General features: G+C 39.3%; 2 protein-coding genes across 3 annotated transcripts; both read left to right on the top strand.

Annotated features, from left to right (window-relative positions):
• The first annotated feature begins 18,753 nt into the window (after positions 1–18,753).
• Positions 18,754–25,039, top strand: ARSI (arylsulfatase family member I). The gene is made up of 2 exons (XM_053464617.1): positions 18,754–19,486; positions 23,159–25,039. The coding sequence occupies exons 1-2, from the start codon at positions 19,161–19,163 to the stop codon at positions 24,567–24,569; spliced, it is 1,737 nt and encodes a 578-aa protein (XP_053320592.1). The 5' UTR covers positions 18,754–19,160; the 3' UTR covers positions 24,570–25,039.
• A 48,273-nt stretch (positions 25,040–73,312) lies between these two features.
• Positions 73,313–131,221, top strand: CAMK2A (calcium/calmodulin dependent protein kinase II alpha). 2 transcript variants are annotated; one of them, XM_053461871.1, is made up of 19 exons: positions 73,313–73,465; positions 80,380–80,474; positions 90,372–90,431; positions 102,796–102,850; positions 105,886–105,951; positions 109,746–109,818; positions 111,460–111,562; positions 112,054–112,137; positions 116,505–116,599; positions 116,836–116,958; positions 117,048–117,131; positions 118,826–118,868; positions 121,709–121,749; positions 127,438–127,470; positions 128,795–128,843; positions 129,011–129,086; positions 129,338–129,432; positions 129,790–130,018; positions 130,530–131,221. In XM_053461871.1, the coding sequence occupies exons 1-19, from the start codon at positions 73,404–73,406 to the stop codon at positions 130,531–130,533; spliced, it is 1,470 nt and encodes a 489-aa protein (XP_053317846.1). In that variant the 5' UTR covers positions 73,313–73,403; the 3' UTR covers positions 130,534–131,221. The 2 variants fall into 2 exon arrangements, with proteins under 2 accessions (XP_053317846.1, XP_053317847.1); XM_053461872.1 differs by lacking the exon at positions 127,438–127,470.
• Positions 131,222–144,179: the final 12,958 nt, after the last annotated feature.

The raw sequence follows: 144,179 nt of genomic DNA, 5'->3' as shown, positions 1-144,179 counted from the left end.
ATCTTGTACTCTGCTCTGATTCTTGGTGGCCAAGCTGTAATGTGTTAGTAAATGTTTGTGAAAGAGCTAGAAGGATTTACAAATTGGCAGCCTAATCTATAAAGCAACAAAGGCACCAAACAGGACTATAAAACACACACACATACACTAACTGGCAACTTTATTAGGTACACCTGTTCAATTGCTTGTTAACACAAATAGCTAATCAGCCAATCACATGGCAGCAACTCAATGCATTTAGGCAATGTAGACAACTTGCTGAAGTTAAAACCGAGCATCAGAATGGGGAAGAAAGAAGATTTAAGTGACTTTGACCAGGGCATGGTTGTTGATGCCAGATGGGCTGGTCTGAGTATTTCAGAAACTGCTGATCTATTGGGACTTTTACGCACAACCATCTCTAGGGTTTACAGAGAATGGTCCGAAAAAGAGACTTTGGGCCCCTTAGTACCAATTGAGCATTGTTTAAATGCGACAGTATTGTTGCTGACCATGTCCATCCCTTCATGACCATAGCGTACTGATGGCTACTTCCAGCAGGATAATGCACCATGTCACAAAGCTCACATCTTCTCAAACTGGTTTATTGAACATGACAATGAGTTCACTCTACTCCAATAGCTTCCACAGTCACCAGATCTCAATCCAATAGAGCACCTTTGGGATGTGGTGGAACGGGAGATTCGCATCATGAAATCTGCAGCAACTATGTGATGCTATCATGTCCATATGGACCAAAATCTCTGAGGGATGTTTCCAGCACCTTTTATAAAGTATGCTACGAAGAATGAAGGCAGTTCTGAAGGCAAAAAGGAGTCCAACCCGTACTAGCAAAGTGGGAGTAATAAAGTGGCCAGTGAGTACAGTATTTTATATATATATATATAAGACCCCCAAAACTTAATTATTAATTTGGGGAAAAGAAAAAGCCTGAATATAAGACTACCCTATAAGAAAAAAGTCTTACTAGTAAATATTAATTCCCATGTAAACTATTTAATAAAAACTATAAAAAGTGCATTTTTTTGTTTTTATTTCCTTTTATTTGCCAACCTGCACCCAGTTATGCACATCTGCGCCCTAGATATGCCTTATACCCCCTATTTGCCACTTGGCACCCCTGGATATGCCTTATACCCCCTATATGCCACTCTGCCTCCCTGATATTCCTTTTAACCCCTATATGCCACTCTGCCTCCCTGATATTCCTTTTAACCCCTATATGCCACTCTGCCTCCCTGATATTCCTTTTAACCCTTATACGCCACTCTGCCTCCCTGATATTCCTTTTAACCCCCTATATGCCACTCTGCCTCCACAAAGCCCTTATACCCCCATATGCCACTCTTACCCTCCCCCGACTTACCAGTGCTTCTGATTCCTTGGTGTGTATTGGTGGGATCCGGTGAAGGTCTGCGCGATGTATGCAAACAACCTCTGCTGCTGCTGCTGACACTTCCGCCGTCATAGAAGCCCCAGCAGTAGTGCCGCAGCAGCGGAGGTTGTCTGTACGCATTGCACAGACCTCCACCGGCTGCCGGAGAGGAGGATTCAGGTCCCCTGCAATGCTGCGGGGGATCTGGTGAGCTCTCATTAAATTAGCCTGGGCATGTGACTTATAGAATGGGATGATATGATGAGAGTTAACATTTCTGATCTGGCCTCAATATATAGTCATAGAAGAAGGCCAGATGTCCACAAAGCAATCTGGAGGGGAAGCAGCCAATGGAAGGATTATACAAGTTTTGCACTAAAGCTATTTAGAGTCAGACCACATGCTTACATGTTGCTGTAAAGGTTAAGAGGTGGAGTAAATATTAAGTGGTGAATATCAAAACCAAAATTGACACAAACTAACTTATAACTTATAATTGCACTGAGGCTAATTGTGTCCACCACTCACAGCTGTGACTTGCATAGAACACTGTTGGTGAGAACAGAGGATTGATTCAGTATTGGAAGAAGCCTGTGAACAATTCTATAACATATTTTATAGAATTTATAACAGAGGGGCCCATGGTACAACTGCAGCCCCGTACCTTTGCCTGCTTCTCTTGCTAGCCCCCTTAGTGTTAATGGTGATGTATGGCTCAAAATATAACCGTTACAGCGCTCCCATTCCCCATATCATGGTTGTGTGTAAGAATAGGGAACAAAACTTGGTTAGTCTCATTTGTTTTATTGCAGCTAATAAAAAACGCATATGGCCTCCATTCTGTACATGTTTAATAAAATGTTAAAATAAAGTTTATTTGAATGAAATTTCCCTATAAAGGTCTGGCTACATGTCAACATTTCTTCATTTTTTCCTTCTAGTAATAATGTGTTCAGTTTTCCATATAAACTTCTGTGCCTTTGGGTATCTTTCTATGAGATCTCTGTATTTTATTTCCTTGTGTAAATACCATGCCAGTGGTTTTAATATAGCTCTTATGGAATTTATCCACAAAAGCTTACAAAAGAGAAATATAAAAAAATTACTGAAAAATAGGTCGTTATTCCTTTGGGTACATTTTCTGAAAGCTATGAGGCCTTCTAATTCATTTAAAACCCTGATAGAAAAGCTGACAACACAAACTTTCCTTGAAATGCATAACTGATTCTTTGAAACTCAGGCGTCAGAGTGAAGTTTCCATCAACAATTAAAGAATATACTTGTAGAGCCTACAGACACTCTAAGAGGGCTTTTTTCCCACAGATTGCTAGATTAGGGCTAACTTGGTCCTCATTGCCTGCGACACTTGTCATTGCCAGTCCTTTATCGCACGGGTAATTGCAGTGAGATTAGGTTCACCCAACGAAAACAAAAAAGAAGGAGGTAACCCCAAAGGAAATTGCTGCTTCCAATGTAATTGTTGTACCCACACTGTGCCACCTTCTCTATAAATGTATCAATATAAAAGCTAAAAATAATACAAACAGGAAGATACTCTAAGACAGGGGCATCCAACCTGCGGCCCTCCAGCTGCTGCAGGACTACATCTCCCATAATGCTAACGGCCTGGCAGAGGAGTATGGGAGAAGTAGTCCTGCTGCACCTGGAGGGCCGCAGGTTGGACACCCTTGCTCTAAGACCACTATGGATGTTGCTGAACTTCTAGTATATAATTTGGTCAATTGGGATTCTAATTCTAATTCCTTTTTATTAACATAAGGTATACATTGAAGCACTTGTTCTAAAAACTCAGACCTCCATTAGCACATGGCAGAGGAACACAGCCTGAGTTTGAAAGTAGTGCCTACTATTAGATATTAACACAAATTGTTTTAAAACAGACTAACAAACACAGACACATCTAAGATACACACTGGATGCTCTTTCCAGTAAACAAAATGGTCGGCTTTATCATTAGTTAAGGCTGCGCTCTGCATCGCCCTACTGAGCAGGCATTAAAAAAGAAGTGTTTGTTTAATCTCCTTTTTTTTCTTTTGTGTTAACTTGCCGGGAATATTTGAGTCTTCAGTTTCAAAGAACAGCAGCTTACTCTAGTTCCATTCTGCCCGTGTTTTTACTATTTGAGCTTAACTACCAAAACAATGCAAAAAGCTGCAATCAATTGGCAATTTTGATGCGGTCAGGAGAATTAGAGAGACACTACACAGTCCAACCTTTTAATTACTGTAATTAAATCCCCGCCTAATTGCTGCCAGAACATTAGCTGGCAGATTTCCAGCCTACGAAAACCACCAGCCAATTAGATTAAGATCTTGTAGCACGTACGAAGGCAAATGAAGTATTAAGGAGGAGAGTAATAAAACACAGGTACAAAATAAAATCCTGTAAGATATTTAATAATTGTAGGTTAATTTATTTTATTTTATAATGTTTCACAGACTATTTCGCAGACCAGTGCTGAACCCTGTCCACTGCCGAAAGTGCCTACAATGGGCATGTGAGCATAATAACTGGACCATGAAGCAATGGAAGATGGTGGCCTGGCCTGATGAATCACGTTTTCTTTTACATCACGTGGAAGGCCGGGTGCGTATGCGTCGCCTACCTGGAGAACATATGGCACCAGGATGCATCCATTGAGGCCCCATCTTGCAACTTGGTCTTGGTGCCTGATACCACAGCACACCTTCAGAAGTCTAGTGGAGTCCATGCCTTGATGGGTCTGGGCTGTTTTGGCAGGAAAAGGGTTAACTACACAATATTAGGCAGGTGGTCATTACTTTATGGCTGAATGGTGTATATACATTATAAGAATATAACTACAAAATGTTGTTTACCGATGTGTGGTTAAATGCTCTTTTTCTAGTTAAGACATCTGGAAAAAGAACACACTTAATTTCCATTTTAATTTTCACAGTTTAACTTACAAACCAATACACTGATACAGTATGACTATAAAAAACTGCAATACACTCATACCCACCAAATATTCTTTGCTCCTAGAAATAAGGGACATCAGAGGAGGAAATAAGGATTTAGGTCCCAAAGGTCTGCTAAAAAGGGACTGTCACATCTAACCAGGGACACTTAGGAGGCATGCACAAATGCATAAAAAGGAAGCAGGCAAAGCCCTGTTCAGTAGAACTACCATAACCTATTTAAACCCGTCAACACTGTATGTTCTAAATGATATGTGTGTTTGTTTATATTCGCAGTTGTCTATTGGGTTTTGTATTTTGATTTTGATTGAAATATGATGTTATTACACTTACCCATTCAAAAAGAAAGGGCAATAGAACCTCTTATTTAATAAATCCCAAAACTATTAGTTACATAAATTTAGATATAGGTAAATTCATTCATAAAAGTATTTAACACATAAAGTCATATAAGAACAGCCAGTATAATTCACCTAATAAACATGATTAATCAAGCAGATCGATAGATAGAATAATAAACATAAATATAAGAAAAATATAAACATAGTGCTTTATCCAACAGAGAAGATTTAATTCAACCTGTCCTTCCAAAATCCTGCTGTAGATCAATTACACAATCCCTAAGCCTCACATCACCTTATCGACAGATATGTCCATGTTAATTAGATGATATTTGATGTGAAAGCCACTGGGAGTACAGTCATATGGAGCAGAAAGAGCCCAATTGAGCTGTTAGTTGCATAGGCAAGACATATTCTGTAGCCCGCTCAATCCCTATTTTTTAATATTGTAGAACGATGGTCACCATGATTGGATAGACCCGGTTGTTTGCTATAAAATATCCAACTGGTGTCAAAATGGGAGCATATAGCGCTTGTACTAATGGTAGTGGAACTTCAAGATTCTCTCCCAGATCTGTATACAGTACGGGCTATTAGCACAAACCTGCGATCCACTCATAATAAGCGGAAACCACTGTGTGTCTGAGAATTGTCCAGGAGATTATTTCTGAGATGCTGCCTTGTTTCTATAAACAAGATCATCATAATTCCACAACATGAGTGTCCACCAGAATGAGTTGCAGACAATCCAAACATCCCAGGGCCTCATCAACTCCACATAGAGGCAAAAGCCACCAAATGATCTGTGCTATATTGTGCACCAATAGCTGCTCCAAAGAATATACACTGGGCCCTTGTGATATAACATCCTGGTTACATAGTGTACCAATGGCTTTAACATCAAATATAATCTAATTAACATGGATATACAGTATCTGTCCATAAGGTTGTGTGAGGTTTAGGGATTGTGTAATTGCTCTACAGCAGAATTTTTTGAGAGACAGATTGACTACCTGTCCGTAGCAGGGAGTGGCCATTTACACCTGTGGAAGATGAGGCAAGCCAGGTGTTCTTTTTACTAGGGCTCCAATGGCCTGTAATCAAGCTAGCAGAGGGCTAGGTGTTATGGAAACACACCCCTCTGCCATCCAATTTGATGAAGGCCTCAATCAAGGTAGGGGAGTAATGGACACCTCGGATTCCAGTCTCCAGATCTACCCTCTTTGCTGGGCTACAGTATCTCTTTTGGATTACTTGGTGTTTGACCTCTTGCTTGTCTTCTGGATGACCCTGTTTGCCTTTGTTCTTGACCTCAGCTTGACCCTCTCTTTGAATTATTAACGCCTGCCTTGACCTTTTGGACTGTTCCTGATTTTGTCTGCTGCTCATACCCTTTCATTTGCACCCTCATGCTTCTGCTTCTCTCTAGGGGTCCTGCTTACTTACTACTGCAGACCACCTGATACGGGGTGCCTAGCACGAAATAGCACCTCTTGCATCAAGTTCCTACTTTAACCCTGACAGCAGCTGTATTTGTGTATATGTCTTTGTCTTATGTCTTCATAATATTGAACTATTACACATACCTTTCTGGTACTTACAGACTTAAATATTAACAAAATTGGGGGACATGTTAGATGGAATGACCACGGAATATCTGCGATTGTTTTTGATATATTATATATGATCTCTGTAAGCACTGTGGAAGCTTTAGCCATATGTTCTTCATTAAAAAATCATATTACAAATTTAGAGTTTAATAAAACTGTCATCCATGCTTAAAGCTGCAAGATGAATTTGATATTTTGTGTATATTAAATATGTTTTACAAGGCTATTTAAATAAACCTGCAATAAATACTGTCTGCCGTCAAATCAGACTTAATATTGCAGGGGTCTCCATATTTTTTCTGCAGTGGGCCACTTCATCAGAAATGTATGTGTACGTGAGCACATACTTACATATCCAGACACACTTGCCCTCGTGTCCCCTCTTGATCCATGAATGGTTGGAGATGTGGTTACTCCTGTGGATATTATGTGGACCGCACATCAATGTCTGGCGGGCCTCATTTGGCACACTGGCCGCATGTTGTACGCCCCTGTAATAATACTTTCTAAAGTTGCATCCTTGTGTATCAGCCTTGACTTTGCATTTTTTCAACTGAATGTTTCTGTGTTGTGAAAATTATTTCTTGATTTATTTTGCATGGTTTAACGTAAGGGTATGATCATATTTAATTTTTGGAGCCCTGAGTTCCTAACAGTGGAGCAGAAACATGGTGAAGATTGCAGGTTGACCTTTGATATAAGTGCTTGCAGAGAGCATCAGTGAATAACATCAGAGCCCCCAGTTGTTCAACCTTAAAGGCTATATAAGGGAAAAGAAAAAAAGGCTGATCTGTGCGGTTTTCTGGCATACCAGTAGACTAGTGGTTACCAAACCAGTCCTCAAGGTACTAGATAATTCAGACTTTATGGATTTCCTGGTTGCAAAGGAGTCATCCTAAAATCTTCATCTGTTAGGTTGCCGTCAAGACTGGGTTGGCCACCAGAGACATTAAAAACCTTTCGCAAAATCCTGCCCTTTCCATAGGAAATGTATTGATATGCAAGTGAGACACAGAGAAATAGGTATCTAGGAACCCCCATTTTTTTAATACCAATTTGCCACTTTTCTAAAATCCCGCATTTTATAGTTTTGTACAGTAAGTAACGTATTAAACATCACCTTTATGTGTTGACTATAGGAACAGCCACCTTAACTTCCTGTTCTTGGGACATTAATCTCTCCCCTTTTGATAAGTTGCTGATTGTTATTCATAGGTTCAGGCGGCCTGAGGCAGATGCAACATCAGGCCTCAAGACCTGTGCGGGTGACGGAGATGCTAAACTATATGCTCTCCCAGTTAGACTCCCAGCTACTGGGTCATGGTTATTGGGTGCTGCCACTGAATGTGACCCTCGCTCTTTATCCCCCCCAAAAAAGGAAATAACTTTTCTTGTACATTTATAAATTGCAGAAAATGGTTTACTCTGTATTGCATCCTGAGACAAAAACATTGTACATTTTGCCCTTTCGATTTAATAACACATTTGCACTGACATTTCTGTATCTTGGAGTAACAGCATAATATTTAATAGCAGAGGCTGAGTCCACCCAGCATGCCTGTGCCCTGTAATATGTTTCTGTGTGACCCGTGATCTAGACTGTTCAGCAGCTTAGTGAGTCAGAGGCTTGGTTTATTAACCCAGCTGCTGTGAGAGCTTGTGAACATATCTGTAAGCAGGGGTCACAAATATTGGCAGCCCCTTAAAAACAGAACACTTAGTATGTATAATAGAAAGCAAGTGTTTGCTCCGAAAGAGTTGTGATCTAGAAAATATTATCTGAAACCGCAAATCAGATCAGGTGTCATATACTCCGATTGTGCCAAATGTACTATTATGTCCTTTTATGTGCTGTTAAATACAATTTGCTAATTTAGCAGTGTAAAAGTTGTGACAAGGTGGTTAACTATTGGATTCCAATGTTGTGGGACAAACAGTGTAAGCAATCATGTAATCAGCCCATTTTATGGAATCCAGGAAAATTATATATGGGTCATGGCCATTGAAATTCTTTCAGTGGCTTTTTTCCCCTTGTAACTTTAATTCTAGTGGAGAGACCTGTGAAGGTCTTTCGTGACTGTGGGGAGTGGGCTTGGGATGTAAGGGGTTAAATTTATGTATCTGGGCGGATTAGATAGGGAAGTTGCTAGGGGGAGGGGCTTATGAGGTAAAGTATATGTCAGTTAGGTTTTAAATCAGAAATAAATTTGCAGTTGAGTGAGTAGGACCATTTAGCAATATAATTTTAACCCCCGTCCCTCCCATCCCTGTTTTAAGGCTTTACTGTGACGACGCTTGGCGGTTGGTCTTGCCTTCTATGTTAATTTGCTACATGCACGCTTGAGTGACAAGTGGCGGGCATTCTTTACACGCCCCCATTGAAGGTTGGATGATTTGTTGGCTACAGTGCGGGGGACGGCTTGCGAGAACTGTAGTTGCTAATGGGCAAACTTAATTTTGCTTGCAGGATAATGGCAATGGGGAGTTTTTTTTCTCATAGGTAGTATTTGGAAACTCAGGGGGCTCGGGCTCCTCATAATTTCATAAGGCTAACCAGGGAGCATAGAGAGGATCTTAAGGTATTTTTCTATAATGTGATAACTTGCTGGTTGGGTAAGGCCTTACTGTCACTGATCCGACTCCCGGCGTTGGCGGGCAGACTGCCGCTCGCAGATGTCGGGTGCTCGATACCCCGGCACCCGGCTCCGGCGGGCGGATCGCCGCTCGCGGACGTCGGGTTCTCGACTCCTCGGTTCCCGGTACCGGAGGACGGACTGCCGTCCGCAGTAGCCGGGAGCTCGAGATCCCTCCCCGGAGCCCTGTTGCCGGCGGTCAAAGTATCCGCCGCCGACACGGGACTCAAGGGATTGAGTCTGAGGATTCCCCTGGCTGGCATCGGGGTGGTGATGGACGGCTGAGGGCTCGGCCGTGACGTCATCTTGGAGGCGGGGTTTGTTTGGCGCCGGCTTTAAAAAGCTGGAAATCCGTTTCTCCTGCACCCTGTTGTGGTCCTTTACCTCGTCTATTGCTGAACTCCTGATCTTCGTTATTTTTGACCCTTTGCCTGCCTGACTACTCTTGTGTTTCTGTACCTCTGCCCGGTGATTCGTGTACCAGTTTGGCTCGTCTGACTACCCGCTCCGTGTCTTGACCCCCTGGCTTGTTTTACTACCTGCTCCGTGTACCAGTTTGGCTCGTCTGACTACCCGCTCCGTGTCTCGACCCTCTGGCTTGTTTGACTACCTGCTCCGTGTACCAGTTTGGCTCGTCTGACTACCCGCTCCGTGTCTCGACCCTCTGGCTTGTTTGACTACCTGCTCCGTGTACCAGTTTGGCTCGTCTGACTACCCGCTCCGTGTCTCGACCCCCTGGCTTATTCGACTATCTGCTCTGTGTACCAGTTTGGCTCGTCCGGAGATTCCTTCACCTGTCTACTCAGTACTTATATCTACCTGCCCGTACTTGGCCTCCTTACTGTTGGGATCCTCTAAGTCCTGGTTCTCTGTTACTTGGGGCCTCTCCCTTTGTATCAGGAGACTGGGCAGAATTACTCCTGCGGTAAGTGCCATTATACGGGTAGTCCTGATACTTACACAATAATTCTTTAGAATATATATACCGTATTTGCTCGATTGAAAGACAAGGTATTTTTCAGAGCAAATGTTTTATTAAATATGAAAAAATTGTTTACATGTGAATTAATATGTACTAGTAAAACTTTTCTTCCCTATAGGGTAGTCTTATATTCAGGCTTTTTCTTTTAAATTAATATTCAAATTTTGTATAAATATGGTGTGTTGTGTCATTCTTCAAAGGGGTCTTTTGGGGAGATGGGAGTTGTGTATTTGTGATAGGTTTACTATGCGTATGGTCTGCATCGCGTGTCCTTTAGAGCCCTCAATGTCATGAATCGCCAACATCATATAACTCATGGATATTGAGTTGCACCCCCACTCGTTCATTTATTTTCACTGTTGTCTTCATTTCCATGCACATCATAAACTAGTGATATTAGTTTCTATGATGGTCTCCTTTCTATATTCTGTTTTTTTGTATCTTCATAGGTTTACCCCACCTAGACTGTCAAATTATCCTTCCACTAAACTACCTTTGGGACTTGGGACTGATTAATGACGTTCTTCTCTACTGGGTCATTAGTTGAAATCTACAGACTAATCTGGTCTGTTACTGTGATACATTCATTTTTGTCCATGAGAACTCAAAACAGTCCATCTGGAATTAATGTAACATTTACATTTTTTCCTAAATTACAACATTATCACTGTTAATGACACTCAGTTGGAAATATCTCCAGCAGCAGAATGTCAATGTGATTCTTTCAAGAATTAGACTAGAGTATGCAATATTCAGCAATTAAGTCAAGCCAAGGCAGGAAATGGATCAGTAAATTGAAGAACTCTATTATTAATAAATCAAGGTACAGAAATAGAAAAAAAAAGTTGGTTGGGAAGAAAAACCAGATGTAAAGTATGCGACAGTGAAAAGCTGGGTAAGAGAACTAACAGGATCTTAGCGAAATACAAAGGGGTGTATACAAAATATAAAACTTCATGTGTTATCGTGAGTTGACAGGTTTTATCTCCCTGCAAAAGAGGCTAGAATGATCCTCTAGTCAAACTGGTGAGAAAGAATTAAAAAAATACACTTGTGTAACTTTGCATTGTACAGGACCACCGTGGGACCTCTTGAAGATTAAAAAAAAAACACCTTTCATGTTTTTTAAATATTAGTGGTGTCCCCTTGCAAATGTATATGGGGATCATGCAGCATCTCCTCATGTGCATTTAGCTGCCCCCTCTGTGAGTAGGCTAGCCCTGATTTCTTCAAACATAGCAGGTCTGATTTTGATCAGCTAGTGGAGGCATGAGTGGGGTCAAGTATCACGGAGCGGCAGCATGATCACATCAGTCAGCACATCCGCATCAGCCGGAAATGCTTGCGTGTGCGCTAGTGATGAGCAGCTGGAGGTGGGGCTTGCTGGGCGCCAGATTTAAAAATCAGCACAGCATAGGCGCCCTATTGTGGTCCTGCTATTCGGTATATTGCATTAGAAATTAGTGTTTGCTGTTATTGACCCCTGGCTTCCCTGACTTCTGCTTAGTGATACTGCGTTGCCCTACATGTGTGCCGTACCTGGCTTGTCTGACTACCTGCGCTGTGTACCAACCTCTGGCTTGTATTACTACCCAATTAGTGTACCAAAAACCATTTTGCATTAACCTGGCATTCTGTATTATCCATCTGTGACCCCAGTCTGCAAATTACCTATACAGGTTTCCGGATCTATCTGTGCATCGCCTACTACACTCATGTTGGGATTATCTAAATCCCTGTCTGCTTATCTTGGGGACGCACTCTTTGCTATGTGAGGCAGGGCTGAAGAATTTATGTAGTGAGTGCTCATTTGTGATGGTAGACATGACCCATTTTGAGGAACATAAAGTAGGCTACTTGGATCTCTTCCTGTTCTGAAGGAAAAAATGGGGAGAAATGGAAGTGTGGCTAGGTATGCCACCAATCTCTTTTAATGCTCCTAACTGATCATTAGATCAATAAATCCTGCCCATATTTTTTGGTTGTCTATTAAAGATTAATTGGTTAAGGCATATAAAGCCATCCCATAGCATATATTTACTCTGTCTAGAAGCCCTGCCATGTAACACACTTAGGACATCCTATGGGGTGCCTTGGCGTGAAAGGTGAGCTTAGGTGCTTTAGCCTAAATACAATAAAAAACCTTCATGTTTATTTCATGCATATATTTGAAGATTTAAGATTAAGCACTCGTAATTTGTGTTTTTATCATTCTCACTTGTATTTTATATCCATATATAATATAGACAAAGTTGTAAGAAAAAAATGTTATGTCATGTTTTGTGAGTACAGATATAAAATGCAACATCTGTACCGGGAAGTTTAAAATTACTTACCTTTTTTACCTATCTATTTTTCTTTGTTCCCAGCATTTCCTGTCTTGTTTTCACACTTGTCCCCCTTTCACACAGCTCTTTTGAGTGGTGTAACATTTACAGCTGGGCAACGCACAGGAATTTGCCCCTCAGCGTTTCCCACTGTCTGAGTAGAACAATACATCCCGCAGTATCCCAAGTAAATGGTGCCAGCTGGCATATATCTGGAAAAAGAGAGACTCTTCCCAATCATAACCTATTCCATCAGACATCAGTGAAAAGTACTCTATTTACTGTTACCTTACAGGAAACCAAAAGGCAGACCACATAGAGTTCCTTTCATGCAGATCTTCAATATTCCAGTTGACTGTAAGGGCTAATTCATAGTTGCTATGTTCCCACCACTAGACCGAAGAATGGCTCTTTTGGAAGCTGGGGCCGTTTCCCAAATCACAATGTGACACATTCAGATTGTGCTGTCGTCATCCCATTTGGTGCTAAATTGTTCCCATTGTGTGCTAAGTTGCTCTATCTTCACTTAAATGGAAACATTCACCTAAAGGATGATCCAACAACAATCGCCTACATAATAAGGGAATAAATAACTTAACATTAAAAAAAAGGGCTGGGATGTTCTTTTAACTGCATATTGGAGCCATTTTTTATGGACTCTTGAGTTGGTCCAGGCCCTCTTCGTTTCATTTAACGCCTCCTACAGCTTCCTCTACTGAATGCTCATGCTCAGTAGAATGTAGACAAGCTCCTTTTGACTCAATGGGAGTATGAGCAGCAGCCAATCACACTGTATATGAATCTTGATGTTTTGTTAACAAACTTGCAATTAGTTAATGCATATAAACAACAAGGTGCCAATGTAATCAGAAGCGTGTTTCTTAGGCATAGAAAAGGTGTGGGAGCATGTTTTTAATGTAAAAATTATTTAAATAAAAATGAAAAATGTGCTCATGTCCGTTCCTTTAATTTTTTTTCTCTTTAAGCAACATTCTTGGATTATAGTACAAACAAGTGTACTTAATTTAAGCAGTGTCTAATAATAAGCATTAACACTGTTTTTCAACACACATAGTCCTCACATCCTTTCTGTCACTCATACACACAGTTTCTCTAAATGTTTTATGAGTGTTGTTTGACAAGTGAATAATGAAATCAACATTCATTATTACAGAAACCCTCTCTAGATAAGAAAAAGGATGCATGCCTACATCTCAGCATTGAGTACTCTGAAAAGGCATATTTAAACTACAATATGCTGGATTATTTTGTTTAATCCTCTCTATAAATAACACAATATCCTCATTAAATTAGTAAATTCCATGTCTTTCCATTTTTTGTTTTACTAACATGCAGATAATAGAAATTCTATTAGTGGTCATATTATATTACTGTGTGTGTGTATATATATATATATATATATATATATATTGCCACAAAAGTATATTTAGACATTTTTTAATTGCTTAAAAAATAAAGTCTTTGCTCATATAGGTTACTCCTCTTTTCACTTAGAGGTGGTTAAAACACTTTTACCAGAGGATATCTCTTGGGCAGAGCTGGGCTGAGGATGACTATGTGTCCGTGTCATGGCCCTGACCAAGCCAGCAGCAGCCAAAGGACATATATGTGTCCACCGGCTTGAAATTTTTTTTTTTTTTTAGTGAGAATTGGTAAGTATGCGGCCCTATCTGCTAGCTTTTTTCTGATCACTGAAAGGAGGGATCACTTTCTCACCTGAGAGTCCAGCGGGCAAGTGGGTCAATTAATTTAGAAAGTTATTGATCATGGAACTGATCAAGTATCTTTGGTCTGCACACACCCCTTGTAATGTGGGAGCAATGCCTGGTTTATTTTTTAAATGACGGTAGCAGCTGCCCTTTAGGTACAAATGGGCACACAAAGGACTCAACGGGTTATGTCCTGATGGCTAAAACCTTTTTTTTTAATAAATATGCATCTACTGAACAATGTATACTCATAGTAGTGTGTTAACAGCAATCAGATTATCTCATTAGGACTAAATTATTTTCCACATTCTGCTTTACCACTTAATAAAATAGCCCTCATTTAAACATAAATCTGTACTATAGTCATTATTGAGATAAAGTAATGTGAGAATATTGTGAAAACACTGACCTTCAAGAAGATATAATCTGTAGTTTGAGCCAGATCTCAGGTCCTCCTCAGTACCATGACAAAAAACAATTACTGGCACACATATATAAACACAAATGTATACATGCTAACACACACACTTACTTATATTCACTAACACACATATACACTGATTCTAACACACACTCCCTCCCTCTCACACCACTTATATATACACATATATGCTTACACATACACATCTATGCTAACACACAGAAACGTACACATTCATGTAATACATACAATCCTCCAGTCGGGGAAGAAGATGTCATCGAAACTGCCAACTAAGGGCAATATGGTGGTGCTTGCTTACCAGTTCTTACCAGGTTATGTCCGCGGAGATGATAACAGATTCATGATTGAAAATTGAAGTGAGAAGATAGAAGATGAAAAAGAAGATGCAAAAGCGGAAGTGGTTGGAAGAGAAGGTAGGGAAACATTTAGACAGTGTAAGTGGCAAAGAGAGTGTGAGAGAGTATGGACCCACAAATTTTGGACAAAATGAGCTTTTTGATTAGTTTTCTTCCCATTTGTTTTCGTGGGCTTCTTACAAATCGCCTAAGTTACCAAAATTCAGTAAATTTGCAATTTGGATGAATTCAAATGCACAAGTCTAAAATATGGATACTCCTGCTCACATACATACAAACATGCATACATACCCCTACCTATCCGCCAACAATCCCTTACCTCTCATGCAATTTTCAGTTTAGTGCTCTCAAATTGTTTAGAAAGGGCCCATCCAACCTGGACAGGAAAAAATGGTGGGCACAAGCCCCTTGCAAACCCTGTAGTTACACCACTGATCAACAACAAGCGTATATTTCACACTTTACTTTTAAGTGCAGTCTATGTTGTTCTTCTAAAGTTGACTGGATGAACTAACTCTAGCGGGTTAATTGCAGCAATCTGCAGTAATAGTTCCAGGTTGCTCAACAATGACATTTTCCTGGACTGTGTTTCAGTTCTCTTGGATAATCACCTGACTTCGTAATTCCACTGAGTCCCTGCCAGTTGTGGTCTGAGTCTCAGATATTCTGTAACAGAATGTTTATTTTATTGAAACTCTAAGTCACGGTTGTCAACTTTGGTCCTCAAGGCTCCACCAACCTTTCAGTTTTTCAGTATTTCCTCACGTCCACACAGTCCTCTTTAATTAATCATTTATCCTGACAGACCCATATATGCCAATTAAAGAGCAACTTGGTCATTTACCAAGTTATCCAGGATCCTTGCACTGTTCAGGAATTTGAGCAGCAGACTTTAGGACCAGTGCTATAATCATATAACCACTCCTGTCACATTGACACATCAATCTCCCCTTAGGTCTTTACCACTCTGTAGTGGTGCATCCACTAGTAAATAATGTTATACATAAGAATTTATTTTTCCCCTTTTTTCTTTGGGCTTAACATTATAATGACATAACAATGGGCACACTTTTAAACACTGACCGACGTTTTTTTTTTTATTTTGGAGTGTGTAGCTTTCTTTTTGGATAATAGTTTATATTTGTGACGGAACCACCATCAGATTCTGCTCCTTAATCCCAGGACAGGAACCAGAAATCCAGCATACGAAGGGTTAAACAAATAGAGCTCTTTGCATACTACCCCAAGCACCAGACAGAACTAGTGATGAGGTAAAACAAGGACTGAGTTGAAAACACATCAGTATTTAAACAGTACAACCACACATAGTTCTCCATCAGGCCCTCTTTTGCACACTGCTCAGTATTTGCACTCGGCCAACCTCAACCCAGTAGGGGTTCGTTATTGTAGTCTTTGGGGAAGAAAATAAATACGGGCGGTTCTGACTTCTGGCTGAAACCTGCTGGATATCAGATTGTGGTACAAATAATCACCATAGAGGTCTCTTTCTTGTAAGTCCTTTCCCGATGGAGAGTAACACACCACACATAAAAACAGCCTGCTAAAAAGTCAGAGCTTCACAGTCTTTAGAGTCTCTGGTAATTGGGGAAATGTGGCACCTTGTACCAGAGGGAAGAAGTAGTCCCAACGGACCCCTTGTACCCACCTCCCCAAAAACAGAACCCCTTCCAGGGCCCATAGTCTGTAGGGAGCCCAGGGCACAGAGGCTACCGTGACAATATTGTTATGTTTTTGTTCTCGGTTTCTATCCTCTGAACCATTTTAAATGCTAATATAGACCTCTTTTGTAATCTGTCATGTATGTCACCACAATTTACACTCATCACATGAAGTAAACACAGAATACTTTGTCAGGTTACAGGTGTTGGCCAGAGTTAGTATCTACCTTACACAAAACTTGGTGTCTAGCTGTGACCATGTCATTCACAAAATTTAAACCCACATGACCTACAATTGAAGGTTTGGTTGTTCCTGCCCCTATGCTGTTTTCTTCACTTTCCTGATACAAACTAAGCATATCAAACACTTATAAAGGGCAGTACTGTTCAATAAAGAAACACATGACCATGCTATGCGGAACGCTATTTTTTATACAACAAAAACAGGACACAACCCACTGGATTTAGAAAAGGCCACAGTTGTGGATTAGCCATACACTCATTGGCCGCTTTATTAGGTACACCTTGCTAGTACTGGGTTGGGCCCCCCTTTTGCCTTTAGAACTGCCTTCATTCTTCATGGCATACTTTCTACTAGGTGCTGGAAACATTCCTCAGAGATTTTGGCAATGTTCTTCCGGTCTTCCAATTTCAGTGAGCCTGTGCGAATTGTAGCCTTAGTTTCCTGTTCTTAGCTGACAGGAGTGGCACCCGGTGTGATCTTCTGCTGCTGTAGCCCATCTGCTTCAAGGTTCGACGTGTTGTGCGTTCAGAGATGGTATTCTGCATACCTTGGTTGTAACGAGTGGTTATTTGAGTTACTGTTGCCTTTCTGTCACCTCAAACCAATCTGCCCATTCTCCTCTGACCTTTGAAATCAACAAGGCATTTCTGTCCACAAAACTGCCACTCACTGCATATTTTTCAGACCATTCTCTGTAAACTCTAGAGATGGTTGTGCGTTTCAATCCCAGTAGATCCACAGTTTCTGAAAAACTCAGAACAGCCCGTCTGGCACCAACAACCATGCCACGTTCAAAGTCACTTAAATCCCCTTTCTTCCCCATTCTGATGCTCGGTTTGAACTTCAGCAGGTTGTCTTGACTACGTCTACATGCCTAAATGCATTTAGTTGCTGCCATGTGATTGGCTGATTAGCTATTAGTGTTAACAAGCAATTGAACAGGTGTACCTAATAAAGTGGGAATACCAAAAAGGTATTCTCTACAAATAAGGGGCCCATGACAAGGTTGGTTGCCGCACCAGCAGAACGCATGTTGGGGCGCATGTGTTTTACTTTAGATTTTCCAGTATTTAAATAGAAAATGGGGATTTGCAGTGGATCCTTTTTTCCCAAGCTCTTCGCGACGGTCATGATTATGATTGAGCATCGCAAACTTTCATTGGGATTTGGATGGCAATTTGGGCAGACATATTTTGTAATAGTTATTCTAATATTTCTGGTATATTACCAATAGTTTGAATTGGTTAGGATGCTAGTCTCATTACCCAGTGTTTTCTTACTGTCAAAAAGCAGTCAAAAGTGTAACTTTTGCACACCTTTTAGAACTCCTGTGTGTTTTGTTTCCTGTCAAACACGTATACCAAGGCATTGCTGCCCCTTTACGTTTAGTGTTGATTGTGTGTTTGAATCCATGAAAAACATACTGTTGGGTATGAAATGCTATATTTAAAATGAAAGCTAGAAATCTACATGAAGCTCCTGCTTATAATTGTATTACTCTCTCCTTCACAGACTCTTTGTAGTTCAAAAGCTTTGGATATAAAAAGAAAAAGGGAGCACACTAGGACCCTGTAGTGTCCCAGTCTGACTTTTGTAGCTTTTCTTTCAAAGTGGAGGAACTGGGAGGGACTTCCCAATCTCTCCTTAAACCTCCCAGCACTGGTCAGATCGAGAAACTGATGCTACAACTGCTTCGATACTTGGATTCCTCTCTCACTTCATCTGCGGGGAATTTTGTGCCTAGAAAAGTTCAGGGAAGTATTCCAAAGTCCTGTCTGGCCAGGGGGGAAGAATAGTTTCATGCATCTGGCAACACTGCCACAGAAATAAGAGGGAAAACAGTTTTCCAACAATCTGTTATCATAAAAAAACTATGGATTTAGCTGCTGTTGTATTTTCTGGATAAAAAAGATGCACTTCTTCTAGTTTACGACTATCGTCCTTTTCCGAGAAGATAAACACTACAGTGCACTTGGGCTTCCAACCATCTTCTGCATAATTGGATTTCGACTTACTTCACTCTCCTGTTGGAATTCTAAACATCTGACGATCCATTCTGTTTAAAGCCAACCAGCAAAAATGAATTTTCTATCCGGAGTAAGTTTTTCATCTTCCATAGCTTAGTGTTTCAATGAGGAATATAAAGTGTGTAGAAACAAAAAACTTTGCTAGCTAACAACTCATGGTGTCAGGACACATGCCCATGGCAGTTTTCCAAAAAAATCATCCAAACTGCATTCAATCCAAAGGATGACTTGAAAATTTTATAAATACAAAGAGGCAGACTATTTCTTGATCTCTGTATTTCATGTTCATCGACAAAACATTTTTTCTTATGTGGTGTTGTGATGGTATATTGGCCTTTTTTCTGGACTTGGAAAACTTTGCTTCTTTTTGAGTGATGCCCCAACAGTAGCATTTACTCAGAATTTTATAGCTACCACAGCTTTCTCTACTTTGCCTTTGTTTTGAACCTTTAGAATGGCTGTTCACACTCTGACAGGGTTCTCTCTGGTTAGCCTGCTAAGTTTTGGCTATATGTCCTGGGACTGGATGAAACCTGCAGTACTTGGAGACAGCCCAGGTCTCCAGGATGCTCCTGCCAAGTTCCAAGCCTCCCCACCTTCACGACCTCCACATATCATCTTCTTCCTCACAGACGACCAAGGGTTCCACGACATAGGTTATCATGGTTCAGATATTCAAACTCCAACTTTAGACAGATTGGCTGCAGAAGGGGTCAAACTAGAGAACTATTACATCCAACCGATTTGTACCCCTTCACGCAGTCAGCTTATTACCGGAAGGTGAGTAAAATTAGCCAAGCAAGATTGGGATGTCATGGGTTGGCAAACACGCTATGGTTAGGAGCAGCAACTTGTCCTCCTTTTACTGATATCTGGGCATTTCAACATAGTTTAAGATTTTCCAAAGTTTACAAATCACAGATCACTTCTTGTCTGTATTGCATGGTTTTCTACGTACTAAACAGAACTGATTAATAGCAACTGATACATTTAAGAATAATGTAGCAGAGTCCATGGCTGATACACGGTTATTTGCCAGGGGTGGAAGGCTGCAAAAGAACAAAAATAGTCTTGTTTTCTGAATATCTCCTTTCATGGCAAAATGTGTCTATAGTAAAGTATGGAAGGCTTACATAACCGCCCTAAAGTCACTTTTATCTGGGAAATGGAATGCGTCAGTATTGCTGGAAAAACATGTTTGCAGCAGGATAATATAAAACAAAATATACATCCCTTCAAAAGACAATGACCCTGTTTATTGACAGAAAGTCACAAAAAGCAATCCAACCGAACGAACGCTTGCATTCCATCCATTCTTTTCCATACTTTTCCCTCTCCATCATTATTCTTTTTGATTGTTCATATGTTGCCATCCTCCACTTATCTATCTTTACGCCTAAAAGGCGATTCTTTAAGAGAAACCACAAGTAAGCCAAATGTTTTTCCTCAAATAAACGTTTATCATATAACAATTGTAGATTCAAGTATGCGGTTAAAAAATAATAACTTTTGATATTGTACATTGTAGGGCTGTATTAAGTTGAATGCAGTTTATTTTGTGTTTTGTATTAGTGCACAAAGGAATCCACCACCTTAAGATAACACATACAGCTTTCGATATCTGTTGTAGAAGCCTTTATACAAATGTATGAATACAACACAGGGTTATATACACAAAAGAACAGAGAACAAGACTACTAGGTTTATAAATAGATTTGCTTAGAAATAAAGATTAAGATAATTTGTCTGTAAATTGAACAATAAGCGGTACATTTACACTGGATTTCAATCATTCTAAAATGCTCCATCAAACTCATTTGCGTTATGGGACAACTTACCCTATATTTATGGAAAATATACCTGCCCGGTATAGATATTAAATCGTTTCAATTGTTATGTCTGTTGCATGTCAGGAAAACAAGTTTACAGTATAACAGTATCCCAAATAACAATAACGGCAGTTACTCATACAACATGTTTTTTGGCTTTAAATGTAGCCTTTAAGGTTCTCCTGGAAATTCAGTTGGCAATGGTCAAGCAATACACTTCCTAAAGGGCCATTTGACAGGGGCCTAGTGCAAGTGAAAAGGTAAACAAGACTCCTCTTGTGTAGGCAATGCTGCCTGCCAAGGAAACAGAGACTACTTGGCATTGGTCCCATTTTCACTTTAACCAGTGCGGTACTGGAGAAGGCAGCAGTTGTTTGAAATCTCAGGGGATGCCAAGTCCTTCTAATTTTAAATCTCTCTAGTTTCTTAGGGGCCACCACTAAAAGGCACCAAACGGCGTAGGTTATAGAAACATTAAACATACATTGTTCTTTCAGTTACAAACATGGTTTCTTTGAGGGATAAGATTTCAGCAGTTCCCTGTGGAAGGCACTTCCTGATTCCTAGAAAGAGGAGCTTGTATTTGCCTGAACAAAATCTTTATTTCTATTCAGTGCAATCAGGCTTCACAGGATCAATGCTAAGTGATGTATTGCTTGAGTTTATAACCCAAATGAATGCGACTTGTTCTTGTGTACTGCACACTTAAGAAAAAAGCCATAGAATTGCACAAGCTGTGGGAGAAGTGATCTACGTTCCATCCCGATATTGCCTTGTCAACAAGCAGTTGTGTTTTTTGCCATTTTTAGTTATGTTATTCCTAATATAACAAGAAATAATATTATAATCTCCTGTGCATTGCACACTCCATTATGCAACGTTTCAAATGTGTTTTGAAAAGGCCTAACAATGACAAATAAAATATTAACTCATTTTAACTAAACTAAGCCTCACATGGACATACCACATGGGCAAAGTCTTCAGAGCCTCAGAGCCTGGTCATCTTGAAAGTGCTGTGATATTTGTATTTACCGCTTATTTCCTAATTTACTTCAATTAGTTTAGTAACATAAAAATTTAGCTATTAGTTGTTTTGCCAGAGTATAATCCATCCATATTATGGACCTCTGTAAGCTAGTTCCGATCATGAAATAACACCAACACATACTCTTAAAGAACAGATATAGTTTATTGCATCTAAAATAACAGAAGAGCATATACTTTTGGTTACCTGATCAACAACATGGGGAAAGCCCATATCAGCATTAGCCAACACCCATGATCGAGAGTACCCTACAGCTGGACACAAACATGCAGGGGTTTCAGTCTTTTCTCTTTAGAAAGGGCCATGGTGGATGGACAGTCTGCTGCTCCAGCAAGCTCTGTGAGCAAAGACTATGCAAAATACTTTGTCTGTCACACTATGGCCGTGTGCCAAGACATGACTAAAGCACAGAGAATGATAAGAAAGATCAGAACAGCAAGGAGAAACAACAGTTGCATGAGCACTAAGGACCTATATAAAAACAACTCCCGTCACACTAATGTCATACCCTTTCAATACCTGTATAAATTGTTGGTGCTATGTAAATAAAACATAATAACCACTTCCTAACAATTCTGGCTTTATATTGCTTAATGTTCTTCAGTGCAGAGAAGATACCTTTTCGTTGATACGCAGGATGTTGTTTTTTCTTCTTGTTCTGTGTTATAAATCATCTAATCCATTTCTGACCAAGGAAACATTAACTAACTAGAGTTAGAGGAGGGGTATTGGTGGGAGTGCAGCTTTCATGGGTTAAGGTGGCTGGAATAGGCAAATTTTGCTTCTGCATACATAGGTCCTTGCAGATGCCCAGAAGAACATTTGGCAAATGTCTTAAGCTCCCCTGGGTGAATAATACCAGCGCTCCCCTGTTGCCTGTGGCATTTGATTGCTAAAGCACGTTTTCCATCCCCATGTTATTATTAATTAAGTTGCTATACTTATTTTTGTCTACATACATTTTTACTTTAGAAATTTTCATTTTCCATCTCCTATCCCTTTGGGAACAAAAGCATGCAACATTTAGAAAGCATGACCTTTAATGTTGTATGAAAGCCAAGAATAGCATGGATGTTATTCACGATATGCATATATTGTATCCGACTTACAAAATAAAGAAACAGAAAATTATGTTTAGCATGCAATGGTTTAGCAAACACTGTCTTATTTGGAAATGAAAGCAATGTAAACAACGTGTCAAACGAGCATATTAAATAAGCAAATGTAAATCTAACATATTTATATGAAATGACTCCTTATGAATGGATCTCTAGCATCATGAAAGCTCTATGTATGTTAGCCAGCTAAAAATCAAAAGCACGGCATGAGTCTACTTCAGGACCAAAATAACAATATTCATTTTTGTGTTTGGATCTCTATTACTTTGTAGGATTGCTAAATAATGTATTAGTTTAATTTGAAACAAGTGATAATCCAACTTGCAATCTAGTTTCTAGTAACTCTTTTAAATTTGGATCATGAGTGGACAGCATGCTCCATCATGGGATACAACAAGTTATTGTATAAAATGTATTTTTTCATTAGCAGTTCACTAATATCTCCTGTTTAATTTTAAAGGTACCAGATTCACACTGGGCTTCAGCATTCCATCATACGCCCACGACAGCCCAACTGCTTGCCACTACATCAAGTCACGTTGCCACAAAAACTGCAAGAGGCTGGCTATGCCACCCACATGGTGGGAAAGTGGCATTTGGGCTTCTATAAGAAAGAGTGCCTGCCCACCCGACGTGGCTTTGATACATTCCTTGGCTCTCTTACCGGAAATGTGGATTATTACACCTATGACAACTGTGATGGTCCTGGTGTTTGTGGCTTTGACCTACACGAGGGTGAAAATGTGGCCTGGGGTAAGGCTGGGAAATACTCCACGATTTTGTATGCACAACGTGTAAGTCAGATATTGGCTTCTCATAGCCCTCAGCAGCCTATTTTTATATATGTGGCATTCCAGGCCGTGCACACCCCTTTGCAGTCCCCTCGTGAGTATATATACCCATATAGGAACATGGGGAATGTAGCAAGGCGTAAGTATGCTGCCATGGTAACCTGTATGGATGCGGCTGTGAAAAACATAACGCGGGCATTAAAAAAGTATGGTTATTATGACAACAGCGTCATTGTCTTTTCATCAGACAATGGAGGACAGACATTCTCTGGTGGTAGCAACTGGCCCCTGAGGGGTCGTAAAGGAACATACTGGGAAGGTGGTATTAGAGGGTTAGGATTTGTTCATAGTCCATTGATTAAAAAGAAGAGGAGGACCAGTCGATCATTAATCCACATTACAGACTGGTATCCTACGCTTGTGAAGTTAGCAGGAGGAAACATTTCAGAGACGGAGGGACTGGATGGCTATGATGTATGGGAAGCTATCAGCGAAGGCAAAGAGTCACCTCGGACTGAGATCTTGCATAATATTGACCCTTTGTATAACCTTGCAAGATCTGGGTCTTTGGAGGAAGGACAAGGCATGTGGAATACAGCAGTCCAGGCCTCCATCAGGGTCAAAGACTTTAAGTTGTTGACTGGAGACCCAGGTTACAGTGACTGGATACCCCCACAAACCCTAACAAACTTTCCTGGTAGTTGGTGGAATTTGGAACGCCATACAGATGGAGCTCGTAAGTCTCTGTGGCTTTTCAACATTACAGCAGACCCATATGAAAGGCACGACTTGTCTGCCATAAAGCCTGATATTGTAAAGGAACTCCTGATACGCCTTTCCTATTATAATCGTACAGCTATCCCAGTGCGTTACCCTCCTGAGGACCCAAGAGGTAGCCCAGATTTAAATGGAGGTGCCTGGGGCCCATGGGCCAGTGAGGAAGAGGAGGAGGAAGAAGAAAATTGGATAGGGTTAGGTGGACATCATAAGAGTCCAAACAAAAAGAAGAAATGCAAGATCTGCAAACTTAGGTCCTTCTTCAGGAAACTGAACACTCGTTTAATGTCAAATCGTATCTGACAGGGAGACTTAAGACTTTAACCAGATGTTGCCAGGCACCACCCGAATTTGTGGTAGCCACTGGGTTTTTTTAAAGGCTACACCTCAAAGAGCTGAACTTTAATCAGAAAAAAACTTATTTCTATATTTCTAATTAGTATGAACAGTTACATTTGGTATTAACAAGCACAGAATTATATATCAGACGATTAGCATCTTAAAATTCTGTTATTCCGCGATATTACATATTGAACATGAACCAAAGAGACATTTAACTTGAACCACTTGTATTGGATACTAGACACATTCCACATGTGGGACTAAATGACCAAACAGCATATACATTACAGGTTGTAGCACGAATACTGTGACGCAGGAATACCCCAAAGGCATGTTTATGAAATCAGCACTCACAATGTCAACATTTTATGACATTTTATTTTTAAAAATTAAAAGTTTCTGTTACACTGTAAGAGCTTTCTTTTTATGAACATCAGTAATCTGTCTCTTATTGACCTTCTGTGTTTGCAATTTGAGTACTGGTAATTCGTATATCAGAACTGCAAACTTTGATGCTTCTGGTGTTGGAACGGAAGAAATGTGTTCACATGCAAAGTCCAAGAGATGCTTACAAAAAAGTAAATAACAAAATGATCCAACCTTTTCCCTGGTGTTCGGTTTAATGTGACAAACTGATCAACCCCTCAAGAAGATGTAAATGGCTTTAAATAACTTGGCTTTAGGACATTTGGAAATGTTTGCTGGTAGACCTTATGCATGAAATTATGATATCTATAGCTGTAAATCTAGTCACTTGACACCAAATTTTGGACCTAATTTAGATAGCTAAAGCTAAGACCAGATGCTACTACAGATACAAATGTCTATCAATATTATTATATAGACATTTCGTTAACAGTTAGGGAAAATGTTACTCCAGAAATGCTGAGAACTGTTTCAAAATCATCCCACTGTTACAAAGGCTGCCGGAACTAATCAGCATCAACCAAGGGTAAGCAGTAACTTAAATGTGGAAGTATAATATCATGGGGAGTACCAGTCATACCCAGTCCAAGAACAGGAACTTAAGATGTAATGTGCATATACACTGAAAGCTTATTGTGATTTATAAACACAATTACCCAGGAGAACGATAATGTATTCTTTTGAAGGAAAATATTGACTGTCACCAAGATTCCTCATGTTGCCATTTCTAGTAATTAATGAAGCATTAGTCATTGTCAGAACTATGGTTGTTCCAGATGGTAGAGCTACAACCAAAGTCCCAAGAAGTACCAGTTACCTATCAGTGTGGTGGTCTGTATCTTACCGCTCTTTGTAACTATACCACATACCATATCCTCCATGAAGAATCTCAAACATGGTGCCCACACCACAAGGTTTTGCCTTAGTATTAAGATGTAATATACAGAAGCCCTATAGCATTTTCATGTTTGAACTTCTCTACGTTGTGTTTTTAATATAAACCAAAATGACGTAGGTGCTTCCTGTCCCTGTTTACAGGTTTTTAAAATTTCTTAAGCTATAGTCTTTTTTGATGGGCTATATTGACATTTTAGTGCGAAATAGAAAAGATGCACATAATTCTAAAATCTCTTTGTTTCAATAGGTTGGCATGTGCATTATACAAAACAACTGCACTGCTTTTGGCCCTGCCTTTTCTTTACCTCTTTTGTATGCAAGCAGTCCATTATAAATACGATCAAGGAGTGCATTTTATTAGGTTCAAAGCAAGTGCATTGTTATAAGACTTGTTTTATTGCTCTGTGTTTAAAATTCTTGTCTGTACTGACATGTCTACCCTCTGCTGGCCATGAGTGGGGGAAGCCTGTGAATTAATGTGTATCTCACTGATTGTTTGCGTCGGTGTTTATTTGCAGAGATTAGGTATGCTTGCCAACTTGTGGTCCCTACATCTGTGTGCCTTGCACCTTTAGGAGCAGTATAACTTTTAATCAGTTGTAACTTTAAGGGAAAAGGCTTATCAATCGCTGTCTGATATACCCAATCAGTCTTTGATACACCCAAAGGAGCAGCTTCACTGGGCCCAGGCTTGTGTTAGGGCCTACGGCAGTTACCCCGTGAGCCCACTCAACAGCCGCCATAGTTTAGTGGGGGTCTGTGCCCATGTTTGCACAGACCTCTCTCCATGCTACCTTCCTCAAGTCCTTTGTATCGCCTGCTATTAAAAAGCACTGGTTATGATATAATCATACCTGGGAACTTTTTGGGCTCCGGCTACCCGGAGTTTTCCCTTGAGGGAAGCGGCCAGGACTGCACGCTGACGTCAGCGGGCGGTCCTGCTGACGTCGGAGGGCAGTCCCGCTGACCTCAATGGGAGTTCCCACTGACATCGGGGGCGTTTCTGCTGACATCGGGGGTGTTCCCGCTGATGTTGGGGCATTCCCGCTGATGTTGGGGCATTCCCGCTGACGTCAGGGGCGTTCCCGCTGACGGCAGCGGGAAACCCCCCCATTTAAAGGAAAATTGGGCTGGAAGCAGGGCGTGTCAAGACCCCGCTCCCGCGACCCAGAGGATTCGGGTCTTAACCCGGAGAACCGGAGGAGCAGCGTTAACCCGGCAATCTCCGGGTCAGGGCCCTCTACCTCATGTTTTAATCTAAATATGTTTGTCTAATTTTTTCTGTAACTTCCCTTCTTATGCGCTGTAAAAAAAACACTGCGTAAATTGTTGGTGCTATATAAATAAATGGTAATAATAATAATAATCATAATAATAATATGACTCACCCATAAAATGGAACATAGTCATGTGTATGGACGGAGACATCAAACAGCACACTCTGCTTATCTTTGAGAAACGATTACCTTAAACCAGCATATGGGTCTGAGGTCTCTGAACGCTTTTGTTTCGCCCAATTGATTTAAGGGATATCAGATTTATTTCACCCATTTTCACTATATACCATATCTCTACTCTCACAATAAATATTTGTAAATAAATATTTTTTTCCACCATGATTTCTCTCAATTATTATTACTGTGTAATAACACTCTTTTCTGTCTGTATAACAAGTTTCAGCTTCCTCTATCTAAATAACACTTTTTATATTTTATAAAACAAATACAGCGTGCAGGTGCCATTTCATCTATTCTGAATTTAACACTTTTGTAACTAAATGTGGCATTACAATTATTCCCAAAAACAATTCTTTAAACGTGTTAAAATTTTCACCCCCCCCCAACAGGGAAACCTTAATTGGCATATGACGCAAAAAGCAGACATTGATATGTTATTGCCATAGAAACTGAAAAAACCCTTGTTTTTATATGATTAACCCTTCAAGTGAAAGAATAAAATGACAGATATAGCAAGATTTGTTTGCTTGTACAGCAGAGAGGACAATTAATGTTTTATCTAAGTGGAACAGCACCTATATTTATCCCCTATATTCCCTTTCCCCATAGGCTTCGCAGTAATTTGCAAATTTCTAGGAAAAAACCTTTGGGAGTCCTTCACTTTACTGCCAAGCATCTCTTCCCAGACTTTTTATTTGTTTTGCAGTGCATTTTATAATTCAGTCCTCAGCCTTTTTTCCCTGCTATATTTCATGTTATGTGCATACTGTGCTAACATTATTCGGGATTGTTTGATGCTATGGGTTATAGACTACAGGTTCTGTAATAATTCACATTTAATGTGTATAGTATAAACCTGGAATTTGGAAGTAGAACAGGTGTAAATAAATTGTCAAGAAATAAATGCCTGATAAACATTTGCTTGTTTTTGTTTCTAAGTTCTGGGAAATACCGTAATTTTTAGCATGATATCCTCTGTCATTTTTTTCAGATTGCCTCTAAAAAAGAAAGTGTTGAGGTATATTTGTAACTATTTAAATACATTTTATTTTTCTTGTTACTATAATTAACTATATTTAACTTTTTTTGTGCAAAGAGAGCTGTAAAATAGACATAGACATGCAGCACAGATCTCAACTGCAGCTCCCACGTGACCACATGGACACTCTGAAGCTGAGCACGGCAAGATGGCTCCTTGGGTAAGGTGGACATCCATGCCTCCAGCCCCACCTGCTTGCAAGGCTGGCTGTGTGTTCACTGTTAGCATGCCTCCCTACCTCTTGCCAGCTCGCCCCCAGCACAGATGTCCCAGTTTGGACACCCCAAATATTGGGGGGGGGGGCTTCCTGCATAATGAAGAGGTGGTTGCTGTGCCTGTTGGGGTAACATAATTCCTGCAAGAAACTATATGGTACTCACATATCATAGAGATTAATCATATCTTATTTGGGCTTGAAAAAGGTTTGTCTCTGAGTAGGTTTTATCTTCTTCACCTAAGCAGCAAACATTGTCATAAAAAAATATTTACACCTTAAAAGTATTACCTTCTCTTTAATCTAAAATGTCTTAATTTATTCAAAAAGTATCAATGGTAAAGAGAAAAATGGGAGCATTTACAAAAAGAAAGCACATTTGAAAACTTTGATGATAAACACTATGATATTCTATGGCGTAGTAGCTGCACAAGAGCCGAAGATCACTATACATAATGCTAAGTATAGGTTGCAGTGGTGTAAAGCACACCACGACTGGGCTCTCAAGCAATGATGTGTTCACTGGAGCAGTGGCATACCTAGTGAGGGATGATCCACCATGGGTACCACTCATCAGGAGGGAGCCACACTGACCTCAAGTTTTCCAGAAATTCCCTATCTCTCAAGGTCACCCTACCTTCTCCACCCACCATTCTGTGTCCCTGTCTCCTTTCCTGCAGCTCTGCTTCTTCTCTTTTGCCTCTTCTGTCTTCTTTCTTCATCTGCTACTCCCCAGTATCGGTTCTGTCAACCAGGCCTCCCGGAGAACTTCCGAAAAAGGGCAACGCTACAGAGCAGACCACATGGACAGCGTCTTCCCTGTTGACAAAGGTCAAATACGCGATGACACATCCGGAAGTTCACACATAAATCATTATAAAAGAACAGACAGGACGGACAGAGATACTTACGGATTGCTGATTCTGCTGATACAGACAGAGACCCGCACCAATTGTTTTCCTGAAGAAGCCTGAGGGCGAAACGCGTAGAAAAAGATTCAATTGGACTTTAACTTACGCCTGTATATGCATGTTTATGCATGGAAAATATATTTTCTCTGAAGAATATTAAAAGCCTTTTTACAGTCCATGTTGATGGGTTGGATTTGCCTCGTACACTTGTGAGTGCAATATATTACTTCACCACTTACACTGAAGTACGGTCTGCACTATATTCTGTTGTTTTTTATTTTCTCCCTATATATGTTCCTGCGCCCCATACATTCCTGGTTTATCTTCCCTGTTCCTCCAAGCTTTGTGAGGTCTGATCAGTGGAAAAGGAGACAGGAACACCGAAGCGGACAGTGGAGAAGGTAGGGAAACATTGAGTGAGAGAGTGTGAAAGAGTGAGAGTATTTCAATGTTTTAAAATGTGAGGGGGTGAGGGTTGCCAAATATAGGATCCGCCCGTGTGACAAATACTCTGTACACTCGGGAGTGATAAATCTTGCTTCGCTATCTGGAAGTCTGATGGACAAATCTGGGTTTTTGTGGATGTCAGGAGAACGCTACCTACCGGAATGCATAGTGTTTACTGAAAAGTTAAGTGGAGGAGGGATAATGGTCCGCTGCGGTCACTCTAGGACCAATATATAGGCGGGGCACAGTCAAAACTGGGGGAGCATAATAAGTTCAACTACTAAATTATACCAGTGAAAAAAATCGCTTCAGACAAAAGCTTTGTTCTGTTTTTGCAGAGGTCCTTTCAGAAAAAATTCTGAGGTCTTTTTTTGATTCGGAACGACATTTGGGTGGTCACAAAAAGGGGAAGGTCCCTGACAGTTTCTGGACTCTCCTTTCATTATAGAAATTTAAAAAAGGGTCTCCCAGAGTAAGAACGGTCAAAGAGGTGCAGCAGCAGTAATAGTAGAGCACTGGCACATCATAGGCACAAGCAGCCCCTTGGAGCAGGACTGGATTTTCCCAATATTATAGATTTTTTTTTTTTAAAAAAAAGGGTCCCCCAGCGTAAAGCTGATCAAAGACGTGCAGCAGTAGCTGTAGTAGTAGAGTACTGGGCCTGCCAGGCGGAGAGTGGCAGATGATAGGCACATGCAGCCCCATGGAGCCGGACTGGATTTCCCCAATATTATATATTATAATGCCTAATTTTGTCATCAATAGTTATTTATCAATGAAGAATAATAGATGATAGAAAGATAAAATTGACTTGTTCACAAATTAGATGTTTGGATAGTAGCATAGTAGCTGTGCTAATCAACATATATTTCATATTTAATTACATGAAATATTAATTTCCGGGAAAATGTTCCTCTATGTAGAGTGTTTGGAGAGACAGTTTTTTAAGGTCTTCTAAAATCTTTTTCCTGGTTTCTGCTATATTTTATGGTTTCAAGTTCTTCTGCTTTGTATAAGATATAATCTGAGTACGTCACATGATCCACAGCAACATAGATTGCTTAGATTGTCTTCAGACTGCAAAAATTGTAAATGAGTTTGTGTAAGTAAATTACTTTGGCCTTGTCTTAAATGCTCAGTAAAATAGATAGAGTGCTTCCCATCTGTGGATCCTCATTAAGAGCACTTTAAATGAGCAGATCTGTGTCATCTATCGTACAAGGTCATACACTGATTTTATTGAAATGGTATTTTGCCGTTGCAGGTAGGAGTGGAAAACGTTTAAGTTACCTGTCTATGTCTACTTGATTACTTTAACAAAACAAGCGTTAACAGGATTTAATGGGATATTTAATATATTCAGGAAAACAGTGCTTTACTGTCCTGACAAGCTTACCCCAATAACAAGACAGAACTCGTATTTAGGTAAAACAGAAACTCTCTTCATTGAGGACAGCACAGATATTTATACACAAAACATAATAAGATTAGGAGTATAATCCTATCAACTACCACACAGCCTGGCCCCTACATACAGTTCTATGGCCCGCAATCGAGCAGCGTCAACCCTGGGGTACCAATGTAGAGTTTAGGGCCTGATGATGTTACGGTCCAAAAAGATGCGTCATCCGACGTCGGAACCCTGAGCGACAGCGTCAGAAACTTTCCTGGGACTAGTCTGCATGGCCAGAGTTCCATAGCCGCGGCCGGGTAAACCTCAGACCTAAAGATTGGTGATAAAACCAGGGTTCCCAAACGAACTCCCTCTCCGTAACCACCACAGAGTGTCGCCCACCACAAGCTTAATGCAAACTCAAAAGAGCGACGTGGTGGGACAATGGGGGTCCGTAGTGACGCAGTTCCAATTGTTGGCGGAAATCACCGTGATTCCTACCAGATGTACACTTCCATGAATTTGCAGCTAGGTCCTGGTCAGGCGTATCAAGTTTTATTGGCTTGTAGAGCCCCCACAGCCAGCTAGTTCATGGGAGTCTTGTTAGGGCAGACCAGACGGGGTTTCCCATTCATCCTGTGCCTCCCAATGAGCACAGGGTGACTTAGACATAAGAGGGGACTAGGCAGGTAGGTAAGGAGTCTCCTCAGGAATCCACCAGTGCCCCTCACTCAAACATACCCCCATGTGTCCATTTATCTTGTAAATGCCTGACCCAGAAATATAAAAAACTATGAATAGTACCAATAAATCACATAAGTGGTCCCTTTTAATGTTCCTGGTGCCCCCTTTGGAGATGTAGAACTTGCGCATGTGCCTTTGCCCCTTTCCCTGGCCCCAGTTAACAGTGGTGAAAGAGCTGTGTTAAGTTAACACATCCCCTGACACATAATATGCCAACCACCAGTCAGCTCCAGCTCTGGCTTGGCAATCATTCCAGGGAGTCTAACAAGATGCGGTATGCACATGTGCAGAAAGTGATCCCATTGATTTCAACGAGAGTGCTTTGCTGTCACTGATTGGCTGTTTCAAACCATGCACGAGGTATTCTGGAGCTGTAGCTTCTCCTTAAAGTATTTTATTTTAGCAAATTGCTTTCAAATGCATTCACTATTCAGAGCGGCTACCTGGGAAAGTGCATTATTATACATAATGGGTAAGATTTGGAGACATATACAGGGTTTCTAAGATAAAGACCTGGTCTTTACCAAGCTCTCTGTAGTTATTCCTGCCATTTAGTTGATAACTGATTACACTTATACTACTTTTTTATACTGTGAATTAGTTGAGGGTTTTGATCCAACAAGAGTCTCAGTTATAGTCTCATGAATGTGTAGGCATGGCTGTTAAACCTTATTATGCTCTTGGGAATATTAGATACAACTTTTGAAGATCACATCTTGTAAAGCAACCCTGTCAGTCAATGTCCTTATCCTCGAGTAAGTGTCTCAGAATTTATGAAACACAACAATAACTGACAATTTTTATTTCAAAATGACTGTGTTGCCCCAGGCTTTACTAAGTTTATGGTACAAAAATATCCCTATATCATGGCCTAAATTTTCACCATTTTTGAAGCACAGCCAAGTAAGCCCCCTTAGTCTACCTTAATGTATGTATATTTTTTTATTTATTTAATGTTAACTTTATTATTTATTAACTCCTTTTTTTACTGGGGGTGTTTTGTGCCTACAAAACTGAGACTTTTTCAGCATTTTTACATTATGTTTCTTTAACCATGATTTTAAGGCAAGACAGGAGGCTTCGTATTTTGCATATCTTCCTTTACTCTCACCAACAGCAGCAAAGAAAGAGTTAATAACACAAGTGAAAACAGCCAATAGAAACAGTACATAGGTGGTATATAAACTCCTTAACTATCTTCCTCTTCCTCTTTCTTTGCTGCTCACCAAAGCTGCAGGTCAGTCCTCTTCCTACCTACATTTATTGCTGATTTATTGAATAATATCTGTTTATTATTCATTACATATTGCTTTTTTCACCTAATTCTAGATAATTAGGTGGGTATGCACATTTATATACAGTATAGGTTTCTGATATAAATATATGTTTGTATGTATATTTTTTACTTGTCTTTCATTATTTATATTCATTGTTTCTTTGCATCTGTGCATCTTGGGAGGGATTTTTCCCTTCTCTTTTCCCTATCTGGGACCCCTTTTTGTGAGTTTTGGTCGCTAGTTTCTTCAGTTATTTTCTGGATCATTACAGTTATGATGTGTGTGGAAGTGATTTTGAACCACATATAGCTGGCATTACTCTAAAGGGCTCCTTCTTATCTGTGCCTCACTGGAGTGGTTACAGGGTGAGCCCTGCATTACTTTCAATATTCGTTGGGAATTTTCTGGAATTGCATCTCCCAGGCTGAGTCCATGTGGTTTTGCACATTATATACAGGCTGGGTCCATGTGGTTTTGCACATTATATACAGGCTGAGTCCATGTGGTTTTGCACATTATATACAGGCTGAGTCCATGTGGTTTTGCACATTATATACAGGCTGAGTCCATGTGGTTTTGCACATTATATACAGGCTGAGTCCATGTGGTTTTGCACATTATATACAGGCTGAGTCCATGTGGTTTTGCACATTATATACAGGCTGAGTCCATGTGGTTTTGCACATTATATACAGGCTGAGTCCATGTGGTTTTGCACATTATATACAGGCTGAGTCCATGTGGTTTTGCACATTATATACAGGCTGAGTCCATGTGGTTTTGCACATTATATACAGGCTGAGTCCATGTGGTTTTGCACATTATATACAGGCTGAGTCCATGTGGTTTTGCACATTATATACAGGCTGAGTCCATGTGGTTCTGCACATTATATACAGGCTGAGTCCATGTGGTTCTGCACATTATATACAGGCTGAGTCCATGTGGTTCTGCACATTATATACAGGCTCAGTCCATGTGGTTCTGCACATTATATACTGGCTGAGTGCATGTGGTTTTGCACATTATATATAGGTAGAGTCCCTGTGGGCTTGCGCATTATATACAGGTTGAGTCCCTGTGGCCTTGCACATTTTATACAGGCTGTGGCCTTGCACATTATATACAGGCTGTGTCCCTGTGGCCTTGCATATTAATACAGGCTGTGGCCTTGCACATTATATACAGGCTGTGGCCTTGCACATTATATACAGGCTGTGTCCCTGTGGCCTTGTACATTATATACAGGCTGTGTCCCTGTGGCCTTGCATATTATATACAGGCTGTGGCCTTGCACAATATACGGGCTGAGTCCCAGTGGCCGTGCACAATATACGGGCTGAGTCCCAGTGGCCGTGCACAATATACGGGCTGAGTCCCAGTGGCCGTGCACAATATACGGGCTGAGTCCCAGTGGCCGTGCACAATATACGGGCTGAGTCCCAGTGGCCGTGCACAATATACGGGCTGAGTCCCAGTGGCCGTGCACAATATACGGGCTGAGTCCCAGTGGCCGTGCACAATATACGGGCTGAGTCCCAGTGGCCGTGCACAATATACGGGCTGAGTCCCAGTGGCCGTGCACAATATACGGGCTGAGTCCCAGTGGCCGTGCACAATATACGGGCTGAGTCCCAGTGGCCGTGCACAATATACGGGCTGAGTCCCAGTGGCCGTGCACAATATACGGGCTGAGTCCCAGTGGCCGTGCACAATATACGGGCTGAGTCCCAGTGGCCTTGCACAATATACGGGCTGAGTCCCAGTGGCCTTGCACAATATACGGGCTGAGTCCCTGTGGCCTTGCACAATATACAGGCTGAGCCTCTGTTCTCATCACCTACCTTATACAGACATAATGTCTCAGGATACTGTTCCATCCCAGGATGCCTTTATGGCCTGGTTAGGGGCAAAGTCTTCTAACTCAGTGGAATCCTTTTTCTCTAAAATGTCTGCCAATTTGCCCCAAGGGCAGCCTCCTGCTCCCTCCAGACCAGAGGCAATACCATCGGAGTCAGAATCCGAGAACTTTGAAGGAGAGGCGTCCGGCTCCAAACGGCCTTGGACGGGCAGTAGTGTTTCAGTCGGCAAGGGTAAGGTACCTGCCAAACGCCCAATACCCCCTGACACTCCTTTGCATGACCCATTATCTATAGTGGACGTATGGCACGCGGATTCATCTAGTGTATCAGAGGCTTCAGCAAATCTGGTCTTGCCCAGAGATTTTGACTCGCGCTTCGTCCGTGAGTATTTGGTGGATGAGCCCCACCTAGATGATCCCAGGATCCCAGGTTGGCGGAATTGGGCCCTAAAGACCTAGGTGCAGCCACTTACTGTTTGGAGACACATTTGTCAAGGAATTAAACCGCCACGTATCCGTGATGACATCATGGAATAAGGCCAAACTGTCAATGAGGAAGATCTTTCAGACTGACCTTTGTTTTTCTGGGAGGGCTGGTCGACCGCCGGGCCGCCAGCCGTTCATCCACAGGCTCCTGGTACTTCCCTCAGAACCAGAGGTCCTACAGGACTCCGTTCCAACAGAGGGCCTTCAACCCACGCGGAGACGGTAGAGGCGCTTCTGGTTTTCCCAGGGGACGCTCAGTTTTTGGTAAGTCCGAATGCTTCTTGTCCTTCGTTCCCTTCCTCGGGGTTGCGGGCCATATATCATCTTTTTCCACGACTGGGTGTGGATTTCGTCGGACCCTTGGATCCCCCTAACGGTACAGGTTTTCAAGATAGTTTTTCAGCTCTTCCCCCCTTTCAAATACGCTGACCGCCCACATCTCAGAGGGCATTACCGATCAGGCCATAATGGTAGCAGAACTCCGTACCTTCCGCGACAAGGGGGCTATCCAGCGGGCAAAAGGATCAATCGGTTTCCTCGGCTCCTTTTTCCTAGTGTGCTAATGCACCGGGGACTTCCGCCCAGTGATCAATCTACGGGCTCTCAATGCTTTGTTTCTCGCCGCTTCAAAATGGAAGGGATCCGTCTCTTCTGAGACCTTAGGTTGGAAGGCGATTGCTTTACATGGTTAGACCTCTCGGACGCTTTCTCTCCGTCCCAATTCACCCAGATTCCGGGCGATTTCTTCGGTTTTGCTGGGGCAGGCAGGTATGGCAGTTAAAGGCCCTTCCCTTCAGCCTAAGTTCAGCCCCTTGGTGCCTTACAATGCTCCTGAAGCCGGTCATGGCTCTCTTCAGGTCCAGGGGTATCAGGTGTATAGTCTATCTAGACGACATTCTACTCTTCTCTAGCTGCCGGGAGACCCTGCTCGCCCAGACCGATTTCGTGGTGCAGACCCTTCACCAACTCGGGTTTCTAGTCCATTCTCTCAAATCCGAACTAGTCCCAAGCCGCTTTCTCTTCTTAGGCTTCTTAGACAGCATGTCGGCGGTTCGATATATCAACCGCTTAGGGGGTTCTCGGTCCAAGTACCTCAGAGGTAACAAAGGATGTTTTCGACTTTTGCCTTGCGTGCAACATACTCTGCCAGCAGGATACCTCCCGGGCGCCGAGGTTCTCTTGGCGGACGGGTTCTCCAGACACTGGCGGGATGCGAGCGACTGGAGACTTCTCGGTCGGGTCTTGCACCTGGACCTATTTGCATCCAGGACGAATCCCCAGACGGTCATTTCGAGGGTCATCCATCACCTGTGTTGGGACGGGGGGCCTTTGGTTCTGGTGACCCCCCCCGTGGCATGCTCAGCCGTGGTTTCCAGCCCTGCTGCAGTTATCTGCCCAGGATCCTCTGGAGATCCCATCTCTGTACTATCCCCTGACGGGCCCAGAGGTCCAGGTTCATGCGCTCATCCTGGAAAGACATCTCCTCCTGGTCGTATGGACGATTTCAGGGGACCCCGAACGGTCTCGGGCCTATTGGAGGCGGCTCAGTCCTTGCTCCGCAAATCTTGGGCTCCAGGTACCAGTATGTCATACCGGACAGCTTGGCGAGGCTGGGCTCCTTGGAGTTTGGGACGGCACATGGATCCCCTTGGCTCCCTTAGTCTGCCACCTTTTGCGTGGTATTCATTTATCCCGTCCTTCGGCGCTGCGCTACGGTTCTCTGTGGGAAGTAGCTGTCGAGTTAGTTTTCCATTCGGGATGGCCAGACAACGATTCACTCTCCCTCCAACAGTTGTCGGCGAAACTTACCCTTCTGTTGTGTCTCTTATGCTTTCGTAGGGTTTCAGATGTTAGCGCTTTGGATGCTCATGCTGTCTCTATTCTCCCCTGAGTTGTTCTCATCTGTATCCTATCCCTTTTTTCTAGACGACCCAAAAATGTGTCGCCGGGTGTGTCAGGACTTATCTGTCACGCACGACGTCGATACGTCCGGTCTTGACATCTCAACTCCTCCTCTCCTTTGTGAAACCTTTCAAGGCTGTTTTTCTTCTCCTACAAGAGCATCGGTGCTCTTTCCGTCAGGGGGGCTGCGGCCTCCTGTGCCCTTCGGGCTGGTGGAGCTTTAGTGGCTATTCTGCGAGCGGCGGATTGGTCCCGTGCCGCCACCTTTCGGGCATATTTCCGCCTGGTTTCTTCAGGGGCAATGGCGTTGGTTTCCGGCGTTAAAAATGCAAAATACGAAGCCTCCTGTCTTGCCTTAAAATTTGAAATTATTCTAGCCTTGGTGCCCGAATAATTATAATTTTAATAAAGACAGGAGGCGAGTATTTTCCCTCCCTACCCTCCCGATGGTTAGGTGTACACTCTGGGTAAGTAAGCCTGGTTTGAATTCGTTTTGTGTTTTCTTGGGGTTTTGTCTGCTCCGTTGCATTTGATGATTTGTGATGACTGTCAGTGATGCTCGTTCTACTGTGTTTTACCATGTTTGTGAAGAATTTGGTTCTGTTATGTCTCTCTCTCTTTGTTTCAGCATCTCCGTGTCATAGCGGTTCTGTTTCCCAGTTGGAGTGCATTGTCGCCTTGCTCTTGACTTTGGTTCCAGTTCGAGCCCCTGTTCTGAGTGTTGGGTTCGGTTTTACGTTGCTAGATGGTTTGCTGCGTTCTTCAGTTCCGGTTCACAGCGGACGAAAGAGGAAGAGGAAGATAGTTAAGGAGTTTATATACCACCTATGTACTGTTTCTATTGGCTGTTTTCACTTGTGTTATTAACTCTTTCTTTGCTGCTGTTGGTGAGAGTAAAGGAAGATATGCAAAATACTCGCCTCCTGTCTTTATTAAAATTATAATTATTCGGGCACCAAGGCTAGAATAATTTCAAATTCTCCTTTTTAATTTTTGATGCACCCACACAAATTATATATTGTTTTTTCAAGAACAGATAGCGCTTTCTTTTAGCACCATTTTTGGGTGCGTGGTCCGACAGTTGGTATGAATAATACAGTAAAGTAATGAAAAATGTTAAAATGCATTTTTTCCAATATTTTACGGTTCCCAAACCAGTTCAGTTGACCAAATTACAACACAATATACTGTATCTTAGGGTTTATATAGGGTTTTATTTTAATGTTTTTTTTTTTGAAAGTGCAAACATATATTCCGGCACTTTCGCACCAGAAAAGTGTGGAGCGCTATTTTTTTTTTTTTTTTTTATAAACCCACCCTTTATAAGTAGTCGCTGGGTGGTAACATGTAATGAAAAAAATCAGAAATACAAAAATAATAGTCCAGTATGTCTGTATAAAGAAATAGATAGTATATATATATATATATATATATATATATATATATATATATATATATATATATATATATATATATATATATATATATATATATATATATATATATATATATATATATATATATATATATATATATATATATATCCTACAGACTGCGTACCCGACAATCTAAATGTATAATTTGTCACAATTTCTAGATCGTTACTATAGTAACCACATGCAGTCATTTCAGACTAAAGTTACACATGGCGATCTTGCCACATAAGAACAGTCCGACTATTTGGGATTTGATAGGTTGTGTCCAAATGAAATGATACTTGCTTAGTGTTGAAAACAAATTAGTCAATGATATATACGACATTTTTGAGGTGGAATGATACACACGAGTTATGTTATCTTTATCTGATTTGATGAGTCAAGAAGATCACAGTATTTCATGTGTGTCTGGTTATGGACATGAGAGGATGGATACAACACTACAATAGTTAAGTGCCCAAATAAAGTCACGTTGACAGCAGTATCTCTTATACCTTTATATATAATGCTGTACTTCCAAACACTTTGGTGTCAAGGGACAGGAAATCCAATACCCTTGGAAAGCTTGAGTCAGAATATGAACAATGTGCAGTGTCTAAAAACCCTTCCCCAAAGTGCTCTATAACTGAATTGCTCAATTTGGACGGAGAAATGTGAATACAAGCTGCAAATATTTTAAAGTAGACCCATGAAAACCAATATGAGCTTACAGTTTTGTTTCAGGATTCACTCATAACTTGAAAGCAGGCTCTAAAGCATATTGTTGTAATGAGACAACTGGTACCTGTCCGGATTAGACATGACGATGGTTATTGTCATGTGAACACTAGCCCTAAAAGGAACCATCAAAGCCAGAGACAGAATATTCTGGCCGCTGCAGGAACCATTAAATTGACCCACTGATTTTTTTGGGCTTCCCAGCTACTTCTTATCTCCCATCTCCCATCTCCACCCCATATTTAACTTTGCACATTGGCACCAATGACATAGTAAGATGAAGGTGGAGAGTCCTAAAAGGTCATTTTAGGGATTTAGGGAGTGGTGGCTTCAGGTGGGTGGATCTAGGGGCTTGGTTTGTACAGATGATATGGAGTAGCATATATTTTGCCCCCAAAACAAGGACAGAAGATGTCTGCAGCATTAGTGTTAAATGACAAGCTTAAGGTCATGTCTCCTAATGCTCGCAGTTTAGGGAATAAGATTCATGAACTTGTGAATGTAGTGGCAACTGAGAATGTAGATTTAGTTTAGTTACTGACATATGGTATAACAAGAAAAATCACTGGGACAGTACCAGGGTACTCTTTATATACCCTGACAAGACAGGGAGGGCAAAAAATGGACAGAGGTGGCCCTATATGAGAACATAGTCACTTTGGGTTACATTACAATTTGGTTAACATACAGTAATTTGCATAGGTGATTTATAGACCCCCTGGACAAGTAGAAGAGCTAAGTAATCTACTAGTTGAGGAAATAGCTACACTGACAGCGAAGGGGGAAGTTATAATCATGGGTGACTTTAATCTTCCTGATGTTATCTGGAAAGTAGCTGGTTGTGCCCGGAGTGCAGATCTTCTAAATTCCCCACTGGGGTTATCTTTAAAACAAGTAGTTGAGGAGCCAGCTCATAAGGAGGCCATATTAAATTTAGTGTTCACAAATGGAGATTTAGTATTGGATATTACTTTAGGTGAAAGTTTTGGATCTAGTGATCGTCAGTGTGGTTTAATATGCGAACAATGAGTCACCACACAAAAACTAAAGTTTTAGACTTAGAAAATGAGAATTTGTGTAAAGGAGTCATTATCAGATTAGAGAGGTTTAAACGGAGTCCAGAAGAAATTGGGTTATTTAAAAGTTGAATTATTGAAGGTAACAGAAAATTGTATTAGGCTGGTCAGTAAGAGCAAAAAAAGAAAGAAACCACTGTGGTACTCCGCATAAGTGGCCAAAATTGAAAAAAAAAAAAAAAAAAAGTTTGCATTTAGTAAATACAAAGAAACCCAAAGTGAGGATGATAAACAGATCCAGGGGCGTACCTAGAGTATTCGGCACCTGGGGCGGATCCTATATATGGCACCCCCCCACACACAGACACACTTTAAAACTGCATAGTTTCTACCGTTACATACTGGCGCAGACACTGAAGGTGGTACAGCATTACTGTTATCATTATATACTGAGGCAGACATTGACGGTGGTACAGCATAACACTTATCGCTATATACTGAGGCAGAAATTGACGGTGGTACAGCATAACACCTATCACTATATACTGAGGCACACATTGACGGTGGTACAGCGTAATCCCTATCACTATACATTGAGCCAGACATTGACGGTTGTACAGCATAACACCTATCACTATATACTGAGGCACACATTGACGGTGGTACAGCGTAATCCCTATCGCTATACATTGACAATAGTGCAGCATAACTCCTATCACTATATACTAAGCCAAACATTGATGTGGTGTAGGCCTACCACTTCATTGTCTGGCTTAGGAATGCACCGAAACGAATTCTGGACTAAAACCGAAAATGCAGCATTTACCTGGCCGAAACCGAATATGACCCCCCCACACCATAAAAAAAATCTAACACTTTTATTTAAAGTAAGTAACACACCAAAATAGGACAAAACAATTAAATAACAATATATATATATATATATATATATATATATATATATATATATATATATATATATATATGATAGTTAACAGCAATCACATTCCTATCATGCCCAGGCATACCCAGATTCCAGGATGTACTCGCAGACTTCGCATGATAGAAGTATGATTGCCCTATCTACCCCTTCTCACTCCCTTCTCCTTATCTATCCCCTATCCCCCGTCTCACTCCCTTCTCCCTATCTACCCCCTCCTAACTATCTACCCTCTCCCTCTTTGAAGTTCACTTACCTTTCAGGAGTTTTGCGGTGGGGGTGCAAGGCCTCTGTCTCCCAGCTCTGCCACTGTATGGAACAGCATAGAGTGATGAGAGTTATGATGTACTTTAGAGCATAATTATATAATGAAAAATACATTGGAAATGGTGCAGCATAACACCCATCACTCTCACACACTTACCAATCCACACCTAAATACCAATCCACACATACACCAATCCACACATACACTAATCCACACATACTAATCCACACACATACCAATCCACACATACCAATCCACACATATACTAATCCACACATACACCAATCCACACATATACCAATCCACACATATACCAATCCACACATATACTAATCCACACATATACCAATCCACACATACCAATCCACACATATACCAGTCCACACATATACCAGTCCACACATATACCAGTCCACACATATACCAGTCCACACATACCAATCCACACATACACTAATCCACACATATAGTAATCCACACATACATTAATCCACACGTACACTAATCCACTCTCACTGTCACTCTCATGCTTTCCTACCTTTCCTCTTTTCTCCTTACAGCTCCTTTTCCTCCTCTTCGCTCCTCTTCTTCAGAGGACCGCCCCCCCCGCCCCCGCTAGGTACGCTACTGAACAGATCTATAAGATTAGGCAAAAAGAGGCAAAGCAAGTTAAAAGAACTGCTAAATCAAACACAGAAGAAAGAATTGCTCAGTCAGTAAAAAAGAGATATAAAACATATTTTAGATACATAAATGAGAAAAGGAAAGTAAAACAAGGATTACTTAGATTTAAAAAAAAATATGGAAGGTATGTAGAAGAGGATAAAGGTCTAGCTGACTGCTATGAATATTTAATTTTTTACTGTACAGATGAAAATGAGGGAAAGGGACCTCAGTTAGGAAAAAAGACTATTGAGCCATCTGATACATATTGGTTTATTGAGGAAGAGGCTCTACTTCAGTTGTCTAAGGTGAAGACATATTAGTTGATTGGGCCTGATGGGATACACCCCAAGTTATTAATGGATTTATTTTACCAATCATTGTTAATGGGAGTAGTCCCAGAAGACTGGACATTAGTGAATGTTGTGCCCATTCACAAGAAAGGCAGGAAGAGTCAGGCAATTACAGGTCTGTGAGTATTACATCTGTAGTGAGGAAATTAATGAAAACTATGTTAAAATAAAGGATTGTTTGGCATCTAAAGTCACATGGGTTTCAAGATAAAAAACAAAAAACAAAACATGGGTTTACTTCATTGATTTGGTGACTAAATAATAGATCAAGGTGGTGCAGTAGACATTGCATATCTAGATTTAGTATAGTGTTTTGACACTGTTCCACATAGAATACTTATCAATAAACTGCAATCTTTGTGTTTGGATCCCTATATTGTTGAATGGATCAGGCAGCAGCTGAGTGACAGACAACAGAGGATCGACACAATGGTGTATATTTGGAGAAAGGTCTTGTTACCAGTGGGGTACCTCAGGGATCTGTACTTTGACCCATTCTCTTTAATATTTTATTAGCAATATTGCAGAAGATCTTGATGGTAAGGTATGACTTTTTGCTGATGTCAGCAACAGGGTTGGTGTTCCTGGAGGCATAAATCAAATGATTTAGGTGAACTAAATGGTCGGAGCTGTGGCAATTGGCATTTAATGTGGATAAATGCAAAGTAATGCACCTGGGGCATAAAAACCCAAGGGCAGAGTATAGAATATTTGATAGTGTCCTAACCTCAACATGCGAGGAAAGGAATTTAGGGGTAATTATCTCAGAGGATTTAAAGATAGGCAGACAACGCAGAAGAGCAGCAGGTAATGCTAGCAGAATGCTTGGTTGTATATGGAAAGATATTAGCAGTAGAAACAGGGAATAGCTCATGCCGTTGTACAGAGCACTGGTGAGACCTCACTTGGAGTATTGTGTACAGTCCTGGAGACCGTATCTCCAGAAGGATATAGATATGTTGGAGAAACTTCAGAGAAGGGCTACTAAAATGGTTCATGGATTTCAAGATAATACTTACCAGGGAAGGTTAAATGATATTAACCTATATAGCCTGGAAGAAAGATGTGACAGGGGGGATATGATAGAAACATTTAAATACTTATAAATAAATACTACCACAACAACAGGACGTGGTCTTAAGCTAGAGAGGCAAAGGTTAAGCAATATCAGGAAATATTACTTTACTGAAAGGGTAGTTGATCCATGGAATAGCCTTGCAGCAGAAGTGGCAGAGATTAATACAGTGAAAGCATTTAAGCAAGCATGGGATAGACATAAGGCTAAGCTAGTTGGTTCTTATCTGCCGTCACTTGCTATGTTTCTATGTTAACCTCAGACTTTACGCAAGGGATACATGCGAGTAACCAAGGAAACAAGGAGTTCTGATTTGTTGGCTGGTATCATGATTACTATTTAAGCATTTATTAGTAATGCTTGGAATCAGAAAATCAAAGCAAATTTCTTTAAACAACAGGAGTACAGATAAAGCTCTATTATGAATGATTATTTATAGCAATTATTGAGCTTGGCTTGCTGTTCTCAAGGTATGGATATCCGGTTTTGCACATCTAGGCCAAACTAAGTCATAATCGCATTCAGTATGTTTGACATGTGTATATTTAATAATGAAATATTGATTATCAGCACCTTCTCTGTATGTTTTTGCCAATTTTTCTTGCTGATGGGTGTTTTGTTTCTTTGATGTTTTTTTAAATTTTTTTTTATTGTTTATTGTTTTATATAGCGCCATCAAATTCCATAGCGCTGTACAATGGGTAGACAACACATAACAAGTAGCATGTCACATATTTGCCAGATCATTCAGGAAAGAGGGATATAAATCACAAATCACATATCCAAAATCATCTCATGACATTATGTTTCTTGTTCTTTCATGTGGGCAGGAAACAGCCTGTGATTCTTCATCCTTCATTTACACCATTAGGTTTTAAAGACATTAAATGATCAATCCAATGATTCTTTTGGAGTAGTATTTTACCCACATCTCCTCCTCTTTGACCCAACTGTAACCTTTCTAAGCCCTATGCTTCTAGTCCTTCAACTTTTCCACCATATTTCTACCGTGTTTCTGTAAAAATTCTGCACAATTTATCTACACCCTTTACAAGTATGGCAAGGGAAACATCCATCTCTTGTACCCATCTCAGTGAGCTAATTTTGATGTGGTGCGGACCTCACAAAATGACTACGGACCAAAATGGACTTAGACCATCATCATTTTTCACCACCTTCCATTGTTTCTGTAAGATGGATCTAATTGCCGCCAACTGTTGATTAAATCCCGAAATAAATCTCACTGGCTCATTTACTGGATCCTTCTTTACGTTTCTGAGGGTGCTGATTTGGGATTTACGTTGCAAGGGTTTATTTTACCCCTTTATTTTTTAATTAGTTACTAACAGCTCCCAGCACTCATCTAACATTAAAAATGATAGGGGTTACTTTTGCAGCGATAATTGTTTAGGCTGATGTTCCAATAATAATCTTGTTTTTTTGTGTCCACTACTCCACACTTTCTTTGTGTCTTTTTCAAGTCTAGAGATGAACTGATTTAACTCTACATCACTGTTTTGATTAACGATCATGAAAAGTATCACACTCTATTGTGTTTTTGTATGTTGTTTATGTTAAGCAATATCCCCCAAGCACAGTAATACTCCATTTATTATGTTTTTATTTTTTAAGGGATTATGCATCACATATGCAATCACACTCTGTTGATTGGTGGGCTTTCTATTTTTGAATTCTACTTGAACAGGTAAAGATGAATTGAGATCCTTGTGTGGTCTTTAATAGTAATACTGGGATGTAGATCATATGTCCTCAATAGGCTGTTTTGATGAATGTAATACTAGTAATAATAACAAAAAAACACAGAATAAAACTCCTTCAGGACCAGTTTCTGCAAAATGACCAGAGCAGTTTTTGTGTTTTTGCTATGTCTTTATTCAACTGTGATTACCCACTAACTCATTTAGTGCACCCCAGGAAAAGTAGGGCTTTCTTTTGAAATAATAATTATATACATATAAACCACCGTTTAGTATGAAAAATATGTAAAAATACCTATAAAAACTATTCATAACCAACGCAAATAGATAAAACATTTACATGACAGTAAAAAATGCCAAGTTCGTCACAGAACCTATGAGCACACTTTGGCATGATGTCACCGGACATAAAGGGGTTAATGGCACATAAGAACCATTTGGTCCATCTAGTCTGCCCATTTTTCCTGCTGTAAAGAGTGAGACCTTATTCGGCCCTCAGTTATGTCTTAGATTTAGGATAGCTTTAGGCCTATTTCATGCATGTTAAAATTCCCTTACCACTTCTGCTGGGAGACTGTTCTATTACGATGCATTTTTCATATTTTTTATGTTTTTTAATATTTTTTATGCTACCCTAGTGTGGCTACAGCCACATTCCAGTGTCTAACGATGCCGTAACAAACCAATTCTGGTGGTGGCAGGTAAATGAACAGCCTGGGACAGAATAATCTTCTTTAATTTTGCAAAGCTTCATAGTCTAGCCACGAGATTTACTGCACTTCAGACACTCTGGTTTCCAACCTGGCAACTGATGGGTTACATTTTGCAACAGCTACTCATGTATAGCTTGCACATATCTTTCAGTTTCACCTACTGATGCTTGTATATATACACATAGGTGATAACACAAGCTGTCAGTGTTACCCACCCACACAAGCAACCCCCCAGCTACACCTACACACGCTGGCATTCCAAGACACAGTCACACTCACAGCTTTGCATACACCACTTTTCCCCTGCAATCAGTCCCTGGCTCCCCCGGTTTCACATTTATTCATTTTTTGTCCTTCTGTCACTAAAAGCTGTAATCCATTTCCTGCCATACTGATACAGAGAGGTTTCTGTATTCCCTGGACCCCCTCCATTTTGTCTGCACAGCACTCCCCCTCCCTGACTCCAAAAAACCTCTCTGTTCTCCTCCCACGCTCCACGTGCTGTGTTTCTGTCTCATTTCCATACAGAGAGCTGCTTTCTTTCTTTTTTTTTTGTGTGCAAACTGCACTCTACTATATAGGGGTCCCCAGGGGCCATGCAAAGCGTAGGATGGGCTTATGTTAACCTCTCTCTCAGCATTCGCAGAACTGGCTTACTTTTTTAATTCACAAATAATCATTAGTAAAACAGAAAAAAAGGCATTGGTCAATACTTATAACGCAAATGCAGAACATTGCAGGAACTGACAGTTTCAAGAACAGCAGCTGTAGTGTACTACAAGTCCCAACCATGAAGCCCAACCACTGAAGGGATGTTATTACACAGCAGCTGAAGCCTATCGTGTTATTGTTTTATCGCTATCATCCAGCACTCTAAAGCGTCTTCGCTAGTATAACGAGAAATGATAGGAATATTATTATTATTGCGGGGCAAAGCTCTGAACAATTAATCTTAGAAATATATTGGTAACATGATACCAATACATTGTAAAGGGCTCCCAGCCTCTCCTCTTAGTACAAAGAAGGCTTTTTTTCTATTACCTTTGACGATCTTTTGCTTGTTTGCTCATAATGTGGGTTACTTAGTGTATATATATTCATTGTAACATAGAATTTGACGACAGAGAAGAACCATTCGGCCCATTAACTAATGTATAGACTCAAATCTTAATCAGTCCTTGATCTTGTCAGATAAGTCTTGTAGATTCTGGATAGCTTTATGACTACTTAAAACTTCCTTACGTTAAGAGTCTGTATGCCTTTATATGGGGCAGGGATGTTTATGGGCACTTGCTGGGTTTGACCTGTAATATTCACGTAAACCAGTAGCGGGTGGCGGTCTGCCCGGGTGCTGCTCATCAGGGGGGTGCCACCACGCCCACACCCCTCCAGAGATGGACAGTAATGTCCACCACTAGAGGAGCAGGGTCGGTTGGAGAGCTCAAGGATCTCCCTCTAACCGGCTTAAAATCAATCAAGGGAGCGGGAGGTCTGTTAATGCAGAACTCCGATCCTGCTCCCTTGCGATGCGCGCGGCAACTGATGCTGTGCATCGGGATTTGATTCATATCCCGGGGCACAACACTGAAGCCGTGCCCACCACCTTCCACGCTTACTGCACCGGAAGGACACAGAAGAAGAGGAAGAAGAGCCAAGAGGAAGAACGAAGAGGAGGAGGAAAAGGAGCTGTAGCGGGGAAAGTGACAGTGACTGAGGAAAGGTAGAAAAACAGACTGAGAATGGATTAGTAAGTGTGGATTAGTAAATGTGTGAGAGTGATGGGTGTAAGTGGGGGGGGTAGCATGGCATAAGGAGGATGTAATCAACTCCTATCATGCCTAGGTTCCAGCATGTACTGGCTGCCTGTGCATGATAGGAGTGTGATTGCTGTTAGCAATTTTATATATATTATTGTTTTTGTCCAACTTTGGTGTGTTAACCATACTTTAACCACACTTTTATTAAAAGTAAGTAACACACCAAAATTGGACCAAAAAATTAAATAACAATATTAATATATATATGATTGCTAACAGCAATAAAAATCCTATCATGCCCAGGCAACCAGTACACGCTGGAATCTGGACATGATGGGAGTGTGATTGCTGTTAACAATCACACTCCAATCATGCCAAGTTAGCCAGTAGATGCTGGAATCTTTATAAAATTATAACAGTTATGCTGTACCACCGTCAATGTTTGCCTCAGTATATAGCGATGGGTGTAATGCTGTACCACCGTCAATGTTTGCCTCAGTATATAATGATAACATTTATGCTGTACCACCGTCAATGTCTGCGCCAGTATATAACGATAGAAGCTATGCAGTTTTAAAGTGTGTGTGTGTGTGGGGGGGCACATACAGGATCCGCCCCCAGGTGCCAAATACTCTAGATATGCCCCTGACATAAACCCTGTTGTCCTGGGTCTTCTGGGCTACATTTGGCTATGCCCACTTCTTCTCCTCCTTACTGTCCACTTATGGTTTCCTGGGGATAGCCCTTCACAAAAGATACTCTCCCAACAAGAGGGAGAGCCATAGCCTACTGTGGGAAGTTTGCATGTATATTCATGGTGTTTCCATGTAGTCATTTGGGCATGTGCTATGATGTTTTCTGAAATGAGGCCTGAAAGCCTAAATAATTGTAAAATGGGATGTGCAAGGTAAAAGAACAGTGTAGCAAATATGTTATAGCGAGGTTCAGGCAGTAGGGGATTGACCTGTAAGTCCCCAATAAATAAAAAAAAACTAAATATGAAATACTACTATTTCATATTCTTGCTGAAAGACTGATAAATTAGCTGACCCAATGTAATACCACAAAGTAGATGTCAGTGCATGTTTCTGTGTTTACCTTTCTTGAGGTTATGCATTATAAGACATCACACCTGGATCTCTTAAGTAATGTTTATCTTATAGATAAGCAGAGAGTAGGAGAAGACAAAAGTATTTGGATACCTCATTACACCAACAGGGACTTTTATGACATTGCATTCTAAATACAAAGACATTAATATGCAGTTGTCCTCCCTTTGCAGTTATAACAGCTTCTGTTCTTCTGGGAAGGTTTTCCACAAGATTTTGTTTCTGTGGGAATGTTTGCCCATCCCGTAGAGCATTTGTGAGGTCAGGCACTGATGTTCGACGAGAAGGCCGGGCTCACAATCTCCGTTCCAGTTCATCCAAGGGTGTTTTATGGGGTTGAGGTCAGGGCTTCTATGTTTCTATGTTCCTGTTTTCTAAGAGTTCAGAAAGTTTGGTGGATATGAGTGTCCTACAGCCCTAAAGGTAATAGCTATCAATATTTCACATTAGCCTACAAACCTCTTAGTACAGCCTGCCCACTAACCACACCACCACACACACCCACTGCTCTGGCCATTAGAAATGTTTGGAGGCATGAAGCACACAAAGATTACATTCAATGCTGAAGGCGCACATTCTCAAAATCACAACACATATTCCAAATTGCAACACTTGTAATACAAAGTACCGCATAAATGTGTTTTTTTCCTGGAAGAAAAGTTTTTAAAATATGGGCAAACCTTTTAACCCAGCTTACTACCTTACACATGGAACAGAATTTAGTGTAAACTGCATAAAATGTATAACATAACATGAGAATTTCCCTTTAACAACTAGTGCATACTGCAAAATACACCATACAACATCTCACACTGAGGCCTTTGTAAAACATAGATAAAGACTATACTGTGAGTCTAAAAACAGTTGCTGCATTTGTGGTGCAGTCCCACTGATGTAAGTTTTGAAAACCACAAAGATAGACTCCCATTCATCTGTAGGTATACAACACAGCACAGAAAATGACGAGCAGCTTCTGGTATTCCAACTGCCAGCCCTCAGCTCAGTTTGATAATGATCTGAGCTGTGCAAAAGGTTTACCTTTTGTAGTACACACCTAGTGAAACATCTTTGTTGACTTTAAGGTAGCATTAATTTATTTAAAATCCAAGAGTCCTAAGGAATGCTTTTGGGACTGGAAACTCTTTTCAAATTTTATTCAACACCTTTGGGAAAATATGTTCAGTGTGGAAATCAGAGTACATTTCTATGTTTATTCATGTAGCCTTGAGAGTTCTTGCGATACATAATGTGGGAATAACATGGGCACATGTTTAAACTAGAAAATAAAAAAGATTATATATCTTCAAATGTGTTACTCCGATGCATTAACATAAATTGGAGAAATTCAGCAAGAAACACACATATCCCAAGGGGTCTTTTGCTGTAGAGCAAGCACTGTTCAAAAGATGCCCAACCAAGAATGGATACTGTTCAATAGTTTGTCCTATGGGATGGTACCCACTAATTCCACTTGAGAGCTTCCTAAAGAATAGTTTAGAGGGTTCCCATGTGCCAATTGAGCAAACTGATATTAGCTGGTGAGCCTGGGTAAGATGCAACTCATCAAGACATATCTTTCTGGACCAGTAGTATCTAGTACATCAGTTAATAAATAAAATATATTATATATTATAAAATATATTATATTATAAAATAACAAGGATGGTTATGCAATTACCTCGGGCGCCATTCAGCAAAGAGAACCAAACATAGGGGGCATTAACATCCAGTAGAGTTTGTTGAGGACTTGTATGATCTTGCTGTTAACCGGCCTTGCAGGGTTTGGAAATAAAGTGTTAGTGGGATGGTCTGTGTCAGCATAGATCACGGTTCACTACTTCACTTTTTTAATGCTGCAGGGCCAGCTAGTAAGGAGGTCATATATTTCCCCAAAGAACCTGCTGGTATCCAGTAGGCAAGTCCCTGCTGCTCAACGCCCAGAATGCTAGAAACTCTAGAGTCAGCTGCATTGTAAGGTATGAAGCTCATCCAAGATTCCCTTTATTATGTCCAGCCAAAAAAAGAAAAGATAAACTAGGAATTCATGGCTGCCAATAGACAACCAAATGGCTGACATACTCAAATGAATGTGTCAGTCTTTGAGAGATGCTAAATAGTTTGATTTATTGTTTAATGTGAAAATATAACAGGACTCCTGAGGCAACTTTCTTTCCCAGGTTCCTCAAACCCCTCCATGAGGTCCATGACCTGTCGCTGCTGAACACAATAACATACTGCTGTAGGAAATAAAATATTACCTTTAATATTTGCCTTCAGGATATCCAATTAACCTACTCTGTCTCCACAATACATGATTAGAAAGAAATTAACCAGTTGTCCCTGAAGCTGATGAGCTAAAGATAGAGCGCTGTTATTTTATGGCCCATTGTATTTTCTGTTTTTTTTTGTTTATATTAAAGTTGAGCAGATAAAGCATTTTCAAAGCATCTACTCCCTGCATCATGGAGAGCAGCTGGACTTGACAGAATAAACCATAGAGAAACCATGGAGATGCCATGGAGCTTGAGTCAATAAGACATAATCCATTCAGTGATAACCATTTCAATGATTCAATGAAGAAAAGGCAACACCTACTGTGACATAGGAGGCAGATTTTTGAACATATTCATGGACGAGCGTTATAAAATGATAGCATTATTCCTAACTTTATTGCACTCCACAGTTTGTATATGTTTTCAAAATGCTTGCTCTTTCTCCATCCTTCAGATCAGTGAAATTTTGGTTCTTTATAAATAGATGATAATAAGCACCTTAATGTCCTATGTGGTCCTTTTGACTAATTTAAGGACATACTAATAAAACACAGGTCACCATCAGCATAAACAAACTCAACATAATCATAGATCTTGATTACTAATAAGTCCCTTTCTCTTTGTAGAGCATGTCATTTTTATTTTGTTACTGCCGAAAATATCATGAATGTATCATATATATCAAGTCCCTTAATGTGTCATTAAACCCATGTGATCTCTCCACTGTCTTTTCCAATTTTTTCAACTAATATCTATACTTTTTCTTTCTTCGGCAGTATAACATCAAATGCTTGGCCCTCCTCCATGCATTTATATTATTTTGGATGTATTCTATTTCGAGTATCAGCTGCATCTTAGAAAACTGTGGAATTTGTTAATTTAGCACACCTTAATTAGGGTAAAGCTGGCACATTCTCGCAAGTTAATTCAAGCAACTCCACCTTAATACACACTTACTCATATTGTCTTCTGAACTGCTTGCTCATTGAGCTGCCATGCTGCTACTCCATAGTAATATTATTACATGACCCCACTATACTCCCATCTCTGCAACTAGGCTGGCAACTAGGCTGGCAACTAGGCTGGCCTAGTTTGGGCCAGATAAAAAAGTCCTTGTCCTTAATGTTTACAAAGTGAAAAGCAGCAGATGTCATTAGTGCCAGCTTCAAAGGCCCTACATTTCAACCAAGAAGCATTGAAGTCCCCTTGGAGCCCCACTTCTCCATTGATGCTACAAGAGTTTACGTTACAGCCCTGTCTTCCCTGACATGTTTTATTAGGTAGTCTTCTGGGTTTCCTTTTTTTGCTTATGCGTTTCTTCAGAATACCTACCACAGGTACAGAATTGCTTAGTTCTGGTTTACATGCTGAACTTACGTAATCAAAGACTAATCTTCCAAGCTCATAAAGTTATGGGCATGATCCCCTCTACCAAAGTGTATAGGTTCAATCTTATCAAATTTTTTGTACCAGTACTTGTTACATAAACAAACATTGCTTGATAAATTGTGTTAGTATTCACCAAATAATTGGTTCACTTTTCGCAAATGTGTTTTAGTACTGAATACATGAACGGCTAATTCTTACATTTTATATATTCCTATATAAGTAGGTAATAATCATTTTCAGTACCTAAACCTGTTGTGGTTTTCATTACAATATTCACAATGCCCTAAAATATTACAATAAACGAAACAAATCGGCGTATCTAATATTTGAATTATCATAAAATGATGTAAATGCCAACATTTCTGATGTGGTATATAATTGCTGCCATTATCGATTTAGAACAAAAGGCAAGGAGTGTCCCCGGCCAAGAACTTGCAGTCAAATGAAACCAGGGGACATAAATGCAAAAAAAAAATCAATATCGTTTGATTGTTGTTTGTTAATCTGGTGTAATGCTTTGGGAAATTGTTGGAGTTTTTTTTTTAATAAAACACCTTCTTAATAGCTATGACCATACATTTTTTTCAGGAGATTTACTGATTTCTAAAAGAATCTAAGAAAAGTATGTTATTATATCACCTTCTTGAGATTCACGGAAGCACATTTAAGACACACACTTAGCACTTTTATTGCTATTGTACATTTTATACATGTATCAGAAGTTAGATAACACATTATTATTGTAATGGATAGTCAACTCTGTACCCGTATTACAATACATTACCATAAGTAGTGCAATAAACATATATTGGAAAACATACATGGAGTATGTTAAGCTGATTATGCATCTCACAGAGACATTTTATTAAAAAGAAACTGACATACCGTAGTTTCATAGAAAAATATGAAAATGCGTGTCTGTGTTTTTTTCCATGTGTGAAGGGAAAACAATTATTTTTGCATTGCGTGCCATAATATTCATGTAGTCTGTTTTATTATCTTTTGGATATAGATGAAATACATGTTTACAGCACCATAATAATTTACGAAACCAATGTTATATTTTGATCTTTGCAACATGGTTTTCAAGTGTAATCACCTATTTTTGAAGACCATGGGGTACCTTCCCTTGGAGTCTAAGCGATGTAGTAGGGAACACGGAAATCTAAGGTTGTGCTGGCAGAGATCAAGAGAACAAAATACTAGTTAGAGAGCCACAGAGGGCTGAGTTCCATGGACATGAGACCAGGTTGTTGCTATACTCGTTCTAAATTTTACTGCTAGGGCTGAACTGGGGATATAAATCGACTCTAGCACTTTAACGCCAATGGTTGATAAATTATGGACGTGAGGTAAGTGACCTAGACATTTGCCCAGTTTGCCAGATGTCCAGGATGGAGCAGTAAATAAATATTTATATTGAAAAATAGCATACACTTAATAACTGCTGGCATACTTTGTTTAAAGAGTAGTGAGGACACATCAAATATAAACTGCAGATGTTGAATGACTCTGGCAATCCAGCCCTGGCTGACCTAATGAGGGAGCAGAAGGATCTTTGTTGTCTCCAACCAACAATAGAATGGTCAATGGATGAAGAGCCACCAAGGACCAAAGTACTGAAGAGGCCTGTCAAATGGTATTTAATATAGAAGTTAACTTGGGGTAAGGTAAATAGGGAAATACATTTTATAAAGGGGAATAATTTGAGACAAGGCCAGAAATGGAACCAAATGGTCCATAGGGAGGAATAATTTGAAAGGGTTTAGAAAAAATGGTGGACAATTAATAGTACTAGCTGTAAACAGCAAAAGCACAGTGATGGAAGAGTAAACAGAATGATAAAAGGTACTAGAAATGAAAAGTTATAGATGAGAAAGCAAATCAAAGAGTATGGGCCTACTGAAAGCACTGAAGCATTTGGAGCAAGTGAGGATAAATGGGAGGAACAGGTTATTATTAAGAGAAAACAAAAATAGCAATCGGGTCCTCATTACAGTTTTTAAGAGGAAAAATGGCAGACTAGATGGGTTAAAGGTTCTGTGCTAATTTTATTTTATTTTAACTTTATTGTCTGATCTCTTTAAGACATTGCTTGTTGTGGACAATCGGTTTTGGTTTGTAACACAACACAAGGTCTGCAAATTGTTTCAGTGACTAAACTTCTGGTCTTATTTGAGATTCCCAAAATACAACAGGAGATTCAGATGGACACACCAAGATCAATGGAGTGAGCAGTTAATAAAGTTAGAACGAAACAACAAAAAATTGCTTTAGGTCAGGGGCTGTTCCATATGGTTAATAGGGGAGTGACTGCCTTCAGACTTGTGTTTGCGATTAGGGTGTCTTTTGGAGGATGGATTATCTAAGATTTTCTAAGGATCATACTAATGTTTTTTCCATGTCATCACAGTTTTTAACCCATCTTTTTTTGGTTACGCTTTCAAGTTCCTGGTTCTGCTTTAACAATATTTCCCAAATGTCTTTTCTCCACTGTTTGACATTCTATTGACTCTTAACTTTTTCCACTTTTTTCTTAAACTGCCGGCACCATCTGTTGCTAACATTTGGCACGTGTAGTGCTATTGTTACATTTCATATGATGTTCAGCCAACCAAATGGATGGCTGAGAATCATGAGATGTGCATTCCTCAACAGCTGCAGTACCAATCCATAATGATATAAAAGCTAACCTTTGGCATTCCAGTTGTGGAGTACTAACTTTTTCATGATGTTTAACATATCAGACTGGCCGAGAGCCATGGGAAATGTAATCTTAAAAGCTGGAGTATTAACTAATCCTAGCTGCAATACATGTGTGATATAAACTATGTTGTGTCTGCACCATGCAAACTGTGTTTGCCCAGGCATGGACTCTGTGTCTGTTAAGGAGCAGCTGCCAGAGTGAAGAGGAATAGACTACACATGTGCATTCGGAATTGTATGAATTTAAATTTTAACTACATTTGCCAATTTTACGAATCTCCAAAAATGAGGAGGGAAAGTCTAGAAGAGACCAGATATAAGTAGAGTAATAGAGCAGACCAAACCACCCCAGCAGGGGGTGTACAGAATTTATTAAAGCTTTTTTGCTGCACTCCCCTGACTTATTTAACCTAAACAGCCCTCGCTCTGAATTCCCATACCTATTTGTAAAGGTGCAGTTCCACTTAGACATAATTCTAATTGGGTCCTGTGGTATGTTAAGCAAGTTTATAACTGCAAGTTTATTTTTTCCTTTAATGATTTAATTGTATTAAAGCAATGCCAAAACTTTGCAAAAAGCTTTTTTTTCTATGGCATGTGCCTTTCTATGACTTTTGTATCATATGACAGTTCAGGGTTGAAGACAAATTTAGTTATAAAAGTGTCAAGCTTCAACAGTGTAGGTGGAACAGCACAATTCATTAACAATATTAACAGCAAAACAGTACACTGAACAGTAACATGGTGAAATTGTATGTTTTACTGTGCACATTCACAATAATAGTGAGGTGAGATTGTTTAAATGGAACCAAATGTAGGGCAGGAAAATTCCTGCACATTGTTTTCTATGTTTATTAATGTGCAACAAACGCAATCGGCAAACAGTTGGTATCACATTGGGGAAATGTCAAAGAAATTAGAGTAAGATGCTCATAGATAAAGTGATAATGCTGGAGATATCTACAGAGCTCCACTGTGCTTAAGGAAGAACAGTTTATTAGCAGGGCTGATGCTTGTATAGGAGAATGCTGCAGGGCAGCCCTAATGACTGTCATTGAGATACGGTAATTAGGCTTGGTAGAGGTTTGTTACACTGCAATTCTGTTTGTAAACTGCAGGCAGTAATTGGAATATCCTCTGGCAAATAGATTCAATGCTGATCCTTTTGAACATGGGGATGAGAATATCTCATGATGTGTCATCTAATGCCTCCTTCAGACAAGGGCTATGGCACGCTTTTATTATTAGCACTCAGCCCAATATATTTTTTGTCCTCCAGCTCACGCAAAATACTCTAATCAGGCTCTTCAGTGCATATGTAGACATTGCCTGTATATTTGGATGGATAGCTGCCAACAGCCTGGGACAGTCCTGACAATCTGGCTTATATATTGGCTGCTAGGTGAGGCTGCAATTTTTTTTCCAGGATACATCAAATTGTTACATTGTTGCAGATCTCCTGCAATGCTTTACGTCTTTATGAGATATGTATAAGTTTAATTGATTCCCTTTCTGAGCTACGAAAGTCAGAATAGCACCCACATATATTTGGAAACTATGCAAGAGCAGGGGCCTAGATTTCCAAAAGATCAGGGGCTAGAGCACATAGCACATTTGATAGCAATGGAGTAAAGAACCTCACAAAATGCATGTATCCCCGTCAGCACTGCGCTGGGCATGATGTCATATCAGCATACCTAGGAACTTCTGGGCTCCATCCCGTGCGGAACATGACCAGGACTGCCCACTGACATCAGTGGGTCCCTCTGATGTCGGGGTGGTCTCGCTGAAAAACCTCCCATTTTATGGGGAGATGGGCAGGGAGAGGGCCATTTCAAGACCCTGCTCCCATGACCCAGAGTATTCGGGTGTTGACAGGTATATTGCAGGTAAGCATATCAGGTGCGACGCTGACTAGCAAACACGCAGTGGAGTGGTTACAGATCTTTTTATGGCTGTGACCCCCCAAATGTTGGATGGCTGGCATCAAGACTGGCCCTGGTTAGGCAGCCTACCGGCAGCAGCTCATGTTGCTTCAGGCCAGATGTGGCCCACAGGGCGTAGTTTGGAGACCCTTGCTTTGAACCCAAAGTCTAAAGATTCAAGGCTATGGACTTGAGATTCGAGTTTCAGCCCCCATAGCCCCTCTCAGTGAGGCCACTGTGTAAAAGTATTACAACGACGTACAAAATGTTAGAGAGAGAAAAAAAGCAGTGACATTTAATGGTTAAAAGGGTGGGTTGAGGCTGATTACTGTCTCATGCTGATTATAAACTCCACGCAGTAATTGGAATATCCCCCGGCATATGGATTTAATGCTGATATCAACAAACACATTAACAGAGAGATGCATGCAGTCTTACATATCAGTCTCTGCCATCAGAAGCAAAGGATCATGGGTGATTGAAGGGATTCCATTACTCGCTTTCAATCTTTTGCCAAACACAAAATGCTTGATCTTGCCTGCAGTATCAATACATCAATACAGATACTGGAACTGTAAAGAGCTCATAGTCATAATAAACCTTAGTGGCAGCTTACCGTGACCTTCCCATGACCATATTTATTATAACATATGACCAAGCGACAATACTGGATTATGGATGTTATTGGGCAGAGATGCCCGATTAATGATCAGCAATGCCCATGTAACAATATAATATTTAGAAATACTTCTGCCCTAAAATAATGCAATCTTGTCAGCTGAAAATGTTATATTTTTGTTTTAGTAAAAAGTCAATTCTTAATAGAAGTTTTGTTTTTTTAATATTACTGGAGGAAATCTAACTTTGAAATCTCTACCCCATCTCACAAATAGTTAAATTATATTCCCAACCATCAGGGTAGGGTTGCCAAAAGCTTTATAGTGTGTCTTACCTGCAGTTCCAGATAAAGCTACTGAGATGTCTAGAGTAAGAAGTCCTTTAAGAAATAATGTACTTGCTGACTCCTAATCCTTTTTGTGTTTCTTCTAGGCATTTTATATCTATTTCCTTTCTGCTAACATGTTTTAAATCAGACTGAATAGTCAACAAGGGTCATTTTTGTCTTCAAAATAGGGCCGCTTTGGGTTTCTTTATTCCTGGGTCACCTGGCTGAAATGTTGCCATGCCACCATTCATTCAGTGAGTGGTAGTTCACTGACAATAAAAACAATGAATAGAAAGTTAATGGAAATGTTCTGGATGCAAAGCTTGGGTCACAACACAAAAATAAATCAGCAGTTTTTAAGATGTGTAATACCATAATTGTACTAAAATAGTACTGTTTCCCAGCTTGCACTTGCCTTAAGTTTTATTTCATTTTTAATGGATGTAGAAAGTTAGATGATGTTTGGCTCAAATTCCCATAGCATTAAAAACACAAACCCTTTTAAACTGTTTCACAAACGCTATAGCAACTAAAAAAATGTTTTTTTTCCCCAAAGGTTATACAGGACAAGCCAGCTGTTTCATTGCATGACCTGAGCCAACTGGATGTTTCTTGAGACAGCCAGACTTTGGATGCATAGATCCATGTAAGTGAGCGCAGAACGTTAGGAGAAGAGGAGTTTTAACTCACTCAATGTCCAGAAATACACGTGTGGCTTGTTGTACCTTAGCTCTTAGATGCCATACACTATATACTGTATACTGAGTTTGACTGGTGGTCTGTAGGCTGGATGTGACTCTCAAGGTATTTTTTCTATGGCATGTGCCTTTCCTGAAAATGTGATAGTTCCTGTTATATTTCATCATTATGCCATGTATACTGTCCCCCTGGCCCTGCTAATATTTTCCTTCTCCACTTCTCCTCATGGCTTCCCCACTTTCTCTCCTCTGATACCCCTTTGTTCTTCCTCGGAGATTTCCAGGTATATGGTTATATAGGTTTTATATCTCACAGAGCATACTAACTCCCCTACTCACGATGATCGTCACACCTTGGACCTAATTTTTTTCTAGCATGTGCACTCTCTTGAGAGATCAGGCATGCCAGGCACGTCAATTGTTATTAAGGGAATGTATTTCCGTGACATGCCTGGCAAGTCAATTCTTGTCAAAGGGGTTAATATTGTCTGCCCTTTAATGGTATGTGCTGTCCACGTTAAATATATTAAACAAAAATATCCTACAGAACACTAGTATGAATCTATTAACAAAATCTAAAGTCTAGCTAAGATGGCATGAAAGTGCCACAAAAATAGCTTACATAAGACATGAAAAGCTAATCTTAGTGTGTGTTTTGTCCCTCCTGGCCTTCACAAGAGGATATCTTTTCAAAAAAGTTGCTATCTCTTTATCCTTTTAGAAGACAACCAAAGAGTAATTTGTACATGACTAAATGTATCCTCAGCAATTGGGTTGATTGGAGTGTATTAGATTTTTTTTTATAAGTGCATATCCTGTAAGATACAATTGATTAAATGCATTAGGAACCGGAATCAAAATGAGCATGTGTATAACATGTTTTTATTTAATTCAGTATATTCCCTGTTGTAAGTGGTTTAGTCTGCTCTCTCCCTTTCCCCCTACCTGGAATCCTCCCCTTCACTCTGGCAGCTGCTCCTTCACAGACACAGAGTACCCACTTGGACAGAAATACAGTTTCCGTGCTGCAGTTACAAGGTAGTTTATTTCAAACATACATTGCAGCTAGGGTTAGTTAATACTCCAGCTGATGAGACTACATTTCCTGTGACTCTCCACCAGTCTGGTATGGTAAGCATCATGGGAAAGTCTGGAATGCCAAGAGTTAGCTTTTATATCATTATGGACTGGTACTGCATCTGCTGTAGAATGCTATCCATTTGGTTGGCTGAACATCATGAGAAATGTAATAACAGCAAACGTGAGTGCCAAATGTTGCAAAAGTACCAAGTGTCCTATTTTGGTTCTAAGCCTTTATGTCCCTTTTTACTACCCTCTAACAACCTTTTTTTTTTGTAATACCTCAGAATATTTGTTGTGGATCACAGAGCTATGCTACACTACACAACAATAATATTTCTTGACTTCTGCTTCCATGACAATGCAAACTACATTGCTAGTTGATTATGGGGATAATAGCTATTAAGTGTAGATTGGGCTTGGGGGGGGGGCTACACCAAGTTTATTGTACAAAAACCAACTTTTGTTAACTGCATGTACCATAATATTGAGCCAGTCATATTTCCAGCTGAGCTTCATAGGAATTGTAGTAGTGTATAGACTGGGGTGGTGGTAGCTTAAACTGCACACTAACTTTTTTATTGTTGACTACACCTCCCAATATATATAGTCAGCCATTATTGGGTAAACACCATAGGAATTGTAGACTGGGGTAGTCGTGGCTAAGCTTTACCACCTCAGCTATTGTAAACAAAAGTTATTAGGTTAGCCAACAAAGATAGGCAATGGGTAGAAGGTAAGGAGGTATTGGAGTGTGAGAGGGGAAAGGTGGGGATGATATTTGGCCCCCCACCTTGAAAAAATCCTGCTGAAGCCCATGATCAGCACAAACCTAATAACATTTTAAGAATTTGCTAATGTTAACTCAACTTAAAAGCCATGCCAGACAGAGACATTTTGCTCTTTCCAGCTCTTGGGAGTTGTTGATACTATGGTTGAAGCGGAATGATTGATAGATATGTACTTCAAAACATCTAATTAACATATACACATTGTCAAGCCCCTCCCTCATTCATCTTATTAATAGCTCCCCAGACAAAAACAAATAGCAGATGTAGATATTTACATATTTCACTAAGGGATCTCCAGTGAGACCATGTCATAACCAGCAACCATTGTATATCAACGGCACGCAACATGGAGTTCTCCAGCAGTGCTTAGAAATTATCTTGTTAGGGGAAAGCACAATTTATAACCCGACACTACCCTACGCCTCCATAAATGTAATAGATCAACCCCACACTCAAACGAAATGTAAGGCTTTAACTATACAGGCTATAAATCAGGTAGAAAAATGTGAAAGCAACAATGGTAGAACTAAAGTGTAGCTAAATTTAGCAAAGCTCACTTATGTCCCACAAATTAGCCAACTAGGGGAATACTGTTTTCTCAAAGTAGATGTTGAGAAGGAAAGAAGTGATATGACTGTTGTGTATACAGATATGCTCTTAAGCATACAATATTTCTAATGATGCTGATTTTCGCCAGGGTCATACCAGGTTGATGAGTCAGTTCCCTTTTAAAGAGAACTTAGCATGATGGCATCCATGTCTTTCCATGCTACCAGAGATACACTAGAGATTGGATGTTACGAATGCATCCAACAGCATAGAAACATAATTTAATGGCAAATAAGATATTACACAAGCTTGTTGCTGGCTTTCGATGCATGCCTGCTACGTGCTGCATTGCTAATATGTGGTTGGGATTTACAAATGTATCTCAAGTACGTGTAAATTATTTTAAATGGAATGGAGTGCTAATATTGGGGCTAGTAGAGAGGACAATGTTTGATTATGACCGGTTAAGAAACTGGCTGTGACTCTTTCCACAGCTATGAATATCATGTGGTGCACCACTGTCTGAATATAGTATAACATTTTATGTCAGGGTGTTTTGAAACACAGAGGGAACTTTGTTTAGGGATAACTTCACATCAGAAACAATGGTTCTCAACCAAACTGTTGAGGGGCCAAACTGTTGTCTCCCCATTTTTACACTGGGGACACATTGAGAACGTTCTAGAATTTGCTGCATTCAGAACTATTTCAGAAACCTACACAAAGACGTTCGGCTTTACTACCTTCTTAAAAGTACTTGTAAATATAGTATTTGGGATTAAGAAATGACCCTGTCACATAACAATAATCCCCACGCCATCCAAGAGGTTTCGAGCTCAGTTGATGCCTTCACATCACATAATGATTGAACAAGTGTTTAATAATAAAGCATGCATACAAAACACCCATTTAATTACTCCAAATGTCCTTTGCTATCAAATAACCTTTAAATCATTTGTAGGAAAAATATAGCGGAATTTAAAAAATTCCAGTTGTTATTGGGGCATTCAATGCTTTGCACACTATAGCTTTGGATGGAGAAAAAACAATTTTCTCCCCAATTCTTGTTAAGATTACGTGTGTGCTTACTCTGTGGATGAGTATTACATTCTTAATGGTTGTATCGCTTTTCAAGGACAATGTTTTATTTCTCTTTGTCTTGCTTTAGCTGCAATGTTGGCGGCTCAGAAAGAATTCAGTAAAAAAAAAAAGTGTTTTTTTGACAGTGGAAATGGTGCAATTAGATAAAAAGCACTTAATGTTAATGTTCAGTCCTCCTTCTCTCTCCTCCCCCACCTTGTCTCTATATCTCTCCCCCTCCTTTTCATTTCTCTGTCTTTCTTATACCACCTTCATGCTTTTTCTTGTTTCATAATTCCTCCTCTTTTTCCCTTCAATCTTTCTTTTAACCTCTTCATTGACTACAGGCCCAACCTAGCATTTAGCAGTAAGTATGAATGCAGATTTTTTTTCTTTGGGAAAAGCCACAGCAGGTAACTGGCTGGTGTAGTCAGTAGTCAGCATGGCAAGTTCACTACAAAACGAGCAGGAGAATACTTAAATAAACATTGTGTTGTTTGGGAAATATTATTATTATCTTTTCTTTATATAGAGCCAACAATTTACGCAGCACTTCAAACATGATTGTTTGTTAATGTTTGAGGGGTTTCTTCTAGCCAGAACTAGCCAGAACTAGCCCGCAGCTTGGCTGTATTCTATGTTACAGAGTGCCAGGATATGACACCAGATCCCTGCACAGGTAGTGTCAGCTCAGCACAGCCTGTATGGCGCATATTTAGGTTATTCGTACAAAGCCAGACCCCTCACGAAGCAGATGTAAACAAAGCCAAACGCTCTAAATTTTCGTACTAAATTCGTAGGCCCTTTCCCTCACACTCTCTAACACTCCCATTCTGGTTCCCTACCTTCTTGACCAACCACTTCTGCTTCTGCTGACCATCTTTTTGTTCTCCATCTTCTCTCTTATCAAGGGAGAGGACGTCAGCAAAAGCAAAAGGTTATATCCGTGAAGAGTGAAGATAAAGGAAAGAAGATAAAAAAACACAAGAAGATGCGGAATCTTTTAGAAAGTGTAAGAGAGTGAACCAGAATGAGAGTGTGAGAGAGTCAGTGACAGTATGAATGAGTGAGTGAATAAGGGCACCGAATCAAAAATGCCCCACGATTTTTATCCGAACTGAGCAAGCAAAACAAAATGTATTATGTCTAATGCATAATTCGTTTTTTCTGTTGCTACTTTTAATCTTTAAACAACATTACATGGGATTATGTACACTGAACTGTAAAAAGGCTAAATCAAAAGTGATATATCTGCTTAGAGGTAATTTTAAGGGAAGAAATGCCCTTTTTTTGTTCCACTCAGCTGCTGCCAGGTGCATTGCGCTTGTGACATTAGGAGTGTGCCAATGTCTTTTTAGCAGTCTAGAGTGCCAAACAACCCATGAAATGGACTGGATGGAGTCAAGTGGCTCTACATCTGGTAAAGGAAGGTGCTTGTGAAAAGGCGACATGTTTTTGGGTATGAATATCTATCTAAAAGTATGTATTGTTTATTAATTTATTATGTACTGGGGTGAAATCTTTTAGCACATAAATGAGTTTAATGCTAGTACAGTTTACCCTTTCATATTTGTTCACATTTTCCTTAATCTTTATAATGTATAATATGCCTTTGAATGCACCTATACATTGAATACCTTTACATTTTATCACATACACAACCCCCATCCTACCAATGTAATCTGCCAATGTAATTGTATGTAGCTTAATCTTAGAGGATGCTTTCCTAATTAGCTTTACAACATGAACGCATCTGCTTAATTATCCATATAGGTGCACTATATTCATTTCTGTTTGTTTGGTTCATTTATCTGCGTTCATCAACCAAGTGGTGATTCAACTATACGAACATCAGAAAGATGTTTAATGCATTGCACTTGCACTATCAATGTGTACAGTAATTGTTGAAAATGGCTGTCATTAAAATTATAGAGTGTTTGCATAAGGGAAATGAAAATCCACAGTTTGATATGAACATGCATGCAAATGGAATAATGGAACGATACAAATATGTACAGATAAAGAAGGCCCAATTAAAAATGAAACATCTGGTGAAGATGCAAGTTGGCTGCACTAGTATGAGGAATTTTGGTTACTAGCAACACAGTGACATAGATCACTTCATTAATCGTAATCCCATGTGCTGCTATTTACTGCACTGGATATAAAGTCATATCACTCAGACCATTGTCTTTAAAATGTAAAACACAGGAAAGTAATGCCAACGTCACATTCAATGGTGATTACCAGCTCTGATCACGAAACACCAAGGACACCAAATGAGGGGGACTGGAAGGAGTTTACTCTCCAGTATATTCATGGATGGGTCTCGTGGCCGTTAGGACCATTAAGCATCACTGTTTGTTGTCATGATAATCGCTCCAATAGTGTTGGCCATCTTCATGCCCCATGATCTTTTCTTAGTGGATAGACCTGTGCTATGAGCCATGTGTGTCTATATGACAAAAGCCTTAGCTTCTACACAATGACTAACTCTAGTTTGAATGTCCTCCACCATTTTCAACAAGCTAAGGGTAAAATAGTTTTTTGTGGTTGTCGTGATAATTGCTTGCACTGAACGTGTTTCTTTCAGTCACTATATCAATACATTTGATTTATGCTGTGGGGCAGGCTATCGATTCCTTATACTACAAGCCATTTATCCAAGTTACAACTTGAATAAATTCTGTAGGATTGGTGAAGAAATGCACTTTATGAAGGGTAAGTATGATTTATATATGTGAGAATTAGGTCATAATAATTTATATTGGTAAGTGTGTCATATCATGTGCGTGTGTGATCAATTCCCAGCAGGTCTAATTACATGAAGGGATGAACATGAACGCAGTGTGTAGTATGGGGTGTCCTGTTTAGTTATTTATAAACATAGTCCTTATTCTCCTTCTTATTATTTAATTATATTCTGTTGTTGAACGGAATACATCATAATTTTTAGGTTAGCCATAATCAGATGTTATGTACATCTTCGTTTGTGCCTTAGAGCAGTGGACGTCTGACCGGGTGGGTGTACGATGGAAAGGATATGAGACCTAGATCAAGACGTCAATCACAGTAAACTCGGAATGTTTGGTGAGGTGGATGAGCTGACCTATTATTAAAATATGGACTGCACCAGAAAATCCTAGGACAAGAATCCTTATCTAAACATGATACTAATACCTAAAAAAACATTAGTAGCCCATATACATTTAAATATCCTTTCGAAAGTATTTATTTTTAAATACAGTCAAGTACTTGCTATAAGCCATTGTTGCATATCGCCTCTAGGCTACTAATATTGTTAACATGGTTAAAAAACATATCTGATTCTGACAAAGTGTTTTAACATTATACTCTCAACCTTAAATCACAGACTTGGGTCTGTGAGCATTGTTTGCATATCTGTTGACTACTTATAACTTGCTGTTGGCTTTCAAATTGTTAAAAAATACTATATCTCTTATGCATTGTTACTTAACACACCCCATGTTTCAACACCTTAGTTACTGGGAGACATAAACTTGGCATCTCACCTCTGTCCCACTTCATATCAGTTTCTAAACACATCAGGAGGTAATAATATCCCTTTCCTAATGCCTCCTTTAATAATGATCTCTAGCATCAAAAATTGCAGCCAAGGAACCATTGTTTTTAAAACAATACCGCTAGAGATTTGACCTTACGTTTTGGGGTTCGTACACCAACCTTGCGGTCTCACTATTAATGGTTAGATTCTAAGCATTACACAATATGTATCCAGATGTGAGCCTAGCAGGATTTCTTTGGTGCCCCCTCCCCCCCCAGCAAGTCGCACACTTACACTTACACACAGTCTGAAACATACTAACATGCAAACATCCCCACAACATACATTAACATCATATACTTACACCATATGCTAACACCCACGCACTCACACTTTATGTTAGCACTCTCTACCATAACACACCCTACCATGTTCTGTATTATCTCCACCAGCCCCTGCCATGTCCCCACCAGCCCCTGCCATGTCCCCACCAGCCCCTGCCATGTCCCCACCAGCCCCTGCCATGCCCCCACCAGCCCCTGCCTTGTCCCCCAGCCCCTGCCATGCCCCTATTAGAGAATGTATTGCCTCCACCAGCCCCTGCCATGCCCCCACCAGCCCCTGCCTTGTCCCCCAGCCCATGCCTTGTCCCCCAGCCCCTGCCATGCCCCTATTACAGCATGTATTGCCTCCACCAGCCCTGCCAGGTCCCCTCGGGGCCTGCATTATGCTCATCAATCCTGCCATGTCCTCCCAGCCACTGACATGTTATCCCAGCCCCTTCAATGTCCCAATCCGCCCCTGTTTTGTCCCCACTAGAAACTTTCATATGCCCCCAATTTGCCTACCTTTTTACAAGTTTAGAAACCACAGTAGATCTCACACGGTTTCTGATCAGCCATGGAGGACCTGCTGTGGCCTCACAGACTCCTGAATTTAAGTGGGACAGTGAATTGAGATCTTATGATCTCCCTGGCCTGATCCCTTCCTAAGTGAGCACCTAGTTGCAGTGTACATTGTGCACCTGTCATAGGGGGACCCTGCCCTACTGACAGAGACATCACAGTTATCTTCACTACAGTATGGGCAACTATTCCTAACATTCTTGTCATCTAACGTAATAGCTTTCATTAGGACTAAAGAGTCTCAACTCTTGAAAATTCCTTGGTGACACCAACATCATTGTAAGAGGTTTCAAAGCAATTTGAATGAAAGAATGTGCTGCATTATTAGCATAGGCAGTCCAATGTACACGCTTAAATGAACACTACATATAGTGACTATGCTTACCACCATGCTTGGTTTGCTACAAAATACAATTTTTTCAAAAATAAATGTCAGCTGCATATAATGGAAAGTTCTTTAGAGCTCTTGTGCTTTTTTGTAGCAAAATTCCTTAGTAGTGAACAATGCAACCTCTATGTGTTGTCCAATACATGCATGACGTTTCCACTGGGATTGTGTACTGGAGTCTCAAGGCATATACATTTGCAATTTCAATAGCAAAACTTGCGCAGTGTGGCAGATATAATAGATTCCCACTCCTACACATTCTCAGTGTGTAAAACGCGGATTACTTTATTATATATGAAAAAAACAAGTTACATTAAAACTCCCCTCATTAAACCGTGAACTGCTGTCAGCGATTATGAACGTGTAGAGCAGAATCGTATGAGGAAACATTATGGTTAGAATACAAAGCCCACATTTGTGTAAATAATTAAGCTGTAATATAACGGTCTATATAATTTAAAGATATGCAATGCCAGCAGATGTTATTATATATTGCATATTAATCCCACATGATCAGTAGTAGCATATGAGGTTTTCAATGATTTCATTAAAACATTTGTCAACAACATCTGAATGCAAAAGATCATCTTAGTATGGAAAAAATGCATTTTATGTATATACTGTATGCAAAAAGAATCCATCATAAGCAGGTAAAGCAAAGAAGAAGTTTAAAGAAGTTTGGACTGGCCCGGGTGGCAATTGCCCACCAGGTCAGACTGTCCCTGAATATAAGCAAACATCAAATGAGATGTTGGTCTGGAGGTTCAGGTTTCAAGCTAGGCTTGATTTTTTTAATTAACTTGGGGTCTTAACGCTCAACCCTTATGTCCTAATCCATGTACTTGGTTGCCAGGTGCTAGAGTTAAATGTAAAAACTAAAGGGGTATTCTTCCTTGGAATGGGAATTTCCACTGGGATTAAGGTTCCCTTCTTCTATACATGTTGAAGACAAGGTCAATGTTAGACCATGTTTCCATATGTTACAGAGGCTTAGATTTATGTATGCTGTGGAAATCTAAAATAAAATATTTGAAAAATGCCCTATGAATAAAATAAGCTAAATTTCGCTGAAAAATCTTGAAGGTGATTTTATAACGGTAGTAATGCATGGAATAGTCCAATTGACAGGGCCATTACGTTGTTTGCTGTAGATGTTCTACAGTACATTACATATGGCCAACTCAGCTCTTCCTGCCATGTTCTTTATAATGTTTCATGAAGAAGTAAGATGAAACTAACTTTCCTGTAAACTTGTTTTAGTGAATAAACCTGTTAGCTTGGGTCACAACACTTACTGCTAGACTCAATAATTTGCTGAAATTTGTTTTATGAGTGGAACAAATGACTTCACAACTCAGATATGCAATGATCGATGTGACTACCTTCAGCTTCATTCCATGCAACAAGCTCATAAACATATAATGACTTGTTTCATTAAAACTGTGTTTCTTGCATATAGCAAAGTTTATTTCATTTGATTACATAAACATGTTCATTAACAAAGCACAGAGAAACACTATGGAACACAGGGAAAATGGGCAGAGGTGGGCTACACGTTCAGGATCCAAAGGGAAATGGTAAGACAAACTCATGGCCAAGGCAAGGAACTGGAAACCGGTGCAGAACTAAGAACACAATGCACACCCAGCAATTAAAACTGGCCATGTGTTCTCCTTTTAAAATATAGGACAAGCATTGCATTGCTGAGTATGGTGCACACACGCCATACTCTGAACTACATGCCGATGGTGGTTCCTACAGGTTCACCCACAGCCACAAGGTAAGAACAACTGGCGTGCACTGGTGATCGGCACTGGAACTGCGCACATGTAAGCGAAATGACAGCTAAGTGTCTGACCTTTTTTCATGCATGTGTAAAAGTAGGGCTTCATTGACATGTTTCGGCTGAAGCCGCAACCCATAGACCACACACACTCTACCCTTGAATAAAATGTGTAACCGTTCCATTTAACAGCGGGGCTGCACTAGACCTAGGCCACGGTTTGTCGTTATCAATTTATGTAGTTGTTCCTATCTGCATAGTTACACAATGTAAAGTATTTTAACCTTGGTGTTTAGCCCCTGTTACCACTTCTATTATACTGCATTTTGGCTCAATAAGGTCACACTGATCACTCTATGTGAGATTGTATATATTTTATATGTATCTGTGTCAGAGCATAGTGCGATCTCCTTTTTTGTGAGCTTCTTCTATTTCATAGTGTGACTATGCCGATAAGGGAACATATATCAATTGAGCATCTGTTATCCTTATGCCGATGGAGGTAGATAAAATATGGTGCTAATATATGATAAAATATGGGAATATGCAATACGGGGCATTGATTTGGCTTGTTAACCAGTAAAGTATCTCTAGATTATAAAAATTAAACATGTCAGAACAATAGAATTTGGTTCTTGATGCTGCATCTGAGCTAACAGCTATGTATACCTCTTGAGCATCGCAATGATGCGTGCAACGTGTTACGTCAGTGGGTGTAAATTGTTGGTCCACTTTCACAAGAATTACAATGGTATGCATAGTTATTTGTATAAAACATTGTGATGTCAGGTCCTCAAATGATCCTGCTGAAAGTGTATGTTTCATTAAATGTCTCCCAGAAACAGATTGTGATAGATCATACTGGGCATACAGGAAGGCATTACTCGTGCTACTGTAAGTGACCACACAGTCCACATTTCCATATTTTTTAATGAAAATTATTTGGTGTTGATATGTTGGTAGATAATGTTATCTAATTTGTCTACTGGGTCAAAAAAGGTCTAAGGATAATGGGCTTATTTTAGATAACAAATATAAGTCTATCCACGTGAGTGGTCAAAATTACAAATCTCATGATTTAATAATTAATCGGTCCATTCAAAGGCATAAGGAGAACATTTTACTTTTTCCATCAGTTTTCATAATTTCTGAATTTTGTTAGCTTTGTGGAAGTATGGTTATCTTTAATCAGCACTACCATATAAGCATATCTGGGAACTCTCTGAGTTTTGTCCAGAGACTCAGGGTCAGGCTTTCTGACATGCCCTACTCCCCTAATTTCCCCCTTAAAAAACGGCATGTCCGCCCACCGACCTGCCCGCATCCCGGAAGGGGGGCTCTGGGTACCCAGAGTCATAAAGTCTCCAGGTAGTGGAAGAGCGTCAAGGTTTTATAATCTTAAATCACTCTGTGGCATAGTGCTGTTAAAACCCCTTGTTACTATGGTAACAGACTATCATCTCTAAAATACCATAGAATTCTCATGTCCTTCTGTATGAAGACTACCCAGAGGCTGGTGAATGATATGAAACTATATGTATTCATGTGCAGGAAAGTAGGGCTTGGAGTATCTTCCCACTACTTATGTTGACGTGTTGCAAGAGAAATACATTTACCTTATAAAAAAAGCTGCAAACATTACCTATAATAAGTTCTTGCACAGAAACTCATGCTGTTTGAGGAGCTGTGTACATTAAAAGGCCTCCAACCTCATCTTCTCTTGTGTATCCATACCATAATCAGCTTCTCTGGCTCACTCCCTTATTAACTACGGCTTTGGGGACAACTTGCAGGCACAAGATCCCGAAACTCAGTTTCTAGTAGGATCGAGGAGACCTTGTATAAACTCCTTATGAGGCGGTATAGAACTCCTTGGGTCATTGCTGGAGGTTCCAGGCGACAAGTGGGGAATCAAGTTTTCATAATAATAAGTGGGTGACTCCTCACCGGGAGATTCACCGGCTACAATTCCACTCCACCATGCTGTTGATTTAATTGACAATCTGGAAGGTTTAGTACTCAACTCTTGGGGCAACTGGGTCCAACATGAAACAAGATGGTTCTGCTGGCCCACTTTCATGATGTATGCTGACCTGAGATCCTTGTTATAACTGAACTTATTAATATGATTGTACTGTTGTATTTCCTTATGTTTTTTGGGGTATACCTCAGAAGTATCCAGAGTGTGGAGGCCTCCATCCCTGGGAGGCCTCCAATAGAAAAAGAAAAAAATAGATTTGGGCCACTGCTGGAATAAACTTGTTTGAGGGTGATACATGCAGAATAGGGGCTGTTGGAAATTAGCAACCTCTGTAAATGATGCTGAAAATGCAAGTTCTAACTTTTGCAGATTTTTATTCATTTATACTGATGTTCCTTCTAATCTGCTAACTTCTTTCCGTTGTGCAGATAATATATATTGAATTAACACATTGAATGCAACACATTGTTGTGCAAAATAATTATTTTTTATGTCATACAAGTTCATGTAAAGTACAAAAAAATGGGCAAAAGAAATAATTGCAAAAAGTATCTGTGCTTATTTACCATTTGCACCGATTTAGTATCTTAATATGAAAACATGAATCCATAGGAAATTAAAAAAAGATGTTGATGCTAAGTGTTTTTTTTTTTTCAAAAAACAAAATAAGCACAAGTCTCACATTGTGCCTTGAACAAATGATGCCCTGAATCTTAGCGTGTCTTATGAAAAGAGGGGGCAGATGCGATGTGCACCACGAAATTAAATTAACTCTTTACATTGGAATTTCAAAGCTAAAAAAGGATTTTTTTTTCCTGTATTTAAATTTTTTCGTTGCTTGTGAACTTACATGCTTCTAAAGTACTAAATCATAATATTTCTCTATTTTCATGTTTAGAATAGTGGTTATTTTTCTTTACAGGGTGTTTTTTCTAAGATCTAAGTAGTCACGGGTTTAAATGTATTGGTATTAATATTGGACATCACTGAAGTGTGTTTAAAGACTACAATAAGATTTAATTATCTGCTGTTCTGGGGCATAAAATTGAGCCTTGTGAAAAATTTACACTGCTTTAAGAATGTTCCTAGGAAACAATTTATACATGTCAATTGTAGGGTATCAGTTCCAGTCACCATGGTAACAACATCTTGTCTTTCTAGGGACCAATGATCTAGCTGTCGTTGCCATAGCGATCTATCATGCTGCACATCAATATATAATCCGGTTAGATCTGTGATATATAGTTTTACAGTAATTCATTTTTCCTATTGTATGGAGGACCCCCTATATTTAAGATTTTCTTTAAAGTGAAAAGCAGTGTGGAGGGCAGATGTTTGGGAAGTAGTTGTCCTGGCAACAGAGTTAGGGCGTTTCAGAGGGTGGTTGCCTGGGAGATCTGGATGCTGACGACGGCTGGTAAGGTTTCGGAGGACAGACTGGCTTCACGCTTATCCGCAGGCTTGTCAGTCAGAGACCTTGCCTTCCTCACCTTCAAGATAACACAGAGCACCATCAGAACAAGAAAAAAGCAAAATAGAGGAGAGAGAGAGGGATACAGAGAGTCAGAGAGGAAGCAAAATAGAGGCAGATAAGAGGGACTGAAAAGACGACAGAAGAACGGAGATAACAGAACATTTTAAAGGACAGATACATATATTAATATAAATATATATATTTAAGAAGGCATTTAGTGCAGAGAGTGAAATAAATACAGTGGAAGAACAGTAGAATACAGATTCCAAGAAAACTGGAAAAAGAAAAGGTAGATTGAAGGAGACAAAATCAGAAATGCTTAGAGGGATTTAAAGGGGTGATCGTTAATTTGTTAGTATTTAGAAAGGAGGGAGCACTGTTGCTAAACAGGACAAAGAGAGTCGTCCAGTCCAAGCACCCACTTCATCTGTTGCCTTGTGACATCTCTCTCCGACTGCAAGACATTGAGGGTCATTCCAGGCATGGCTACGATCACCTGCACTCGCTTCAGTGAGGAATACCAACTCTTCGAAGAACTAGGAAAGTAAGTTGAACATGGCTTGCGAGAATGGATTAAAAGTTGCTGGGGTTATGTTACAGGGTTTACAAGGAGGTGAGCACTGAAAAGGCATTTGGGGCTGGTGGTTCCCAAGCCAATATAGAGGAATGGGACATTTTGGTAACACTTAGCAAAACCAAATTATTTTTCTGATTCTTTAATAGATCAGTTGCCAACATTGACTTTGCCATTTATTTATCATGTACATGGAACTACACGATTTTAGTTGTTTTAAGGAATGCTTTTCAAAGAACATTTGCATTGTATGAAATTTCTAGGGTTTAAATTGGGTTTCAATCCACTAAAACATTTCTGGAGCCCCCTTCTTTCTAGACTTGAGGAATGCTTGATGGTTCCATGAGTTACTGCTCTACAGCATCCCCTTGTCATTGCTGCATCCTTTTCTATTGTAAATTGGAATCTTCTTTAGAAGAAAAGAACGATCAGTAGTTTGGGGTTTTAAAAACATGTTTCTCAGTCTCAATAACATGCTCTGTTGGCTGTGCTTTGTTAAAAGGGGGTGAACTCTCTTTTGATCCAAACCTATTGTTGCTGGAGGAATGCATTGCAGGTCTTCTTAGACACTCTAAGGCAATCCATTACCCTCAGTGAATTGTATCTGCTAATAGCAGCTAGAGTCAACTTTTCAAGATTCGTCTTAGCAAATTGTTAGTGACATATGGTATGGTATACTGGGAACTAGCTCACTTTACAAGAATCAAGGACACAATAACTCTTCCAGCTGGCAGCCAGCCAAGACATTAGTGTTGGTTTTTAAGGCACAGTGATTACGTTTTCCCAAATAAAATATACAGCGCTGAGAATGGACATATATTTCTGGCGGCATATGTAATAGAGCAGCATCATTTCTCCAAATCAAGAAAGCTCACATTGTAGGCAACGTGTGAACTGCAGTGTTAAGTGTAGTGCATACGCTTAGCAATGTGTATCAATAAGGGGTGTGGAAATCATTTAAGTCTGTGGGAGAGAAAAAAATAAATGAGGATAAAAGGAACATGATAATGGTACATAATTTAATTTAAAAGCACTGTGTTATTTGATAATTTACCCATAATGTGCTTTCTATTATGGTTGTTGAGGTCCTATAATATATATATATATATATATATATATATATATATATAAATAAATATATATATATATAATGCTATATGGTATGATTCTGTATATTTTTTGTATTACATTACAATTGTGCAACAAATGCAGTTGGAAAAAATTTGCGTGGTGTACAATCTATTGCATATGCCACTGTCTGGCTCTGAAAAGGTTAATGCACATTTCAAAAAAAGAGGTAGGCGAACACAGAGAAAAAGTGTGTTTGATAGACCCCCTCCCAGTGCAGTGGATGCACCCCCAACCGCCAGCACCACTGCAGTGTGTGTGATGAAATCCAGCACCAAGAGCTTTAATGGGAGACCCCTAGCCGCTCTCTACAGCTGCCCCCAGAGCTTTACAGGGCATCTGAATGGTACTTTACTGTGGCATACCTGTTTCATAAATCATCTGCAGTTTTTGTTATCTTAACCAGTTTAAGAAAAAAAGGGGAAAAATAACATCTAAAGGTTAAAGCTTTCCCCCCCCCTCAATCAATGCAACTGGATTTTAATTCATCAGAGATTTTTAAAAATATGTCATTCCTTATTTAAAGCTCTTTCATACTGCACTAGTAATAGTGGAAAAATATGTAACTTTATATAAGAATAAAATTGAGATGATGCTTTGTCTACACAGCGTATACAATTGATATTTTGAGTTGCAAGGGTTCAAGAGCGTGGCTTCGGAAGTCAGCTTTTCATCGGCCATTGGGAGTACATTCCATATGTTGTTGCGTGCAAGCTTAGAGATATTTTCATAGTTGGTTGTTGATCCAATGTTAATTACTTAAATTTATAGAAAAAAACTGCCCATAGGATCAGAGTACTGTATTTTATCTCATTCTTAGATATCTGTGGCATTGCAATGTGATTAGCCCTTTAAGATTTATAGCTCAAGAGCATGGGACATAAATAAGGCACATATTGCATCTGGCGAAATTAATAGCCTTTCTTGGGAAAATAGTTTTGTGTAGGTGGACGACATCCATCAATGGCTTTTATAACACCTTCAGTGCCAGATATGTGGGCAACTCACGGTTAAAGCCATGTCAGAAGGGTCATAAATAAGCCTTGCACCAGTCCTACAATACATTGTGCTTCAGATGGACTATAGACCATGCATTGTGGGGGTGGATGGATTTAATATAGATGCTGCCGGTGTTATGGACCCAAAATGTCAGTTGCAGCTTTATTACTATTGAAATGTCTAGTGGCATTTAAAAAGCTACTGGCTTATCGGAGCTCCATCCTTACAGCAGTATTCTTTTAAATTGCTTTCAATGGCTGTTATGTGTGATATTCTCTGTATCATTATTATTATTAGAGTCGGCGCGCCATCTCGGTAAAACATGCATTAACTTTAAAGAAAAAGCCAATTCTCAATTTGCAGTTTGCCGTGCTTTTATATAAAGCTGAGTTTACATCGGTTAATTTGAGCATTGACTTTAAACTATGGAATATTGGGGGGTTTGTAAAAAAAAGTTCCAAAGTGTTATCAAAACCTTAGCAACCAATATAATTATCCCACTGAGAAGACTTACACTGGTTGCTACACGATTCCTAATAGTATTCCTATTTTAACATAAATGCTATCATGTCTATTCAGGCAATTTCTTAATTGTGTGGGTATATATTCACTAAATAATTAGGAGACCATCTGTTTTGCTTCCATAGATGCCCATTACATCAGCATGGCACTATATTGATGATCAATAAATAATAATAAAAATTTTGAAGTTTTAAAATGTTCTTTTGTTCTGAGCTGGTATCTTCCACCTCTCCCACCCAACAATAAAACATACTGAAATCTTATATTACTGGATTTGAGTATTGTATGCCTATAGTTCTAACATAAAAAAAAAAGTAAATTACCTTCCAAATTAGTGGATCATAAAAAAAATTTGGTGCCAGGAGGTGTGAAGAAGTCAGCTTGATAAATATAGTTTCCTACTATGCCAGAATCCATACCTTCCAAGTGTCCTGTCTCTTTGGAGTTCTCACTCTCTCTGGCCAGAACAATACACTTTTCTACAACCTCTGTTTTTTTTTGGGGGGGGGGTTGCATTGCCTGCATTGTCAGAACATAGCAGGTTATCTCTTCCAGGAACGTTTTCCACGTGATAGAATAACGTGGCTTGGAGCTTACGCTATAGCCAAGTCATCTGAACCCACCCCTATACATATCACAGAACATTATAGAGCTGGGTGACATTGAGCTAGACCTTGTGAGAACTGAGCTGGCCCAAAACACAAAGAAAGTCCTTAAAGACACTTGGTAGAACCATATGTTGAACATGAGAAAAAACCTCAGCCAACCTACCCTTCTCTACAACAAAGCAGCTGTAAATAACTATAACAATTATTACCTGGTGTATTCGTTCCCACCAATTGAGGCCAAATGAGGCTTATATTTTGATACAAGTGGTGGTGTAAAGTGGTCAATTTATGCTCTTCCATATGGTAATGGCTTTATGGGATCAGCTGGTGCTCCATAAATCAACTTTGACGTAACTTGGTAAAGCTTGCCCAAAGTAAGATTAAACATTGGGGCCAGATTTGTTTTTTCCTCTGCTAAAAAGGAAAATTCTAGCACTGGTGAGATTACTTTTTACATTTCTGCAACTCACATACACTATATGGACAAAAGTATTGGGACACCCAACCATGTCTTTATGTCTTGTCTAAAATGTTTTGGAATTCCTCTTCAGCGGTCCAAGATATTTTGGGCAATGCTATTCTTCCAACTTTGTGGGAACACTTAGGGGAAGGCCCTTTTCTATTCCATCATGACTGTGTCCCAGTGCACAAAGCAAGGTGCATAAAGACATGGTTGGATGGGTTTGCTGTGGAGCAACTTGACCGGCCCACACAGAGCCCTGACCTCAACGCCATCAAACACCTTTTGGATGAGCTGGAATGGAGCTTGTCATAAAAATCCCTGTTGGTGTAACGGTCAGATGTCCCAATACAATTCAGTGTTTAGTGAGCAAAGTGCTGACTGGTGCAGAATGCACTCGCTTCCGTAAGAAAGTTTAACACAGACTGCCTCCCTCCTTTAAATTTATATAATGAGCTATTATAACAAGCATTTGTAAGTGCCAAAACAGTGGCATATTTGAATACTTGCCATTTAATAAACATACTTTGGGGATAGCCCTGTCCTTGAATGTGCCTAATTTTAAAATGATTCCTTATTTAAAACATATAGATTAAGTCAAGCAACTGATCAGTGATTAACACACCTGCATACAGGTGATAATAGCCTTAAAATCTGACCCTTGAGGTAGTTCATTTTGCTAAATTGAGACTGTTCTAAATGCTGGCAACCACCCCACCTCCTTTTGCATTTAGATTTGGCTCCCTACGGTGGGTCAGACAGCTCATTAGAACCTAATTCACAAGGTACTAGGACTAAGCTTTTCATATTGCTCCCTGAACACATTATTCTGACCATTTACGCTTTATAATAACTCTTCCATCACATTACACGGCATAAATTGCAAAACCTTTCGGAAGGCGCAACAGAAAATGATAATTCTCTGCAGAGGTGTAGAAAGCTAAAAAATATGTAAATGTGTTCAAGAGGGTTCTTTTTATTCCTTTCATAGTTACCAAGGTAACGTTTCAAATGTTTAATTGTAAAACACTTTTTTTCCCCAAGAATCAGATCATTCATACACTGTATGACCGAAAGAATGTGGACACTTGACCATCATACCTGTATGAGCTTGTTGGACACCCCATTCCAAAACATAAGCATTTATAATTAGCGGTCAAATAGTGTATCCTAAATATTATTTGTTTAGAGGCAGAGAGAGCAGGCATGACTGCAGACTTTGGGAAACAGACAGACCCGCACTGGCCATCTGGCACACTGGGCAAACGCTAGGTGGGCCAGTGGCCGACGGTGTAAAAACGTAGCATGCGGCTGCCCATATTAAGCTGTTAGCCACTCGTACATTATCAGGCAGTGGTTAGACTTAAAAAGTGCCAGTCTGGCCCTGGAAATATAATCAGTACCCTTAAAGTGTCAGTATAACATACTGACTACGCTTAAAATTACATTTAAGAGTTTACGTTGCTTTTTAATTAATCTTCAATGCATTTTTCTTACCCCTAGAAGTATTCGTATAGGTATGCTCAATGCTTGACACGTGCTACATCATTTTATTCCCAGAAGCCGTACTCCATATTTTACACTTTGAGAGAATAATATTCTTTAGGGGTCCGGTGCTCTAAATCTGGTATCTGTGAAGTATGGTAGGCGCCAGCAGTTTTCCTCATGGTAATATTCTATCCTTTGTATAGTATGGGAATACATTAAAGTTGTGTTAGTTCGGCATAACTACATACACAGCTAGTAAACTGACTTAATGGTCCTTCATAGACAGTGGCACCAGAGGAAAGAGACTTGGGAGTTACTATTGCAGATGATTTAGCAGAGGTAGCAGATATATGTATGCTGGTTGTGTAAAGATGAGCCCACCACAGAAAATGACCCCTCCTGTCTGGGACCCTTGCCAACTATATGTTTACCTTATATTGACAACATAGGTGGGCTGCATTATGATTTTGTGTGGCACCACCCTTACAAAAAAATACTGCAGTTTTTCTGAAGTAATACTGCAGTTTTTTGGACATGAAAAAACTGCAATACTGCACTTTTACTGTAGTATTACTTCACATTTACTGCAGTTTCACTGCATTTGTACTTCACTGTACTGCAGTTGTACTGCAGTTATTTTTGTACGGAAGTACAAATGCAATAAAGCTACAGCACATTGAAGTACAACTGTAGGTTTGCAATATAAAAAAAGTGCAGTAAATGTGCAGTAATACTGCAGTAAAAGTGCAGTATTGCAGTTTTTTCATGTCCAAAAAACTGCAGTATTACTTCAGAAAAACTGCAGTAATTTTTCGTAAGGGCATTGGTAGCCTCAAAAGATCTTTATCTTACATCCTACATTAGTATTGTCTATGGTAATCTACTTAAAGCACTCAGGTAAAAGATAAAGGGGGACAGGAAAAGACCACATTTTTGGAAAAATGTTATTGTGAAGAAGAAAACAGGCAAGGAAAATATTCAAAAAATGCTGTTTTGATTCTAAGTGTCTGGATTTTTATGAACAAGCCAATATTGCAAAAATAGCCAAGAGCAAAACAAGATGTTAATACTTTTGCATATAAACTCTATTTTTGCCTCTTTTTTTTTTTAAACAGCAGTAACGTATAACAACATGGAATGGTGAAGCATAATAACCCATAGTACTGTTTTATAGATAAGGTAGCGAATTTCCAGAAAAAAAACTAAACCTGTAAATTAAAGCAAGCATCATTGAATAATATACAGCACCTCACCATACAAGGCCTTCTGGTATTTTTTTGCTTCAGCACTGAATAGTTTACCTTATTTGATAATACATCGTCTTCCCATTGTCCTGATTCATATCAGTTTTGCTGATGCATTGGGGCTGTTCACAAAGTCCTTTGTATTGCGCGATCTCAACATTGATTTCTCTTTCACTTTACGTTACGCTTTTCTTTCCATTTTTGTGTGTAAATGGTTCTTACAAGCTGTGAAATTACACACTTCTATGTTTCTATGCTGTGGTGTAAGTCCATCATTATATTAATATAATATTATACATTATATCACACATATACTTTGTATTAGGGCAGTACATTTAAATATGTATTTTTAACCACTTCAGTAAAGAAAAGTTAAATAAAAAGGTTAAATAAAAAAAAAAAAACACCTTTACATTTTTTTTACCTTTTTTCTAGGGGCGCTTTCTCCATCGTCCGTAGGTGTGTGAAAGTTTTATCGGGCCAGGAATATGCAGCAAAAATTATTAACACCAAGAAGCTTTCAGCTCGAGGTGAGTGTGGAATATAAAGCATTCTTTTTGCCTTGCTGTTACGGACAAATATGTGTGAAATGGGTAAGAGGTTAGATAAGAAAGAAAATATTAGAGAAAGGTGTTTTCTTTAATTACACAAGGTCAAAGATATGGTAGATATGGATGTAATAGATTAGACAGGAAAATAATTTCTGGATCATCTCTTATACTTAGGTCTTTGGAGGAGATTAGAGACTTTCAGTCTTAGTTTGGATAGTTGAAATATGGGTCTAATTGATAGGTCATAGTCATCACAATAATAGTCCTTTGAAAACAGTTTCACTTCTAGGTCTTCATTTTAAGAGTATGCTTGTCCAAATTTCTCCTGATCATATAGGCCAGAGGTAATCAGAACTATTTGTCTGCATCTCATCCTCAAATGGATGCAGTCCTTTTATTGTCATTAGACTGTTCCGACATTTCTGAATAAGACACACTGGCCAAAAATTGTTGGCCTGTTAATTGTTTTTTTTGGTACACTTATTTCTGGAATGGCCCCTGGTTTTCAAAACACATTTATTTTAAATTGATATGTTAGCTGCATTTGGAAGATGGACTTACTTCACTGTAGAAAAGTCCAATGTTCTAGTCTTTTTGTGTGTATCTGAAATAAAAAATAAAATACTATATGAAAAATTGCCTTGTGTGGCTGCGATCAGAGATAAGCTTAATGCTTCCAAAGTGCTCTGCGGACAAATTCATCACACAGTTATGGCAATGCAAGATATTGAACGAGGCTATGTTTAATTCCCCCAAAGCAAGGCAGATGTTCAAAATCTCATGAAATATAATGCATGGAAAAATCTTAGGTACATCGGTGAAACCAAGTAATGGATCCCAGTCTGCAATGTTTGTTAGTTACCGTAATACTTTTATTTTTTTCTGATGGACAGATATATTGCATGTACTTTAAGACTATTGATAGTTTCCCTGCGGAGGCCGAGGGTATAAGTATGCAGATGACCTTTTGGAAAGGCAGCACACAATCTTTCACAACGTATTGCACCAAAAATCATTGCAATAGAATCAAAACCAGATACAGAATAGTGAAAAGGTGTCAGCAAAAGTGATAGAAGTCAGAAGAGATGCCGGTGAAAAGTCAGGAGTCAGTAGTCTCCGGAAGCAAATAAAACAAAGGGAGAAGACATTAATAGAGAGGCAAGTATAGAGAAGAGTAATGAGCTGGAGACAGAAGGTAGGTGAGTCACTGAGAGAAGATTGGACATTCAAAGGAAGTGACGGGGAGCATCATAAAAGCTGATATCCAGGAGAAAAGAACTCGGAGAATAGAATGACGATAGCAGAGCTGTCATGAGCAGAGGTGGTAGCCTGTAATAGATGGTCGAGAGAAGAGATTAGATGATGTTCCCATAATTTGTTTTAAGAGTTATTACCCTACTAGTATATACTAAGAAGATGCACTTCTGAGAATACTAGTGGAGATATAGATCCAATGTATTTCAGCTGCACGTTTACCTATCCTAGGCCTGACCCATGGCGGCGCACACAGCTGCCCCTCTGTGGTCACTGTCCTTACTGTAGAATGTAGGCATATGACTTCATAACCCAACGCTTCATGTCCTGAAGGCACACAGTGCCTTTTAATGCATTCTATAGACTGTCGCCCCCTAGACATGCCGCATGTCATGGTTCCACAGCCACACTTGAGATTTCGCCACTTTTGTGAGCTCAATTCCTTTTCACTGTGTGCTGTGGGCGGTTCTTTAAAACTCCGCCTTGCTCTTGGCTATATAAGCCTGCAGGATTCCATTGCCCTTGTGTTCCAAAATGGCTACCAAGTGTGTTCCCGTGTTCCTGATTTTCCTGTGTATACCCTGGCTTCGTGTGACTTCCCTTCCACATCCTGATTCCTGATACTGCTGACTTCTGTATTCCTGACTCCGGCTCGTCTGGCTACCCATTCTGGTTCCTGATCCCGGCTTATTTATCTGACTACGATTTTATGTTACATTTTTTTTCTAGAAAGGAATTTTTTCATTTTAGATTTTTTGTGTTCCTGTCCCTAGTCGGCCAAGGCCAGAATACGCCACTGATCTTTTTATACAATAATTGCTAAAAATGAAAAATAAACATTTTGGAACCGCTTTGGGAAGTTTTTAGACCTTAAAGTCCATCTCTTTTATTTATGAGTTTATCATATACTATTAATAATAGCTTAAATGTAATATGTAATATGTAAATGTTACCAGAGATTAGTACCGTTATCAACATCATATCTAGATGGGTTAGGTTTCCATATCTCTAAAAACATTATTTTCCCCCTGCATTTTCTCAATCATCTGACGCTACGTACTGAATAGATGGGTAACAATTCTTAACAAAGAAGAGAGCAGTTTAAAATCTTGGTGATGATAAGAGGGTAAAGAGATTGCATAAACTGTGAAAAAAGACCCAGCTGTTATACTATGAAGTTCCTCCCCTCATCCCCCTCACGTACATGTTCACAGCAGGGAAAACGCAGCTTCACTAATTTCAAAGCTATTGGCGAGTTAACGGCAGAAGGCAGCCCTTGGGGAAATAAAAAGGCAGAACTGATCAAACCTGTCAGTGTAGGTGTAACAATGACTCCTGATTCCTGACACATGGAACCTGAGAATGACAGGAAATATGACAGCTTGCACATTGGAAGATGAAGATTTGCCTTCTCTAACCTTCTCAAGAACTTTCAGCAGCCACGTATAGCTTAAATAGGGCATCAAATCACAACAGACTGAGTGCATCAAAGAATATATACGGTGAATTCACAGATTTATGGACTTCTTGATGCTAGCTTTCCATGATGAAAAAAATCAGGCATGTTCTCATCTGGGATTCGGAATACGTAACGTCCAAGTGTTAACAATAAACTTACAAACAGAATTTTCACCCCATGTGCTTTTTACTTAATTTAGATCTCACTATATTATTTGTAGCCATAGTTTGGAAGGCAGAACCAAGTTTGGAAGGCAGAACCAAGTTTGGAAGGCAGAACCAAGTTGGGGCAGAACCAAGTTTTAGCTTGGTTCTAACACTCACGGTACCTGTATAAGCGAGAAGGTATATGTGACAATATTTACAGAAATTAAATTCAAATCTTCACCTTCAATTGACAAAGGTTTGTATTTTTTTACCTCCCCACGCTTAATGAAAGATGAAACTATCATATCAAATGAAAAGTCACTCAAACAAGGCTTGAGCCATCACGTCTTCCAAACTGGCCCAGACTCGAGCCTTCGTTTACATCCCCACAATTGGTTTCTATTAAAAGTTTGGGCCACTTTGTGTTCAATAAATATTCATAACTTACAACAACCTCCAGGTCCCTCCAGGTTAAATGAGGGACTGTAATAATCTACAGTACTCTCAGACATGAACCAAAAAATACGATTAAAGGCATTTTTTTCATGGCTTTGAAATTTCCCCTTTCTTTTAAATTGATTTTAAGAAACTGCTCTATTTGAACCATTGTTCCACTAAAACCTCCTGCCAATGAGCAGTTAACGTGCTTCAGGGATACAATTGTTTCTGATTGTTCAGCTGTTCTCTGCTATCACCCCTACTGTTTCATTGCATGCTGTTCCTTTATGAAATTACCCTATCACTGTGTCAAAAAAAGGATAGAAGGAAAAAAATAAATAAAATGCAATACCTTAAAACCTTGCTGAAATTTGCCAGTTCACAGAACAAAAACAACTAATAATAATAATCATATCAATGTTTCAGATCAATTATTTTCAATCTTGTCCTCAAAAAAGAATTTGAATTTAAAATCACAAGTCTATAAAACAAAGGGACAGACATGTTGCCAGATCCACATGTGTTCATTTGTGAATATATTTAAAGTTGGATGTATTTGAGGCCAATATGTGCGGACATAACCCTTCTTTTTTAGAATTGTACTTAAGAAATATTTATATCTCTCTGTATTAACCAATATTCAATGTAACAGCTTCAGAAATGTATATATGAACCTGACACTGAATCAGGGATGTGCTACTGTGGATGCTGTGGGTGCATGGCATCCAGATGCCTGGTAGGATGCTGGTCAGATACCGTGTGTGTGTGTGTGTATGTACAGCATGTGTAAGTGTATGATGTTAGAGTGAGTGGCTGTTAAAGGGAACTTACATGTTAACATGTGCATGTATTTTACTTATGGTGGGGGTGTGCCGAAATAATACTAACCTTGCAGTTTAAACAAAGGGGTCTATTCACTAAAGGGAGAGTTATATTTCAACTCATTGACTTTACTATACATTATGAATGGTCAACCCCAGTGGGCTTCTACTAAAGGAAGAGCTTGACTGGCCTTATAAACGGAACTAGGGCTGCAGAGGACTGTTTTGGAGTTGTTTTCCCCCTGTTCCACCTTTTCCAGGCGAGTATAATCACACCCTTATGTTTACAGTCCCGTTGAATCCCTGTTTCCGTTGCCCTGTGCCTGACCAGGTCTTAGTCGTAATGCTCTGGAATTGTTTAGCTGCTAGGATCCGTAGGAGTGCCTGCTGACTTTAACCCTAAACATCTCAGATGCCCATGGCCCCCCAGAGCCAAATGTGTGGTGGGATACAACTGAGGGGTGATTGGGAAAGGGAGCTGCCTACACCCGGTTGCTTTGCAGACTGCCCTGGGGAACAGGTGCCGCTCAGGGTCCCGACCACAGATCGTGCCACTTTTTGCACTGAACTATCTAGGGACCCCAAGCTATCAAACAATACCCTGGGTTGATGTTGCTCCCTCAGGATCACCCCGAAAACAGTGACTTACTGTGTTTGGTGGTTGGATTGTGGCGCCAGTCTGTCTGGACAGGGTATTGTTTGGTTGATGTGATTATGGTTCTTATCTCATAAAGTGTTAATCATAAGGCTAGATGTTTTCTTCAATAAAGTCTTCCTGTTTTCTACCTCAACATTTTTTTTTTATGATGATTGGGGTGGGCTGCTATGACACTGTATAGCTACGCTCCGGATAGCCACAGCTCCATTATATTGCTGTCCTGCTTCGACTCCCGAGTACTAGTCTCATCTAGCGCTGAAGGAGTTAATCGCTGAAGTTTCATACCGAATGAAGCACAATTTGAAGTCGTCCCATCACATATAATATAGAGTTAAGTCAGTAGATGTAAAGGTCTTGTCACCGCGTTAACTATGCAATATCCAGGGCCAGCTCAGCCCTTTTTGCTGGAGAACACTGTTGGCTCTTTATAATGAACAGTGACGTCAAGGAGTTGAAATCACAACAATCCTATAAACTCTCCAAGCAGCTCTCCCTTTTATGAATGAACCCCAAAGATGCAATTATAAAATCAAAAATATACAGTGCTTGGACAAAAGAGCAGACTGAGCATGAATATTGGAAGAAAATATCATGGCCCCATGTCCCTTTTGCTTCTGTTTTTCCTTGCAAAAAGCTCTTAGTACTGCCCACAATCCACCAGAAATAATTATTTACTCATATATATTTTTGGCTTATTTATATTTTCTGTTAGGAAATCTGGTCATTTGACAATTTTTTTATTTAAAGAAATTCTTAAAACTTTATGCTGTGTGATTAAATCTTCAGACAGATAAAATGATAGCTATGTCGAACAACACCTTAAAATGTAAAACAAAACAAAAAAAGTAGGACCCAATGCATTCCCTTGTGGACTATGCTTTGGAACGTTGTAAGAAACACTGCCATCAATCCAACTCCTGTATTACGGAATTTAGTGATGTATTTAGGTTCTTACCTGCTGAGATACAGTCGGTGCAGCGGCAGCCCTCTGCAGTAGGTATATTGGTGGCTACTGGTGTTTCTGGGCAATGGGATGCGATATTGCTGCATTTAGAAGGATGCATGGCACGGGAAGCTATAAGAACTAAGCTCCAACCTAGTGTAAATGGTCCAGTTGGGGAGATTCTAATTTTTTTGGGAACAAGCCTTTAGACTGCAGACCATCGGTTATCCAGATTGCCCAAAACGATGATCTGCCTCTGGTGTTGCAGCAAAGGTGCTGTTACCCCCTAGACCTAGTCAGCTTAGTATATGCAGTTGAACGTATTATAATTAATTACAGGGAATCTACCTCTGTTTGCTATGTACTAGTCAATGAGTCTTCAAACTCGGGCCATGCAGAATATTTCACTCTCTACAAGAGCATGTAACACCGTAATTGATGTTACAAGTCGGCTATAAACAACAACCAGATGCCTCTGATTATTGTCTTTTAAATTTATTTTAAGGGCTACTATATTAATGGCTAACCTTGTTAATCTTGCCCTGTATGTGCAGCAGCTGGTCCATGAGTGTAAGTGATATTACCACATTGGGTGCCGGTAACACTAATGTAGTCTACCATTCTCTCTCTATTGTGCACAATAAAAGGGTTTTTACTATAATTCACAAATATTAGTCACTTCAGCCCTAATGTATTTTTTAAAATGTGGCTAAAATTCACACTGAAGAAAAATTGATCACATTTTTGTGAGATATAAATCCTCTGGTGATTATCTCTTACAAGGCTCTTTTAATACGTCAGCCTAGCATGACACATCGGATAAAACTGGAGTAGCAATTGATTTGGAGAGACAGAATGCAAACAAATCAGGCTATTAAAATCTATGTTTTTTATTTCTAAACTTGACAGATTACACACATTTAAATACAATATAATTCTGTATGAAGGTGCAACAACTAGCACAATATTTTAAACTAAAATCTAAAATAAAAGAAAATATATCAGATTGCAGTATCAATATAAAACCAAATTAAATCAGAATGTCCAATCATATATATTTAATTTTTTTTTTTTCCTATAATCTCTTGGCAAATGTAGGTAATCCATAAGAACGTCTGTGCTAAATGCACAAATAAAACAAAAAAGCTACAAAATAGGTGACTAAGTAGCATGGTTTGTAGTTTGTTATACATAGAACAACCGTATTTTACAGCATTGTTTCTCAGAGGATTTTTTGCTGTGGCTACCAACTTCCCCGGGCCGGTTTCTTGGAGCTCTCCCTCTCTTCGGGATTGTGCAGGGTGGGCTACTCTGCAAGAAGGCAGGATTAGATGTGTGTGCAGTTGGGCTTAGTATAAAGCTTGTGGTGGAAGGAACCCGAGTGGGGAGCAGGAGAAAGTGAGCGGTTAGTGGACATGGCCGCACACAACCACCTTGCCAAGAGATTAATGAAACTGCTCCAGAGACCTGGGGAAGCAGGGCTTCCCATAGAAGCTCTGGGCCGAACCTGGAGAGTTCCTAGATAACCCAAAGTGATGGTTGAAATATGTGCAAAGATAACCAGGTCTGCATGTTATTCCTTCACTACCATCAAGGTAGTGATCTCCCACAGTATACTTTGTGAATAAGGCGGTTTTCTGGATTTAATAGCTCACAATCTACATAATTATTGTTTTAATAATAATTAAATACATTTAGTACATACTTCCTAGATGTACTAAATATGTCTTCAGTTTAAGAATTTTTCTTGGTAAAATTAATGAAAATTTTATTTCAAACAATCTATGAATAAAATATTTTATTTTTGGGATTTTTAGGATTACATTTATCTGGCATCTAGAGCTCATAAGTGCCCAATTTTAAGTGACTCATCTGGCAACCCTAACACTCTCACATCGCTCTTTAACCTTCTTTCTCCATAAAAGCTTTGCTTTACTCAGTGGCTACAGCCTTTCTCATTTAATCCATTTTACCGTAGAGACATATTTTGTTAACAGAATGTTTCACTTAATTTTCACTTTTTTTTTTTTTTTAACAAATCTCAAAATATTGTTCCACAAAAGTGATCCCAATATTTCCGCTCATCTCTACTTGAAGGGAAAAAATATAATCACAAATGATGGGTGTATTTTTGAATATATTTATGAATTATTCTTTTCTATTCTTTAACCATAGCTAGCATTCAGTATTATATTAAATATGAAACCATTCACCATTGATTTAAAATATAGGTCAACTGGTAGATATGTCCCTGTCTACCTGCTTAGCTCCTATTACTGGTATGAGATTTGGATTTAGTATTTCCACTCTACTACTGAACAAGCTGTTTTTTGTTTGTTGTTTTTTTAACCCCTTAAGGACAATGGGCGGTCCCTAAACCCATTGAAAACAATGCATTTTGAGCCCGTACATGTACGGGCTTTGTCATTAAGGGGTTAAATCTGTTCTTCTTTATACAAGTACAGGGCTTTGCGTTTTATTGGAAGGAAACACGTGCTTCCTTGTAGCTGTATTTCAAGATACTTGCATTTTCATTGTTATCCCCTTGCATTAAAATAATTTATAAGCTGATCTATATTTCATGTTAACGTGTTTGACTTTAAGGGGGAAAAATCAATGGTTGACTGCCAGATTTACTGTGTGTATGGTAATAAGGCTACTTATGTGTTTTTTTTCATTTGCAAAAACAGTATGAAATAATCTATTACGGGATATACAAAAGCCAGTGGAAATTTGTAAGTTCAAATCAGTGCACATGCTGAATTGGTCCCTGTCCAGCTCAGCCTTTGTTTTTGTGCTGTGAATCTATTGACAAAAGAAGCTCTCACTCCTACTACATGAGCATCCCTGGGAACTTCCGGGTGCCAGCTCCTCAGAGCCCTCCTTCTTCGGGTAGGCCGATGATGTCAGTGGGCGGGGAATATATCACGAGTGGGTGGGGCCACTAATGTCAATGGATAGGGCCAGTCACAATGTGGGCGGGGCTAACCCCAACCGCTTTATATTTATATGGCGACGGAAGGGGGTTCTGGCCATGGGTACGGAGTGGGGCAATTCATCCGGAGTCTCCAGGCAAAAAAACGGCTGTGTTACAGCTTGAGCTTTTATCTAAAAAGCAAAGGAAGACTTTTAAAAATGTGGTTAGGTTTAGTTAAAGGGGCATTTTAATGTTCCTGACACCACCATTAAAGCAGAATGCATATTAAAGTACTCTGTGAATACGCACACACACCCTTTGCCGGAGATCCTAGAATTATTAACACCTCTCTGTTGGTAATTTTATAGCTCAACTATAAAGCATGAACATTTTTTATCACTGATCTGAAGCACATTGGTGGAAAGTGGCTATTTGTGCTGATGGCAAGATAATATATTATTGTCTTTTTCATCTATTTTGATCTAGTACAAACCACCCATGAGTAAAAATGAAAGAAGACACATTTTCTGCAGGATTCAGATGATACAGGATTGAATGTTCTCTCACTAATAAATTCTCTTCGTTAATGGAGTCTGCTTGATACATAACTTGGAATGAGGGTAATTCATCACAATTTACAGTGGATAACAAGTGCAATTCTGAGAGTAGCTTCTGTGTTCTTCTATGTTAGCTCTAATGCACTTTGATGAATCACCTTGTATGTAGCAAGATGTGTAGGTTGGCACAGATAATGTCCTTGCACTTCGGTTGCCATTGCTCACCTGTTTTCATGAAACTGACGGATTTTGCAGAGCAATTCCTTGTGTACAAGAAGGCAAGTAGGTAAGATTGTGGAGGAATGTTTGAGGGTGTAATTAGACTAAATAAAAGCAGCTTTGATGCCTCTTCCGCCTGAATATATTTATTGGACTGCAGACTCTGATAATCCTTTTGCAAGTAACTGTCAATGTACCAAGGTTTGTCAAAGACATGTTTGTGTAGGATGTTCCTGGCATTAATATTGCCCACACAGTGCATATTATTATTATATAGAGGATATTATTATTGTTATAAGACATTGTTTTGGAGTTTCTTTGCTCCCCACCTTTTCACTTTCAGTTTTCTGAGAAATCACAAGAATCAAGTGAGTTTATTGCTCGTGTGTTTGAATGTCTACAAAAGAAACTGTAAATGAACTACTATAACTTTCTTGTATTCTTCTTCCTTTATGTATTGTCAGATCATCAGAAGCTAGAAAGAGAGGCTCGGATCTGCCGTCTTCTGAAGCACCCAAACATAGGTCAGTGTCTATAGCTTTGATTTGCTTCAATGAAAAGCGCTGGATTTGGTTAATCAGGGATGAACTTTCATGTAAGGCAACCTAGAAAAATGTAAATGGTTTTGTTTATTCTACAAAAGTCAAAAACATAATTGGTTTCTGGACCTGCAATGTCCGGAGGCCCCTTTCTTCTGGGTGTGGCCATGATCAGGGGGTGGGGCCTAGCCATGCAAATGAACAAAGCTAGCCGATTTTTTCAAATAAAATCCAGAAAAAGTCAATCTTTCATCCTATTATATATATTATATTATATAATACACATATTGTATTATTAAGTACATTACATGATATGATCAAAATAATGGTATCTGAAGAAAGAAAAAACACAAAAATATTAAAACAGCCATTGTCACGAAGGGTGCAAAAAAAGCAGCTGTTTCTTTAAGGGATTAAATCTTCATAGTAAATAAAATAAATCACAGTAAGCTTTTATGGCCCAAGAGGAGCTTGAGTCCCAGAGGAATAGTGTCTAGCTATTCAAAGGTTCTTGATGTTAATTAAATTAATCTTTATTAAAGGAACTAGACTTTTTCTCTTTACATCACGTAGGTGTTTAAATGGTTGCAATATTGATTATTAAAATAATCATTATATTCAAGTACGCATGTGGCCACTGTGGGTACCTTCTATTTCTGATGTAGCGAAGGTTTTGGTGGTCTACCAACAATTCTCTCCATTTTTCATAGATGTGTATGTTCCACGCAGCTTTAGGAAAAGCCTGAAGTAAGGGGATATATGAATTACCTACTAACATAATGCTTATGGGTTTATTAGTCCATACCATTTTCTGGATTGTACTGTTCTACTCTTGGACCAAATCCATGTATTAAACTTGAGCCAATTCCAACTTTGGTATTTATTTGTTATATGTCCCCCCCTTTGCAGCTATAACAGCTTCCGCTCGTCTCAAAAAGCTTTCCACAGGGGTGTTTCTTTGTGAATTTCTGCCCATTTATCAAGTAGAGTATTTGTGAGGTCAGATACTGATGTTGAACGAGAAGGCCCAGCTCGCAATCTCTGTTCCAATTCATCCCAGAGGTGTTCGATGGGGTTGTACGGGCCAGTCAAGTTCTTCCACACCGGTCCCATCCAACCATGTCTTTATGGGCCTTGCTTTGTGCACTGGGGCACAGTCACGCTGGAATAGAAAAGTGCCTTCCCCAAACTGTTCCCACAAAGCAGAGCATTGTCCAAAATGTCTTGGAATGTGGAATTTTAATGCAATGTCATAAAAGTCCCCGTTGGGGTAATGGTCAGATGTCCCAATACTTTTTGTCCATGTAGTGTATGTTTAGGTATTGCAAAGTGTAATACCTATGATCAAACAAGAAGGAGCAGAAAGGCCTCAATACTACCCTAGGGCACATTGGATCTGATCATTTCTACCGTGATGTATCTGCAATCTGGCTAATTCTGATTTGCTCTCTTGAGCAAAATGTAAAACCTCTTTTATGTTTTTGATCCGTAGATATCACCTTGTTGCACTTAGTAAAACCTTTTTTTTTTTAAGATCGCTGTAATAAAAAAAAAAAAAACTTCAATGTTTCGTATGCAGAAACATAGTTATCGGCATTAACCCCTTCGATTCCAGTGCTATGGTTAGCTCTCTTCTCTGGAATGGAAATGGTTGAAGTCATAAGGAGACAATATAATTGTAATTGTTTTTGGAAAAAATGTCTGATAATCATTTCTACTTAATAGGAATACATCTTAAGCAAACACACCGAATACAATTTCCATGGCTCTCTAACAAACGAGCATTCGATGCACACATGCGCTGAGGTTATTGCAAGAGATTTATTAATGTTTCATACCATTTGTGAATGGCTTGTCAGGTTCAATCTGTCTCCATACAGCTCCATGCGAAGACCTCTGTTTATATGGGACAGCAGAACTGCCTCTTGCAGCAGGGTTTCCATGGCAACAAAATTCAGAGACTCACAGTAACACCAGGATCACCATTAAGCACATACATGCGCATGTAAACCTACTCGCAAACATACATAAATCACGGGACACTAGAGCGAGATCACCAGGATACAGTTTAAATAGGTCAGATTACTGGTATGCATCTGAATTATTGAGCCTAGCAATAGAAGTATGATAAGTGCATGGATGGCCTCGCTCATAATATCACACCCTCAAACGGTGGAAACAATGCTCCGAATAGGCTTCTTGATCCACAAATGCGCAAATTAATGCTAGTGCTAAATATATCTTCTTCTGCAAAAAATGATAGGTGATAGATAAATACATAGATAGAGATAGAGAGTTCCTTAATTAAAACATGGAATAAACATTTAAATTTTTAGAATATCCAGTAGTTTTATTTTGTATTTTTTTATCCACCAGTAATATTCTCTTTGAAGGCTACTTATGAAACCATTCAGGGGCGTAACTAGAAACCTCAGGGCCCCGGTGCGAGAATCCCCCCCACCCCCAACCCATCTATCCCTTTCTCACTATCTACCCTCTCCCTCCCTACCCCCTTCTCACGATCTCCCCTCTCCCTCCCTAACCCCCCTTCTCACGATCTCCCCTCTCCCTCCTTACCCCCTTCTCACAGTCTCCCCTCTCCCTCCCTACCCCCCCTTCTCACAGTCTCCCCTCTCCCTCCCTACCCCCCCTTCTCACAATATCCCCTCTCCCTCCCTAATCCCCTTCTCACAATATCCCCTCTCCCTCCCTAACCCCCTTCTTACAATCTACCCTCTCCCTCCCTACCCCCCCTTCTCACAATCTACCCCCCTTCTCACGATCTACCCACTCCCTCCCCACCCCCCCTTCTCACGATCTACCCGCTCCCTCCCTACCCCCCTTACCGTCAACTCCTGTGTTGGGAGCGTGAGGCATTTGTCTCGGGTGCCGGCGCTTCACTGCTGAGCGCCGGCATATGATGTCATATGCCGGCTCTCAGTGTGAAGCGCTGGCACCCGAGACAAACGCCTCACGCTCCCAACACTGCACTCTGGGCAGCGCTGAGGCAGCCGTTGGCGGTGGCGACGGCAGCAGCAGCGGAGGCAGCGGCAGCGGCGGGGAGATGAGGCATCCTCGATTTCTGTCAGTCAGGGGGGCCCAAGAGTTGCCGAGCGGTCGTTTTCAGCAACCGCTCGTCACCCCTTGGGCCCCCCTGACTGGCAGAACTCCAGGGCCCGGTCGCAGTCGCGACCCCTGCGATCCCGGTAGTTCCGCCACTGAAACCATTAATGTGGCATAGTTGCCAACAGTCTTGTATATTCTGAGAAGGGCCTAGAACCTGGGCTTATATGTCTACTGGACTTATGTTCGGTGCTAGTGAATATGATGGTGCTTTACAAATCACTACATAAGAATAATAATAGTAAATTGTGTAGGCTTCCATATTTCCATGCACAGTATCAGAAATGTAGGGCACGGGGTATGCCATGGATACCATATATTGGTCTATGTCACCACCAGCCAACGTAAAGTGGAAATTAATCTGACTACTATGAAGACGCTTTCTCAGATAGTGAGACCAACCCATAGGAAGCCCAGTGATTACAGGTGGACATCAAAGTTGACACCAAGATACTCTTTATTACCTTATGCCTAATGCTAACTAAAAAGTTTTTACAGGGCAGAAATTGGCATTTTTAGAACGTTTTAAATTTTAAACTTATGTCTATCATATATATTTTCCAGCTAGGGAACCTCTGAAAGTACTTAAGTATTGTCAGGTTTGATTTCTTATTGGGTCTAGGATCAGGAACATGATTAACAGGTTTGCCTTTGTTACAGACGATCGACTCAATGGTCTTTTATTTTTGGCCAGTTTATTTAAGAATTTTGGCTGCGTGATGATGGTTAGACAGTTTATGAAAACCTGAGCAGATAGTTCTACATATGTAGCACACCCTTTTAAAAAATGTACATTTTTATGCATTTAAATATATAAACCTGGAGGCATTTTGTGATAAACAATGCAAAATCATTCATAATCTTGGGTTTCTGCTGTGACAATGGCTTACTTTGCATATTGCAAGTCCCAGAGCATCTTCATATTCTTTCTTCCTATTTCCCACATACTAGCCTTCTATATCGCTGAAAATATTCAAAAATCTGTCATTTTATTTTTTTTACTGTTTGAATAATTACACTGAGATGACTCTAGAGAACAGAAGCGGAAGACTTTAGAGATGAACAAAGAAACACAGGAGACACCACAATTTGTAGAATAAGCAGTTGTTCTGGTTCTAGGCTCAAGGTCATTATTTCTGAACCATTTATTATTTCTGAATTATTTAAGAATTCTCTAATTAGACTTACAGAGATCCTAGGAGAAGTGCGTTTAACTGGTTATAAATGTTTCTTTTACAGAATCATATAGTGCCAACGAACTAACACAGCAGTAAACATTTTAGCAGAGTGTCTTTTTTTTAACATATCATTTATGGCACCATTAGGATTACATAGTATTTTCATAAGAGACTGTAAGCACAAATATTTTTTTTGGGGGGGGTGGTTAGGCATATAGCACATGGTAAGAAATTTTAAAGGACAGTAAAACGTCATGAAAGCAGGAGTTGGTTGGGAGATTGGTACAAGGAAAAATCTGATCTTTTTTTTTTTACAAAGATAGTAATATATATATATATATATATATATACATATATATGAATTATATGACAGTTTTTTGAACAATTTCATATGGTTGAGAAAACGGTAAATAATTAAGATGAAAATTCATCTTATTGCACTAGCAATCTAAAATGTTCTCCCTTCCAGATAAATGCACCTTGGATCTAGCGTGGGCATAATGTACAGCTGTTATAACACCTGCCTCTGCTTCCAACCCCCATATAAGTAGGTCAGAAGAGACTAATATCTCCCCATGGACCCGAGTTTAAATAGTTGAAGGCTTAGCTACCCTGTCAGTTTTAAAGACTGACAAACAGGCACCACCAACAAGTTTTGACAACTGCTCGGCAATGAAGGTTGGCGCTGATATTTACCTAGGCAGAGAGTGGGATGTTTGTCACTAAAACAAGAAAATTAGAACTTAAAACTGAGTTTTTATTATTCAACCAAAATAATATACTGTGTGTATATATATATATCATTATTATTATTATCTTTTATTTATATAGCGCCAACAGTTTACGCAGCGCTTATATATATATACAGTATATGTACATACACACACACACACATATATATATATATATATATATATATATATAGTTCATTATGAAGAAGGTCAGTATTTAGATTGCCTGTCCTTTAGTGTTAAAAATAATATTCTGGTATATACAAGGAAGAAGTCAGAGAAAACAAACTGTTCTCTTGAGAATTAGATATTTTCAAGGAAATAATAATAATCGTGCTTTTTCCCTCTATCGTTTTGCCATCTACACAGTGCTGAATATAGGATTTTCAGGCACATTAAGTCCCTGTCTCATGGAGGTTAACATCTAATTTTGAAGCCTAATGCACATAGAGGAAAAAAGCCACTTGAAAATGGTCGCACAAAGGAACTGATGCTGGGATACGACCCAAGTTTGCAAGGTTACACGCGAGAAGATTATTGCTGGCACAAAAACTAATAAAACATAAGCCTTATGCCAAACAAAGTGCAAATTCTCCTGGGAGCCATGAGATTATGTGCTGTATATAAACAGGATTCTAGCTAGAAGAGATCATACAATTAAACTGAAATATTATGTTGGGAATAAGTTCTTTGGCAATTTTTGTAAAAAGACGATGGGCGATATGTTGTGGACACATAATTTGTGCAATAATGTACAGTTTATTTAAATGGATATAAATAGATAAGCAGGTTAAGAATTGCATGTATTTTTTGATGCTGTATGATTTTTCTATGAGACATTGATACATACAGGTAAGAGGAGTAATGGATATGGATGAACAATGGCCCGGTAGCTCTGTAAGCGAAAGTGTGCAGATGCATAATGGCCTCTTCCAATGCATCTACCTAAATACCACCGATATGAATGTGGGCACTAGATACTATACCATCACTTCATAGAACACCTATGATGTTTGTGTCTATTCCAGTACATTATGTTTAGTTCATGTTTTCTAGTAGGGGTTTTGGTAGTTGCTGTGGGCAGATATCGTTATTACCTTTTGAATGAAGTTACCCCAGGGTAAAGATAAGCCCCTTCACATCCATGATGATGTTCCATGTATCATGAACTTCAAGTCACATTAAGTCCCTCATGACAACATGGACTGACATGTCTCTAAGTGGGCAGACTATGTATTTGTTCCATAACTGTCTGGGTCCTGGCGCAGAGGAGTGTCATGCAAATAATAGCACTGTCCCTCAGTCTGCTTTCTCCCTGTCTTTTTCCGATCATGAGATAGGGAAAGAGTGGGGCAGCTTTTACTTTAATATAGTTTTATTAGTTACAGGTTGATGGACAGTTGAGTGGGTGTTTGGTTAGAGGGCGTTTAAATTTAAAGTTAAAGAAATACCCAATGCAATATGTAACATTTGTCTTATGATACTCTTTGTTTCAGCTATCGTCTAGAAATAACTGTTACTTATAGCAAAGATGCTATATGGAAAAGTCAACTTTTGGCTCTGTGGCCTTAAGAATCTACTCCAATAACCTTTTGCTAGTGTACAGTGCAGCCCATTAATATTATTTGATAAATAGGAGCAAAGAATGCTGTGAAAAAGTATCTTTATTGTTTAATCCTTTGATTTTTTTCTTAACAAAATATACAAAATACTCTGCTGTCATAGATATTCAAACAATTGCTAGCACAACACAGATTTACCCAAAAATAAATTGTGAAGTATATATACGGCACATATTGCTTTGTGCTACCTCACTTTGCCACGATAATAGCTCTGAGTCCTCTCCTATAATGCCTGATGAGGTTGGAGAATACATGGCAAGGAAACTCAGACTTTTCCTCCATACAGAATATCTCCAGATCCTTAAAATTTTAAGGTTGATGCTGGTGGACTCTCCTCTTCACCCCATGGGTTTTCTATGGGGTTCAAGTCAGGGGACTGGGATTGTCATGGTGAGACCTTGATTTTGTGGTCAGTAAACCATTTTTGTGTTGATTTTGATGTATGTTTTGGATCATTGTTCTGCTAGAAGATAGAAACCATTGCCCATTTTAAGTTTACTGACAGAGCCAGTCAGGTGTTTGTTTAATATCTGTTCATATTTGTTAGAATCCATGATGCCATGTATCTTAACAAAAACATTAATGAGCCACCACCATGTGTGTATCTCTCTGTCTGCACCAAACCCACCTCTGGTGTTTATTGTCAAAATGCTCTATTTTGGTTTTATCTGTCCATAGAATGCGATCCTATTTGAAGTTCCAGTAGTCTCTGGCAAAGTGAAGATAGTTAAATTTGTTTTGTGATGTTAAAGGAGAGGCTTTTTTTCTACATTGTAGTGATGCGGGATTGTAGTTTTGGAGTCTTTCTGACCCCAAAACACAACTAGCTTCTCCAGCTGTGATCCTTGGAGATTTTTTGGACACTGTGACCATCCTCTTTATAGTGCACAGAGACAATATAGACACCCATCTTCTTCCAGGTTCATTCATAACATTTCCAATTGACTGGAACGTCTTAATTATTGCAAGGATGGTGGAATGGGATTTTTCAGCTTTTGGTATTTTCTTTTAGCCATTCCCTATTTTGTGAAGCTCAACAGCCTTCACCAAGGTGTACTAAAAAGTGTTCTTTGCTCATATTTGCCAAGGGTGTCAAGATTGGTGGGGGGCACTGTAAGTATAGTGTACCAGATCACATTTATTTAATGATTACTATATTAAGTGTTAAAATAACAAACATTACAAACATGACAAGCATTATATCAGTTACCTGGAAAGTGTTGTTGTAAGCATCTATATATATTATAAACCTAAACCAACTCATGATAGAGCCTGTGCTTCCTTACATCAACTTAATGCAACGGTGCCACCTAGCAGCCAAGCTGAAGATTTGTATGGTCAGTTCTTACTAAAAGAACTAAATGTATATAACATGAGCAGAAGATGTGTTTCTTTTTTAGATGCAATAGCAATGAGGTGGCATTTAGGTTAAAAGAGTATATGGTCCCCATTTTTGACCAATTAAATATCTATTTTGCCTAATCTGAGTGTTAGGGTAGCCCTCAAGGTTTACATGGTGGTTTCCTTTAGGAAAGACATCATATAACACCATTCCCCTTCATGTAGATAAAAAACAGTGAGCATTAAGCAGTTTGCACTTGCTTAAGGTTGGTGGTTCTGATAAATATTCTTCATCTTCATAATCTAATGTAGAAGGCCAAAAAACTTTCGGAAGCATAACTTAGTGTGCAACCTTACTAAACTAATTATGGAATTCTTGTTACTTATGATCTTGGTTGTTATACTGTGCCTTATTTTTGTTATTATTTTTCTTTTTCAACCTTTGCATTAAAATTGCATAATTGCAACCCCCCCCACCCAAAAACTCAATATAATTTATTCAAAAAGCAACTTTTACCTATATATACCGATATATATATATATATATATATATATATATATATATATATATATATATCGGAATTATATGCATTACTGTACTTCCAATGATGATACTCTATCTAGCAGGTGTTTATAACTACCGGTAATCAGAAATGCAACCTGCTGATGTCATCTGCCATTACATTTATTCACATTGCTACCTATGTAAAGAGGCCTGGAGCTTTTTGTCTAATTCTCAGTTAAGGTGCTACTTTTTCCAGTCCCACCATGAGAGTTCTTACATTGATTACAGACCTTGATACATCTTTCACAGAGCCTTCATTAATGAACAACCCACACATTACAATAACTTGCTCTCAAACGACTGAAATTAATGTTGCTGATGGAAATATTGCTGTAGTTAATATTCCCCCCACTTTAATCCTAGGCAAGTGATTATGCTGCTTTAAATGTGAGATTGCAATAATAACTTATTTCAATTTATTTTTTGATTTGCTTCGTGCAAATTCTTTTCCATAACAGATCACTTTGTGCTGTTGAAATAAATTAAATGTGTTCTGGCTCATGGGTTCAGCAAATGCATGGACTCTGTATTAAGCAAAATCGTGTATCTGGGCACAAAGGCTGTAGATGTGCTCACCCAGACTAATAGGGATCATGCGGGCGAAACTCATTTTGTAAATAGATCCATAAGAGAGACTTATAAAATTAGAGGGTACTCAGTTTCCCCAAAAGTGTTATTACAATCTTATTTGATTCACTTGATTATTTACAAAACTAGATATATTTAGGTTATGATATATAATCAACATATTTACCAACATAGAAACATACCTTTAATCACACATTTTACACAAGAACAGACTTACAATTCTGTATGTTTATTGGTGGTTTGAGGGGCCAGATCTAGAGCAGATAGACTGTATATATATATATATATATATATATATATATATATATATATATATATATATATATAATGCTAGCTGTTCTTTAGCAAAGTGCAAACTTCAAACTGTGTAATAATTTCTCCTATAAGAATGCATTCAGCTGATTGCAAGCATTAGTACCTGGAGATTGCTCTTCAAATAGATGGTATGCAGGGTTTCATAGAATGGTAAGGACTGTATTTAGATTAATTTTTTCCAATGAACGCAGCATCTAAAATTGTAAAATTGAACAGGGTTATTTTAAGCTGTTTAGTATTAAAAGTAAAGCTAACATGGTCATGTAACTGGTGGAGAAAAGCATAGTATAAATAATATAATATATATATATATATATATATATATATATATATTCAGATTCTTAAATAATCTTGATATACTTAAATATGGGCATTACATAAGTCTAAGGCATTCAAAATAATCTCAACTTCAACTGATCCACATACTTTGGGTAAGGGTCGACCAAAGAAGTTGAGTGCACATGCTCAGCGTCATATCCAGAGGTTGTCTTTGGGAAATAGACATATGACTGCTGCCAGCATTGCTGCAGAGGTTAAACACTGCCGCACACTGCATCAAATTGGTCTGCATGGCTGTTGTCCCAGAAGGAAGCCTCTTCTAAAGATGATGCACAAGAAAGCCTAAACAGACTAAGGACATGGATTATGTCCTGTGGTCCGATGAGACCAAGATAAACTTATTTGATTCAGATGGTATCAAGAGTGTGGCAGCAACCAGGTGAGGAGTACAAAGACAAGTGTGTCTTGCCTAAAGTCAAGCATGGTGGTGGGAGTGTCATGGTCTGGGCCTGCACGAGTGCTGCCGGCACTAGGGATCTATAGTTCAATGTGGGAACCATGAATGCCAACATGTACTGTCACATACTTAAGCAGAGCATGATCCCCTCCCTTCAGAGACTGGGCCGCAGGGCAGTATTCCAACATGATAATGACCCCAAATACACCTCCAAGACGACCACTGCCTTGCTAAAGAAGCTGCGGGTAAAGGTGATGGACTGGCCAAGCATGTCTCCAAACCTTAGCCCTATTGAGCATCTGTGGGGCATCCTCAAATGGAAGGTGGGGGAGTGCAAGGTCTCATCCACCAGCTCCATCATGGAACAAGATTCCAGTGGCAACCTGTGAAGCTCTGGTGGGCTTCATGCCCAAGAGTGTTAAGGCAGTGCTGGAATATAATGGGCCCAATTTGGACATTTCCACTTTTACACTGTTATACAGGCTGTACACTCGCTACTTTACATTGTAGCTGAGTGTCATTTCTTCAGTGTTGACACATGAAAAGATATAATAAAATATTTACAAAAATGTGAGGAGCGTCCCCGGAAAACTAGACGCACGGAAAACATACAAATAGCCAGGTAAATTGCTCACTTCAGTTAGCTAGTGGGTGATTTATAAACCGTGGCTCTCTGAAGTGAACAGTTTGAGATCATTGTGGAAAGTACAAACCATGTTGTAATCTCTTGGTTTATTGTAACTTCTACTAAAAAAAAACTGCAAGGTTCTTTCATACGTTGTTCCAAAGCACGGTTATGTTCTAAAGTGCAACTGTTACATATTGTTGAAACAAAATGGAGACTGGTGCTTTTCTAAAAGGGAAAAAAAGATCTGGAAATAGAATCACAAAGGCAGAGCGAGTCCTCTGTTTTTAAAGTGTGTTGATGATGTTTTTGTAATTACTAGGGTTCTTTGTAGGTGGATTTTAATTCTACTTGCTATGTAAATGTAAACTGCATGATGAAGGAAATATACTGCAATTAACGCATTGAAAGTTAATTGCTGGGCATGGAACATACAATTGGGTGTCACGGCACAGAAATAGACCAGTATTCCCTTGTTAAATGTCTCCAATGTTGTTATTAAGTTGTCTTCGTATGGAGTCTTCCCCGCCAATATTCTTCCTTCACAGTGTGGGGTTTTCCAAGGTTTAGGGGGATTAATGCAGCTTAATTTGTATAGTGCCCTTGCAATAACATAATCGATGACATCATATCTCAGACACTGTTCAAAGTGAAAAATATGAAAAAGATTTGTGTTTTTTTTTAATGGAAACCTGTAATTTACAATCAAATAAGTATTATAATACATATATATAATTCTAATAAAATATGTATTATCATTTATATAACCTTTCATATAAACATAAATTTGGACTGAAATGGTTGTTTATGACAAAGCAGTAAATATGATTTGCAAACGTACAGTAAATATACTTTGTTTGCAAACAGGCTTTGCAAACCAAGGGCGATAAGTTAACTTAAGAACCATTTACTGAGAATTAGGTCTAGGACTTATTTTTGGTGTACGGCCTATGAATGTTGGGAATTTTAGTCTGGCTCTCAGATAAAACCCCTATATTTTGATGATCAAATGGGAATTGTATTCATAAACTATGTGTATAAATGTATTTAGTAGTTCTCGTTGCTATTTTTTACTTCATTTGCAGGTATTTTTACCATTTTTATTCAGGATGCAGCAGACACGAGTAAATTGTACACCAATTATTTTATATTATTTTGTACACCAATTATTTTATAAAATGCACAGGGAATGGGGGCAAAAGTGCATATGAAAACCAGATTGAGTGCGACCTTGTTCAATTGGAAGGTAGCCAGGAGGTGACTAACAGTGTCCATGATTGAAATGCTGGGCCAAGCCAGATGTTTGCTGTTAACAAACCTTAACCAGTTATCCCAGTCAAACTAGGCAGTATAGGCCCATACAGTAAAATACTAATAACAAGGGAGAGCCAAAACATAAAGTACTATTATTATACAAATGTTCTCTAATATTACTGAAAATACTGAAAAATACTGAAAATAAGGATGCATGTGAAGTATTAACGTGAAAGAAGAATTAATGGCAATCTGTTGTTCTTTCCCATAGTGAGGCTGCATGACAGTATTTCTGAGGAAGGACACCACTACCTAGTGTTTGATTTGTAAGTATATGATAACTTTATGTGAAGTGTTCTTTGGTAAGTACTCAGATGTCTTACATTCTGACTATATCCCTCGCGACATTCGAAAGCTCTCTGAAAACCCATCTTTTTTCGAGAAGCATACAACCTTTCTCCTAACAGTCTCAGCCATCACCCTGATCAAGCCATCTGAATGACCAACAATCTCTACAGATCATCCGGACCAGATCAACTCATCCCCATCTAAGCAGTCCTCTCTCACTGTTTCACTTCCCCCTCATCCACCAACTAGAGTAGAGTCGCAAGAGCAGGCCCTCTTCTCCATTTGTTATTTTCTCTGATTTTAAATTATATATATATATATATATATATATATATATATACTTCTGTATATCTCTGGGTAAATCCAGGTGTTTAGGTGGTTATAAAAAGACAGCAAAATTAGTGTGGGGTGTAACAACAGGCTCTTGCGTCTTATGAAGCCCTCAAGGCTTTTTGGCGCAAAAGCAGAACCTTTAAAACATTCCCTAATCTGCTGTTAATGAAGTCCATAATCTTTTATTTCCTCCTGCCCTCTAAGTGACTTCGCTAATTTTAAAAGTCACTATCGTAGCGACCCCTGGGAGTCATACTGGAGTAGGTGGTGGGGCTCCAACCACGCTTGCCAGGGTACATAAAAAGTAATCTCAAGCCTCTTCGCCCGAGCCAGATAGCCCATTGGCAGTAGAAAGAAATGGTTGCTAAAACTTTAAATAATTTGCACCATTTAATTTCAAGACATCACAACACCTTACATGGTTCATGGCCACAAAGGCTGGCATATCCATTTATTTCTACTGCTGGTAGTCTACTGGTAGAGTGAAGAGGCTCGCTCTGGTCCTTCTGATTTCTTTTCCTGCTTGCTAATTTGTTTGTTATGTGGATACTGATAATCATAACTGGGAACTTCTGGTCTCTGGCTACCCGGAGACTTCCCTTGTGGGACGTGGCCAGGACTGCCCACTGACATCAGCGAGTGGTCCTGTAACGTCGGAGGGAGTTCCCACTGATGTCGATGGGAGGTCCCCCTGATGTTGGGGGGGTCCCGCTGACATCCAGGGCAGTCCCACTGATGTTGGGGGTGTTCCCGCCACGGCAGCGGGAAACACCCTCTTTTAAAGAGAAAATGGACGGGAAGCAGGGTGTGTCAAGACTCCGCTCCTGCGACCTGGTGGATTCGGGTCTTGACCCGGAGAACTGGAGAAGCAGTGCTTCACCCGGCAATCTCCCATGTATGCTGATGATCAGCCACAAAAGTTTCCAGGATCCATCTTATCTATAATAAGTCATTGGTTTGTGTACAAAACAGCACTTCATAAACTAGGGTTATTGCTGAGGTCACAGATTGTACAACTAGATTCTCATTGTACTAGGGCTCACTGCACACGCCCGCAGTCTTGGGTTTAGCTGTGTGGGCCATAGATCACTACCATGCTGTTCAGCGACGGGTATGAAGTCAAATTCTGATGCTATCACAATAGAAGCAGCCTCCAAGGCAGCAAGGAAAAGAGACACACTGGGCACCAGATACAATGTAGGGTCATTGCTTTCCAATAATGTCGCCCACACATCAGTAGGTTCCCTAACAGATTGTTCAACAAGAACATATATTATTTGTATAACATGTGTGTCCTTTTAGCAAGGCTGTACCCACAATCTGTGCCTGAAGTTGAAATATCTTCGAGTAGGATTTTACATGTTAAAAGCAAACATCTTTCAACTGTTAAAACATATGGCAAAATGCATAAGAATCCTTATTTTGGAAGGGAGGGTTATTGTATTTTTTTTTACTCAGAATATCCATGTAAGCATCTGTTATGACACACTTTTTCAAGGCTTTATGCCAGATTTGTTTCAAAAACAAAATGTCAGGAATGATTATGCAAATAATACATTTTCTGCGAAACCGTGATGTCCACATTTTAATATGTTTGTTTTTATAGAACCTGTTATATTCCCACCGTTATGCAGGTTCAAATGGAAGTCCAATGAAAAAAAAAAACAATGTTCTCTTTGATACAGTGCTGTATATGGTACTGTAGGTTAGCCCGACAAAAACCTGATTTTATCTCATTTTTTCCTATAAGTTTCCTTTTTCTGCAGATCTGGAGGCTACCACTCAGTCAGGCTAATAACCTGTTTGTTTTTGTTTTTTAAATGCACAATATTTTAGATTTTTTTTTAAATCAGACAGTATTAAAAAAAAAAAAGGCGTGAGTTCCTCTTTAATTGCCTTTTATTCGTTAAGGCTCAAGCAGGTATTTCTTTATGCAGGGAACAGATAATATCCAGAAGATGTGATTAGCAGGTCTGGAAGACATCTCTTTATCTAGCCTAAAATGTATCAAAATATACTGCATATGTAGAAAATCTACACTCAGGAAAGTGTGTTTTGGTCAGCTGTGTAACATTCCCCCGTTGAGAAATATAACAGTGTCTAGAGTAGAATTTTGTAAAACGTTAAAATGTTTTGTTTTTAAAAAAAATATGAATTCACTTCAGCCTTGGCATTCTACATGACCCCAACTGTCTTGCCAGCGCTACCCCTTCACAATTACCGCAGGGCATCAAAAAAATAACCCAAGGATAAAAAGCAATTCTTCTTTATACTGTAGATGTTTTAGTATGGTTTTAAAAATACTACTACACATACTTATATCAGACTGACAGATAATCCGTTATCCTCATTGTAAAGATTCCATATCTCTTCAGTACGATATAATCAAAGCAAACTGTGGTTTAAAGTGACGCTAACATTGAATTAGAAGCGCTAGGCTTCTTCACATGGATCGGTCCTGTAGAAGGAGCTAAGCTAAGTCACAGGTTTTAAGGGCATCGACAAGTTCCATATCTATTACCAAGAGTGCAGTTAGTTTCACCAAGTCTCATCTTGGAGGATCAGTTTCAAAGATATGAAATGTAAGCATTCCACCTTCTCCGAGAGAGGCTTGAGATGTTACCATCCCATTAAAGATGGTGACCTTACACGCACTGTGTGTTTTTTTTTCACCCTACAGGGTTACCGGTGGAGAGCTGTTTGAAGATATCGTTGCCAGGGAATATTACAGTGAAGCAGATGCAAGGTCGGTGCATGCCACTGAGGTCAAAGGTCATTTTCACTACCTCATTAAAATTCAGTGACTACAGCCGGGCTGTAAATTAACATTCACAAAGATTCTTTGGTATGGGAAAAAAATTAATGTGTAAAACTTGATGATCTTTTGCATTAATGACAATCTCTAGAATGCTATGAAAATAAACTTTAGCAGATCTGTCATTTTATTATTTCCTCTGAGGGCTTAATTGAGGTCTTAAAAAGCTTTTTTTTCAGTTTCTATGGCAACAGTCTATCAGTGCCTATGTTGTGTCACATGAGATGTGTTTACAGCAAAAGTTATGAGGGATATTTTCCTCGAATAAAGAATGATTTCTGCAAAATGGTTTGCCCAGTCATCTGTACTTGGAATGATGTTTTTAATGCTATATTTAGGGCCTGACTGGGGGTGACTAAGCAGCCCTGGCAATGTAAGGCCCATGGGGTAGGTGTAGGTCAGCGGCCCACCAGGCATTTGTTCCGTGTGCTGGAAAAGCTTGCTTTAGTTACCTTTAATAAAATCAGTAGTGTTTTGTTCATCAAGAACCAATATGTAATATTCTGGTATAATAAGAGTTGAGAAAATTGGTTTTAAGGCATCTTTACGATTACAGGTAATTCTGCTAACCCTTTTGCCTAAATAGTCTTTTATATACAAGAATTAAATATACGCAATGACAAAATTACTCTTCTGGCTTTATTTTATCACAGTTTGAAGAATTAGTTTTTTAACAATAGATGTTACTTTACGTTAAACTTTTCCCCAAAAGTGAACATTCAAGTTATAACGTTATCTCGATAGTCTTCTAACTGAATATATATTTTATAGCTATTTTTCTCAGTCACCATCTTTCATTCTCATTTGGTTCCCTTATACATTTCCATTATTTATTTAATATGTCTACCATCTAATATCAGGACTTATCTCACACACATGAATTATAACAGTACAATAAACATTGTTTGATCTGCATCAATGGTTATTATGGATATTTTTTATTTCTATAATAATAATACATATTGTAAATAATAAAACCCTCAAAATGTGTGATAGCAGGAAAATAAAGGGATTAAACCATGTTCATGATTTAGCAAAAATAGTAAAATTAATACTATAAAATAAAAACACGTTTTAATTTGAAACCGTAAGTAATTATCTATAAATCACATTTAGACAGATATGATGGTCTTTTAAAAAAGATCACTTTCCCATTTTACACCATTTTATCTGATGACTAAAATAAGATATATATATATATATATATATATATATATATATATATATATATATACGTATAAAACCCTACCTTATGTGAATCAGTTCTGTGGATTTATAGAGTTACTTCTGTCCTTCTGTTAAGCTGCTCCCACCTTCCAGGGCTAATTTTGCCACCTTGTGCTGCTTTAGACTCCTTCAGATAAAATAGCCTTCTTACAATACATAAGATTGTATGCTTGCCTGAAGAAGTCTGAAGAAGTACATGTTTTTGTGAATATTTTGGGGCAGGTGAAAGCTTGAGGCTCAGTGGAAATAAGATCTAGAGATATTGGGTATTGAGTTTTTTTCATGAATATTGAAAGGCAAGTGAAACCTTGAGGTTCGGTGGAAATAAATTCTAGAGGCACTGGGCAGTATGAGTGAAGTCTTGTGAGCAGGAAAAGGAAGAGGTCATACAGTCATGTGAAACAGAAAGTACAACCTCTTTGAATTCTATGGTTTAACATATCAGGACATAATAACAATCATCTGTTCCTTAGCAGGTCTAAAAACCAGGTAAAAACAACCTCAGATGACACATGACATATTACATTGTGTCATGATTTATTCAACAAAAATAAAGCCAAAATAGACATGACAAGATCCAGGAGAGAGCTGTATTTTGTATACCTATAGAAGAAAGTCAAGAAGAAGGTTGTGATTGATAGTATCAAAAGCAAAAGAGAGATTCAGGAGTATCAGCAGGAAGTCATTGGACACTTTTGTTAGAGCCACTTCAGTAGAGTAGGGGGCCAAGGAGGAAATTAGAGGAGAGGAATTGGTGATTACAGCATACTTAAAGGTTATTGCTATAGTTCCAGAAGGAAGGAAAAGTTTAAATATGTGATGTACAAAGGGAGGAGGAGAGAGCAAGATGTGATGTGAGCAAGGGGACAGGTTGTTCGGTAAAAGGAAGAAAGGAGAGAGACTAGTTCTTCATGTGTAGAAAAAAAAAGCAGTGTGGCATGGGAGGAGTGATATGGTGGTGTAGATGAGAGTTGCAGATGGGTGGCAGTGAGAGAGGTTTATGGTGTGGAAGGACAAATAATGGAGTTATAGGATGGAAAAAGGTGGTGTGGGATGGAAAAAGGGTGGATACTACATATGTAGTAAATAAAGTCCTCACTAGCTTTGGATTTTTTAAAGTAGCGTTCGGCAGTGTGGCAGCAATTCGGACGGACGTATGCGTTTTTAGTATGCCAGGGTTGGGGTTTAAGCTATCAGGGGTAGAATAGGGTCAATGCTGTCAAGAGATGAGTTGGAAAATGGAGGAATGTGTTGCAGGCTTTATGAGTGCTGAAGGAGAGAGTTTTAAATATACTGTCCAAGTGGACAGGAGTAGATAGAGGGCAATAATATGAAATAAGGGAAGCTGAAGAAAATGAAACAGGCATAAGAGAAGGCGGGCATAGGCATGCATAGGCATAGCTATAGGGGCAACAGTTTTACTTTGACAATGTAGATACCACCATGTTACGGTATTAAAGAAACACTAATGGTACTCACGTCTAGAAGAAAAAACATAAAGGATTCAATGTGTGTAATTGACAAGTCAGCAGTGCATAGTACAAATACAATGATACAAAAGATCAAAGACAATTGACTTTCCTTTGATATTTGATATAATTATATTTGTCCATGACACACACTGGTAATTAGACATGAAGCCAGTGTACCTTTGACTTTTAGATAGGGCAAGTCTGTTTACATGGGAACTTTCTAAATGAGATGACCCTGAGACTTTCTGAATATTAACCCCTTAATAATCCATCACAAAGAGGACTCTAAAATGTGATTGTTTGCGAGCAGACAAAAACTTGCATTCATTCAAGTATATGGGAGTTTAAAAAAGCAGTTATTTGCAAGCAAAAAATTAAACCAGGGCCTCCTATTAACCAAAAATAACAGTTGGGTGGTATATGCATACTTATACGCCCCTCCAAAGAGGATCTGATTTATTTTTAACCCTCCCCCCAATAGCAAGGGGGGGGGCAAAGCTGCATCCCAAGGGGTATTTTTTATAGGTTGAGTAGGGGTCTGGGCCTCCAATAGGGCTTTTTACATTATTTAACATCCATGTGCATTGTTTTGTTTTTTTTTAAACATGTTTTTATTTTTATTTTTTTCATAAACGTGTGGGGGCCCTGGGGGCCTAATTTCAACTTGCATATTCTCCCATACCCTCACAAGCAGCTCACAGATTAGTGAATTTGTGAGTATGTTTGCGAGTGTTAGTATGTGAGAACAAGGGGTAGGAGTTAAGTCTACAGAAAGAAATTCATGGACTTTTGTGAGTTTAATGTGTAGGCGCTTGAAAAGATGAAATGGATACAAAGTTGACACAGTGACAGTCGGCATTACTTTAGCCAGTTTAGATTTTAAATTTAATAATCTACCAAATGGATTTTTCTTTCCCACTTCATCTGCGTGTTTAGTTATCTGGTTCATTATAAATGAAATATCAAAATCATAATATAAGGGTAGACCACCCACTGTTTTTCTCACTGTTATGTTCTCTATTGCAGCCATTGTATTCAGCAGATCCTGGAAGCTGTTCTACACTGCCACCAGATGGGGGTGGTACACAGAGATCTGAAGGTGGGCTTCTCCTTTAGAGATATTATAGAGACATGCGTTCACCCTGATGGATTTGTGGCCAGCCTATTCAGGAGTAAAATGGGAGTATTGGCCAAACATACCTTCTGCTATAATCCAGTAGTAAAGAATCACTCCCCAAAACTGAATGCTTGAAAGACAGACCTTGCTTATATCAAAAGTAAGGTTTGCACAATCATTCCCTTAAAAGTTTAATAGAAAATCACTTTACCTTTCCGGACGATACTTACTTCTGTGAGCCGGTGTCCAGTGCACATAGCACAGCACAGGAGCTAACTGTGTCCTTAAAGCTCTCTCGCTTAACAGTGATAATTTAAAGGGAGGTTTTAAAACATGTGAGATTTATATAATCATATATATGAAATATTTGTATATGAAATATTTGTAAAATTGTGTGGAAGATTATAATATATGTCAGGGTTACACTGCAAATAGCTCTTGCATATGCAATTGCTGCAGATATCATTTGTCCCTGGTTATAACTTCATGACAGAATATCCTTGCTTTGCGGTAAAACGTAGGCATATAGTTGAAGATTTTTTTAGTCTTTCAAATGTCTTCTATTCCAAAATACACAGTGAATGTACTACTGCTTTGTAGGTAAATTCATACATCATTTACCATCAGTTTATTGCAATCTTCGAGAAGAGCCAACAAAAGAATGCCTCAATTAACTAATTTCCCTATTAAAACAGACTTCACAGTTGTGGTAATTTTTTTCTCTTAAATAATTGAATGACGCCATCAACTGTAGAACCCATCATATCTTGACTTGCTTGAGTGGAATTCAAAATATTACTTTGTAGTAAGTCATATGCGGTAATATTGTTGTTGCGTTGTTGGGTTAAATGACCTGATAGAGCAATTCTCATTAACATCATTGAAGCAAGACAAGCACAAACGCACCAAGTTCAGCAGTAGGCATATGATTGCGGAATTGAACAATACATTTTGAATCAGGGGCATAACTAGTAACCACAGAGCCCTGATGTGAAAATTGCCCCTGGGGCCCCCCAACTTAACAGCTGGCATGTGCCATTATTGCCCCCAAGAAACTTGTCTGTGGCTTATTTGCCCCTTGCCCCCCTTCCAACATACATACTGGCATACATATGTAAACACACTTACACAAATTACACACACTTACTCATCTCACCCCACTTACACCTTCATACTCACACACAAACACCTACACACACACACGCACACAATTACATATCTATGCTCATACACAAATACATATCCATGCTCACACACACAATTTCACATCCATGCTCGTGTAGCCTTGGTTTCACCGTTGGGTCACGTGACATAACATGACCCAGATACTTTCCTGTGTCCCTGTGCCAGTTCAAAATAGTTTAGAAAGGGGCCTTCCAACCTGGGCAGCACCCGTCTTTGAACCGGTACAAGGAGACAGGAAGAAGTGGTCATAACGCGCAACTGCTGTGACTCCTGTAGTTCCGCCACATTTTGAATATTGTACATGGTTTGTGGCTGTACCCTGTGCACCTCAATCTTTTGATTTCAGCTTTTTCTTATGATGCTGTTTTCCCTAATGCTCCATTCATTTTGTTATTAAGCAATTCTTTCATTCTAATTCTCACTCCTGTCTTTCCAAAGCCTGAGAACCTTTTGCTGGCTTCCAAATTAAAGGGAGCTGCTGTCAAACTGGCAGACTTTGGCTTGGCCATCGAGGTGGAAGGTGAACAGCAGGCATGGTTTGGTGAGTCCCTTTGCTAAATACATTTCATATCATAGCATGCATTCTTTTATCTTAACAATGACTTATAAGAAGGATAGTCACATTAACAAGCTAATCCTACAATGTTTAATAAGCCTATATTTAAAATAGGAATTTGAATTTAATTTCATATTATTTTGATGTGCGGTTCACTTAGAAAAAACATTAATGTAGTTCTAGCATGTTCAGCAAATAAAACCTAACTCCAGTAACTAAAGAAAGCCAGCACTGATTAGTGGTAAACTGCACTGAAGGCTGTGTAAAATAGTCTCTAATATACTGTATCTATCTTTAAGTGTTTTTCCGCATGAGAGAGAATGGGAGAAAGTGTGTGAGAGGCTCAGAGTGTCAGTAAGAGTGAGAGTGGAAAAAAAACAATGAAATGCTAACAAAAATGTTGTTTTTGGGGTAATTACTTCTCCATATTATAACTTCACAATTAAAAAAAATCTAAACTGCCTTCTCGCACACAGGGTTTGCTGGAACGCCTGGTTACCTCTCCCCTGAAGTGCTAAGGAAAGACCCCTACGGAAAGGCTGTGGATCTTTGGGCATGTGGTAAAGCTCCATACAAACCTTTTATCTGTGCTTGAGTTAATACAAAATGTGGTTTCAGTAGGCTTTGTGTCGATCCATAACAAGAAGACAGAGTCTGTCCTAGCGGGTTTTGCCACCTTTACTGAAGGAAAAACTAAAATGTTAGTGTTTCTTCCACAGGGTTGTATTTTCAGATTTTACCAATAATTTTCCCAAATCCTTCACCTTGAGTATCCTGATCATATCTATATATTATTTAAATAACCAGTCCTTACGGTAGTTATCCAAATTTCTCTACCCATTTGCAAGTGACAGCTGCTATCTTGAATAATTATCCCAGTCATTTAACTTTCCCAGAAAATGGGAAGCATCCAACAGTTCCTTCTAAATGATTCACAGGTCTGTTAAGGTAAAATAATTCCTTTCGAATACAACAGATTTTAGTGCGGTATTTAAAAAATATTTCAAAAATATTGACAGCATCGATGGGCAACAGGTCAATTTTTCTCATTTTTTTTCTGCTGCATAATTTCTAAGTGTGTGGTGAGAAATTAAAAAATGTTCTTCTTTTTCCACCATCTGTGACACAGTATAGTAATTTCCGGCTGTTTACGTATATATAAATAGTGTGCACATGTTCTTCTTTGGATGCATTATGCATTTGGTGTCACTTATCTGCTCGTGTACGCTTGAGTATGTGCTCAATGACTCTTGTATGTTTATACGCACAAATATATCCACATTTTAGATGTTTGCAAGGCATGCAACAGAATGGGAAAAAATGGCCTCGGGCTAACTTTTTGCAATAAGTAAAACACATCTTAATTATTCATGAGACGGTGGTATATAAGTGGGACAGCCTCCCAGCATAAATGCTAGATACTAATACAGTGAGGGGATTAAAACATGGATGGGATAGGGATAAAGCTATCCTGAATCTAAGACTAGAGGACTGATTAAGGTCTGAGTCTTTTCAGGAAACATGGGCACACCAGATGGGCCGAATGGTTGTATCTGCCAACAAATTGTATGTTTCTATGCAACCGTAAGAAGTTAATGAGACAATGGGCTGACTTATGTTTTAAATGCATGGCTTTAGCCTCATCCACTAAAAAAGAAGTGTCCCTCTTTAGACAATGCAAATGTTGGGTGGTTTGAGTAGATATAGCTATATATTAACCTCTTCAGTGCCACGTGTTTTGGTAACTTAAGTCACCTAGCAATTTGCCATTTTTGCAATATGTCGGTTCAGCCATTATTCCCCTTTCCTGTGGATAGTGCATCTATGTAAACTATATATATATATATAATGTTTTTCAAGGAGAGGTAGAGCTTTCTTTTAATGCCAAAGATACAGGATTATCTGAATATGTAGAATGAGTAATTTAGTAAAAACTAGCAAGAAATCAGAAAACAACCCATTTTCCTATATTTTCAACTCTGAATCCTCACAAAATTATTGAAATTATCAGAATACACCCTCAAAATGTATCAATTCAGGTGTCCTGATTTCAGAAATATTTCATTTATATAGAATGTCCATATGTTTCCAACAGATATAGGAAACATATTATAGCGTGTACATAATGGATTCAAAATGGTGGAATTGCAGCACTAATTTTGAACAAAGAAGCTAAAAAATACCCCCAAAAGTATATATTTCTGTTAACCAGACAACCCAGAGTATCTCATCATGAACATTTGGACAATTTTCATGCAACCATTTGGCCACCAATTACTGCCAAAGTTTCCCGCAGCAAGAATTTCTTGCACTTCTGTGTTGCTTAGGATTTGTTACACAGGGTATGTATCATGGCAGAGAAATCCAGAAATCCAAAATTGTTCAGCCACCTCTCCAGATTACGGAAATACCCCACTTGCGTAGTTTTTGTTAAGTTAGAACATGCCAGTATATTGAATGAGGGTGTTTTGCTAGGCCTAGGCTATCTGTAAAGCAGCTTAGCAGCCCGCGGCAGAACATGTGCCCATAAAGGTATATATTTTTGTCACCAACACGTCTGTTTTTTGCATAGGGTTATGGGAGAGAAATCCATCAGAAATTTGTCAGCTGCATCTCCTGATTTCACAAATACCTGACATGCATTGGTTTTTAATGCATATGCGTTTTATGCTTTTTTTTAACATATGGAATTGGGCCAATTGAAAATGCCCCCCTTTACCCCTTTAAATCTAATTGACTACCCTGGTATGGTAGACCATGAAGCAACCATTGATTCAGAGACCTGGTAAAGAAGGGCAGGAAGGGCAGTGGTACCTGGAGTCCTTCCTAATCCACTTTTTTTTGTAGCAGACTCTGCATCTTTTTTGAGGCTTCTGTTTGGCACCAATGGGGGGATTGTGCAAGGAAAATGCCTGCTGGTAAGATGCAGGATATTTTCATCTTCCACATTTGGGGTGGCATCCTGAAAGAGGATACCACTCAGGATTTTTAGTTGGAAGTTGAGGAGGGTGTATATCTTCCCAGTTCCACATTTCTTTTACAGCACATAAATGTCGTACATGGCAACCTGGGTGACGTAGATGTCCACCTTTTTGTACCATGTCTTGGTCAACACCAGGTATAGCTTCAGACACTGGTCGGAAAGATCTACACCCCCTGTGTTTCTATTGTATTTGATGATGCACTGAGGTTTTAGCCTTCCCCTCTAACACTTACAGGTACAACTCTCATTGTGTAAAATGGATAGAATATAATTGTCTTCCTTGTCAATGTTTCTGAGGGCCAACATTTCATTATTGCGCAAGCACTGGCTGTGCCGTGCTTTTGATAGGGGTGGACCAACTGCTTGGGGAAACCATTAGGTTTCTCATCACAGTGCCACATACTGGGGTATCAACTAAAAATAAATCTGAGCAGCAGGTCCCATAGTATTTTCCCACTAGTGCCCACAGATTGGGGGGAGGCACAGCGATCAAGGTGACTGCTCTTCCCTTCATATTCTGAAGGAGACAGTATATCCTATAGTGCTCTTGCAAAGTTTGTACAATTTTACGCCATAGTGTGAGTGCTTTGATGGGATATACTGCTTGATGTGCAACACACCCTTGAAAAAGAATCAGGGACTCATCAATGCAACATTTTGCTTTGGTGTATAAGTTTCAAGGAATTTATTTAAAAAAATCAATAATGGACATTAATTTGTGTAGCCTCAAATTAGGGATGATTTCTAGAGGGCATTGGGAATTATCACTAAAATGGAGGAATCTTTACGGATTCTGGTCCGGGACATTATATGGGAAAAAAGGGGTGGATAAAATATGGTCTGTGCTCCAATAAGAACGTATGGTGGGCTTTTCTTTTTACTATTCCCATCATAAGGGTCATTGCCCAAAATCTTTGTATCTCATGGGGGTCAGTGGCGTGCCAGGCCTGGCTTCTGCCCCCTTGGTCAGCTGCCTGACGCTGTGCAGCACATAGGTTTGTTTGAGCTCCTAGGAGCTCAAAAAACAAAATGAGGAAGAACTAACTAAAACAAATTATTGGCTTACTGGCATCAATGTCCAATGCTAGGAGTCACAATAAAGGGGGGATTACTCAGTCTGCTATATTTGGGGGGAGCGGACATTGGTCAGACACAAGTTTTGCACACCTCACTTTGGCAGGTGGAACCTGGCCATCATCATAATATCTGGTGTGAGTATGTTCAGCGCTGTACACTTGCTCCATTTTTATTTTAGAAAAAATCGCTAACCTACACTATCCAATTCTCATCTAAACTAACCTAACACAAACACGCTAAAATATTTTTTCTCCCTAACACCTAAAACCCTCTATGCTATCTCGCATTCCCTTTAACCGCTCACCAAACGAATCAAAACTAACCCTAGACTTGTAAAAATTGAATATATATATATATATATATATATATATATATATATATATTAAACGTGAAAAAATAGATCGTGGAGGAGGCTAAATTCGGATAAGGTAATAGGACAGGGTATATATAGGTAGATTTATAAAAAAAATTGTCAGCTACACACACACAATGCTCTGTCTCTCTCCTGCAGATGACAAAGGAACGATCATGCAATCACACGACCTTACTGCCAATAATTGGCTTGCACAGTAGCACGCCATTGCATTTTGTATAGGACGTACTGATACATCCATAAGGGCATAACAATGCATTTTCTGGGCCATACCCGTTCATCCATAGAGGACTGAAGGGGTTAATTGGGTACTAACCATACTCCCGGTATTGTGGGACATTCAATTGACCATTTAAAAACCATCTCTTGAACACACATCTCCAACCATCAATACAGAAAGCAGAATTCTGGAAAGGAAAAGCCAAAACCTTGAATGATTATGGAGAAAATACATTTATAATTGCAGCTTGCTCACTCCTATTTCCTGTTATCAGGTGTCATACTATATATCTTACTTGTTGGCTACCCGCCTTTCTGGGATGAAGATCAGCACAGATTATATCAGCAGATCAAAGCTGGAGCTTATGATGTAAGTTGATCCTTGAACTAACTTTTGTTCTAATACACATTTTTGCCACCACACCAACAACGTATGCAATGAAATATGGAACAATGTAAGACACTTGGGCGAAAACTGTGAATGTGATGGATATAGTCAAACTAACCGAGTCTCAGTATGTGACAAAGACTAATGGATATGATAAGTATGTATGCAGTATCTATATAAACAGGTCATATACAACAGTTATTTTTACCTATGCTTAGTTTCCATCACCTGAGTGGGATACAGTGACCCCAGAAGCTAAAGATCTCATTAACAAGATGCTGACCATCAATCCTTCTAAGAGGATTACTGCTGCTGAAGCTCTGAAGCACCCATGGATCTCAGTAAGTAATTATGATATATATAATTTTTTTTCCTCCATTTTCAAATGCTGTTTCATAATTTATTTATTTTTTAAATTTCATCTTTTTAGCATCGGTCCACAGTGGCTTCCTGTATGCACAGACAAGAAACAGTAGACTGCCTGAAGAAGTTTAATGCCAGAAGAAAGTTGAAGGTATGAGTGATTTTATTCAGTGTGTATGTTTTCTAATGTGACCTAGAATCTAACATGGTAGGACTAACCCTAGCAAAGTAACATTCAACTGAACTGTGAACCACAGTGAACCTAGAAACCTAGCCCAACCAGAGCACAATCCCTATTTAAGTATGTGAAACTGAACAAAATTGTTTATCAAAGTTTGTGGTAGTAATTAATTACACAAAGAAAAAGTACCACAAACTTTGACAAAGTGCATGGAAAGGGTTAAAATACCAAAAATACCACTATTTCAAATACCCTGGGATGTCTAGTTTTCAAAAATATATGGTTTGATGGAGGTAAAATGAATTGGTCAGCTTCAAATGTCCCAAATAGGACATGGGCACAGTTAAACTGAAATGCACACTCAAAATTAATTATATAATTGTATTATTTAATTAATCAATAAAATTAATTTATTTATTTGGTTATTTTTTAATGTAATTATATATACTATATATATATATATATATATATATATATATGTATATATATATATAATAAACTGTATATATACTGTATCTATATACCGTATTGGCTCGGATATAGGCCGCCCCCGTATATAGGCCGCACCCTAAAAGTTTGGTGCAATAATTTTTTTAAAGAAAAAGTTTTTTTCTTTAAAAAAGCACCAAAAAACATGCTGCCACTCTGTCCCCCCCCGAGATATGCTGCCACTCTGTCCTCCCCCTCCGAGATATGCTGCCACTCTGTCCTCTCCCCCTCCCCGAGATATGCTGCCACTCTGTCCTCACCCCCCTCAAGATACGCTGCAACTCTGTCCCCCCCCCGATATATGCTGCCACTCTGTCCTCCCCCCCCGAGATACGCTGCCAGATAAGCTCAGACAACCTCCCGTGCCGGTACTCCCCCCCGTAGAAAGTGCCGGCAGGGGAGGCTGTCTGAGCGTATCAGGCAGTAGGATGCAGGTCCCCTGCACCGCTGCAGGCGATCTGTATCCTAACCCCGCTGCCTGCCCGGCGCCCGGGACTGCATGTCCCGGGCGTCGGGCGCTAGACCCCCAATATAGGCCGCACCCCCACTTTAAAGACTTAAAGTGGGGGAAAAAAGTGCGGCCTATATTCGGGCCAATACGGTAATATAAATAATTATATAACTAAAAATGTAATAATTAAATTAATTAATCATAAATTACACAATAATTTTTTTAAAAAAAATTGCTGCTGTCCAGTGGCAAGGGAGGGCTTAAAACCCCTTCTTTGCCAATGAATATGCCAATGAATATGCCAATGAACATCATTGGATGTTCCTGATTAGATGTTGCCATCAAATAGACCAAAAATACAGTGTAGATATGGTTAATGTTACACATGTAGCAGGAAATGGCTAGATTCTTTTGAAATAGCTTCATATGCGTACAAAAGATTGTCACTCTTGTCTTCTTGTATTAGCTGATTTAGGTTTACGTTTAAAAGCTAATTGGTCATTTTATTTACATATATATATAGATATATATATATATATATATATATATATATATCTATATATATGTAAATAAAATGACCAATTAGCTTAGCATATATATATATATATATATATACACACTACATCTATGGTTTCTATTGTCCTAGGTGAACTTACCCTAGGTAATTATTAAGGTTATTTTTTTGGCATGAATGCAAATTGATATATTTTTGTCACTTACCTAGGGAGCTATTCTGACCACAATGCTTGCAACGCGCAACTTCTCAGGTAGGTGGCAGTCATTCACACTACAATGTATATTCACTGGGGTGTGGCATGTGGAGCAGCATAGTGGATTTCAAAATCAAAAAGAATGGATAAAGATACAAAAATTGTTATTACACCCGTTGTTGAATGAGCGAACATACAAGCAGTCCGTCCACAATATGTTTGTTGTTGATAATATCTGCATGGTGAGAGTGAGCAAATTCTCCATGGAATATTTTTTCACTTGTACATTCCCACTAAAATTGGCTAGCACCATGTATAGGTGGATCTTGACAGTATATGCCAAACTAGATCAATCCAAAAGTCTGTTAAATGTGAATTCTGAAAGTGAAATGACAGCCATATTACTTACAATACATGGAAAGTATATAAATACGAGGATCATGACACTTTGGAAGTCAACTGAAGACACTATGTAATTGCCAACTATGGTATACTACAGTATATATATACATACCTCCCAACATTTCAAAATGTGATAGAGGGACACTTTTTTAAAAAATCTCGCTGAACTCATCAATACAAGCAATTGCACTTTACAATGTCGCACTTGCATCGCCACTTAAAACACACTTCGTTTTTCTCAGCATAGTCATGCATATTAAAAAAAACCAACACATTGAATTGAATTCCCATGAGGCTCAGCCAGACATTCTACTTCCTTGATGCTGGCAGAGCATAATGGGAAGTGCAGCAACAGTAAAACTGCAAATGCTAGCTATGAACAAAAATTCCCAGGATTCTCAGCCAGCCAGGTGTCCACCCTAATGCTGGCTGAGTATCATTGGAAGAGTAGTCCACAGCAGCAGAGATTTTTTAAATGAAAAAAGGCTAATGTTAGCCTCCCTCCCAGGATGCTTACACACACCTGCCCATAAACACACATATACACATACGCTGCCTTTACACACACATATACACTGCCCTTACACACACCTGCCCATAAACACATGTATACACATACACTGCCTTTACACACACACATATACACCTACACTGCCCTTACACAGATATACGCTGCAGAATCTGTAGGCGCTTTATAAATAAAGTATAATAATAATATATGCATGTACACTGGCCTTACACACACACACGTACACTGCCCTTACACATACACACATATACACGTACACTGCCCTTACACATACACACATATACACGAACACTGCCCTTAGACACACACATATACACGTACACTGCCCTTAAACACATACATATACACATACACTGCCCTTACACACACATATGCACGTACACTGCCCTTACACACACATATATATGTACACTGCCCTTACACACACATATACACATACACTGCCCTTACACACATACATGTACACTGCCCTTACACACTAACACATACATGTACATTGCCCTTACACACACATATATACACATACAATGCCTTTACACACCAGCTAACAAATACCTGTACTGCTCTTACACACATACTGGCCCATATACACACACAAGCTTACAAACACATACATACACATATACTGCCCTTACACCCCTTTCTCCCCATCTCTGAAGTGACAGACCTCGCGCTCCCTAATGTTGAGCCGACTAGAGGGAGATTGTGATCTCCCAGCTAGTCTGCAGGCTGCAGCTGCTGATTGGGTGGCTGTGCGCCCCCCCCCCCCCCGCAGCTGCACCTGAGGTGAGTACGGATCTCGCCTCACCCTTCCTCTGCCCATGCAAAGCCGGACAGAGGAAGGGATAGGCAGGACCGTAAATCGTGACTGCCCCGCGTAAATCGGGACAGTTGGGGGGCATGTATATATGTATATATATATATACATATAGTATAGTATGCTATAGTTGGCAATTAGTTAGTCTCTTCAGTGGACTTTTAAAGTCCCAGGGCCAACCCTTAGGACAAACACACTGTTCCATGCTTGTGAACTTTAATTGCATTTGCTGTTTCAATCCATTTGACGTCTCCCACATGCATGGTTATAAGTCCTAGTCTGTAGACGGGACTGTCCCAGCCAAATTTAGATATTTGATACCTATGCTTCTTCAGCTAATGACCTTACTGATTGAAGATAGGAGATGGGGGTTGCACCAATGACTTCACTTCCACTTGAATAAGTTATTCTGTTCCCATTTCAGACTGTTTGTTTAAAAAGCTTCAGAAATGTGCTGGGTCTATCTGTACAAGGGGTTGAGGGCAGAGCTGAAGGACAACTGTTTAGAATCCATTTGAGCAGCTGACTTCATAAAATATTTGCTTCAAATGACCACAGAATTATTAAGCAAGCTAAAATTAAAGAGGGACAGTAGAAAGGGTAGAGCTTAAAAGGCAAAATAAAATAAATCAGGAGACAGAGAGAGGGACATGTTCTTTAAAATCTCCAACAGAGCAAGACAGAGTGATAGAAGCGTCAGAAAGACAAGGAGAGAAGGGACAGAATTTAAAACGCCAGGGTGTGAGTAAAAATAGAAGACAGCCGTGGAGAGAGAGAGTGTATAAGTAGAGAGGGCAGACAGATAAGAAAAAGGCAGAGGCATTAATGAATGGAACTAACTGAAAGAGACACGCTTGCAACAAAAGTCACAGAAGACAGTGTCTGTTTATGAAATCTGTCATCTCAACTATATGAAAGGATTTTTTATTGCGATCTATGCAGGGATAAGCTACTGTCCTGGTCATTAAAAACAAAGTTATACAACAAAGATTGACTTTAAATTCTCTCCGGATCAGTATACCTTGCAGGAAGGATCTCGTTATCTTCCTTGTTCTTCTTTTTTTTTTGTTACCGCTATGCTTCTCCTTGCCTTCTGTGTCTTGGTGGTACCTGGCCTATGTATTTTTATTGCCTACATTCTCTTGCTAGGAGGAAAAAGTGGCAGTAACAAGAAGAATGATGGCGTCAAGGTAAGGATGTGACAAAATACAAAAAATATTCTATACACTATAGCCACTATTTTAGATTTTTCTGAAATATTCTGCTTTTTGGCAGTTATTGGACCCCAACTCCCCGGGGGACGCATTTAGTAGAATAGTCTTGTTTCTTTATAGAACAGGGGTATCCTACTGTTACCTAGGGCATATGACTATTTTAGTGATACCCGGTATAAATAGTTTTAACTTTTGCATGTGCAATAAAACTTTTGATTTTAGCCCGCGAGTAGGAAATTTGACATCTCTGACAGATAAACTTCTTAGCATTGGGCGGAACGCAACTTACACCCAGTCTATGAGATTTTTTTCTTTATAGAATCCACAAAAAAACAACAACATGTGACATACAAATATGTTTCCTGTGAAACAGAGGATGTTAAAGTGACCTCACGTTACCTGAAATGTAGTAAAAATAATATTCAGCAGACTTCATGCAATATGAAGGTCCAAAAAAATGTATTATGATGTTTTTTCCGACGCTTGCATTGATAATAACAAATGTGTATGTTTCAGTAGTCAAAAGTGACATTGTCTGCATTATCAAAGAAACAATATTACACGTTTAAACAATATACGTGATATTTCACAGTTGAACCTTTTTGTGATAGAACACATATCAGTTCATAAAATTTCACCTGTAACTTGCCTTTAGCTTAATCCACCACAGATATCTACAATGTATTGCTGCATTTCTGAACTGTATGGCTCTGAAAGAGTTAATAGTAACAGTCCTATTAGTATGTAGGAAGCCACGTCTTTTAATATACGGGAATGTCGGTGCTAAGCATTTATTTTTATGCTCCTTTGGCACAGAATACAGAAGGTCATTCGATCCGGTACTCATTGATTCACTGTTCTGTGATGTGCAATGTAACGATGGTTAACCCTTTTCATGCCGGAACAGGTGATTGAACCAGTGGAATAAAAAAAAAGATACAGGAGCTAACCAGGCCCCATAATGCTGTCACCATCACTTATTTTATCATGTGCTTATTTTATATATTATATTTTATATATATTTTATATATTCTATATATATTAATAATTATATATTATTATGATATTATGTTAAATCAACATATCTTTATTTTATATTAAGAAATAACAGTGCGACATTTGGGCATTGCACAAATTTTTTACACGGATGAAAGTTTCATTATGCTTAATTTACTGTGACGACCACATTTTGCTACACCACTGCTTTGTAATGCCATTGGATTAACCTATGTTAGAAGTTACATTTGTGTTCTTATGTCTGGAAAGTCGCATAGATTTAAATGACTAGTTTTAAAGCATTGGTGGAAACGCTTTAAAAAAAAAAAAAAAAGAACAATACCAGGCATAATGTGATTAATGTTTAATATCAAGTTATGAAAGTGACATTTTTCATTCAATTAATGAGCATCTCGTATTTGCCTTTCATGTTCTTCTTAGACATTATAAAAGTTCATCATTTTTAATAGGATAAAAGTTGTGTTATTACTGTTAATAGAAAGTCTCACTATTTTTTTATTGGCTAATTTATATGAAAAATTAGAATGGTCACCAGTGGGTTTATTCAGAGCCCACATGTAATAAAAACAGCAATTTTGTGTATACCCAAATTAATGTGACAATTCAGCATTCCTGGGTACTTTCTTAGTAACTGAAAGTAAAGGTATTATAAAGTCATCTGTATTGAAGCATGTGATATACCATTAAAATCTGGCATTATGGAGTATTTACCGTTTTTAGTGCTTCTAAATCATCATATGATGATGTTGATCATAGAACTCCAGAAGTGTCTTTGGGTATGTTAATGTGTGTGTGTTTGGGTGTGTTGCCCATGCATACATACGTTCCTGATGACGTGTCCCACTGGAGAAAAATCTTGGACACCCCTGTTATATAAGATACATAAAGTCTTCCTGTATTGATGCTTTAGAAAAAGCAGTATTTCTTAAGACCATGAAATTTGACCTCACCCAAGCCAATAGTAAATAAAGCTCAACAGCTACACTTGATTATATACAAGTGAAGATTGTCACAGTTCAAAACTATGGAAAACTTCATTTAAATTGTCTTCTCCTTTAAAGTGAAGTGAAGTAGTAGAAATACAATTATCCTATGGATCCAGCTGAAAAGAATTGTTCATAAGTACCATCCTATTACATATTGCATGGTCCAGTAATTCCAGACAGCTTAGACTTCTGGTGATCAAAGGGATAGGAAGAATCACAATGGTTTTCTCGGCTTTTTAGTAATTCTCCTTCAAGTAATGTTTAGTAAGCAGACTCCCTGAAGGATCCCACAACTATCCTCATAGTCATTAATTTTCTACATACCCTATGTCTGGACAGTCATGGGTTAGCTTTTATGAAAAATATTTTCTCTGATCAGGCCTAAGACAGCAACTCATATATGGACATTATATGGACCCAGGGCCGGCCCCAAGTCCTTTTTTTTTTTTTTAAAGCGAAAGAGCGAGAAAGGGGGGCCGAGTGGTTTTCGCTTACCAAGCTGTCAGTACCCGCTCGGCGCCCCTCTCTCTCTCCTCTGCGACGAGTCTCCCTGTTCGGACTCGGTGCCGGCTTGTAATGCTGAGTGCCGGAAGATTACCTCATTTCCGGCGCTCAGCATTACAAGCCGGCAGCGAGACCGAACAGGGAGACTCGCCGCAGGATTGCTGAAAGGTAAGTACAAGGGGGGGGGGGGGTAAGGGTAGATAATAGGGAGGGAGGGAGAGAAAGGGTAGATAAGGGGGGGGCATTTTAAAATTCACTCCAGGCAGCATTTTGCCTTGAGCCGGCCCTGTATGGACCTGTGGAATGAGGACCGAAGGAGCCAAGTTGCCATAAAGAGTAATTTCACTTGTGTTATTAAACACTGTTTAATACACATTAAAATGATTTATGTTACTATAATGATATTGTAAGCAATCATAAGGACAATGGGAGGAGGCTGGTGGTCTAACATTAAACCACACCTGTTTTCTCTCATTGCTTGTAGCAAGTGGCCATTGTCTCTTGTTGCAAATCCCGCCAACAGCACCAGCACTGGCTCCGGGAAACATCAAGAATATCCAGCCAAAAGAATCCACATAATTACAGAATATTCTTTAAATAATAAAAATAAATAGTGGATACCCCATAGAGATTTTTTCTTCACCAATCATATTCTTAACGTGTTTGTACTGAGCCATTCTGCAATATCACATTATCTGCTGTGAGGTGGACTGAGTGAATTAACATGTTTTGCATGTTGATAGGCGTACACAATATCAGGGGCTTAAAAATTATTTCAAAAGAACTTTGATAACTACAAGAATACACCCCAAAAATACATTACACACACAATAATGTGATAACGAATCCCTTATTTTGATTTCTCAGAAGACATTTTGGTCTTTCACCACTTAGCAGTGGCGTATTCTGGCTGTCCCAGGCAGCAGAACCTCTGCCGGTTAACCAGGGGCAGATGGCCTTATTGGGATCACGGCGCTCCACCGCTGCATGGACTGGTTGTAACCTATTCGATACAGCCTCCAGAGGCGAGTAGTAGGGGTTAATTGGGAAGCTGCTTAGTGTAAGGTCTAGGACAGCACCCAGCCAAGATAAGTATCTGTCCTTAGCTATCCCCTAGCAATGCCTCTGAAAACTGCAACCACATTGTTCTTATTATCGTATCTTTTTTCATCACTTTTATCTAGTTTTTCCTGGATATTTTTAAAAAAAATCATAGAATGTTTTACATGCTAAAACTGTAAGTTACTGTGAGAATATTATGCTATTGAATAATCATTACAGCTTTAGCTACTCTACCCCTTTTCTCTCTGCAGTCATGCTGTCCATTCTTATTTTGGCCTAGGCATCTTTTCCTAGCTGGAAATTCAGCGTTTTGTACCTTTTATACACTAAACCTGTATATATTAAATTCTACTATTCACTACAATTCACTATTGCGTGTATATTGGGGTACTACAACTAACAAGCTCTTAAAATCCACAATTCAAAAACTCTATGTGAAAGAGCATTTTGCAATATTTTGTGTATATACATGTATATCAACCCTTTCCAGAATGTAGCGGGTTTGCAATTGCTGGAGTAAATGTGCATGTGCCCCTGAGATACTGACCATTATAAGACAAAGCAGGAAATGTTTATTTCAAAATATTCTGTATTAGCGTGAACATAAACCCTACTAATTCTCTAAATGTTTTCATTATAAAAGAAATGTGCTGCTCACAATCAGAATTTTATCAAAAACTCAATGTAAGCTGGACTGTTACTTAAGGGTAAGCCTGTAAATGGAGTGATCAACGCTTGGTCCAGTAGGCATACCTGGAGATATTCTCAGAGTGCTTGTGGTGAGGCCTCCCTCTTCAAAGAGGAATCTGGAGGTGCAGAGGTGGACCAGAGGAGTCACGCCATAGGCTTTTCAGCAGGTCATAGTAGATGGGCTAAACAGTTCTTATCTGCCGTCAAATTCTATGTTTCTGTTTGGTTACCCACAAGACATGGGAACAAGGGGCAGGAAGTTGGTAAAACCACAAAAAGCAGTTGGGAGAGCCAACAGCCACCCCATACCGGGCTGCTCTGGTGAACTGGTAATAAGTTATAATAAAGGATCCTCATGGGCAGGTCCAAATAGTTCCCAGGAATGCTAAAAAGGAATAAAATTGCTTACTTGAGACTATACATCAACATAAATGTACTTATGCAACATAGAAACAAGGAGTTGGTTTGGTACTAAAAAAGACCATGAGCATATGATGGACCAACATAATCTTGCACATTCTGGGGAAAATAAATATACAAGTCTAAGTAGAAATGGCATATATGGCTCAGACCCCCTGGGAGCTAAGCAATTTAAAGATTATCATGGAAACAAGAAAATGCAATTTCAAATACCTTTCATAAAAGAATAAACATTCTTGCACACAGATTGCAAAATGTGACAAAATGCTCCTTCATGTAGATAACTCTTGCTGTCTCATAAAATCAAAAATCTTTCACCACACTCAATATTTGCTCCCTGCTCTCATGACCTTCATTGGTTAAATATTTGGTCGCTGCAATCTGTCTTCAATTGTTACCATATATATTTTACTTACTTGTGTTACTCACTTTTTTGTGCAGGTTGACATTCCACTGAATGTTAGGATGCATTTTTAAAGTTATGTCTCCCTCTGTGCTCCCACCTTTTCGCACCCACTTTTTGTGCTTAAGAATTTCTATGCTGCTGTAACACAAAGCTATGTATCAAACATTCCTTTAGAATATGAAGCAAGAACCAGCACCAAAATGATGCCTGGAATACCCTTTGATGCGCCTTGACTCATTTTTTTGGTGCAGCTTTTTGCCATGTAGTTGGAAACGCAACCTTAATAGAGAATGTGATACATAACCCTATGCTCTCCGCTACATAGGCTTGCAAACTCCTTCACTGCAGTAATTGTACTTCATGTTTTGTTGTTTGGATTGCACCCTATGTTACATACCTTAATGGTCCTTGTTTTGTGTTGCTTTCTGTGTTGGATCCGGTGCAAGTTTCCCATGCTCTTGGCCGCTTTCTGCTGTAGTTTGCCTTCTCTGTGCTGTCCTTTGTGCCTTTCCCTGTGGTCACTGTGCTTCTGGCTGTGTGTCTCACTCTCCTTCCTATCTGTTCTCCTTGTTTTTCCAGAAAAGAAAGTCAAGTTCCAGTGTCCAGTTGATGGTGAGTCTTTGTTTTGTCTTCTTCAGTGCTGGTTCCTCTAGAACCCAAGAAGGATCAAAGTTTGTTCAGACTGGCACAGATATATCAATACGTTCGCCCATATGACCTTTTGTGAAGAAACTCCAAATATTCACTTAGTCTGTGCCCAAGTATCTTGTTTTTGTATTATTTTTTTAATCACAAATAAGCCAAGATTACATGATATAGCTGTGATATAGGTGAACAGCAATTTAAAAAAGCACTTGAATAGTATAAAATGCAAGACCCTTTTATGCCACACACCAAAGTTAATGAACCAGGATTCATAAAGTAAGACATGGAGTTTAAAATATTTTCAGATGCAATATCCATTTTGTGTCACACACAAATAAAATCACCTCAGTAATTAATAAGTGAAAGAGAGTAAAATTAAAAGGCCTTTTACACCAGTTAAAATTAAATAGACCATTACCATAATGAGGGCTACAGCACATTTCAACAGTACAAACCAGCAAAAAAAGTCACATAAACCCTTTTCTTAGGACCCCTTTATCCCTAATAGTTTTCCCCAGGTATCCCCATATGTACATCGACAACTTTTCAACACCACAGAGCCGCCAGTTGATACAAAAAACTTTTTTTAAGGCAATTTGAGGACCAACTTTGACATCCCACAATTCAGTCCCTGTAGAAATAATAACATCTAGTCCACAATTCCACGTACAATTCTAGATCTAAGCAATTAAACTGTAGCAGACGCAAATAGTGTAGATCACTCTTCTGTGCCGGCCTGAGCAGTATTCACTTTGTCCTTGGACTGAACAGTTCTTTACTGGGCAAGAAGGGGTAGAAATTGAAAAATAGCCAGTGGCTACAGTGCGTCCGCTTCTTGACCAGCAGAAGGGCTCTACAAGTCTAAGCTTGGGGCTGACAGAGGAATAAGCAACTGTGTCTATAGGTCTGTGCACAGTCAGCAGGAGCAGCTGGTATTGGGTTGATGTCCTAAAGCACTGTGTACCCCTTCCACCCTCCAAATGGCAGACTGCACAGACTGGAAATGGGGATTTATGTATATTCATTTTCTCAGCATATGGATGAATACAGTCCGAGACCCCTGTTCTGCTGCCTCAGTCAAGTTTTCTAACATATCTTTTCCTTGGTGTATAGTGGTCAATATAAATGAAACAAAAAAACAGGGGCACCTGGATTGCTTCAAGATTCAAGGCATTGTGCAATGATGTATATAAAATTCTTCACCAGGATTGGGTGATGCTCCTGGGACCACCATATGAGTAACAGTCTGTTGGACTAACAAAATTCTTCCTCCATTTTGGTCTTTATCCAGGAATCTTCGGAGAGCACAAACACTACTATTGAGGATGAAGATACCAAAGGTATGTTATAAAACTAGGGTCATAGCTGGGGACACTGAACCCAGGAAGCAAGACCCTGTATTGGGCATTAGCATAGTTACAAGTCTTGCATGAGATGGCAATGATAATACAGTTGACTATTGACTTGGTGCTGCATTTCCTAACCTCGATTTTTTTCATTTTTGCAGTGAGAAAACAGGAAATTATCAAAGTTACAGAACAACTGATAGAGGCTATTAGCAATGGAGACTTTGAATCTTACACGTGAGTTTTATACCAGAATAATCCTAAAACAACAACAGATAACTTTCCTTTACTATATTTTTCCCTTTCTATTTTCTTTGTTTTGCAAATGATTAACTGATATTTAGACGATCTTCAATGTTCTCCTCTAGCACGTGAGATTTGAAGCGCTTCTCTGCTTTCTCAACACATGCTTTTACTGTCATGGCCTTAATTGTTTCAACTCTTAACCTCATTTTAACATGTGCATTTCTCCATCTCCGGCTGACCAGTAAGATGTGCGATCCTGGAATGACCGCATTCGAGCCTGAAGCACTCGGGAATCTTGTGGAGGGTCTGGACTTTCATCGATTCTACTTTGAGAACCGTAGGTTACCTTCTTAGTTTTGGTGCTGAATATAAGATTTTCATTGCAAATCTCTCCCCGCGAGAGTACTTATTATTTTTGCCATGGAGGAAACATGTGAAAAGACAGGATGCTCTGTACCTCCCACAGGTTTATCTATTATCTTTTAACCAACCGTCCCACTGGTAATGTGGTTAACAAGATGGGCAGTCAGGAGAGTATAGCTGGCCCTATAGCCACAGGGTTAATTCATTATACTCTACCGTACCTCACATGGGAATTTAACCTTGTAGCATGTAGACCCAATTGGGTTAAATAACTAAAGTAAGAGTTGGCAACAGAGTGTTCATGAGAGTTCTGGATTATTCTCTCTTTCAGTGTGGTCACGGAGCAATAAACCCATTCACACAACTATTCTGAATCCTCACATACACCTGATGGGAGAAGAATCAGCCTGCATTGCCTATATACGTATCACTCAGTACCTGGATGCTAGTGGAGTCCCTCGCACCGCCCAATCAGAGGAAACATGCATCTGGCACCGTCGCGATGGCAAATGGCAAAATGTTCACTTCCACCGATCAGGAGCCCCGTCTGTTCTCCCGCAGTAAGAGTCTTGAGTAATCTCATTCCTTCCTGATTTAGCAGGATGGATATTGGAAGGCCCTAATTTATGGGTTTCCAGTCAACAAAAGCAGGGAGGTTTCCTTTCACTGATCAATAAATGAGCAGGATATAGCTGCTGGTAGCTAGACCACCAGAGAAACTTCACCTATTACCCAACCAGCTCTACCAAATCCATGTCTAGTCTCTTTCCTTTCTCTTCCGATCCCTGAGTGACCATACCTGCTTGCAGCTGGCCCCATCTTTAAGCCTATGTGCCCATATTCAGTTAATATTAATGACAGATCTGGGTGAAAGAGATCTTAAGAACTTCTAGGAAAACTCTGTATTGTGTGGTATGCAGATCCGCTAGATCTCTTGTCAACCTGGTTAGGTTAAAATTGCACCACAAAACCAGTTAAGGGCAGGAATAAGTTATTTCCTATGAATGTATACGAGATGGTCTCATGAATGTGAATTAAAATGCCAAATTAGTCATCTTTTGTATTTTACAGCTGAATCTACTGCGGTACCCTGACTTTTATCAAGATAGAAGAGGAAGCCCCATTTAGACACATGCACCTACCCCTCTCTCTCTCTGCACAATTCTTATCTGCCAAGTCACGCCTCACTTTATTTATTTTGCCACTGAGGGACCTGCTGACTGGGCTTATCCGTTTTTTGAATGTCCATAACTCTTTGCCTGTGCGCATGCACAGAGTGAAGTTCTGATCTCCAACTAATAGGAGGTAAGGGAGAGAGAGAGGGTGTGTCGCCTCTGAATTATTATTTTTCTTTTCAAGATGGGTGTCCTACATCAGCTACATATTCAAACTACTGATGCCTAAATATTTCCCCTCGTTTTTGTTTAGCTTTTATCTTTGTAAGAATTGAGTAGATATCAATGTATTTTCACATCTTCAGCACGATGGACAATATCAAAGTTAACCATGACAGTATTACCCCTTTTCAATGGCCACTTGGAGTGAATTTCATTGTAAAAGAAAGCAGATACATCTTCTGTTGAAGAAAACTTGCTTTTTTTTCTTTTCGTTTCTTTTTTTTTTTTCTAGCACAAAAATAAAACGTCACCTTCTTATAGAATTCAAAAAGCACAAGTTTGGGGGTTTTTTGAGTATTTGATTCTCTAACCATTGCACAAGAAAGACGTATACTCAGTTCTGCCATTTTTTGACCCACCTCATTTGAAACAGGTACTGTAAATCATTTGCTCAGTTAGAGGTTACAGCTAAGATTGCCTTAAACACACAGCATCTTCAAACTGACGCCCAGGTCCCAAACGCGTTGGGACCTCAATGGCGGGTGTGTTACTGTTTCCTTACATCTTAATGGCTGTTTTGACAGGTACTGCCTCTACCTAAAGCTTTGCAGAGAATGTATATTTATATAAAGGGGCAGATGGCACTCTGCAAGGCTGTTGCGAACCACTGGATGGTAGTCAATGAACGGGTAACGATAAAATAACGCCCAATATAGACTGATAATGCAAGCTATAGTAATAATATCAATAATATTTAAAAAATATATACATATATATATATATTTTGTGGGAATACATCTGTGTGTTTATTTCTATTGCAAATCTATTATATGCATGTATTTTATATAGGTAACCCACAATTGTAATAATATTTTGCCACTATAGTATCACAATTTTGATTGTATTTATTTTTTTTTGGGGGGGGGCAATGATGTGTTATTTGGTGTAATCGCCTGTGGGCAAATTAGTTACTGCATAAAGTATATTTCTTTGAAACTTTGTTTTTATGCTGCTTGCTTTCAATTTTAAACGATGTCGGGGAAAAATGAGATGATCAGGTGGTTTTTTCCTGAATTTTGTATGAAATGTAGTATTTTTTTTTCTTTTTGCATTGATCTGCAGTTTCTGATTGCTACTTAGTCACTGCTTAAAGTGATTTCTACTTTTTTTCATGTGAGTGCTCAATTAAAAGACTGTTTTTGAGTGGTCTACACGTTCTGCTATGTTGTTTTCTTTAAAAAGAAAAAAAGATCCTATAAGAGAGAAAAGCCAGTATGCATGATATATAGGTTTTGTGTTAAAGTGACTGCTGCAGTGGTAGAGATAAGGTTGTTATATCAGCAGTCCTGTTGTCATAAGTCCTCAGTGGGATACATTTGGTTGACCCATGTCCTACTCAAAGAAAGCATTAGAAAATAGTTGTTCATAAAAGACTATATTATTCTGTTTTACTAGTTGGCCTGATTTTTTTGGAGGAAATTTAACTAATTCAGCGATCATTGAGTTTTCATGAGTCCTCTACAAAGAAGGAATACCAACATTTATTCCGAAGACGCCATATTGCAAAACGTGGATATTAAATCTTCAAGTACCTTCAGGAAAGCTACAGTGCCGTAAGCATGATCAGTTTTTGCTGGGACTTTTTTGGCCTCGGCACTCACCGGGATGACGCATTCAATTTATGAAGATTGGACATTCGAGATGATAAACTTTGGTCGACTTTCAACCGATTGACTGATATTATTTGGAATTGCGATCTCAAAGACTTAACATTTTGCTCCCACTTGCTTATTTCTTCCTTGTGTTGTTATTGGTGACCCATGGTAAAGTTACTTTGCCCTGGAAATGAAATTGAAATATTTTTTTTTAGTTGGCTGCCATGCTTTTTCTGTTGAACTAGTGGATTACTCTGTAAATAAGAAACGTGAACAAAAAAGGGAAAATTAATGATACTTGGAATGTATCCATATTTATTTATTTCTTTACCAGAGACTGAAAATCCTGAGTGATTGTTGGAAAAAAAATCGTCGGGCCAATATTTCTCTTTCAAAAATGTAATGTGGAATAAATGAATATTTGTCCCACTCGGTGATGTATTGTGTTACGGCCAAGCATGGTCATTGACCAAGCTTTTTATGTCCAGTGAAGTAATTTTTGCATGGTGTATATGATGTTGCCCATCTGTGGGTTGTGCCAAAAATCTCCAAAACTGGATAGTTTTGCAATCACTTTTTTAGGGATAAATTATGGGGTGGGATTGTTTGCAGAATGTCTTGTTTATAGTCTTCCGGTGTTATACCTCTGCTTCAGCATATACCTTCTCACCTGCTATAGAGTAGTATAATTCATGACATGAGTGTGAGGGTGCTTTTAGAATCTACGTCAGGCATGTCCAAACTTTTTTCGAAGAGTGCCAGATTTGATGAAGTGAACATGTGCGAGGGCCGACCTTTTTGCCTGACATTCTTTGAACCATTAAAATGAAATGCAAATTTAATTGGGCAACTTATTTGTGGGGCCTTATCAGTCTGGAGCGGCCCACGGGCCGGACTTTGGACATGCCTGATCCACATGATCTTTTCAGAGTGCCAGTATTAGAACTATTCCAGGCCATTGTATATATCATCAGGCTTGAAGATCTGTAGGAGTCATCTAGTATTACCAGTAAAGCCAACCATTTAGACAGGCGTAATCATTTACATTTTACATACACATTGCAATCTCTACTTAATTCCCAGTAGGAAGGACTGACTGATTCATAAAAATGTAAGACTGTCGAGGGTTTTTTATGGTCCTCAAATATAATTTCCTTTCCTAAAGTGATGGAGATTATTTTTCTCTTTAACATATTTGTACTTGCTGCATTATGGTGTGAAGAACACATTGCTACTACCCTTTAAATGAATGTATTTTCTTGAGTGACCAATTATAAGCTGCCTTACCTACATTTTCAATTTGAATGCCACACAAACATACTTTTAGTGAGTATTAACTAATTTACTAGAAACTATTACATTGTTTATAACCATTAGCCATCCATAAATCTAATATATTTATTTCCCAAGGTCTTTTGAGACTCATGTTAGATTTCAAAAACACTGTTCCCATTAACTGTAAAATGTATAGTTTATTATGCATTGCAAGACCCCCGATGTCTTTGGCAGCTTAAAAATATAGCATCCATGGTCTTAGATGGAATGAAACAGCTCTGGATAGTTTATTCAGAGATGATGCCCTCTCCCGTCAACCCCTGTAATATAATCTCATTATGAGCTCTGACACGTGAAAGGAGCCGGGAAAAGTTTAAACAATGTTATTTACACAACTATTATATTGCATAGGCTAATGCAGAAAAGTAAACTGGAAGATGGCACCCATAAGCTATTTCATTGTGATTCATTAACTAATCAAAGAAAATAAATTGCATGCATTGTCCACACATTACCCTACTGGGATTTCCCATCATTTTATTGTATTGTTTACATTTGAAACTAGCCTCAAAAGATGCCTGCTGCCAAAGCACATGGAGTCACATAAACTTGCCTGCGCGCCACACAGTAGCTGCCTCCTGACCTGTGGCAGATCTTGGTTGGCCCGGTCAGATATGTTATCCATAAAAAAGTGACAGCACCTTCTTTTTTTTAAACCGCAGAGTTTGATGAACACTTTAAGCTCTATAACAGATGAGAGGAAAAAGCACAACATTCACTCTGCTCTTGGCGAAAATTGTTTTCAAAAGGACTACAGAACAGCTATAAAAACATTTCTTTGTTTTGTTTAGTAACTTTAAACGGTGAGCCGGTGTAACTTGTTGCCAGAGTGTTTGTTTTAGTTTTATTTTATATCCTGTGGCTGTTACACTGGTTAAATGGTGGTAAATAACCTGGCAAATTCTTCTGGTTGTATATTTGAATCTTGATGTTTGATTTCAATTAAATGGCACAAACATAAATAAATTAGATTGTCTAACATGCAGTTGCTGGGAGTGTGATTTAATTTATGTCTTAAAAATAAAATGTTTAAAAATAATGTTTAATCGTTTCTTTTGTTTTTGAGTCTTGATGGTACAAATTTTATATATAATAGTATATAATAATGTAATACAAATATACAAGGCTAAGTAACCGATCCCTCCACCCTTGGTATTGCAAGGAGATGGGATGCAACACTTGAGATTTGTTTTTTTAACTTGAACTTACTATTTTAAAACAATGACCTTCCCAAGGAACTGGAATTCACCATATTTCACCTTATTGTGAAAATCTTGCATATGCTATGAAATATGGATCTATGCTCAAACATCTAATAAGCTTTGCTTTGACAACAAGGTAGAGATCACTTAATTGAGAGGAATATTCAAGCAGATCCTGAGGTCAGGAAGTTACAACAGCTGCTTCCATGGTATAAGGAAGGGGTCTACACATATAATCACCTAATATGTCATATAATGTACATTTATATTTAATAATTATATAATATTATCAATAAACATCATTACACTTAAGTTATAGAAATGTAAAATGCAGGCTTTGGGACAACAAAAAGGAAAGAGAATAAACCAAGAGGTATGTGGTCCCATATTTATAAATAGTAAATCTGGGACAAACACCTATATCAACATCACAACTAACAGAATCTTCTTGTTGATTGCTCCACAATTTGCAGAGAAATTGCTTTTGTGACCTCTGTAATGTTGTAAGAGTTGCACTACATGAAGAATCCTCTAGATGGCAGTATATGTACACAGAAGTCAGTATACCGCAGTAACTAAACGACCTTATTTAACCGGTATCCTAAGGTATATTAACCCATTAGACCTTCAGTTGAAGTAAGTGAATATGCTGTAAACAATCACATGCACAGACACACGTACACAAACTGTCAGCCTTTGTTACTTATCTGATAATAATGTTTTTATCATGTCTTTTGGGGTTAACTAGAAACAGATATATTAAGAGCTTGTTATATCATATAAAAAGGAACATCTTCAGTCTCTGTACTATAACCTTCTAAGTGTCCCAGTCTATAGGTGGTGCTACCATACATCTAAATGAATTACGCACCCCACATTAAGATCTTTGAAATATAAACACCGTATTATAATGCTGCATTGTTCTAAAACTAAACAAAGCTCCCCTCAAAAACACTATGTTTATTTTTTAAATATACATTTTATGATATAAATAGATCAATAGGTTTGCCACGGAAACAGTGAATGCTGGGTCTTCAAAGACAAAACCTCTCTTTGTCCCCTAGTCTGGCTCACATAGTAGCCTAGTAGTAGAGGTGTCTTTGTATAGGAAGCTTCCTTACTGTTCCCCAGCAACTCACACTCCATGTACCCGCTGTTTTAATATTCACTGTGTTGTTCTAGCAGAGGGAGCAGAACCTGAATCGCTACTTTACACAACTTCATGATGCACATCACCAGCATGTGATGTCATACCACAATGCACAATGCAATGGAGAAAATAATCATTTGTGCCAGATTAGTAAATGCTTCTCTTGTGGGCAGTGCACATGTGGCCTTTGGCATGGCGTGATCCAGGGTAGCACCAGGGGACAAGCGAAAGCTAGAAGCCCAATAATATAGTGTTGCGAAACCTATCACTAACAATAGAAACTGCAACAATGCACACCGCAACCGATCTAGCCATTCTTCTTAAAGCTGTTCTAACGCTCGACATAGTGGGTATATGTGGAACTGCAAAAAAAAACACACAAAAAAAGGCTTCTGGAAGTGGCCCAAAATCTTCAAATCAAAGCAGCCCACGGGCCATCCCCTCTCCCTTGCCTGGTCTCTTGCCATTTTCAAGGCATTGTTGTGGCTAACAATAGCATCAACCTTGGTCTACACTGTCTGGCTAGACCAAGGATTTATTGCTTTATTGGCAAAGTCTTTAATACAGTCCTAGTGTCCATTTTAACCTGTGACCGTAAGTGACCTGTTTGGTGTCATTCTTGTGAATCCTCCAGGCCCCAAACCACATTTATTAAAACAAATATACAGTTTACCTTTATAAATACGGTAAGTCATATAATTGTCATTACCTAAGACATTCCCATTTTCCACGCTACTTATCTATTATGCTCCTTGCATGCTCCCCACGTACCAGGTACAGCAAGGCTTATCTTAGTTGATAAAAAATGCATGCATGAGAACGAGCGTAATGAATGTTAGTAAACTGTTTCTTGGGATCAGTGAATTATGGTGATATTGAAATAATGGCTGGTAATAAAAAATAACCCAGCTTAACCTGCCAAAAGTATTTTCAGTTTATTCTAGCCAATTAGTATGCATGGCAATGGATAATTATTCGTTTCCCAAAATATATGTATTAGTGTCTTAGTGTTATCAGAACTTAAGTGCAACATAAATATTGGAAGAGATGCCTAAAAAGGTTTCGTGTAGGACTGGACTGGACACAGGACATTGGACCATTTGTGCATATAAGAGGATCTCACTCACAATATCACCCAGAATGAATGGCAAGGGAGGGAAAGAAGTTGATTGGTCAGTTAGGGAGTCGAGTTAGGGATTGTGTTAACTCTACTGACCAGACTCGACTAAGATTACATTGCCGCACATGCTAACACTTCTAATGCAGTAAAATAAAGGTTATTTGTGAGTGATTAGAAATTAAAAATAACGGAAAGGCATGTGTGTCCTCACGTCAAAGTCACAAAATTTGCTAATATACGCTTACATAATCTACAATTTTTTTCTCTACAATACAACATAGTGATATCATTATCAAATATAGAGCAACTCCACTGCAATTTTACTACTTTTCTTTATTCCACGTAGAATGTTCTCTGTGGTAATTTGTTTTAACTGGTCCACCCACATTTTGGATCTTTGGGGCTCCATTTTTCTGTTATCTTGTTGAACTAAACTATTAGTGAAAATGAATAAAACTCATGGGGTTTGGTTCAGAAATGATATTGTGAGTTTTATAGCAGCGGCTGCTCCAGGGATATATCTGAGTCACCGGAATCTATTATTAAACGGTTTCAAAAGTGCTCCTTTCTGACTGCAGATAATACTAAGAATCCAAAGCTACCATGGTGTTCAGCTCGTGATGAATACCGCAGGGCCTGTTAATTGGAACCCCGCTAGCTCTGGATATGAGGAAGTGTTAGGGTCTAAACAAAAGCCAATATACACCAAAACGAAACTACACAAATATACTCCGATTTTTTATGTTGGAGGTAATACTATTGAAGACACTACTAATTCACTGAAAACGGAAAAAACCCTGCATTTATAATGTTCTAATAATGGTACCTATGACTATGACATTCCCCCCCCCCGATATGAATAGGGAAGTGATATATTGATTCATGTATGTCTCAGCCCAACCCATGTTTTGTCTATGCTTGTCCCAGTGATGTTTAAATGTTCATATTCATATAAAAATCACATTTTGGAAGTCTATATGTTTCATAGAGAACACCTAAAAACAGTGATACTGCTATGTAAAGCTGGGATTTATAGGAATAGGCACCAGTAGGATGACTTAAAGTTTTGAGTGTTTGGAGCCAGTGGACCATCACTGGCTATTCTCCTATTGTTTTATGGAATAAAAGAGAATATTTGAAAATCAGAAGAAAGTTTGCCTTGGGTGTCCAGGCTATACTGTTGAAAGCAGATGTTATCTGAGAGTTAGAAAATCTTAATTAAAATACCTTAAAAAGAAGAAGAACATGGTAAATGTAAGATCTGCTTTCCAATAAGCTTTGAAGCTTATTTTATATAAAAAGATCCCCCACCAAATACCCAGTTTAAAAAAATGAACTTAAATTACACTATATGGATACAAATATTGGGACACCTGACCATTACACCAACAGAGACAGTCTAAATACATAGATATTAATATGAAGTTGATGTCCCCTTTTGCAGCTATAACAGCTTCTACTCTTCTGGGAAGGCTTTCCACATGATTTTTGGACTGTCTTTGTGGGATTTTTGCTCATTCGTCCAGTAGAGCATTTGCAAGGTCAGGCACTGATGTTGTACAAGTAGTCCTGGCTCACAATCCCCCTTCCAGTGGAGAGTTGAGGTCAGGGCTCTGTGCTTTTGCCCACATAGTGTATGTTCAACTTGTAAAAGTAAATTAATGAATGGCTTCAGGTCAGTATTTGGGCTAGTGAAGGGTTCCACAAGATAGCAAACAAAAGAAACTATTATTAAATTATTAGAGTAAATAAGCCTCGTCATTCCCATGTGTCCATCTTGGTGTAAAGACCAATCAGCTAACAGATGGCCATGAAACTGCCCAATGGCAGCCACCTGATGTGACTAAACTGTGACAAGATCTTCCAGTGTAAACAGCGCCAAGGTCAGAGTGAGGGCTTAATTCCACCTATAAATCTTTATTGCCTTTGCACTGCAATAAACCAAACTTTCCATAAACTATATTTTTATTGCAGGGTGCTAATCATTAAACCTTCCTTCCCTGAGCTACCATGGGTTCCCAGAGCCACCCAACACACACAGGCATTTCCCATCACCTCTTGGCAAAGAGAGAGCGCGTCTACCTTCCGCCTTTCACAATCTGCTGAGAAATGCAGTGTTTTCTAATTAAACATTGAGGAAGATATGTAACTTCATAGATTAACTGACTCATGTTACCTGGATTCCAGGCTCTCTTCAACTAACTCGTGATAACAGTAAACGCAGTGTGTCTTTATGAAAATATAATGTATAGATAGATAGATAGATAGCTAGCTAGATAGATAGATAGATGGATAGATAGATTAGATAGATATAGCAAAAGCCCTAAGCATTTCATTTCAGATTTTTAAAACAATTATAACTGTCAGCTGCACTTGATTGCAAACATTTATGGAGTGTGCAACATCTTCTGGCTTATCTGGCATTCTTGTGCTCCTTGCTCCAGGTCAGTGGAGATGGTTGATTATCTTCTTTCCAACCATCATAAGGTGCTGCCATGCAGACCTTGCACCTTCTGCTCTTCCATCATGGCTTATAAATTCATTCCCACTCAGAAACCAGAGACAAGATAGAGAATCTTAATGAAGCTATATCTCTATCATGTATTGTTTTTCTTAAATAGAGGATAATGTATAATTAAACACTTGCATTACAAATGGGACGCCCCAAATCATTATTGCTGTTAAAAAAAAAGCTAGAACTACTCCTGTTTTTTTTATCATGCTACTAAAACATAAGTCATCCCATGTGGTTATACCCTCAATTTATGCGTTTAGAGCCTATAAGAGGCTGAGGATGAGACTTGTTGTCGTTTGCGGGTCCTGCGACCCATCCTCGCACTTACCTTCGGGTGGTAGGCACTGAGCCCTGGCGGGTTGCCTTGTCTCCGGGACCCTCCTCGCCCAAGAGATTGCTCCTGCGACGAGAAACATGGCGCCGGTAGGCAAGCCAGAGGGCTTGTCTTGGTGCAAAATGAGGGAGAAGAGCCAAGCTTTAAAGCTCCAACACGGCCCCCCATGTGTCCTCTGGCTGGGCACTGGTTAAGGGGCATTGCTAGTGTCATCACACGGTAAGACATACCCACATGCCCTATAAAGCCCCAAGTGTCCCTGTTACCTATGCTCAGATATCCTGGTGCTACCTACCTGATACAGTGTGTCCCTACCGCTGTGCTTTTTGCCCTATTTACCCTTTGAACCGCTACCTGCCTCGACCCCTGGAGTGTTACCTGTTTTTGCTATTTGACTGCTGCCTGTCTTGGACTTTGGATCTTTGCTCATTTATGCTATTTGTCTGCTGCCTCGAACCCTGGATTGTTACCTGTTTGACCATAGTTTGCCTATTGACTTTTGGACTGTATCTAGACTTTTCTTGGAATCTTCTCACCTTTACCATGTTGCACCACGCCTGCCCTGGACTTCTATTTTGGATACCAAACCAGGTCCTAACACTTGTTCTTTAATTGGTACAGAACCATTCGATATTGGAAATACTGAAAAAACATTCAAGCCTTTTGAGAATTGTGTATACTGCGAATGATTCTCCTTTACGGTTGCCTCCTATATGGGTAAGGTAAGCCAGCTCAAGTCTCAAGAGCCCCTAAAAACCCAGGTTGGGGCGAGCTACCTCTAGGTTTACCTATGTGGGGCATATGTAAGCACAACTTACCTATTGTGTTCACCTGCATTAGGCCACAAGAATGTTTGTGTATGCCTACTGCCTACAGCACATGTCTGGAGCCGCTATCTTGGGTGTGGTAAATAAGTGTCTTTACTATCTTTGTTTTCACAATCCACACTTCTGGTAGCCAAATGTACATTGGATGGACCTCATCCCTCTAGCTGAGGAACTTAAAAATGGGGGAATAGGAAGGGTCAACTTTTAATGTTTAAAATAATGTTATCTCCCTCCATCCCACAGGACAGAAGGGAAAGGCACAAATTGTTCTATGTCTCTCAAAAGGGTTTATTGCACTGGCACAGGAGGGCATAGGTGGACATTCATCCATTTCACTGCATCCATTAAAGTTCCTTTAATCCAGATTGTGTAGAATCCGCAATGGCTTTTTGGAAAACAGCTTTTAATGACCTCTTGGTGCTTTTACCTCTCAAAATGAACACATATAGAAAAATGTATGTATTTAATGGGCTATGGTACCACACACAGTTCATTATTATTGGCTTCATTTGTGTCAATTCTAAAATAAAGATTTTACAAACTGCTACAGATATGATGGTAGGTGGAAAGTACTCGCATTCCCCAACTTCCTTATCCCTTTCCTTTACCATATTGTTTAGTTGCCCAACACTGCAATCCCGTGTATTTTCTTCTGTGTTTTAGTTCAGGTGCCCCTTAGTGCCTCTTCCAATCAGCCTTTCCATTACATTGTGTATCTGTTATTCCTATCTGTTACGTTAGTCCTGCTTTCACCCTTATTCCTGTACAAAATCACACATCATAATTTCTTGCATCCTTCAACCACTTTTTTCAAAAGTTAAACTTTAACATGTAGGAATTTCCAACAGTGAGGTCCCAGCAGCCTTTTTTGGATCCTACCATAACTTGTACTGCCAAAGAGAGCAAGGAGGTAGTGATGGGAGGTGGGTAAGTAAGGTCACTTTTTTCATTGAAACACACAAACATAATGATTATACAAACCTTTCTTTTCAAGTATAAGGTAAAAATACGGTTTTCTAGTTTATTGATGTATTAAATATATGTGAATAGTTTGTTTTTCTACCTTGGCCCTGTAAACTGTAATGCTTATTTGTATGTTTTACAAGCTCTGCTATCCTTACCTACCTCAGCTCAAACAGCAGACCAATATACATAATAAAACAACTACTTTTCATACATAAGAAGCATTCTGTGATTTTTTATGTCCTGCCAATCTTATGCATTTTAGGTGTGCTTAACAGTATTGGTGCAATGTACAGTACACAGGCTTCTATACATATGAATGTGCACAGCTACATTCAGTGGATAGGTAGAAAAGGGCATACTACACGCAGTTTTGTACCTTTTAATGTTTACCAGCGCAAGTTATTAGCTAAATGACCGCAAACCACTTTTAAAACATACATGCATGAATGAACGCAGTTGGGACCGTGCTATGCATACTTACCAGTCCACCAGAGACCAAACCCCACCTACCCCAAATAACCACAGACACCGCTGTATGGATGATAACAGGCTACAGCTTTATTAACTCACACATCGTATTGTATTAGCCTATTACCAAATACAACCTTCATATAACATCAACACAAACCATTAATGCATAAATAAATAACATAACACAACCTAAAACAGTACCGAAACCTAAACAGTCCCATGGGTCTGGGATGGATGTTAGTGCTATGTTTCTGAGTGTGTATGTGAGTGCTGAATGTCTAGTTGTGTTGGTGTGAATGTCTGGGTGCGTGCGTCAGTGTGAATGTCTGGGTGTTAATGTGAGTGCCCTCCCGAGGTCAGGCTCAGGATCCGCCCTTGAACTGTCCTTGCCAGTCCCCTTGTCCGTTACCTCTGACAGTTCCATACACTGTCCACCAACCAGTACTAACCACCAGCCGACCTTAACCTCGATGGGCATGGCCATAGTCATCAACCTTACCACATAAGAGGTTAGGGGACCATTGAGACCCAACTTACCAACTGCAACATCAACTTTCAATACCTTACAATCACTAACCGGCAAGGAAACCCCACCCACCTGCTGTGACAAAGAAAACACAAGTTAGCAGCCAATCACACAGCACTCACTCACACTCATACATGTGCCATGTATTATCCCAAGAAAATTAACTTTTGCCTGGCTACTTCCTAGCAAATATTGACAGGTGAGGAACACATTTTTTATGTGTATAAGGGACTTGTAGAAAAAGCATGAAGTTCTCTTGAGCATACCGAGACATTTTGAACAATGTGATGCTTCCAACTTTGTTTGGGAAAAGGCTCTTTTCTATTCCAGCATGACTCTATGAAGACATGGTTGGATGAGTTTGGTGTAAGAGAACCTAACTTCAACCTCATCTTTGGGATGAACTGGAACGGAGATTGCAAGCTCCTTCTTGTCCCACATCAGTGCCTGACCTCACAAATGATCTACTGGATGAATGGGCATATATTTCAACAGAAACACTCCAAGATTTGTGGAAGAGTGAAAGCTGTTATAGCTGCAAAGAGGGGGGGGGCAACTACATCATAATGTCTATGTATTTATTTGGAGAAGCCAGACCTAAGGATGTGGTCCAAGGTGGAAAATGGTGGTAGAAAACACCACTATTCCCTCTACCAAAGATCAAAGAACAGTGCCAGAGGCCTAGTAACAAGTTAACCTATTTTCTAACTGGCATTCAGGGACACTTAGTTTCCTACTTATTTACATGAGTGCATTGCCACAGGCGGTGGTATGGCATTACCCCTATCATTATAGAGTGAGCCAGAAAGAGACAGTGGTACAGAATGACTCCTACATAGTGAGTCATACACAAAAGGTGGTACAGCTTGACTTGTATCACCATATACTGAGCTAGACATTGTTGGTGGTAAAGCCTAATTCCCATCACTATATACAGAGCCAGAAACTGACAGTGGTACAGCATAACTCCCATCATCACTCCCATATACTGAGCCAGGCACTGATGGTGGTACACCATAACTTCCATCACTATATACTAAGCCAGACATTGACGGTGGTAAACCATATCTCCTATATCCCACATCACCATTTTTGTTTGCATTTTGTTGCTTTTTCAATCTCACTGACACTTTCTCACGCTCTCTCTTAATATCTTCCTTTCTTCTCCGCCGACTACTTCTGCTTCCCTGTCTTCTTCTCCTGCAGCTCAGCTTCTACTCTCGTCTCTTCTTATTTCTTCTTTCTTCATCCACTTTCCAGCTTCATTAACAGGCCTTCTGGAG

The sequence above is a fragment of the Spea bombifrons genome, chromosome 4 (genome assembly GCF_027358695.1).
Source record: "Spea bombifrons isolate aSpeBom1 chromosome 4, aSpeBom1.2.pri, whole genome shotgun sequence".
Taxonomy (NCBI): domain Eukaryota; kingdom Metazoa; phylum Chordata; class Amphibia; order Anura; family Pelobatidae; genus Spea; species Spea bombifrons.
This window is presented reverse-complemented; position numbering and strand designations above follow the sequence as displayed.

What these genes read in the sequence shown, in the direction of transcription:
- ARSI (XM_053464617.1), top strand. Translation starts at nt 19,161, where the DNA reads ATGGCTGTTCACACTCTGACAGGGTTCTCTCTGGTTAGCCTGCTAAGT. An exon ending in AGTCAGCTTATTACCGGAAG is followed by an intron (nt 19,487 to 23,158) that starts GTGAGTAAAATT and finishes TTAATTTTAAAG; the next exon opens with GTACCAGATTCACACTGGGC.
- CAMK2A (XM_053461871.1), top strand. Translation starts at nt 73,404, where the DNA reads ATGGCTACGATCACCTGCACTCGCTTCAGTGAGGAATACCAACTCTTC. An exon ending in AGAAGAATGATGGCGTCAAG is followed by an intron (nt 121,750 to 127,437) that starts GTAAGGATGTGA and finishes TTGTTTTTCCAG; the next exon opens with AAAAGAAAGTCAAGTTCCAG. An exon ending in TGAGGATGAAGATACCAAAG is followed by an intron (nt 128,844 to 129,010) that starts GTATGTTATAAA and finishes TCATTTTTGCAG; the next exon opens with TGAGAAAACAGGAAATTATC.